Source organism: Lycorma delicatula, chromosome 2 (assembly GCF_047948215.1).
Source record: "Lycorma delicatula isolate Av1 chromosome 2, ASM4794821v1, whole genome shotgun sequence".
In the NCBI taxonomy this organism is placed as follows: Eukaryota; Metazoa; Arthropoda; class Insecta; order Hemiptera; family Fulgoridae; genus Lycorma; species Lycorma delicatula.
In genome coordinates this window covers 107,025,719-107,158,862 of record NC_134456.1, presented here as the reverse complement: position 1 = coordinate 107,158,862, position 133,144 = coordinate 107,025,719, and the positions used below count along the sequence as shown (strand labels likewise).

Here is a 133,144-nt window from a genome sequence, read left to right as displayed (position 1 = left end):
CACACTGTCAACGTCAAAAAAAAAAAAAAAAAAAAGACTAGGTTACATAAGAAGATAAAAGATTTTAAGTGTAAGAACAGTGAGGACAATAAAATATTACTAGAGTTTGACAGTGCTCAAAATTTTTCAATAAAATGAAAGAAACCTTACAGCTTTATAAGCAGTTACAATGTATTTTTTCAAATTATACTGCCACAACAATAACAGTAGTCCTCTTACTACTTACTAGAGAGTGAATCTAAGAAAAGTATTATCCCTTTGTTATTAGTCATTCCATTGTTCCTTTGCATAGAATTTCATAAAATAAAAAATAGAGGATGGATTTGAAGCTAACAGATTTTTCTTATTTCTAATTCGGCTGAAGACAAAAAAAATTACTCAGGACTAGATTTTGTAGTTTACTTGCAATGAAGTTTAACATTACAGTTACACATATTTATTTCTGTAAGTGGATATTCTCTCATTCAATATAATCATAACTTTGGTTTGTGCAATCTAAAACTAAGGAAAGATGGAAAAAATACACCATCTAAAAAGATATTGTGATAATAAAAGTCATCATCAATCTTGTTTTGTAGTAAAACATGTGCACATAATTATCAAGGATTGGATGGATTGGTTCCAAACTATAATGTCATGTAAACTTTCATGTTCCAAGCATTCATTTAAGATTCAATATTATTTAAGACTTTTATTTAAGTTAACAGGAAGAGTTTTGGAATTTTGGTAATGATTGTATTTACATTTGTATTTTAAAATCTTAATTTTTTTAAGAAAAATGACTATGACATGAATGCAGGTTGTCAGTTATTGGCATGCAAACCTGCGTAATTAAATTCAGTAAAGAAAAAGAAAAAAGTAGATGTTCTAGGTATTAATATCTCCATAAAATTAAACATGAAAATTTGGAAGAGGTGAGTAAAAGTATGGAAGAATGTAGTGAAAATGAAGCTTGATAATGAAATTGAGTCATTTTTCTTTTCAAAAAAATTCAGTATACAATATTGATAATGATTTTGTGTTCAGCTTTTACCTTTTTTTAAATTTACGTTCATATTCTTGTAAAATTATTTTCATTAATAATAATATTATATTTCATTCTTTCTCTTGTATATAGTGTTTAAAATGAAAGTAATATAGTTCTCTGAAAAAAGGGCTCATCTATTGCAGTTTTCTGTAAAAATGTCCTATAAAATACTGTTCTCCATAAAAAGGGCTTGTACAAACACTTTTTAACACTAATAAAAGAAAAACAAAACTTGTTTATTTTTGTTTTTACTTAATATTCAAAAAACGAAAAAACATACCACTGTACTACTTTTTTAAGATTTCAAACACTAAAAAATTAAAAATTTGATTCAAAAGTGAAATTTCAATACTTGTTAAAAGCTTTTATTTAACTCGCTTTAGGAATCATCAAATCTTGCAACTGCTATATCTTTTGATCTATCATATGAAAATCAATGAAATTTGGTACACGCACGTAACTTCGATGGCAATACAGCACTATGGTGTCGAAATTTGATATGACCCACCCCCCATGCGCTACCCCTACGCTAAATTCATGCATTTAGTTGAAAAATTCATTTCTCATGAACTATTGTATGAAAATGATTGAAATTTGGTACATGTATGTAACTTCGATGTGTAAAAATAAATATTTTTACTTTTTATTTAGTCTTAAAAAAAATACAAAAAAAATTACAAAAATATATTTGATTACGTATAAAAAATTATTTTTTAAAAAAGCTTTTATTTAACCAATATTAATAAAAACAAACAAACAAACAAACATTAATAAAAAAGGAAACAAATTTGAAAAACACTCTAAAAAGTAAAAAATAAGAATTAAATAAAATTGAGAATTTAAAAAAATATATAAAATATTAACAAATAAAAAAATGCACTGAAAAGTAAAAAATAAATTATATAAATATCTAATAAATAACCAATAAATAAATGTAATAATTATTACATTTTAAAATTAAAAGTAATGAAAATATTTAGTTAAATTAAAGCGTCGCACAGTTTTTATAACAATGTTTTCGAATAAGTATTTATAGACATTTGCTATATTTTAAAATATATTTTGTTTAATGAGGTTCTTTAGTATATGCACATACTTTATTTATCTGTAATAAAATAACTCAAGTTTTAATTCTTTGATGGTTCAAATTTGCACCGAGATGACCTTTAAGGGTTAATAAGATTAAAAATAAAAATTAAATTTAGAAATCTTGCACAAAGTTATTATATTTTGACGTTAATCTGAAAAATTATTAATTATTATCATTATTATAATTGTAATCATAATTATGAATTCATTAAATAAAAATTCAAAATTAATTAAAATGAAACTTTTAGAGGAAAGAGTGCGTTCAATTTGGCTTAGATTACAAGCGAATTCGAAGATGAACTTCAACTATGTGAGAACACATATAAAGAAAGTGAATCGGTGCATTTTCCCAGATTGTTACTTATAGCTAGTCAGTCTCAACTGGAGAGGTTCCAGCAGACCTTTCTGCCTCCTTGCGTCGTTATTGAAAACGTAAATGAAGATTAATTGTAAAAATAAATGTTGTTGTTTTAAATAAATTATAAAAACTGCGCGACGCTTTTATTTAACTAAATATTTTCATTACTTTTAATTTAAAAATTTAAATATATTTATATTTATATAATTATTATTTTTATTTATTGTTATTTATTAGATATTTATATAATTTATTTTTTACTTTTTAGAGGGTTTTTCTAATTTGTTTCCTTTTTTTATTAATGTTAATATTAATATTAATTAAAAAAAAGCTTTTTTTAAAAAATAATTTTTTATATGTAATTAAATATATTTTTGTATTTTTTTTCTAAATCAGGATGTCAGGTATTTGCTCAAATTTCATAGATTCCTCAAATGACACTCTTATCCAAAACATATCTAACTATCTCTCTCACCACTAATATAAAACTTTCTTAAACATTTTACCTATCCTAATACAAATATCTTTGTCAACCAACATCTATACTGAAGAACTCTACAATAAAAACCAAGGCGCAGATTAATGCTACCGATTCATATTCATAGATCAAAAAATTTACATAAAATCAAAAAAATTCTTAACAATGAATACATAAAAAAAAAAAGTCTAGTCTTTTTTTTATTTGTGATTCTAAAAGTCATTTAGAACAAACATTTTCAGTAAAGCTTACTATACAGCTTTCAAAGCAGGAAACACATTGCACAAGGTCATATAACAAAATTGCAAAGTGCATGCTAATAAATACAGTATATAAATTAAACTCCAATGATTGGACTAAATACTACATCAGGTTAGCACCCAACAGGTATCCTGATATTTCATTAAAGGGGATAATTATCAGGAAAAAATATTTTTATAAAAATTGGATTAGAGTGAGTAAACTGAGATGGAAATGGTAATGTTTGAGATGATAGATTTTAATATCTTGCATGAAAGATCAAAATAAATATAAATTAGCTTTTTTAGTTAGAATAAATTAACTAGTCAAAAAGGTCAACAACATTCATTCTATACAGAACATAACTTTGATTGGATCATGTTAATAGTTTGTTAGCACATATGTGCCTAATTTAATATCGGCAGACGAACATGGTAGCAACTCAGATATGAGCTGGCACACAGTTTACGTACGCGCGGATACAAGCATCACTCCTGCCGCGCAGTTCTCTCACTCTCAGTTCTCTCAGAGTGGTGGGGCCGCGCTACGGCCCCACCACTCTCAGGCTCCAATAAAAAAGCGTGCACGAGAGTGAATTTTCACCTGGAGGAAGTAAGGGAGGAACTGACCTCCCTTGGATTTGAGGTGACTTCGGTGAAGAAGCTCCTCACCAGGGATGGTCGGGAAACCCCAACCTGCCTAGTGGCCCTGAAAAGGACCCCTAATGCCCGAACAATTTATGACCTTAGCAGTATTTTTTACTGCAAGGTCGGAGTGACTGTTTTGTGTCACGAGGGGGGCCGCCCCAGTGCCACAGATGCCAAAAATTTGGGCACTCATCAAATTACTGCCAGAGAACCCAGCAATGTGTTAAGTGTGGTGGGGACCACGACACTGCCACATGCTCTAAACCACGTGAGGAACCAGCCTCATGTGTAAACTGTAAGGGGCCACATCCAGTTAATTACAAGGGCTGCCCCTATTATAAGGAGCAAGTCAACAGGGTCAAGGGTATTAAAAAGCCCGCGACTGTTGACGGCCGCAGCTGGGCCCGCGTTATCGGTGGGGGAAAAGCAGTCCCCAAACCAGTGGTGCCGGCACCTGTGGAAGCGGGCACCTGTGGAAAAAGGGGAGGAACCCTCCCCAACACCCGCCAAGCCAAAACCGGCGGCTACCACCAAAAAGGTGGTAAAACGAAAGGCTGCGGCCAAGCCGGCCCCGTCGGAGAAGGCTTGGCCTTCCCCGCCGGCCGAAGGCAAAGCCTGCTCCGGCTGGGAAGGCCAAGCAGGGAAACCGCGGAAAGGCAAGGAAACCGCGGCCCCTGAGGCTCCGCGCCCCACCAAAAGGGCGGCCGCACCAAAAGGCGCCTCCAGCGGCAAACCAAAACCGGCCACCCCGATGGAGAGTACCGGCATGGATTTCCTGTCACAAATGACAGTGAGGGATGTCCTGCCAGACATTATGATGGTCTTACCACGCCTGCTCCAGGCAAAATCTCTCAAGGACTGTATTCAGTCCTTAATAGAGTGCCTCATGGCTATACTGTCTAGGTATGGTTAGGCCCACCCTCAGATTCTTGCAGTGGAACGCCAGTAGGCCGGACGGAGGAACTATGCCGTCTGGCCGAGGATCTACTGGTAGACGTGATCTGTTGTCTGAGACGCGCTTGAACACAAACAAGCAACTGACCCTTCGGAACTATTTCACATATAGGACGGATAGGCCAGTACGACCTGGATACCCCACCGCCGGTGGAACCGCGGTTTTAGTCCATAGACGCCACATGCATACGCGCGTTGTTCTTCATACAAACGTGATGGAATAAACGTGTGTGCATGTGGAGCATCTAGGCACGGTGTATCGGCTGGTTTCGGCTTACAGCAAGCCGAACGATGCGGTAATCGGCGCAGATCTTGATGCCGTGCTGGAAAATTGGGATGGCCCCATGATACTCATGGGTGACCTCAATGCTAAACACGTGTCATGGAACAGCAATCTGACAAATGCGAATGGCAGATTGCTGTTTGAAAGGACGCGAGCCCGCCGTTTGGTTGTCGTAGGCCCTGAGGTGCCCACATTCGTTCACAGCAAAGGCAGACATAGACCTGATGTGTTGGACATCGCAATCATGAATGGGGTAACTCTCCCATTCATGATTGAAACGATAGAAGACCTCAGCTCGGACCATTCCCCTGTCCTGTTGGAACTAGGACACGCAGGGGGCGGCCGAGATCCCCCACCTATACCCCAAAGGTCAGTTAACTGGAAAAGGTTCTACGAGACCCTCCAACGGGAGTACAGGCCGGTAAATCCTGGGCTCCTGAACACCCCGGAGGAAATCGACGACACTGTCGAGCGCGTCACGTCGTCAATGACCGAGGCCCTGACAGGCAGTTCATCGGCCAAAGCTCGCACAGTTGTTCGAAACGACCTCCCTCCTCATATCTCCGACGCCATAGCGGAGAAACGACGACTGAGGAGGAGATATCGAATGACCCTGTCCCCCGTTGATAAACGGACCTTTTATAATCAAACGGACAGGGTGAAACAACTGCTGACAAGACATCGAGAGGATTCGTGGAACGAATACCTCGCCTCGATCTCTGACGACATCTCCTCGGTGTTCACGTTGAACAGGAGACTACGAGAAGGGAAGAAGCCTCGCCATCCGGTTGTGGGATAGCGAGGTTTTCTTGCATATTCGGAGGCGGAGAGGGCCGAGGTTTTCGCCGACACCTTGGAGGAGCAATTTACTCCAAACCCCCCTCCCACCACGAACGACGAGCACACAACCGAGGTGGAGTCTTTTCTTGTGGATTATTTCTCACAGGTGGAGGACGCCCCTCTAGAGATTGACCAAGTCCCTGAAGCGGAAGTTTCCGCAGCCATTAAGGCAACAAGCCCCGACAAGGCCCCGGGTGTCGACGGGATCAGCACCCGTGCATTCCGGAACATACCGGCCTCCGTGATTACAACTATTTCGGTGATATTCACGTCCATTTTGTACGTTGGATATTTCCCGAATTGTTGGAAAACGGCCAAAGTCGTATGTTTACCCAAACCGGGGAAAAGTTTACTTTTCCCACGGAATTATAGATAGATAGATAGATAGATAGATAGATAGATAGATAGATAGATAGATAGATAGATAGATAGATAGATAGATAGATAGATAGATAGATAGATAGATAGATAGATAGATAGATAGATAGATAGATAGATAGATAGATAGATAGATAGATAGATAGATAGATAGATAGATAGATAGATAGATAGATAGATAGATAGATAGATAGATAGATAGATAGATAGATAGATAGATAGATAGATAGATAGATAGATAGATAGATAGATAGATAGATAGATAGATAGATAGATAGATAGATAGATAGATAGATAGATAGATAGATAGATAGATAGATAGATAGATAGATAGATAGATAGATAGATAGATAGATAGATAGATAGATAGATAGATAGATAGATAGATAGATAGATAGATAGATAGATAGATAGATAGATAGATAGATAGATAGATAGATAGATAGATAGATAGATAGATAGATAGATAGATAGATAGATAGATAGATAGATAGATAGATAGATAGATAGATAGATAGATAGATAGATAGATAGATAGATAGATAGATAGATAGATAGATAGATAGATAGATAGATAGATAGATAGATAGATAGATAGATAGATAGATAGATAGATAGATAGATAGATAGATAGATAGATAGATAGATAGATAGATAGATAGATAGATAGATAGATAGATAGATAGATAGATAGATAGATAGATAGATAGATAGATAGATAGATAGATAGATAGATAGATAGATAGATAGATAGATAGATAGATAGATAGATAGATAGATAGATAGATAGATAGATAGATAGATAGATAGATAGATAGATAGATAGATAGATAGATAGATAGATAGATAGATAGATAGATAGATAGATAGATAGATAGATAGATAGATAGATAGATAGATAGATAGATAGATAGATAGATAGATAGATAGATAGATAGATAGATAGATAGATAGATAGATAGATAGATAGATAGATAGATAGATAGATAGATAGATAGATAGATAGATAGATAGATAGATAGATAGATAGATAGATAGATAGATAGATAGATAGATAGATAGATAGATAGATAGATAGATAGATAGATAGATAGATAGATAGATAGATAGATAGATAGATAGATAGATAGATAGATAGATAGATAGATAGATAGATAGATAGATAGATAGATAGATAGATAGATAGATAGATAGATAGATAGATAGATAGATAGATAGATAGATAGATAGATAGATAGATAGATAGATAGATAGATAGATAGATAGATAGATAGATAGATAGATAGATAGATAGATAGATAGATAGATAGATAGATAGATAGATAGATAGATAGATAGATAGATAGATAGATAGATAGATAGATAGATAGATAGATAGATAGATAGATAGATAGATAGATAGATAGATAGATAGATAGATAGATAGATAGATAGATAGATAGATAGATAGATAGATAGATAGATAGATAGATAGATAGATAGATAGATAGATAGATAGATAGATAGATAGATAGATAGATAGATAGATAGATAGATAGATAGATAGATAGATAGATAGATAGATAGATAGATAGATAGATAGATAGATAGATAGATAGATAGATAGATAGATAGATAGATAGATAGATAGATAGATAGATAGATAGATAGATAGATAGATAGATAGATAGATAGATAGATAGATAGATAGATAGATAGATAGATAGATAGATAGATAGATAGATAGATAGATAGATAGATAGATAGATAGATAGATAGATAGATAGATAGATAGATAGATAGATAGATAGATAGATTGTCAAAAAGTTTGATAATTTTGTTTTTTTGTTATCTTTCATAACTTACATTACTGTAGAATATTTATACATTATTGGAGCACGTCTCTTGTTAGATATATATTTCCTTTAGCGAGGATGAGTTTGTTATAAGCTAAAATTTATAAAAGAAAGAAAAAAAGCTGATTCCTAAGTAGAACTAAATACTAAGACAGAAATTACAGATTAGTCAGCATTCTAATTACTTTTTATAACATTTGTGAAAGATTATGTTTGTCAGACTATTATGTTAACTAAATATAATATCTTACTATAGGTTGGTTTAAAGAAAGAAGAAAACTAAAAATTATTTTCTTTTTTTGATATTTACTAGGTTTAGATAATTGAAAATAAATGAGTTCTGTAGTTTTGGATCATATTGCATTTAAATGGTATTTTATAATATTGTTATTGATTTTGTTATTGGATAGTTCTCTTCAGATTTATCAAACATTAACAGCAAATAATAAAAAACATAACACCTTGTTCTGTCTAAATCTTCAATGCAATGGTCAAAAGCTTAATCTAGGTAGGTGAATTTTGGAGAGTACATGGTTTTAATAATACAGGCATCCAGTAAGGAAGTATTTTGGAAAATTTCTTAATTGGGGTGTGAAAAGGGGAAAAATTTGTCAATGAAAATTCTATATTTCAGTAACCAGAGTTACATTCATGAAAACTGGTATTCTAACTTTTCTTTAAAAACAAATTGACATGTGTTTCACAATTTTTCAAAAATCCACTTTGGGGATGGTAAATGGAGGTAATGCAATCAATAAGACACTGGTTGATTTCTTTCAGAGAGTAAAAATGGAGAACAAGTCAGTAGATACATTGGGTGAGAGTGACAAGACAGTCCACTTCCTGTTAAGTTTTTAAACACTTTAAATCCTCAGTTAAGATATGGATTTCGTGTAGTGTAGATGTGTTTATATGAGGACTGGCTTGCATTGAACTCGTATGTATTTTTCCTGTTTAAGATTGGGTCTGCAGGTTATTATTTCAAGTCCTTCATTTTATCTTAATTTTCTATTGTTATTTTTATTTAAATATTTGCATTTTATTTTGTTTTTAATGCTTTAATATGTCTTAACGGTGATGATTTCACTGTGGTCAAGTCAAGAAAAAGGTGGCACAGCCATTAAGATTTTTTACTTGGAGACAACCATGCAAGGGACCTGGCCGGCATTATGGAGAGTTGTTTGGGGGTCGGACCATTGTGTGATGCCAGTGGTTAGGCCAAGGAGACCTCTGCCTTTGTATTTTATGAGATGAAGGACCTATATGAAGATTTTTCTCCAGATGATCACACTGGCATTATTGGTGGTAAGAATGCTATCAATAAACTGCTGGTGCAGATTCCCTGTATTGAGATAAAGATCTTTTGATTCATCCCATACCAGAGTGGTGTACACTGACATCCTTCGCCTATCTGACACTTCCGTGTTTAAAGCAATCTGTAGGAAAGTGAATAGTCACATAAGAAGGCATTTTGGTGTGATGTCACATTATTCCTGTATGAATTAAAATATGGCTGTATGTGCCAAATGAACATGCACCATGTGGCACATTTAAATTTTAGGTGTTAAAGCAGTTTCGGGTGAAGTTGTGTTGCTGGAAATTATGCGGAAGAATTTTTTATAAATGACAGGGGAGAGAGCTACAAATTAAGTAGGTGAGTGAGATTGGAAGAAGACTAATATGAAGGCGCCAGTAGAGTTGGGCAAACATACTGATGTCTGCAAGGCATTTGCATCGATGGCAAATGCCTTGGAATGGAGGGGATGGTATGGTTGCCAGGATCATCACAAGGCAGGTGTCTTCCCCTACAGGGGTCAAGATCCTTTATCTGACTTGGATTGATTCTCCCCTTTAACTCTTCACATACCTAGCATGATAGAATTCCATATACCCTAATATAAAAATTACTATTAACAAGTCTTTCCCAAAAAATATGATAAATTCTAATAATATTAATGTATACATTGTCTGCATTCAAACTGATCTTTTTAAAATGTCAAACACTGATTCCTCCTCCACAAAAAACTTTATTCAAACTAACATTAAGATTTCCCAAATAAATATTCAATACCTAAGAAATAACACTGAAGAGATTGAAATATTTCTTTCTATATGTGAGTCATCACACTTTGTGTTTTTCAGAACGTTGGCAGACCAACGAAGAGGCCATGTCTGAGCTTGGTAATTTCAACCTTGTCAAGTTTTTTTATAGAACTTCTCATAAAAACAGGGTAGTAAATTTTTCTTAAAGACTACTTTTTAATAAAGTTGAAAGTTATTGTTTATTCGCGGAAGAAATTAATTGTGAATCCTGTGCAGTCTCACGCCCTAGTCTAAAATTAATATTAAAAGTAATTTATAGATCTCCTTCTGGTTCTTTTGAAATATTGCTACATAAACTATCGGAAACTCTTTTTAAAATTCCTAATAAATTTAACGTCATAGTATGTGGTGATTTTAATGTTAACTTTCTAAACAATTCTAGTCTTGAGACAAATAAAGTATTAACTCCATTTGAGTTAGTAGATCTAAATATTCTGTTCTCTCAGCTAATCAGAATTACCAGCACTTCGGTCACTTGTATGGACAACATTTTTACAAATTTCAAGGCTGTAATCTACAGAAAACCTTTTTCTGCAGATTAAGATCTTTCAGATAATTGTCAAATTACAATAGCATCATTTATTAATTGGTATAAAAAACAAACTGGGAAAGTAATAACCAAATTAGCTTTGTTGAAAAATTGAACAATTTTCTTAATGGGTTTCAGAAGGCTTTCTTTCTAGCTTGCCATTTGGTAAAAAGAAACAGTTTAAACGTAAAAAGAAAACTGCGTGAATTACTAAAAGAATTGTAAAATCTAGCTCAATGCTAAGCAATCTCCTAAATATTTAAATACAATTTTTTCAGATAATTTCCAGAATTATTTGAAAAATTACAACAAATTTACTCTTAAGTTATTCAAACTGCCAAATATTATATTGTAATAATTTAAAATCTAATTCAAACAATAAATCTAACTTCATGAGGACAGTTGTGAAAAGTGAAAGTGTTTGAAAATAAAACAGGTCAGATAACTTCATTAAAAACACAAAAGAACTTAATTTGCTAATCTCAATCTTTATTAAAGCAGCAAAGAAATTTAATAATTTCTTTTCCAGTATTTCAAACAACAGTAATGTTAATCCATTTCAAATAGTCGCCCACATTGAATACTTTTTTGGTGAATCAGTATTTCTACTTCCTGTTGTACCCAGAAAGTTAAAAATTCTATTTTAAATATAGATAGTAAATAATCGGTGGATAGTGACGGTATTTCTGCTAGTATTTTAAAAATAGTCATTGATGCTGTTATTCTCCTTACAAATTTAATAAATAAATCCTTCAGCAACGGAATATTCCCTAGCTGTCTTAACTTGTTATACCCCTCCTTAAGAAAGTGTAGGCTCTTAATTTGCATAATTACAGGCCAAATTCATTATTGTCCATATTTTCAAAAATATTTGAGAAAATTATGAACAATCATCTTTTAACTTTTCATACCGTTTTTCTAAAGCATGGCTTAAAAAAATGTACTGACGCAGTCATTTCCCAGTTTTTGGAAAATACTTTAAATTCGTAGACAACAAAAATATTTCGTTTTAAATTTTTTGCGATTTCAGTATTTTATTTAAGTCCATGTTTTTTACGGATAAAATAACTTAGTAGCTTTGTATTAGAGGAGTTGCTTAAAACTGGTTAAAGTCACACATTACCAACATTAAATAAGTAGTTTAAATTTCAACTTTTGATAAGAATACACATGTAAAATTTAGGTAATCACTTCAAGATGTAGAACGCTGAGATGTACTACCTCAGTGAAGTTTTCTCGATCACTTGTTAATTGTTTATTATTGACCTTCCACAAAATCTTGAGCCATTCATTGTAAACCTTTTCGCAAACGTGAGATAATTAATTAAAAGGAATTGAAAATTGTACTGTACAAAAAAAAAAAAATTATTCACTGTGTGGATTGTAACCATCTAAGTATGGATAAAAAAACTGTTGTATTGTGCTACTCAGTTACACGTAACATTGCTGATCGTGTAAATAAAATTCTCATTAATGATGAAGATATTATTTCTATTTCTAGCAATGCTTTATCCATCTAATAAAGATTTTAACAGATGACAAGTTCTCGTGGGATGATAAAATTGATTTCGTTTGTAATGAAATTTTTGCTCTGAAAAGGCTTAAAAAACGCTGAGCTTGTCATCATTATTAAATATTTATTATGCCCACATATATTCTTGTATATATAGTATATCATCTCTTGGGACCCTGTCAAAAAGTCAGAAGGAGTTTATAAGATTCAAAAACTGGCTGTGAGATAATTATGTGGCGTCCAGATCTATGAATTGTATAGACCTACCTATATTTAACCAATTAAATACGTTAACTTACCTTTGTGTTTATATTTATGAATGTACAATTTTTGCTAGAAAGAATAGTCATTATTCTTAAAAAAAAATTATGGTATCCAAATTTTTCAAATTACTTAACAGAACTCTTGTCTAGTTGACTGTAACTGAACAGAATATTTCTGTCTACGAAAGACGGCTTTATTGTGCTTTCATTGTCATTTTTAGCAGATTACTGAACCATCTGAAAGATTTTCGCCACCAATTTATTTAAAATACAATTAAAATATTTTCTTTTAAGGGAACAGTACTGCTCTGTTGAAGTATTTTTAAATAATTCTAAATAAAAAGAAAAAAAAAACACCATTTATCTGAATCCTGTTCAACGTGAACATAAATAAATATGTGCTTAAAATAATTATTTTCAATAGCGAATTCTGAATTGTAATTTATTTTCTAGTCATTTTTTATTAATAATTTATTTACCTTAAATATCATTTTTTTGTACTATTTAAACAATTATTACGGGCTATATTTTTAAATGCACTATGCTAATACGAGTATATTCGTTACATTATAACAGCTAACAGCTACTAACTAGAAGATACACAAACTGGTTTCTCCCATTCTTATGTTAAAAAGGGTCGGGAGGTAATTACAATATAAAGAAGTCCTAAGAATACACATCAATAGTTATGGGAACCAATCAGAAGTAAAAAATTTCGATTTTTTTTAATCTTTAAAAATTTTGTTGGTTTATTTAAAAATTTAATACTATTAAAAGTTTAAATAATGAACTTTTAGTAACAATATTATAAAAAGATTTCATCATAAAGCACCTTACCTCCAAAAAAAAGTCTTAGGTAATTTTTTATTGGTTGTGTATTTTTTTGATGATTTTTTTCCCACTAAACATATTAAACTTAGAAAAAAATCTTTTAAGGGGTGATTTTGGAGGTAGGGAAGCATAAAAATACCAGTTTTTTGAATTTTTAAAACTATTTTGGATTATTTAAACATATATATAGTGATCATTTTATAATAAAACTTTATCATAAATTATCTCCCACTTCAAAACAAAAATTTTAGGTAACATTTTTCATATATAATTATTTTTCCTATATAAGTATAAACAAATAATGCCAGGCAAGTATTACAATTCTGTTGTCTGCTTTTTTTTATTTCTGTTTACCCTGAAGTCAAATTTTATTTAAATATTTTAAATTTATAAACGTCAACAAAAGAAAATACAAAATTACTACTTTATGAAAAGGAAGTTGGATTTTTTCGAGTTTACTGTTAAAAAAATTAGTTACACATTTCATTTTACAAAAAAAAATATTAATTTATTTAATAGTTTTTTATATAATTAACAAAAAATAAAAAAACAAAAGTTGTATAAAATTATGTTGCTTAAAAGCTAATTACTTATAGGATTAATTTTTTATATTTAGATCACTTAGTCAACTAAAACATAAATATTTTAATTTATGCACTTTATGATAAAAAAATATACAGGGATAAACCCAATTCTCAGGGATAACCCAGAGAAAAGGTAAATATTATCTGGAAAGTGTGAATAATTATTTATTAAAGACAGCGACTAGATGATAGTGGCTCATTAATTATCATACCCGATGTAATATAATACCCAATATAATGTAAGGAAGGTGGGTTTTACTAATTATTAATGATAATTTGAAAATAATTTTTTAAGCTTTACTTAAGAATGAACTTTTTTTTCTTTTGCAAGATTGTTGTCATTCTTGTACATAGTAAACATTTTCTGTCAGTTGATAGTAATAAGTATTGTTTTGTAAAAAAAAAATTCTATCACTTTATTTAATAGAGTCAACCTGTTATAACGTAAATCTTTGGAGAAAAAACAAAAATATTTAAGGTAGGAGGAGGATACCTTCGAGGAAAAGTTACTTAAGTGATATGAATGATTTTTCAATTAATGAAAAACTGAATGAAAACTGTATTTTCAGTAACCATTAGCTGAAAAAAATATTAACGGTTTGTAATTTTCTTAGGTTCAAAAATTAATTCAATTCTAGAAAAAAATGTTGTATATTTGAAAATAGCAAAACACAACGTATATTTCACAAAATTGAAATATGTTTTAATAATTTTTTTATTCAGTAAGTTAATTTTTTCCAAACTAAGTAATGTGAAATTAGAGGTAGTAGTGGTAGTTATGATTCTTTAGAGTGAAGGTGACATTAGAAATGATTTCGTCAGTTTGAATTTTCAAAATATCAAAGAAAAATTTTATTAAAGATAAAATTACATATGTTTAATATTGTGTGACTTTTTAACCATTAGGAACATATGATAAATATAACAGTAGAAACCTACAAATGATAATTAGTTCACATAATAAGGTGTTTAACATTCACTTTAAATTGTCACTACGACCAGTAATTGCCCCTAATGTTGATCTTTGATCAACACTTGATATGTTTAAGCAATCTTTTTATTGAAATCAGAAATTGATTATAGTTTTTTATAGAATTTTTTCGTCGTAATGGAAAAAGTTGAACTTATTTTTCATATCGTAATGCATTTGCGTAGAACAATAAATAATAATGTTAAGCGTAAAATATTGAAGTTTCGTTCAAATTCGTTCTTAAAAGTATGAAATCGGGCCGGCAAGTTTTTGCACTTTCAATCAATATATTTGAGAAAATTTGACTAATTTTTTATTATATCTGTGTTATTAAGTATAAATACAAGTATATAAAAAATTGTTTATCTTCAATTATTTCTCAATGATTTCATATTTGTTTTATATTAAAAATGTTCTATCATTTAGTTACAATATTAGTAGAGGAATAAAATATTTAATATTTATAAATATTAAAATATCTAATATTTATGAATATTTAATATATAGAAAGAAAATATTTAACGGTGTATATTTTTGTGTTCGAGAAAATGAAGTAGGAAAAATATATAAAACAATTATTATTTCGCCTTTCATGCATATCTGTACTTTTTTGATTTGGACAATGTCTTTTTGAAGAAATATAAATAAATAAATTGTTGAATTTTGATTTTCAGATTTTTATGTTTTCAATTGACTGCAAATTCTCGCCAAAACCTTAACCTTAATCTTGTTGTTTTTTGGAGTTTGGATTTTCATTAACTAGCAGTAACTATATACTTTTTTCAGATTTACAAACTTTAAAATAAAGCAGAAAGTTAAAATAAAGTTATTAATGAGAAAAGTAACATTATTTTACACACTTTAAAATAAAGCAGAAAGTTAAAATAAAGTTATTAATGAGAAAAGTAACATTTTTTTACACACTTGAATGTAAGTTAACAGAAAACGATACTTTATTTGTATACAGAGATTTAGTTAAATTTTGTTTTTTTCAAAATTCTTCTGTCTACCGATCAAAATTCTTCTGTAATTGATGTCTACCGATCAATGAGTAATTTAGTCAGGTAACTTATCTCCTTTTGCTGAGATGCACAAAACAGATTTATTCCAAAATGTATATTAATTTATTGCTTAAACTTGATTATTCTAGTTGCACTATGATTTTATTGCATAGATTTTAGATTTTATCATATCTACTTAAACTCTTTTTGAGTACATCATTTGTGGCACTTTTCTAATAAATTTGTATTGATCAGTAGCTGGCAAATTGCTAATATATATGTACTATCTAACTAAATATATTTTTGAATAACTAGTAAACTGATAGATATTTTTATATGAATTAGAAACACTGCAGTTAACCAGAGTTCTATTGTAAAAACATAAACTGTTAGAACCTACCAGACATTTTCTGTCAAAAATCCACAAGTAAAATATAAGTTAATATAATTGCATTTGATGTAATAACATTAATTATATTACTTTTTTCATAAACATAGAGATTACACTGGTATAACTGCATATGTATAAATTCAAAAATAGCAACATCAAAAACAAGCAATTACAAATTTAGTGTTCATAAACATACCTATCATTAATATGGGATGATATCCTAGTACTGCTATACAAAAGATAATTTAGTAACTTAAAAGACCTGGAATTACAAGCAGTTAAGTGAAAAAAATCATATGTTATTGTTTTTTCCACAGAAAGATTAATTTTTTCAGTATATATCTCTAATGTTTATTTTTTAAATTTAATTGTTAAAAACCATTATGGAAAAAAGAAATTTCAAAAAAATATTTATGCTTGTATGGAAAGATCAAGGAAACTGAAAAAAATTTCTGCATTACAAAGTATAAAATTACAAATACAAATAATAAGTGTTTATAGTTTATATTTATTTATATTCAAAAAAATACTTTATGTAATAATATTGGTGCAACAATATAAAGATAATACATAAATAAAATCAGTACCTGTACAATAAAATACACTTATTCAACCTCATCCCAATACGATCAGAATTTTGAGAAATGCTGCTTCTTAAATTTATCGTAAATAATTATCGTTCATTAGTCGTCACAAATAATAATTCCATGAAAATTCATCTGAAATTTGACTTTTTTTATTATCAGATTATAAAATAGGAAGGTTAAAAGTTTTTCTCTGTGGCATGATACTATGGTAAAACTGGTTTTGTTAAATTACAAATTATGTCTGAACATAAAACTCAAAGATTTATAAACCTCATTCATTATTACTTTCGACAATGTTGTGGAATCTTGTTGAAAAATTCTATTCATATCAAAATCACATAGAATGATTTCATGTTTTGCTAAATGAAATATAAAAAAAGGATGGTGAATATAGAAACTGGAATTTTGTATTAACTGAATATTAAATAAATACTTTTTAATTATCTTGACTTTTTTTGTAATTATATTTTATTACCCCTTACAATTGTACTAAATTACATATAATAAGAACTGTATTTTTTTTAAATGCATATCTTTACAAAAATAAACTAACTTAATCATTATCTTTTTCAAATTTTATCCACATACCACCTTCAACATGATTAAAGACGGAATTCTTCATCATTTTCAAAGGTAATTTGGTCTTCTCACTCAATGTTATTGTGTAATTTAATAACAATGTTGCCACTATGATCTTCATTTTCAGCATTGCTAATCGCATGGCTATAACAAAATTGAAAAAATAAGATTAAATAATACTTGTAAATTTGCTTATATATTGCAATAAATCTATTTAACAGGTCTGTCGTAATACCACATTCACAGATGTTGAAAATATTTATTTTTAAATTAAAAAAAAAAAGAAGTAATTGTGAGTGTGGGTATGTACCGGGGGTGTACAAAAAACATACCTGGAATTTAATTTGTTATATTTCTTGGATGAGATATACCATTTGTAGCTTTGAAGTGTAATTTTGTGCGTGTCGACTTCCTGATAGAAATGCTGCAGTATCAGATTGACAAATTTCTTGATCCTGTTGTGTTTAGTGATGAGCTAACATTTCATCTTGGAAAAGTTAACGAACATAATGTCCCTATCAGAAATATACTCTTACAGTATGAAAGGAACTCCCAAAAATTAATTGTTTTCTGTGTGATACATTGAAGGCAAGTTTACGAGCATTCTTTTTCACTTAAGCAAATGTAACAGGAGTTACTTATTTGCTTTATACATGACTTTCTTTAGACTGCCAGATGGATCAGAGAATTTTATTTGACAACACGATAGTGTGCCTCCTCACTGGGATAACTCTGTAGGGGATCGGTTGAATGAAGTTTTCCCAACCATTTTATTGACTGGCATGGAGCCAATGACAAAGCTTGTTTGAGTTGGCTTCTAAGGTCACAAGATCTTACCCTCATGTGGTTTTTTTTTTGGGGTTATACAAAGGGTCTTGTATATATGTTTCCGCTACATACTGATCTACCCAATTTGAGGAACAGGATTGTAGCAGCTGTCGCTTCCAGACATCCTGGTTAAAATATGAGATGAACTCTCCTATTGATTGCATGTGTGTTGCATGACAAAAGGTCACATAGAACACTTGTAAGGAAAAAAGTAAGGGCTACTCTTTCATTTTATTTTTGATCCGTTTGTGTTCAACCTTATGATTTATTTTTTGTACAACCTTTATATATATATAAAATATATATATATATATATATATATATATATATATATATATATATATATATAAATTTTATATAAATTTTATATATATATATATAAAATTCTATGGAAAATATATGTTCTATTCAAAAAATAAATGCATACTTAAGAGAGAATAATTTTTATATAAGTTAAAAATTATAACTGAATGACTGGAAATAATTTTAAGATATATGTTTAACTTTGAAATACACTATAAAGAATATCAACTATTTAATGTGAAACATGAGTTTGGGATTACACAGGACCATAAACTTTTAAATTATAAATACATATTTTATTTAAATTGGGACATAATCAAGATCATGTCCAGATTGGGTTGATGTGGTATATTTTTGATGAGACAAACTGGAAATCCTCCTTTCCTTTGCCCGGAAGATCAAGAAAAAGCTACAGGAAAATTAAGAGCTATTAAATAGGTTTAAAAACTCCATATTTTTTGTGTACACTTTTTTTGTGATTGGGTGTATTAGGAAAAAACAAAAAGAATTTCACTACATTTCCTAAAAATGAAAATAAAAAAACAAGTCCCTATAAACATAGGTTCGTAAACGCTTCTTTTAAGTAATAATCTTGTGAAAAATTTTGTCCTGATTTCTGCTTCAATAGTAAATATGAAGCCACACTGAAATTCTTGAATTAAGAGATAAATTTCATAATTTATGTGGTTTTTAACATGGAAAAGTTTAATATAAAAAGGTCCCAAAACTATATCTAGTAATTTTTGAGAAAATAATTGTAAAACAATACAATTGGTGATGCAGAACAAAATATTTTTTTGGTTTGACATGTAACTTCATTAAATTTCAATAAACTATACAATTTTGCAATCAAATGTGTAAAGAATTTAATTCTGAGAAAATCAATTACAGTAACATCAATTGAGTATGAAGTAAAAAAAATGTGATTTTTATTTAAAAAAAACAAAAATAAAAAAAGAACAAAAAAGGGACAGATAAACACTGTATTATAATTTTAAGCAGAAATAAGAATCATTTCAATATTGGAAATTATATTATTTAGAAGAAAAATGATTATTAAAGATAAATAAAAAGAAAAATGAAATAAATAGATGTTATCTTAAATAGCATAATCTAAATTTCATTATGTTTCGTTAAAAACATTAAAAAAAAAAATGCATTTAAAAATAGTTTTAAAAAGATTAAATTCAAAAATTTTTATTTTGTAAGTTAGCAGTATTAATAATTAAAATTCATTTACTTCATTCGTAACTTTTAACACTTGATACATGGATGAATAATATTCAACATTGATAACTAGCAAAGAACAAAAATTCAAATAAATAGAACAAATGATCTTCAACTAAAAGTTACAGGAGGAAATTATTACTCGTCAATGTTTAGAAAACTCATTTGACTAGCAGAATGGGATGAATTACTCGTATGCTGACTACCTCTGATGTCCTTTTGCAGTACATTGTACCGTCTTCACTAGTTACTAGCAGTAATAATATTACCACTTCTGTGAGTTTATGCTTTCTAAACTATGATGAGAAATACTTGGAGATTCAGCTAATACGATTAATCAGCACTACCATTACAGTCATGTAAAAAAATGTATGTCTGCTATATTTCAGTTTAATATATTTTATTAATGAATTATGAAAAAAAAGTGGTGGCACTGATCAATAAAATTTAATGCTAATGAACTTGGTTTAGAACAGTTATATTGATAAGGATATTGTAACCAGAACCAGTATAACAGACCAAGGTAACAGATCTCTTCCATTTAAGAAGAAATAAAGAGAAAATAATTAAAAGAAGAATCTAGAAGGAACTAAAAGGGATTCTATTTTTAGAATAATGGGTACATTTAACAATTTGTTCTTTGTAAACAGACAATGACAACTCCAAAACCCCTTGTTCGATCAGAAGAATAACCAGACCAGGAAAAGAATTTATGGAAAAATCATAAAGGCGCGGACAATGAAAATTATTATGCTTCAACAATTAAAGAGACTAGTCAGGTACTGGTTGTGCAAGGCCAGAGGATATAAATATGGCCAAGGACCAGCGGAGCGAGTCAGCAGTTCTGCAAAGCTATTTTAGGAGCATTTGTGATAACAGTAAGCATGTGGCAACTATCAGTGAAGAGTATATCATGAGTATACCAGGGTGGACAGTGAGTAAAGACAAGAAATTTTTCGGTGAGGTATTGGTAAACCATAGTGAAAGTGACAGTATTATATTCATTCATAAAGTGCAGGATAGTTCTTTTATAAACAATAAAAGTAATAACAATTGCAAAAATTGAATTGTATGAACTTTAGACTTTCTATTGCTATCTTGTTAATGCAATATTAGTTTCTAGCAGTTATTATAATGTGTTTAGTAAATTGGACTGTATTTTACTTTTTCTAATTTAACTATTAAATAAATCTTGTCTTTTTATTTGAATTATTATTTTGTATGTTATATATATGTACTGTTATTATTTTATTATTATTGTTATTATAATTGTTATTTATTTTGTTCATATGTCTTTAAGGAAATAAATTGTATTTGTAAGAAATTTTTTCTTTTGTTAGTCTCTCAACATCCTTCTTGAACTGTGAAAATGAGACAATTTGTTAACATATTTGGTAAAGCAAACAAAAAAGAGTTGATGTTACCACTATGTATTTCTAAGTTGTAACTTCCTTTTGTGTGAATAAAAGTAAGTTACAACTGCCCCTTATAGTTACAACTTCATTTTTCCAAAAAGGTAATTATAACTTCACTTTTGATGTGAACAAAGTGAAAGTACAACTACTTAAATGTAATTACAACTTCATTATTTCAGAGTCTGAGATAAGGCACATTCCACTTTCTCAGTAACGTCAGTCAGTTGACTTCAACATGGCAAGATTCATGCATGTGAGAGATAGAGAAAGAGGAGTTATGAGTAGATGTAAGGAATTGATGCGCTTTGAGACTGAAAGTATTGATTTTCTAGCTTCAGAATTCTTAACAAAAAGTGATGAAACCTGAGGAAAGTACTAACCCAAAAATATCACATGGAAATATTTTTATGTTGCTCTGCTAATCTTGAATTTCAGAGTGGAGTGGCAGAAGATTTTATAATAGACTGATCAGCACTGTGTAAAAGTATTAACATCGTTATGCATCATATTCTTGTAAAAGCTCATAACTGGATTCAGTTTAATAGTCAGCACAAGAGATGAATAATATAAAGTTGCTGTGGCAAATGCACTATCATTTACAAATTTTTGTTGGTGCATTAGATTGCTGCCACACAGAAATAAAAACACTTTTGGTGAAAACACTTTGTATTTTCTATTTTACCTAATATTAATAAAAGTATTTTTTCCATTCTTTAAGTTTGGTCTTTTTGTTTCCCATTGTTGTTTTATCAGTTTTTTTTTTTTTTTTAGTTTATCATGTTTTGTAGCATTTTCTTCATTTGGGTGCAAAGGTTTCAATTCCAGTCGGTATCTTTGAAATATATGCTACATACTACATCTTCCCATGCCGACTTTTTTTCATTAATAACTTTTGGCAATCTTGACTTTTCAAACATTACTGGATGTCATGTAAGTAATTTGAAAAAAGTATTTGTCTGCAGTGTTCTTATCATCCCCTTCATCTTCACTAGATGACATATTAAAATAAAATGAGTGTTCTAGAACAATAAAAGAATCTTTCTCTTATGAAATAAGGCTGCACACTGAGCTAAGTTTGACATGGAGGGAGGGGCAGTGCGAAGCAGGAGGCAGAAGGAATGATGAACTAGTTGCAACATGAAAGATAGTCATTGTTGCAATATATTTTTACCTGTAGTTGTATCTTCAGTTTTTCCGAGTACCTCTCCTGTCAAGGTAGATAAATTACCTAGATGTAGTGTTTGTTTATTCACTTTGATTTGACTTAAAGCTATTACACCCTAGATTCTATGAGGTTGCTATGTTTTATTCATTTCACCCATTACATTAAGCTTTGAATAAACAATTAAAAACGTCTCTTTAAAAAGTATATTTAAGGTTAATCAGTCATTAAATGTTGATTTTTAATTAGCTTTAATAAATCTATTTTAATAAAAATTTATTAGGTAATGAAAAAGGCTCACTATTATCGAAAAGACCTAAAAAACTACATTTTAACTTATGTTAATGACATGTTTTATGGACAATAAATAGGTTAAATCTATTTATTCTATTTCTATTCTATTTTATGCAATGTCACAGACATTGCATAAAATAGAAAACTGTGTTTTTCAAAACACAGTTTTGTACCACAAAACTGTGTTTTTCTTTAAAAGTAAATGAAAATTTTTTCTTGTTTAAAGATGATTTTATCACAAAGATGTCTTCTTTCATTAAATAAATTTTGTAGAATGAAAACACAATAATGATAGTATTAAGAGATAGTACTTAAGAGATAATGCAAACCTATTTAAATATCTTTATCTCATTTATAAAAACAAAGTTATTTTATACTATTCCTTTTACCCAAAATCATCTGAATTTTGAGATGCTAAGATTGTGTGTGGCTGTATATCCAGTTACCGATATGCTCTTCTTGAGGAACATACTACCCTAGTCAATAATCCCAGTACCAACCCCATATTATCATTTCAATAGCTGCTTATTAGGATTAATTGTTAACTATTAATGTATATTTTATTCTAATTAAATATTTATATTAAAAGTGATTATTTATTAAGTTAATCACCAATACAAATCCTTGGTCCAGATCCAAATGGAAAGAAAACACCTTTTGGAATTGCCTCCATATCTTCAAAACGGTCAGGGTTAAACTTCAAAGGATCAGGAAAATACTGAGGGTCCTTTTGAAGGCAGCCAGCTGGAATCATCACCATGCTACCTTTTTCTATAATTACATTAGTGCCTGGCATTTTGTAGTCCTTTGTACAGTATCGACCCAACATTGGAGCTACTGTATGTAAACGTAAAGTTTCTGAAATAATAAAATGATGTGTTATTGACACTGATTAATCTTAAATTTCTATTTAAACATTATAAATAATTTTGAATAATGAAATTAAATCTGCACATGGTAAAAATAAAGCTATCACAAATTTAGGACTCTACCAATATCTTTGGCAATCCTATAATTAACTATTACTATTAAGAATTTATATATATATATATATATATATATATATGTATATATTTTATAAAGATAAGTTACCATTCTTACAAATACATCCAAGAAGATGCTATATTATACCATAACCTTTTGTGAATCAACAGACTATGAAAATGAAATAAGTTTATCACTGTTTATACTATTAAATATTGTAAATCAAGCTTGTTACCTAAAATACAAAATAAAATTGATAAGCTCTAACTTAAAAAGAAAATGCTAAAATGTATTAGTCTCCTACCAAGATAACATAGTTACAACAACAATTAGCACAACCTTTACTTCCAGTAAGATGGTTTATCAGAAATGGGTGAAATGAAAACAACTGGAACAGGGTTTTTAAAAAATTATTTTAGTTTACTTTTCACTCTTTCTACCTAGATGAACCCTGTATATATTTCTCAAAAATTATTTTTTACATTATATATAGTAAGAATTAGAAAATTAAAAACTATTTTTATTTGATAATAATTGAACTTCAAAATAACAGCTACAAGTTCACTAACCATTTGGATGTAGTTACAAATAAAAATACAAATTTTATATGGAGATAATCCTTTTGAAAAGGTCTTTAGACTAAGTTGTTAATCAACGTTTACCATTTGAAAATTCTGAAAAACAATTCCATACTGTGAACAGGGTAGAATATAATTTAATTTTACTGTATGAATCTAACTGTAAAGATATTTAACATTATTCGCTTCATATATTTCAACAACCCTTCCTTTTGATTCTTACAGTTAATATGAATTCTTCTTATATACTAAAAATAACATCCAAATCTGTGCTGAGAGTGTGAAAAACAAAGTAGTCAACTTGAAAACTTGAAGTTAAATCTTTTATTCAGCAGATTTTTCTTTTTAATTATTTTATTTAAATGCAGGTATCTTAATGTTAACTAGAATGTAAACTTAAATATATGTATTAATATAATTAATGGAAATGTAAATATTATATGTACATTCAAAATGTAACCTATTTTTTGTACTAGGTTAAAATACATACCATAGATAATTTGTTCTAAGTATACCATTTTTTTGACAGCTTGGTAATTAAACTCTTGTGATGAGAGAATACTTTTAATTTCTTTTTTTGCTTGTTTTTGAATATCCTGATTCATAGCTAGTTCAAACAAAACAAAACTCATTGTAGCTGCTGTTGTTTCACTTCCACCAGATATAAATAAAAATGTCTGTGCAGCTATAAATTCTTCAGTAAACATTTCTGAAAAAAACATAACTTTTAAAAAACTATCAAAATTTTTCAGTAACTTTTAAAAACACTCAGTTTGTGTAATATAAACAATTTTACTTGTGCTGCTTTAAGTAAATTTGATCCAGGCTCAATTTTGGGTTTTAATTTTTTGTATTCATTAAATGTCTTGAAATGATAAAGAAAAAATGACTGGCAAAAGAGATTCAATGAAAGAAGAGGTAGTGAGAAGGGATACTTCAGATATTTTTAAACCTAAGGTAGAGAAATAAGTAGAATGAATTAACAGCAAGTGTAAAATATCAAATGGAATGATTACATAGAAGAAATATGTATAAATGCAGTTAAAAATAATGATGTAGACAATAAAAATAAGTGATAAGACAATACTACTAAAATATAAACAAATAATACTCATTATTTGTTGTTATTAAGTTGCTCAGAGTTGTAGTGACATCAAGAAAACAAGACAACAAACTACAGGCAATTAATGTACAGTATAGATGATAAGAACAAATTGCAAGAATGAAATAATTAAAGAGCTATGATTTTAGGAATTTTGTTCAATCTATCATAAAAAGAATTCAAATCAAATAAGTTCTAAAGAGAATTTGTTACATAATCATAATAGAATGAAGACCAAAAAGAAGGACTGATATAGAAGACCTGAAAAGGGAAGTTAGTTGGGGTTGAGAGGTAGAGCAGCAGTTGAATAAAATATTCGTAAGTGTGTGATCTATACAATGATTTAATTTCACTTGATTATGGGAAAAGAGGATGTTATAATATTAATGGATAAGATATATATTTACAACAGATATTTGGATTATTTCATCAAAAGGTTTTATGATTACATAATTTTTTATTAGATGCCAATGGATTACTCATTTTTTTCTTGTTAGTATTATTTAACAAACATTGATATTTCAGACAACTGGTTAATGGAATAACCACTATAAAAACATCTTTAAATTTTTTTTTCATTTTACATCAAAATGACTTATCAAATTAATGAAAACAAAAACAAATTAATGGAAACTCCTTTGCATCAAGCTTGTGAAATATCCCAAAAGCTGAAAAAATATTTTTTAATACTCAAGAGAAGAAATCATTACTTGATTTCATGTCTGAACCTTAAATGAATACTGAGACTTATAAATATGTATAACAGAGGAAAATTTTGTTTTACAGTGATTTAGTTTTTTAATATATAATTGAAGTAAGATTAATAAATCTTTTTGATTTTATTAACTATTATTATGCAATTTTGTTCATGCTTACCAGATGTAGACCAATTGCTACTTGAAGTTGGAGTATTCTTAAGCTGATCTAAAAGTTCTTGGTCTTCTTTTTCATACTCATTACAAGAAGTAGGCTTGTTATCATTTTTTAATAATCCTTGCTCTCTTTTCTTCTCATCTAGCATTATTTGAAGAAAATCATTTCTTCTAGTGTTACTTTCTTCTCGAACTTTTATGATGTCCTTCGTAATTTTTTGAAAAAAGTTATTTATATCATCATCCACTAGTTTAAATTTTATTATTTTTCTAATCTTTGGACATGAATTTAAAGCCATAAACTTTAGTAAGAGACCTATAGATGGCTTAAAAAAATTTGATGTGGCTTTTACAAATTCATTTTGCATCGCCTCTTTTTCGTTAAAAGTATCTATGCTTATACCAAAAGAAACATTAGCTATTATTTTTACAATGAATTTTCCCATTAAACTTCTAGCATCCACATCTTGTCCTATTTTATCTTTCAAAAATAATACTCCTTCATTACAACATTCTTTTATCGGTTCAAACATCATTTTTAATTTACCAGAAGTAAATGTTGGTGTTAATTTATGCCTAGCTGCTCTCCATTCATCACCACAAAGAGTACCAATACTTAAACTAAATAAATCGAGCATTTTTTCTTGAGGTGGTCCACGGTCTTCAAAATGTGTAAAATCTTTAATGAGAACTTGATTAATTATTTCAGGATCTTTTACTATTATAGTGGGTGTAAAAAATTGGAAATATCCACCAAATTTTTCTCCTTTGAGGTTTTTGTATATATCTCCAAAAAAGTCAGACATAGGCGTACGAAATATAAATAAATCTAAAATGAATTTTAAAGTTATATCTCCATCTAAAATAGTTCGTATTCCCTGTTTCTTCAAATAATTAATGTTTCTCTCTTTCATCCAATACATAAAGAAAACAATTATAATGGCTAAAACAGCAGTAATTAACCAAGAAATCTCCATTGCTAAAAATTGTGTTCCTGAAAATCAAAAAAGAATGAATCAAATTTCTATTTAGTAGCATTTAATCAAATTAAAATAGAATAAAACTGATTGACTATTTTAATTGGCATCATATGATGGATAATCTGTTTTATTCAACTAGCAAAAGTAGCAATTAATCAACACTAGTGCTTTCTCTGTCTGTTTATGAAAAATTTTAATTTTTCCATGAATATATTTTTAATTATAAAATTTAGGTAAAAATGGACTGATGCTTTATTTATAATATATTTACATATATGAAATTTTTAAGCAAATTAAGAAAGCAAGCGGTTTCTGTTAACAATTACAGACACTTAATTTAGCGCTGAAATCATTGTTCTTGATGAATTAAGAAGAAAATGATATTAATGAAAATGGATAAATATACTGAATCAGATATACACGATGTAATTAAACATTTTTAAGACAGGAGCTGCAACTGCTCAATAGGAGGGGGTAGGTTTGCACATAGGTGTGGTAGGGGAATCTTGATTTGTCCTTGAGACATCCAGAAAAGATCACTGTGATATCTTTGTTCAGTATAGAGTGGCAACCTGCTGGTTGAAGACATGTTTTTGGTTCTCGGCGGATTATTGATTTTGTAAAATGTATGAAAAAAACGAGTTTGTGTCAAATCTTGTTTAAAAACCAGGAAATCAGCTTTAAATGCTTATGAACTCTTAAAAACAGCTTTCGAGGATACATTTTTGAGCTGATCAATTGGTTTTATCTGGTTTCAAAGATGGCCACAAATCAGATAATGATGACCCTGGTTCGAAACCATTGTGAAAGTTGGCGATTTAGTGCACTCTGAGTGTTCATTTGCAACTACAAAGATGATGATAAACTGAATTTATAATTCTACATGGTTCAGTCATTTTTAACTGAAGATTTGAACATGCTTCGAGTGTCTGCAAAATTCATTCCAAATTGTTGACAAACCAGCAGAACCGACACCGACTTAATCAGTTCTTGGTACAAAGCTCAGGTCAAAGCTGACGCAGATTTGTTAAATAGGGTAATTACAGGTGACAAATCACTGATTTATAGGTGTGACAGTAAAACGTTTGTACATATTCTTGATGGGAATAAAGTTAAAATTTACAAAAGACATTTAATTCCCTTTTGAAAGTGTAAATATTAAATTTAAAAATTTAATTGGTTGAGTAATATCACATGTAGAGTACTGTGGAACAATAATGGATGAGATACTTAAGTTATAAAAAATAATGATCATTGTGGCAAGTTTGTATGGAGATGGGACATGGTTTCTTATATCCAATGACAGGGGCTTACTACAACCATACTGAATTGAGTTTATTGTGATCTATTTTAGATTTTACAAGAAGAAACTAAAATTTTACTAGAGACTAGATGAAGATCATCTAAGTTGAAAAGTTATATTGATAGAATGATTTATGATTGTCTACCAAAGATTCCATTCTAAGATCAACCAAAGATTTTCATTGTGTGGGTCGACGTAAAAAAACTGGTTAGGGCAGTACTAATAACTAAATTTACCATCAGTAATGGAATTACTAGTTTTTGCTATGATTAATAATTAATTTTATAAGATTAAAGTTTACAACAAGTCATAAGGCCTAAAGTGAAGAGGAAGAAGAAGACAGAAAGATGTGTTCTTCAGATGCATATATTCTTTTAACTATATTTGTTCTTAAATAATGATAATATGCCACTAATAAAAATTGGTGGCAGTGCTCTACCCAAGCCAGAATTCAAACCCTGATCTTCATGCAGGGTTTGCTGCATGATATATGCTCTCATCATACCAGGTTGTTCTATCAACTGAACAACCAACGTAAGAGTTTCTCTGTAGTTTTTTTTTGTATTCTATTGGTGTTTACATGTTTAAATTTAAATATATGATGTCATGAGAATGGCTGTTCAAATATATTCTTGTAATATTCAGTAGACTTAGCTTTTAGTTGATATATCTATTAATGTGTATTGCATTACTTTAAAAATTACTAAAGATTGAGAAGTTTTTTCAAAATAAAAGTAATTTTACTACACCAGTTACCATTCTTTATGTATTTCTGTCATATTTTTAACAGATTAATAAAATAACATTTCTACATTTTATGATGTAGGATTATATATATATATATATATATAAGTAAAATAAAAAATGGTAAAATTTGTCAAAAAAAATTTACTTTAATGGTCTTCTGGGATTTTTGTTGTTGAAATTCTTATACTATCATAAATTACCAGGGTAGTGGTTTTAGGAATTTCTTTAAACATCTTTTCTTCATAGAAGTGGTGTCATTGATATGGTAAAAATTTACTGAAAGAAAGGGATGGAACTATTGGAAACTCTCTCTATTCATCAAAAGAAAAACTTAACCTCCATTTGATTTCATTTTGTAAAAATATCTTTTTACAAAACTTACAAAGCTCACTATGCTTAGGAATCAGTCCTAATGGATTGCTGATTATTTCTGAAGTAGGAAAGTGTGATCTAATATATTATATCAAATTATTACCAAAAATGTTAATTTTATGTCATCAAAATTATTCCTTTTATCCTGCAATACTTTTTTTTAACTAGTCCATATACAAAATAATGCCTAAATTATTCAATTCATATACACACATGCATGTGCATACAACACAACACAACTAATACATAATACTTAAAACAAAAATTAATACTTTATTCAATTTCATTTGTGATTTGTTGAATTTAAAAAGTAAAATATAAAGTTCAAATAAAAAAAAGAATTCTTCACACTTATTCAAACAAATGTTTATTTAACTAACAGTTGTTTTGGAATAAATTGAAGGTCAAAATACAAGTATTATGATTCTCTCAATAAGAGATAATGGACATCAAGGTTAAGTATGAAACTATTAATATGAAAGATGTGTTTACAATGTTTAGGTACTATCAATTTTAATTTATCACATTACTGGATGAAGAGAAACCCTTAAGTCTACAACTGAACTCTTTTGCATCACTAAGGGAAATATGAAATCTGCAATGAACAAACCTATCTCCAGTGAATTAAACATATTAAACAGTGACATGTTTAATTTAATGAAAATTTTGTATTTGACAAATTTTCATAAAAAACACTTTTGCAGTACATGTTAGTAAATAAAAATATGCTTTTCATTGTTTTTCAGCCTAAATATTCCACAAGAATATCTAAGGTACATCAAATAAATTATATAAATCATTCACTAAAACAAACTCTTAAAATAAATATCAACATTTGTATTGAAATCTTCAAAATTATTTAATAATTTAAAAAAATCCAATGAATTTTGCTTCAATTTATTTAAGAAAAATGTATTGTCTGGCTGCTTCAGTCAGGCAGGGAAGCTGTTTAACATTTATAGCCCCTGGATATTGTTATGTCCTTAGGCTTATGAACATTTTTATCCTTGTCACATATATAAATTATGCTTCTGCTTAAATCAGAATTATTTAATATATGAATTATTTTAAACTGTTGCTTTGAAATTGCTTGAATTTATGTATTATAATCTTGTCAATGATTATATTAATTTGAAATTCAAAATTAATATTTTATTTGGTTTTTACATTGTTTTAGTTTTATTGTCATAATAAAAATTACCATTTTTTTCTCTATTTTGTACCCATATGTGAAGAATTTATTATAAAAGAAACATTGTTTTTTGTTAGTGTTCTGTCAAGATATAGGTAGACATAATTCCATTGTGTTTTTTTTTAAGATAAACCTTCCTTCCTTTTTCTTGTTTAGCCTCTGGGAATTACCATCAGGTATTACTTCAGAGGATGATTGAGGATGATATATATGTGTATAAGTGAAGTGTGTAAATGAAATATATATGTGTCGTTGTTCCCACTCCTGGTAGCAGCGCTGAAAGGCTTCATATGGTAGGGATTTTAACTGGTCGGTCACCGTCTTTTGAATATTCTCCAGAGATCCAAAATGACTTCCTTTTAAGACATGTTTCAATTTCGGTAAAAAGAAAAAGTAACAACGATACCCCTACTGTAAAAAAAGCAAATCAGCATGGTTTTGATCTTTGATTTGCTCATTCGACATTTTTTCGGTCGAGGATATGACGGAGTGTGCCACTCTTCGCTTTGCCGCTTTGTTTCATGATCGTACTCAAATATCCACGATTCATCAACTGTGATCACACGATTGAAGAATTCTTGATCATTGTCAATCCACACACGTTTCTTCGATTGTCCTTCTGTTCCGTTGTGAGGTTCTTCGGCACCAATTTCGCATGTCCAAATCGTCTGTCAAAATTTGATGTACGGTGAAAGTGTTTAAATGTAACTGTTCACTCATCATCCTTATTGTTAAGCGACGGCCTGATCTCACAAGAACCCTCACACATTCAACGTTTTCATCAGATTTTGAAGTTGAAGGTCTCCCTGAGCGAGGTTGATCTTCAATGTGTTCTCGGCCTTCCAAAAATGATTTGTGCCAGCGGAAAACTTGTGCTCTTGATAAGCAGTGTTCCCCGTAGGCCGTTTTTATTTTGTATTTTTTAAAAGGTTGATGTTATTTTAAGTAGGTTTAAGATTACCTTAATAGTTCAGTAGGTTTGTAAAAATTACAAACATACTATGCCCATGCATCTAGTCTAAGTAGGTACAATTACCTTTGTAATACATGTGACATATTTTAAATGGATAAATTTAATATTAGTCAAGTATATTTAACTATTTAAAGTTTTACTAATTATATTTCTTTTTAAAGATTTATCATTCTGTTAAGAGACTGTTGAAGGCGCTTAAAATGCTTAGTTATGTCCCACCTACGTACGAGTGTAAGTCAATTATTATCCGCAATTTAGTTATATTTTTGTTTATGTTGCTAGATGACGCATGCGTGGTTTAATTGTTGTTATGTCTGTGCAGGTTTGATGCTGCTAGGTAAGTTCCATTATCTCTGCTCTGCCGTTAACCATGGCTGCTCCGCTTTCTGCTTGCACCAAAGAAGAGCAACGTTCAGTGATCCGGTTTTTTATGGTCGGAAGGTGTATCAGGGGCCGAAATTCATCGAAGACTTCCGGTAGAGTACGGGAACAGTGTGTTGCCGCAACGGATTGAAAAATTCAAAATCGATCGCACAAGTGTTACGCACGACGAAGGAGCCGGACGACCGTTTACCGCCACAAATGAGGAAAACATTGAGCGTGCACGTGACATGGTTTTCTTTGACAAACGAGTAACTATTGACGAAGTGGCACATCGTCTGCAAATTAGTCACGGTTCTATCTACGAAATCATCCACAACAGACTTGGGTTTCATAAAGTCTGTGCAAGATGGGTCCCAAAACAACTGTCGCATAAACAAACGCGTTTGGACAGCTGCCAAAAACATTTGGATCGCTATGTAACGATCTTATCTTCTTAGACAGAATCATCACTGGTGACGAAACATGGATCCATCATTATGAGCCGGAGAGTAGACGGCAGAGTATGGAATGGAAACATTCAAATTCGTCCTGCAAAAAAATTTCAAGACCCAACCGTCCGCAGGAAAACTGATGCTTACGGTGTTTTGTGACCCACAAGGCTCAGTACTGGAACATTATAAGGAAAGGGGCACGACAATAAACAGTGCGCGTTACAGTGAGATGCTTACTGCAGAGCTGAAGCCTGCAATTTGAATGCCGAGGACTGCTGTCGAAAGGTGTTGTGTTGTTGCACGACAATGCCCGTCCACATACTGATGCCCACACTGCTGAAACGCTCCAGAAACTCAACTTTGAAGTACTGGCTCATCCTCCGTATAGACCTGATCTTGTCCCTTCTGACTACCACTTGCTTGGTCTATTCAAAGAGGTATTAAGAGGCCGTCGATTTACCTCGGACGAAACAGTGAAAGAAGCGGTGCATTCCTGGCTCGCAGCTCAACCGAAAACCTTCTATTATGAGGGCATCAGGAAGCTAGTGCAACGATGGACCAAGTGCGTTGAAATGCAAGGGGACTATGTTGAAAAACAATTTACATGTAAGTTTCCTATTTGTATTGCAATACAATTTATAACTAGATTGTGGATAATAATTGACTTACTCTCGTAGATGCCAAATATGATTAAAATAAATTGCTTAAGTCGATACAAAAATGATTTTAAAAGATTGTATTCAAAAATTCTATTTATTTTATTTTTATTAATTTTTGTTATAATTGATTTGAAAAACTGAATTTCTAGCTTAATTGAATACGTTATGTAAAAATGCTTATAATGTAAAAAATAACTACTCATATATTGCAAAACGGATCATGTTGATTTACATTATGTAATGCTGTTCCCCAAAATATAGGTAAATTAATATGAATGTAGGTAGTGTTATTTACCAACAAACAGATTATGTGATGTAAATTAACATTAATATAATTTTATTTTGTTGGTGACTGTTGTGATGGAGTTTCAAATAGAAAAAAATGTTTATGCTTTGCTCTTATAATAAGTATAAGGGACATATGACATATGAAATAAACATTTGCGTATCTGAATTTGTTATTAGTTGTGTTGGCTTCTCTTTCTGTTATCTTTATCAAATATAATCAATCACTTCTGGGTAAAATGATACACAGTCAGTTGTGAAATGAATTATTACATTTTCACAAATTGTTCATTCCAGTAGAAGATGTAAAATTCAGTCTGTAATGAATCTCTCCCTCAGACCAGAGTGTGAATGGTGTAAGTCATTCAGAAAAGGTTGATAGAACATTAATGAGTTGCATGTTATCAGTCATGAATCTAAGTTAATGAAAACAAACCGACTGAAGAAGTGATTTATTTGAGAAAATTTGTGATAAGGAAATTCATGACTAATGAAAAATGGTTTGGGCACGTTTTGGAAGATGCAAATCTAATGTAACAACAAACTGGCCATTCCTGACTTTTCTAATTTTATCTTGATCATAATGAATTTGTATTGACAAATGTAGTTTCTCAAAGTAGTTTTAAAAAGATGATATTTATATAGAAAGAATTATAAAAAAATTCTGTAGCAGGAGATGAATTGATTGGAAAGGTTGAAGGAGAAATAAATGAGTAAGGTTTGTAAATTATACAATATTTTTATGAGATGAAGCACAGAATATTCAACTAATTTCATAAATAGAAGACATAAGACATATGACAGTATATACAATGAAACTGAATGTTAAGAAAATTAAAGTTATGAGGTTAGGAGAAAATAAAATATTGAATTTTTGTGCAAAAGAAGCAATAATTGAACAAGAAAAACTTAGATATGTTGTTAACTGAAGATTATAAAAGTAAAAACTAAAATAACGACTAAGGAAGTATTCAACAATAAGAAATACTATAGTTATCATGTTATAAAATGGAGATAGCCTTGAAGACATGTGAATAAAGTGCTATGTTGGAGTACTTCTATACGAGCATAAAGCATATGCACTATGGAAAATCAAAAAAGAAAGGCTGGAGGCAACTGAAAATTAGGGGTGAAGAAGTTTAGAGATTATTAAATGTGGGAAAAAAATCAAAAATGAAGAAATGATGAGGAGAATGAATGAGAATAGAAGCTTAATCAAAACAATTTGGGATAGGAAAGCTGATTTGACTGAGACATAACATGAGAGTACAAAAACTGATTGAAACAATTCTAAAAGGACTGGTAGAAGATACAAAGAAGAGAAGCAGGAAATGATTAAAAATTATAGATAATTGAAAAGGATATGGGAAAAATCAAAAACTCAATATTTTGGAAACAGAAGAAAATGAAAATGAACATGGTGCAACAGACCTGCCTCAGGGCGAATAACCTTATGAAGATGATAGGAATGATACAACATCTGTATCATTCTAGCATGAGCTGAATTTCTATTATGCTATCCTTTTCCTACCTATCCTAAATAATATTTTCTTTATCTAACAGTTATTCTTTCCTGCATGTTGTCATATTTAAAATTTACCATTTTTTTAAATAAAAAAAATGTTGTTCTTGTAGAAAACTGCCTTTTAAAATTTTATTCTATTCAAAATCAATGTAATAGCTCAGAATTTGATATTTTAATCTTTTTCTAGAAAGTTTTACTTTTGTTTACTAACAGTAGATTTGTTTACAAATTGTACCTTTAATTAAAATGCTTTGTTGATGTAATATACAAAATTAATTATTTTTTAACGAATATAAAAAATAATACCAGAGTTTTGTTATACCTCTATAGATGAGGTTAAAAATGTTGATTTAAGGCTAGAATCAAAGGGCAAAAGGGACAGTTTTAATTAAGCCCATGACCATATACTGATTCCCCACTTTTCCGCTTGACAGCGCCACTAGCAAAGATGGTGATCCTTGAACAGAAGAAAGCCTTCTATGTTTTGCAATTTTCTAACTGTAAACCTATAGTTACAGCTGAAAGTATAAAGTTTAATTGTGATCCTCCAAGTAACAATAACTGCCCCCTCTGATTATGGCATAACCAATTTGTAAAAATGTCTGTGTTAAAGGAAGAGTACGAAACGACCATTGATGTCTGAAGAGAATGTTAAAGGTGTCAGAGAGTCTTTCCTTTTTTAGTCCTAAAAAATCTGTAAGGAAGGTCGGCTGCAAATTAGTGATGTCGGTTATGGCAATGTAGAATGTAATAAGAAAACGCTTACATATGAGAAAATCTTCATGAACTCCCCCAAATTAAATGTTTTTTGTTGGATAACCCAACAGAAGTTTCTTTTTTACTGAAACAAATGCAACAGGAGTTGCTTATTTGAATATGGTATATACAAGGCTCTTTCAGTAATTGCAAGATGCACCAGATAATTCTATTTGATAATAAGGTAGTGAGCTCCCTCACTGGCATAACTATGTATAAGACCTGTTGAATGACATTTTCCCCGACCATTTTATTGATTGGCATGGACCCAATGGCAGAGCTTGTTTTAGTTGGCCTCCAAGGTCACCCGATCTTACCCTCAAGCAAATTTTTTCTTTCAGGGTTATACAAAGGGTCTTGTGAATATGTCTCCGCTACCTACTGATCTATCCAACTTCAGGAACAGGATTGAAGCAGCTGTCACTTCCATTACTTCCGAAAAGTTTGAAGTATGGGACAAACTTTCCTGTTGGTTGGATGTGTGCCGCATGACAAAAGGTGTTCCCATTGAACAATTGTAGGGAAAAAGTGTAAGGGTTACTCTTTCATTTTATTTGTGTAAGTCAAAATTGAGATAATTAAATAGATTTAAAATTCTGATATTCTTTTTTGTACACCTTACATGTTAATATATTTATACAATAATTCATATATATATATATATGAATATATATATATATATATATATATATATATATATATATATATGTGTGTGTGTGTGTGAATTATTATATAATATATCCAACTTCAGATTTATATAAAAAAATTGAAATATAACATTATTTTTAAGGGAAGCATTTATTTTAGAATTATTATCAGAAAATGATCAATTTTTAAAAAAATTATCTTAATCTCGTAAATAATTCTGTGAAAAATATTTGTTCTATTTAAAAATAAATTCATATTGTAAGAGAGAATAATTTTTATAAAAAAATAAAAATTATATTTCATTAATTGGAAATAATTTTAAGTATATGTTTAACTTGAAGTAAATTATAAAGAACAGCAATCATATAATGCCAAACGCGATTTTGGCATAATCCAGGATCGTGATGTTTTAAATTATAAATAAATATTTTATTTAAATCGGTACATTATCAAGATCATATCAAGATTGGGTTGATGGGGTACATTTTATATGATAAAACCGGAAATTCTCAGCATTGGCTTGGAAGATCAAGAATAAGCTATAAGAAAAGTACGTTTTTTATTCGTTTGTTATTTTGATTCACAAAATAAGAAAAATAAATAAATAAGAAAGATAAGAGTTAATACATGAAAGTAATAATTATATGAAATAACAGTGAAAAATACATTATCTTAAAAAAAATAAATATGCTAGTAAAAATAAAATATTAATTTGGAAGGCGTTAAAAATAATTGAGTACAGATTGCTTGAATACTGTACACGTTCACTAAAATTCAAGTTTATTTTATCGCTAATAATATAAAAACTCATCGATAGAGAAATATTGTTTTTTTAAAACGAATAACAAATCACTGAATCACTATCCAAAACGTACTGATGAAGAAATAATATTAACCTTGTTAAAAAACGATAAGATATCTGTTACATCCGTTATTAATACTTACATTTCTAAGTTAAACACTTATGTATACAATCAAACACTAAAAATATTATTGCGATTTGAAAGCGTTACTGTATTATGATAATGTGATTTATCATTTACTTTGTAACATTATGTTTGTTTATTAATTATTTTAAGAACGTGTGAGTGTCTCGTTAGGTAACTGTATGTGTGCGATCTTGAGTAAAAGAAAATTGTGGGCTAAACACTTACAGCATGAAGTATAGTGAGGAGAAAAAGGGGAAAGAAAGAATGTGAAAAAAAAGGAGAGAGATTTTATATATATATATATATATATATATATATACAGTAATAAAATAAACTATCTGGATATCTAGACTTTCTAAAAATACTTGATTATCGTATAAGAATAAAAATAATAAATAATTCTATCTTCTGAAAAGAAAAAAACGAATATAAAACCACAAAACTTCAGTGACATATTTTGGTAGATTATATTCAATTGTACGTGAGTACCTGTATGCTAAGGCAGATAGTCAAGTATAGAGCGAACTAACTAAAATAATTCATAACACTGCACAGATTCATTCAAGTAATTGTTTTCGATATAGGTAGGTGTCGAACTCTCCGTGTTCCGTCAACAGCTGGAAGAGTGAAGCCCTCCTCGCCAAATCCCTTCCGCACCCATACTCCAATATCGGGTATAATTCTCCTTGTCCAACTGCCTGTTTTTAAGGCCTCCCACGAGGTTTGCCAATCAGTAAATAAAAGTCTTCTAGCCTTGTTCCTGGGTATTAAATTATAAATCCTCTGCAGCTTTGTGTCCGGAGTTTGATAGGCGGCATGCCTGATATAAGCTCTACTGCATTTCTTGAAACTGTTTTATAAGATGATACTATACTTACAGCGGCTCTTCGTTGTAACGCCGAGACCCTGGCCTCTTTCCTCTTTATTTCAAAGGCCTCTGCCCACGCTGGCGCCGCATAATATATGATGAGTGTTGGAACCGATAGTATAAGCCTTCTTCTTGATGAGCACGCCCCTCTATGATTACTCATTAACCTATCTAGCCTGTTCATCGTAACTACCGCTCGATTACTGACTTTTTTAAATGTACATTAAACCTTCTATTGCACACGTCCAGGTATTTTACACACCTGGTCACGGAGGTATTGTTATCACCTTTGCGGACTCTGATATCTCTGATTCGCCTTCTTCCAGTGAAAGTGATTTCAGTTGTCTTCTTAGGCACCAGACACAAGCCTCTATCCTCCATCTAACCCTATATTTTGTAGATCGCCGCGGCAGCCAATTCCTCAACATCGTGTTCTGTTTTACCTGCGACAAAGAGGGCCAGATTATCAGAATAAGCTACTAATTCGACGTCGCCCTCAAATTTTAGTCTTAGCTCACGGTCAAATGCTAGATTCCACAGGAGTGGCCCTACAACCGACACTGCAGAACCCCTCTGAATATGTCTATTTCGATATCTCCATCCTCGGTTCGTTTACTAGCCCTCCTCCTCTGCAGATAGTCATTCACAATGCCTCTCAGGTAGCCGCTAACATTCCTCTCAGAAAGCACCTCGTTGATCGTTGGCCAAGAAAGACTTCCAAAAGCGTTCTGACGTCTTAGAGGACCGTAAGTGGTATCCTCCTTCGACGCCAGGAACCACCGGCCCTATCTCCATCCCAGTGGAGGACATGTCTCAGGGCGTCGACAGTGGGCCTCTCCCTTACGAATCCATATTGTTTGGGTGGAGACACCACTCTTCATCTCTATTTCTGCCAACAATTTGTCTAGTGTAATTACATTAATTTCATTTTTATCACTTATTTAGGACGACTGTATTTATTACTTAACATAAAAATACCTAAAAGGGGAATTTTAAAGGCTGATATGATCAGTTGATTGTGCAGGAATTATTGCGACCATAATTATTATTACTAGTCAAAATTTAGAAAGCTTAGCAGAGTGGCAATGGATTGTAGGGCCGGTGACTGGCTTCTTGAAGGCTACGACTCTTCTCGCGGTACCTATCTCTTCTACTGTACTATTAGCAGTACCAGCAATATTACCTCGGATAATCCAGTTACAACTACTGGGTATTTATGTTTATACTTTCTTAACTTTGACATGTAATGCCTTACTAAAAATTCTTAGTTTATTTTTTTCTTTTTTAACATAACGTAAAACAGAAAATTAATTTAATTTATAAATAAATTGTTTTCATCTGTAGATATGTTCATAATTTTATTTTTAATAATAATTAATGAATAATGAAATATGTTCCATTATCAAGAGAATAATAAAATAAAAAAAAATTGACATTATTAAAAGTATTAAAAGGAGTTGATGGGTTAACGATGAATTTAGATGAAAATTTACTTATACATTAATGTTAACAAAACCATAAATTTATAAATTTACATAATTAGATAAAATCCAACAATAATAAAATTCATACATATATATTTTAATTAATCAGTTTTAAATTAAAAGAAGATGCATTTTTTGAAATTTAAAAAAAAATTATTGCAATAAAATTTTAATTTTAATCAAAAATACAATTTTATTCGATAAGCTCTGATGATAAAGATGGCTAACTTTATAAAGAGTTAAGCGATCATCTTTTATCTTATGATGTATGCAGTACCTAGCCAAATTATCAGACTACCATATCAAAAGATAGAATAAAATTAATTCTTTTTAGGGGGGGGGGGGGTAAATTTAATAAAATTTTAATAAAAATGTTTATTTTAATAAAATATTACAATTTTAATTTTAATTTATTATCTAATTATTTTATTGCATAATTCAGTGATTCCCAAACTGTGCGCACACAGTAAAATGTTTTTAAATATTTCTTGTTGAGTGCAATATATCAGTTATTGAACGAGTAGTAAATAGGAAATTCACAGGATTTTCTATCTCTGGAGAATATATGAAAGATATTAAAAAGTGAAGCAAGAAAATAAATAACCAATAAAGATTCATAATTCTTTGAATGATTAATTTGAAATCATATTGTTTTTTTTAAATTTAGTAACTACAAAAAAAATCTAACTCGCTTAATTATGCTCATTTATTGAAGATATAATTTTTAGTGTATAAAAAATACCAACTTTAACTGAACCTAGGACTTTCCGGATAATATGCAAAGACAATACCACTTGGCTACGGAAGTGGGGTGTGATGTTATATAAAGGAAAAATACAGATTGATGATATAGCAGGCCCAATTACACATCACAATTTATTTTTTAATTTTATTCAAACAGAGGTTTATATTTTCCTTTTTTTATTGCATGTACTTACTCTTATTATTTATCTTCTTTTTTTTCACATTTTTTTTAATAATAATGTTGCCACTCCTCCGACTCTTGAATGACGAGGAGTATGTCCGATGTTCATTCAATACTGCCTATTGTGTTACATGTGATTTGTATTCAATGTAGACACATTATTATTAATTATTATTACTAAAGAAAAAAGTTTCAAATACTCTGAAATTAAAGCAAGAATAGAAGAACAATTTAATATGTTACCAAAGCAAAGTAATTAAATAAAAACATATTATCTTGTTTTTAATGAATAGATCGTATTTAAAAGTAGACATACAATTGAATTTTGTCATCATTATAATGTAGAAGTGTGTGTCAGGCGATGGTGTAACCGAACACCGTTGATCATTTAACTTTTTCGATGCCTAGGCATCATCATCAGATCTTATCGCAGTATTTATTTTTATTATAAAATTAAAAATTATTTATTTATAATTTATATATATAAGTTTGTGTTTATAAAGATGTACTGTATACTTACATTATTAGTAGTTATTATTATTATTTTAAGATTTTAACATCAAATGTTAATTACTATTTTCCGTTTTATTAAAATATTAACATATATTAATTAAGATTTTTGTTTTTTTTATTTTCCTAATGTGTACGTTGCAATCTGTTCAACTAGTGAATTATAACTAAGTCCTCACGGTCCAAATAAATAAAGATTTATGTAAGACATGTGAACGAGGTGTATTCTTGTTCTCAGGTCGACATTCCTGACACGTGTGGTTAATTGAACCCTAACCACCAAAGTACACCTGTATCCATTGTCTAGTATTCAAATCCGTATAAAAGAAACTAATTTTCACTAGGATTTGAACCTCAGAATCTTCGACTTCGAAAATCAGCTGTTAAACAACTGATTTGCGACAAAAAGTTATTCGCTCGACAGCTCGGTGCCGGCCTCCGTGGTGCGAGTCGTAGTGTCTCGGCCTTTCATTCAGAGATCTCGGGTTCGAATTTCGATCAGAGATGGCATTTTCACACGCTACTTGTTATTCATCTCATCCTCTGAAGCAATATCTAACGGTGGTCTCGGAGGTTAAAAAAAAAAATTAATTTTCTAAATACTTAAATATTTTTTAACTTTTGTAAGTACTTACAGAAATCAATATAAAAAAAAGAAATCGCTTGATAAATTCAGTATTTAATAACTAAAACAACAATAAATGAATAATATCTGTTTATTTTATTCATTTAAGTGCACCTATATATATAAATATACATATATTGGTCTGATAACGATGTGACATTTTTAAAAATAAAAGATAAATTTCAATCTATAGAATAATCTTGAAGATATACTTAAAAACAAATTAACAGAAAATAAGATAATACTATTTAGATCTTTAAATTTTAAAGGAGAATAATATCTGTTTATTTTATTAATTTAAGTGCACCTATATATATTTTGGTCCGATAACGATATGGTATTTGTTATTTTTTTAAAATAAAAGATAAGTTTCAATTTCAAAGAATAATTTTGAAAAAATACTTAAAAAACAAATTAACTGTAAAAAAGATAATACTATTTAGTTCTTAATTTTAAAGCTAATTAAACATAGAATTATTGTTTACAACTTACTAAATATCAATCTGGTGCCAATTTCAAAAATGTTAAAAAATAATTGTGTATATTATGTATATTGTCTCGTGTTTCACGGCTCGATCAGGATATTGAGATGTTGACAATTTAGAATGTACGAGGGTTATTTTTTTTCAAGGTCCGATCGGTCGCGAAATAAAAACCCGCGAAAAAATCGGATGTACCTTTGCACATATGTGTTGCGCAGCGTCTCTAGTATGGCCTTCAATCACGCAGCGTCACTTCGTTTAGTTCTGAACACGTAGCTAGCACGCAAACATGTCTACAACAATAGCATCTCCTGCCAAGTGTGAAGTGCGTGCGGTAATTCGGTTTCTTCAGGCTGAGGGGTGTAATGCAGCTGAAATTCATCGACGAATAAGTAATGTGTACGGTGAAACTTCAATGAGTACAGCAAAGTGCGACAACGGTGCAGGAACTTTAAAGCAGGACGTACAGATGTTCATAATGCAGGCGGTCAGGGAAGGAAGCGAGTGTCAACCGATGATCTCGTTGAGCGAGTGGATGTGGCAATTCGAGAAAATCGTCGGTTCACAATTTCTGTATCGAGTGATTCGTTTCCTGAAATTTCAAGGTCAGTTCTCTACACCATTGTGAGTGAGAGACTTCAGTACCGCAAACTGTGTGCGAGATGGGTTCCCAAGATGCTGTCCGACCATCACAAAACAATGAGAATGGACGCCTCCCTAACGTTTCTCCAGCGCTACCACAATGAAGGAGAATATTTTTTGAAATTGTCACAGGGTACGAGACATGGGTCCATTTCGAAACTGAAGAAACAAAAGAACAAACCAAACAGTGGACGCATTCTCATTCTCCCAGTAAACCAAAGAAGTTCAAGCGAACCTTCTCCAACAGAAAGTGTTTGGTTACTGTGTTCTGGGACCGGAATGGAGTTCTCTTGCTGGAATTCATGGAACGTGGCATGACCATCGCAGTGATGTAACTGCGTAGACGTAGACGTTGAAGAGTCACGCAGTATGAGGCTGCAGTAGCCTCATACTGCGTGACTCTTCAACGTCTACGAAGGGCAATTCAGAATAAGCGGAGAGGAATGTTGTCATCAGGCATTGTCTTTCTCCATGACAATAATCGGCTGCACACTGTAGCTGTAACAAACAGCTCCTGCAGCGTTTCGTTGGAAAGTGTTTGATCATCCATCATACAACCCGGACTTGGCTCCATCCGATTCTCACTTCTTTGCTCACATGAAACGCTGGCTAGGAGGACAACATTTTGGCACAGACATTGAGCTGCAGACCAGCGTAGAAACATGGCTGAAAACACCGGCCGTCCTGAACAGGTGGTCAGATTGCCCTTATGACGTTGGGAGGATCCCGATGGGTTACGTCCTAAGGTACTGTTTATTGGGGGGGAGTCAACTGCCACAGCATCCTGGGGCGGCTGATATGCTGCTTAACGGCGGTTCTGGCCGCCCCGAGGGTGCTTAAATAAATAAGCGAGACAGGTAGAAGGCGATAATGGTATTGTAAAGATTTATATTTTCCATTTATGTACTTGGTGTTATTTTCTCATATTTTAAGATCGGGGCCCTTTACACGCCATAAGTGTTGTTTTAATGTTTTGTTCTTGATATGTATAATATAATGATTGATATGTTCTTATAAATGCTATGTGTATATTTTTGTGTTTTTAAATAAAATGTAAGCCTTTTATGTAAAATGTATGCCTTCTACACCCTTCGATATGACGATCCTGATGGTGATATTAATCTCTTTTTAAGAATACGACGAGGGCTAATGACCTTAAAAGTCGATGCCCGTAATACAAAAAAAAAAGATTAATCCCTTGAAAATACATACTTTTACGGTCAGAAAGTCAAATAACAAAATACTTAACAAAGTAATTTAGAAAAATTTAATAAGGGGGTATTTTGCTTGAATTTAAGCTTTATGTGTGATAATGAATCCACCGATCCAGTAGTTTTTGAATTTTGAAATAACCACTCCTCAATTTTGAGAACCTAGAGGATTTGATGGGTTCGAAACGTAGAATTAACAGCATAGGTCCCACTTTATACGTATACCAGAAATAAGATCAATCGATCAAGTAATTTTTTTAATTTTTAATTTCCCTCCATTATGGGACCGTAGGCAGATTTTCGGAATTTTGAATGGCTTAAAACCCAACCAGGATCAACAAATAATCATCATGTAGAAGTCATTTTATTTGGTAGAATGGTTTAAACATGACGCTCGGTGTATAAAAACTTTCATTTTTATTGAAAATTCAATTAAGATAAATTATTTTTTCTGAGAAGTATTAAATGCCTGTAAATCACAGCTGATTTAATTATATCTATGTTTCTTAGAAGTAGATTTAGTCATATTTTATTGATAAAGGATGGTAGCAAAGAGCACATATTATTATTAGCACTTATTTCATTTATGTAGAGGTATTGATAATTATATTTCGCCCATATTTTTCCTTGTTTTTATTGTTGCTTATGATGTCTATAAATGAATGTGTCGTAAACATTTATAAACAAGGTTGGCAAGTGATTAAAGTGCCTGAAACTGATTGCTTGTTTGTTATTAACAAACACTTTTTTAACAGTTTAGTTTATTAACAGAATACACTCAATGTTGAAAGTTAGCCTACTTAATTTTATGTGCCCGGATGAGATTTAGAAGTTATTTTATGATGATTTAGCATTAATTCTGTTAGCCCACCGGGTTGGTCTAGTGGTGAACCCGTCATCGCAAATCAGCTGATGATTTTGAAGTCGAGACTTCTAAGAATCAAATCCTAGTGTACGCAGTTACTTTTATACGGGTTTGAATACTAGATCGTGGTTGGGTGGTAAGTCCCGCCCTCTGAAAATAAGAGCCTAGGAAAATTATAATAATCAGCGATGCTATTTTATCTGGAATAAAAATTCATTTATTTTAACTAAAAAATTCAATTAATACTACAATGTATATCTGTATATTATTAAAAAAATACAAAACAATTGTAATAAAATTACAATTGAAAAGGCAGAAAATTCTTTAAATCGGCAATTCTATAACCGAATGGTTTTAAAGTACTGAACTTATTGTATATCAGATCTTATTGCATACGAAAATTACCGCTTCAATGTATAACATAATATCATACATAAGATCATACATATTCCCTCGTAGTTTATATACCGTAAAAGTTGTAAGTGATCTGGTATTGAGTTACAAGTATCCATAGATGACACTGCCATCTTTAACAATAACAAACATCCCATGACAGGCTATCTCTCCGATTGGAATTACCTCAAATAATGCAATTTATACAAATTATAAAATTGGGATAGTAAAATTACGTGTACATAAAAATTAGAATTTTAAATATAATTTCAGAGGATATAATTTTGAAAATTTAATTTTAACAACATTTAAGAATATACTTTAAATTTGTTTAAAAATTCTAAAAAAGTATACGTTTTATTATATTTAATGTATAAAGTAAAAAAATAATCACTCGTTATGAATCATTACATACTATAATTTTTTAGGTTAGCCGACAGTTAGACGTAGCTTATACATCTCATTCATTTAAATCGAGTCATTTATCCCCACGCTTTGTTCAAATTAATTGATAGAAAAGCTAGGAAGATGGGTGACTAAAGTAAAATCTTATTTAAATGTAATATTTTAAATTACTCATGACTAATCTAAAAAAAAAATATTTTATAAATAAAATAAAATTATAATAATATATAATCTAAAAAATAATATATGTTTAGTAAAATTTAATTACTTACAGTTATTAAATCAGAAGTAAATATCCTATCAGTAACGACCTAAGAGCTATAACAATTTATAACGAATGAGAAAAAAACAGTTTTTTTCTTTATGTCCACCTTTAAGGAAAAAATGATATTTATTGCAAAGCAGGACAGCCTCCGAATAACACCAGTAGGTTTCGACTAACATGCCCTCGATCGCTAAAGCAATAATACTGAACCAGATGTATGGTGGGGATACGCTTGTATGTAGTAACCTATACTTATTCGCCGAATTATATTATTCGTCATACTTAGTTCGCCAGAAATTAAATATGATTGTACAACTTTTCAGGTCGTCAACATTATAATATAAATGAGCGACCTAAATTACACATTATTGTGTTAATAATTTACCTTACTGATCTCGTAATTTATTTAATGATTACGCAATTTTTGATAAGGATACCTGTGGCTGGCTCTATTCGTTAACATTTACAATAAAAAAAAAAGAAGTGTACAAAATCTATTCTGTTTTTAATTACATTGAAAATTTTTTTAGGAGAAAAAAGTAATTTTTTACATACAGAAGAACCCAGTATTTCTTAGAGTACAACTTCTTATTTATTATCCAGTAAAGATCATAAACCAAAACAAAAAAAAAAAAAACAATGAATAAACAAAAAAAAATTTCAAAATTTGATTGGCTTCTATTCTTGTCCCTCGAAATCTCTTTTTTTAAAGTTAATTTAGGAAGTTTTAATTATAAAATAATTTCCTAATAATGGGTGAACGAACGCCCAGTTGAAATTAGAGAAAATATATAGATAAAAATGCATATCTACTGAATTTTTCTCACTTTGAAATTTTTTTTAGAATCCTATCGTGAGCATGTAAATGAAAAAAAAAAACCGCAGAGTTGCATAATATTCCAGATAAACGAGAGCTTCCGCTTCCATAGACTAATACTTAATAGAAATTTATATAGTTTAATAGAATAATTAAGTCAACAGATAAAGAATTACGTTAAAAAATATTTTATTCTTTGAGAAAAACGTTTGAGGACAAAAGAAAACCTGGATGATGAATCAAGTACCAACTGCTACCTCGCTGCAAAAGTCAATAAATCCTTATTAATTAAGATTATAAGGATAAGTAATAAGGATTTCTCATGGCATATCTAAAAATCATGCTCCTTATCTAGTACATTGAGGTAAGGCGAAATTAATTTTTGTAAAATTTGTTAAAATATGAAAATTTATAATACTTATATACAATTAAAAGATAATAAAGATTACTTTTTTCAGAGAAAACTTCAAGTATTTTTTAAAACAAATACTTTTTTCGTTTTGTTATCAAGTACGTGAATATAATACATACGCTTACTCTTCTTATATGTAAAGGAAGATTAAAATATTTATTTTTTTTCATATGTTTCAATGTAAATTTTTAAAGCAAACTTCTGAAAATTACACTTAAAATTTTAATTTACATATAAAAATACTTTAACGGTCATTTACCCGTAATACAGTATCATATACTTTATAATTTTATATCAAACCTGTTCAAATATTAAAAGTCATATTAATTCCATATTTAAGATAATGTCAATCAGAGATATAGGTCTTTTTCTAAAAAAAAAAAAGTTTAAACCATTGAATCGATGCGAACGAGTAAAATTATTAAAATAAAACTGTTATGACTTAATTATTTAACTAAAAAAATATATATCATATTTATAATATCTTTATGACGTTTTGGTCAATACATAATAAGGCCTAAAATTTGGATATCAATGGGTTTTAGAATCATCGTAAAAGTTTTGTCTTTTTGATTATAGTCTTTCAATTACGTATTTAACTGATTTGGTTTTGTAAATTTTTCTTAATGTTATTAGCAAACTATATTATTATTCTTATTTATTAACTGAATTTTTAATAATAATAGTTTTAACGTAAATTCGTTAAGAGGATGTGTAGTTTTAGGTAAAATATTTTAAAGTAGAGTGGTACTATTTTGCTTTTCTCGGGATGATTTACATTAACGAAAATGTTACGTTACGTTCTTAATAATCGTGTAAAGCAGCGGTTGTTAAACTTTCTTTTCACGTACTCGTACTCTTCATGTGAATTACAGATCAGTAGCGTGCTGTTGAGCTATTTATTATATACGTAAATGTCATTAGGATAGCGATGGAGTTATATCTCAGAATGGTAAAGCAATAAAAAATTACAATATTTTAGTAAGTATCTATTTTATAAAAAAATGATGAATTACAATTTTTCATTTGTTCAAAGTTTTTAATCATGTTTTACTAAAAGATTTATTTACTTTTCAAAATAATGTTTTATTATACATTTACTTACATTACTGATTATAATATTCTTGAAGACTAAAGATTTAGTGAAAAAAGGACGGTGCTACATGCTTGAAAGAAGTGATGAGATGTGTGGTTCACTTGAACTTAATTTTAACCGCTAATGTGGATCAGGGTTCAGTTTATTATGAAATCTATTTTTTACTTTCACCGTAGCAGAGAATCAAGTTTTACAAAGATGTATAGAAAATGTAATTAAAAATAAGAATACTATTCTGGATAGCGACGGATATTCATTTATAACCTTTAGCCAAAATTCACATTATTCTAAGTAAATTCGATTTTTAAACCTCTATCGCCAGATAGTTCTATCAAAGATTATGTTTTGTTGTTAGGGTTCCAGGAATGAACACGTTTTGTATTCATAGGAATTCAGAATAATCTTTAAAATGTTTCTCAAAAGTTTCAGTTTGCATTAGACAATGGCTTTTTATATTGCTGATGAGATTATGTTTCATTTCAGTTTTGTGTGCTACCATAAAATTTTCCATATTTGTAAAAGACTACAGTTTTTCATTTGAAACACTATTATTCATCATTTGACTTTTTTTGATAAATATCTTTATTTTTTCGTCAACTAATAATCGATTTGTCGCTCACCTTGCAAATTTAAATTTAAATCATTGATGATTGAAAATATCTGATAATTAGGCTAATGTCGTGATTCATAGCTTGTCGGTCAATCAATCAAGCAGTTCAAAATCTGTATCCATTAGGAAGATCTGTACCTCTGAATGTAACCAAAATAATCTGTTAGCATTTTTCCTTTGGAAAGACATCTTCAGACCTCTGTGTGTAGCAGTTACTGGTTTGAAAAATAAAAGAGTTTAAAGTTAGAAATTTAATAAAATTGATCCAACTTCACGACCTCCTGGAAAACATGTTTAAATTTTTAAGGTATCTGTTTCATTTTTAAAGATTTTCTCTATCATAAACATTTATAAAAAAGTTTGAAAATCGCTGATCTGTTGTATTAATAATAATAAAAAATAAGTACTAATAATAAATAATAAAAAAACATCTTTTGTACTAATAATTTTGTATTATAATAGTTTTTACCTTTGTGTTGCTGTATCTGTTTGCGTACGACCTTGAGAGGCTCTGTGTACCATAGTTTGCTAACCGCTGGTGTAAGGAAATGATTTTACTCGAAAGTGAAGTTAAAACTAATTAATTCTACTTTGTTAGAGCTGTTTTCTGTCAACATCATGGGAGTTCTATTAAAAATTATTTATTTCGGTTGTTTTCTCAACATGATTTTTTAGAATTGGTATTTCGCTATTCTTGGTCAAAAATAATTTATTTGATTTAAAAAAAGAAAATTTAATTAAACATTTTTAGAAATATTTAATTTAAAAGAGAAAAAATTATATTTAGTTTCTACAGACTCATACAATTACTCATACAATTTTGCTCATAATCCAAGTCTCTACAATTTTTGTTTAAAAATATGTGTTCATACAATCTGAACAAAGCTATTTTACACAAAAATAAAATAGTGTGTTTTTGACCTCAATGTTTTGCCTTTTCTGGAACAGATTTTTCGAACACTACTAAAAATACAGTTCTGGAACTTATCTTTTTTTCAGTTTTTTAGATCAGGATTTCTGACATAAAAATCATTAAATTTTCTTAATTTAGGTCCCAAGAATTACTACTGCTGGTTTAATTTTACCGAAGAATCAGAAACCAGGGCGAAATCTTTCGTCAGCTGAGACTTGCTAACGAAACTTTTTGGACTTATGTTTATATGAACTTTCTTCTTCATTTTCACCACTAGAACATGTTCTAAAAAGTAGTTAAATTCTTCGTGAGTCATCTGTATAATTACGCACACAGTTAAGGTATTTGTATGACAATCAACTTCAACTACTGTGTGTTTTTTTTACATTAGTATATGTAAATTATAATCTTTAATTCCAGTCTTAATATATTTTCAGTTTATAGTTTAAACACAAGTAAAAAAAAGTTTTTTTTTTTTTTTTTTTTTGTCTTCAGTCATTTGACTGGTTTGATGCAGCTCTCCAAGATTCCCTATCTAGTGCTAGTCGTTTCATTTCAGTATACCCTCTACATCCTACATCCCCAACAATTTGTTTTACATACTCCAAACGTGGCCTGCCTACACAATTTTTCCCTTCTACCTGTCCTTCCAATATTAAAGCGACTATTCCAGGATGCCTTAGTATGTGGCCTATAAGTCTGTCTCTTCTTTTAACTATATTCTTCCAAATGCTTCTTTCTTCATCTATTTGCTTACCTCTTCATTTGTCACTTTATCCACCCATCTGATTTTTAACATTCTCCTATAGCACCACATTTCAAAAGCTTCTAATCTTTTCTTCTCAGATACTCCGATTGTCCAAGTTTCACTTCCATATAAAGCGACACTCCAAACATACACTTTCAAAAATCTTTTCCTGACATTTAAATTCATTTTTGATGTAAACAAATTATATTTCTTACTGAAGGCTCGTTTAGCTTGTGCTATTCGGCATTTTATATCGCTCCTGCTTCGTCCATCTTTAGTAATTTTACTTCCCAAATAACAAAATTCTTCTACCTCCATAATCTTTTCTCCTCCTATTTTCACATTCAGGGGTCCATCTTTGTTATTTCTACTACATTTCATTACTTTTGTTTTGTTCTTGTTTATTTTCATGCGATAGTTCTTGCGTAGGACTTCATCTATGCCATTCATTGTTTCTTCTAAATCCTTTTTACTCTCGGCTAGAATTACTATATCATCAGCAAATCGTAGCATCTTTATCTTTTCACCTTGTACTGTTACTCCGAATCTAAATTGTTCTTTAATATCATTAACTGCTAGTTCCATGTAAAGATTAAAAAGTAACGGAGATAGGGAACATCCTTGTCGGACTCCCTTTCTTATTAGGGCTTCTTTCTTATGTTCTTCAATTGTTATTGTTGCTGTTTGGTTCCTGTACATGTTAGCAATTGTTCTTCTATCTCTGTATTTGAACCCTAATTTTTTTAAAATGCTGAACATTTTATTCCAATCTACGTTATCGAAAGCCTTTTCTAGGTCTATAAACGCCAAGTATGTTGGTTTGTTTTTCTTTAATCTTCCTTCTACTATTAATCTGAGGCCTAAAATTGCTTCCCTTGTCCCTATACTTTTCCTGAAACCAAATTGGTCTTCTCCTAACACTTCTTCCACTCTCCTCTCAATTCTTCTGTATAAAATTCTAGTTAAGATTTTTGATGCATGACTAGTTAAACTAATTGTTCTGTATTCTTCACATTTATCTGCCCCTGCTTTCTTTGGTATCATAACTATAACACTTTTTTTGAAGTCTGACGGAAATTCCCCTTTTTCATAAATATTACACACCAGTTTGTATAATCTATCAATCGCTTCCTCACCTGCACTGCGCAGTAATTCTACAGGTATTCCGTCTATTCCAGGAGCCTTTCTGCCATTTAAATCTTTTAATGCTCTCTTAAATTCAGATCTCAGTATTGTTTCTCCCATTTCATCCTCCTCAACTTCCTCTTCTTCCTCTATAACACCATTTTCTAATTCATTTCCTCCGTATAACTCTTCAATATATTCCACCCATCTATCGACTTTACCTTTCGTATTATATATTGGTGTACCATCTTTGTTTAACACATTATTAGATTTTAATTTATGTACCCCAAAATTTTCCTTAACTTTCCTGTATGCTCCGTCAATTTTACCAATGTTCATTTCTCTTTCCACTTCTGAACACTTTTCTTTAATCCACTCTTCTTTCGCCAGTTTGCATTTCCTATTTATAGCATTTCTTAATTGCCGATAGTTCCTTTTACTTTCTTCATCATTAGCATTCTTATATTTTCTACGTTCATCCATCAGCTGCAATATATCGTCTGAAACCCAAGGTTTCCTACCAGTTCTCTTTATTCCGCCTAAGTTTGCTTCAGCTGATTTAAGAATTTCCTTTTTAACATTCTCCCATTCTTCTTCTACATTTTCTACCATATCTTTTTTACTCAGACCTCTTGCGATGTCCTCCTCAAAAATCTTCTTTACCTCCTCTTCCTCAAGCTTCTCTAAATTCCACCGATTCATCTGACAACTTTTCTTCAGGTTTTTAAACCCCAATCTACATTTCATTATCACCAAATTATGGTCGCTATCAATGTCTGCTCCAGGGTAAGTTTTGCAGTCAACGAGTTGATTTCTAAATCTTTGCTTAACCATGATATAATCTATCTGATACCTTCCAGTATCGCCTGGCTTTTTCCAAGTGTATATTCTTCTATTATGATTTTTAAATTGGGTGTTGGCAATTACTAAATTATACTTCGTGCAAAATTCTATAAGTCGGTCCCCTCTTTCATTCCTTTTGCCCAGCCCATATTCACCCACTATATTTCCTTCCTTGCCTTTTCCAATGCTTGCATTCCAATCTCCAACTATTATTAAATTTTCATCTCCCTTTACGTGTTTAATTGCTTCATCAATCTCTTCGTATACACACTCTACCTCATCATCATCATGGGCGCTTGTAGGCATATAAACGTTAACAATCGTTGTCGGTTTAGGTTTTGATTTTATCCTTATTACAATGATTCTATCGCTATGCGTTTTGAAATACTCCACTCTCCTCCCTATCTTCTTGTTCATCACGAAACCTACTCCTGCCTGCCCATTATTTGACGCTGAGTTAATTACTCTAAAATCACCTGACCAAAAGTCGCCTTCCTCTTCCCACCGAACCTCACTAATTCCTACTATATCCACATTCACCCTATCCATTTCCCTTTTTAAATTTTCTAGCCTACCAACCTTTTTTAAGCTTCTAACATTCCACGCTCCGACTCGTAGAATGTTATTTTTTAATTTTCTGGTGACCCCTTCCTTAGTAGTCCCCACCCGGAGATCCGAACGGGGGACTATTTTACCTCCGGAATATTTTACCAAGGAAGGCGCCTCCATTGTTGCTATGTGAAAATGCAGAGAGCCACATTTTCTTGGAAAAAAAGCAGCTGTAGTTTTCCATTGCTTTCAGCTGCGCAGTACTCAGAGGACTGAGTGATGTTGATACGGCCGTTTAAGTCATTGTGACTCACGCCCCTAACAACTACTGAAAGAGCTGCTGCCCTCTTTCAGGAATCATTCCTTAGTCTGGCTCTCAACAGATACCTCTCCGATATGGTTGCACCTTCGGTCCAGCTACTCTGTATCCCTGAGCACTCAAGCCCCCTCACCAACGGCAAGGTCTCATGATTCATAGAGGAGGAAAAGTTTATGTCAAAAATATTCAAACCTCTTTGACTGCCCAGTCTATTCTGTTTTATAAAAGTTGTTGTATTGCAATATTTAGACCGTTTTTTAAATAAATTGCTACACTTCCTTGAGCCTGCATAAAACTCAATATTGTTAGATAGTTCGGGTTCCCTATCGCTTCCAGGTATTCTAGATCCCTATCCTCTTAACAATATGAAAAAATCTATTATTGCTGTGATCAGAAAATCAATGAAGGACTCATATATCAAAGAAAGTTTTATATATGAGTTACCTCAGTGTCCCTTATCAATCTTTTGTAGATCAAAGGTAAATAAATATTTACAACTCCAGATTTTAATCCAGCGATCTCAGAAATCCAAATACTACAAATTTCGTGTTGTTTTTAATTAATAAAGTCACATAAACCGTTAAAAGTCTTCAGTCAGTCGAATTGGATCCGGCATTTTGAATTTAATTCTTTTAATGCTAGATTTGAATCTGATTATACCAAGAAATTTTTGTGGAAACCTTCAAGTTCTTTAAGAACTCTTTCTTAAAAGTTCTTTAAGTAAAAATTTGTAATACATTGAACTGTAAAAAATAATTGATTTATAGGTGTTACAGTTACCCTTACTATTTTTTATTTTTTGATTAGAAATAAGATAATACTCATTTTCATACACTTCAAAAAGGGTCCGAAAAAATTCTGAAGAGTTCTTTTGCCGTTACACAACGAAAGTCACGGCCAAATATATGAAATAATTTTTAAAAATTGTCACTGAATTTTTCTGTTTTACGTTGGGTATCATAAAAATTAAGGGAGATTCATTTCTGGGACCTGTTTTATTTAATTTTTCAGGTTAAAAAACTTAAGAAACCCTTAAAAGTTTCATTATGAAACTTATATAACGCCTTATGTAACTATATAACGCCTTAAAAGTTTCATTATGAACTGATATCCTGGCGAAATTTTACGCTAGCCGTAACTCGATAACAAAGCGTTTTTGGACATATGTTTGTATAAATGTTTCTCCTCGTCTCAAGCTTTAGAATAAGTTCCAAAATTATTTCTCTTTCGTCCTGAATCATTCTGTATGTAATCAGATTTTATTATCCTCTCAGCCGATTGATGATTACTATTTAGAAATATTTGTTGTAATTTTGGTAAAAAGTTTTTACTAAAATATCACTTTATCATATACATTTTATAAATTAGATGTTCGTTGTAAAGTAACGACTTCCATTATATATATATATATATATATATATATATATATATATATATATATATATATATATATAGATATATATATATATATATATGCTTATCATAAAAGAATGGCGCAGGCGCAGTAGTAGTTCAAATCAAGGCATTAGGGGAATTTTGAGAAATTATGTTGGTAGCACTGAAATTCTCTACCTGAGTAATCTGTGTAACAGCCAATTTAACCACTGCATCAATCTGTATTATTGTTATGTCTATTTGTTTGTTTATTTATTTATAATTTTTCAAGAAAAAGCTCAAATGTGTTTTGCAGCATGCTGAACTGAAATCAATAATTTTTAGTTCAACATGCATTTCTACGTACATATTGAAAAGGAGCATGAAATCAATCTACGATTTTGGCTCAGTCGGTTCAAAGAAACATAAACTGTATTCAAATAGAAATCTCCTGGAAGACCACCGATAACAGATATCAGTAGCGAACAAATTAATTAACCTGAAATCAGCAGTCCTAATAAATCCATCGCTTATCGAAACCTCGAGTTACAAATTCAAAAAACAACCATTCGTAAAGTTCCATTTATACAGATAGAAAAGTTAGCTAATGCAAGAAATAAAACCTATCTATTGAGAAAAATGTTTCCAGTTTGCTGTTGAAATTTTGGACAACATTAATGAAAAGGAATCGTTTTTAAATGATGTAAGTTTTACGGATGAAATTATTTTTCGCGTTAATATATGTATTAGTAGACAAGATTCACGATTCATACATCCATCGATTTAAAGGAGACGGACTCCGAGATGCCTGAATTGCGGCCAAGAATATTACCCAGAATATACCCAGAATATTCCTTCTATGTGTGCATCAGATGGGAAGACATGCGTAGAAGGTATGGACTCCTAGACCTTACGCTGGAAGATACTATAGCGTAATCTTAAAAGGACAGCGTGAATGGGAAGCAGTAAAGAACATGGTGAATAGCATCTTAAAATCAAAAGAAGTAGCAGGACGAGAGTGCGGTGATGACTTTTGAGGAGCAACGAAATTCCATGACAGTACGGAATCCTGTGTCTACCATTCTTTAGGCTAGGATTAGTAAGTAAAATGTATTAGGCTAGGAATTAGGTTTAGGACTATGTGACAACGGGGTATCAAGGATCGACAATACAACTTCACAGGAAGAACAAGGGGAAAGGAGGTCGGTGCATGATCATCGTCGCATAGTCATGGCGGAGTTAGGATAAATTTTTAATTATCATGTAATTGTTCATATATTATTGTTAGGCTTAAGATTCATAAAACAAAGTACAGGCTGTAGATGATCTGGTACAGGGCAGAGATTCCTGGTTGAGCCGGAGAGCTAAGATTAACCCCAACTCTGGGGACGGAGTTTGAATGACCTTTCGGATAAGGTATCAAGAGACGCAAGAGTGAGGGACTTAAATTACATTGTTGTGGCATCATCGTTAGAATTAAGCCATATTATTTGTATAATCATCTTCGCTAGTTTTGCTACATTATGACGTAATACGGATAGGAAATAGAAATATGTGGCCACAGCCAGGCAAATGTAACAACATGGAATTAAAGGTACTGTTAGTATAGGATATTGTTGTGAATTTATTATTAGAATTAAGCTGTATTACGATTATATCGCTGTGTTAGGTTAAGACTAATCATATTTTAGCCACGAATCAAGACGAGAAGGAAAGCACATAGCTACGGTGCGGCCAATGTCCTGCACATAACGATGGGAAAAGTGATCTAGGGTGGAGGCACACGGATAAACAGGAATGCAGGTAAGGGGAACGGAAGACCATTGTTCCCCTGCTGGTTGAACGCAGAAATTAAAATTACTTTAATCAATTTTATCATAAGAAGTGTCACCAACTATGTAAATGTTAAGAAACCACTCAACATTGTATTTTATTTATATTCATGTCTATGTTTATTTACGTTATTAGATTAAGTCAATTACTTATTATGTTATTGGAAATGGAAACAAGTAGGCAATCTTAAGGAAAAGGCCCATACATTGGATGAAGAGGCAGTCACATGAAGGGGTAACTACGGCTCCGGGTAAAGATACCTGGATGTACCGCAGCAGCAAAGAACAGGCAGAATCAAAAAGTATTTCCAAATGGAAGCGGACTCTGAATGGCTAAGGAGGGGTGAAGACATCTACCTGTGTTTTTTTTTATAAAAAAAAAAAGCGACGACGGGATGAAACGAGGCGTCACGTAGGGCAAGAGCAGTAACCCCTATGGCTAGGGTGTTCTGGCCATCCACACGAATGAGCGGGAAGTCGGGGCTCCCCGATGATGGGGTAGAGGACCCTCGAGGTATGCTGAAAACGCGCGGGGAGAGAGAAGGATGTGCACAAATCACGTCTGGATCTGACAGGCTAGGGCCGGGAAGGGTGGCCTTTAAGTGGAGGAACTTGCTGGCAATCCAGAAGAGGAGGTCGGCGTGTTTCAGTGAAGCGGGAGGGAACCCGACCGGTAAGCTCCTGGGAAAGGAGCAAGATAGGGTGGGTAGAGATTGCTGCTACGGCACTTCAAGGTGATTGTGTTAAGCTTAACAGCGAAGACCAGTTGCCTTGGGGGTGTTTAAAAAATTCATGGAGGTTGGGGATGGCTATGAGGGGAGTGACGAGGTCATCCTTAAAAAAATAAAATAAAAAAATAGAAAAGATTCACGAATATGAAGATAAAAAATTGACATGTAGTTTTTAAGTAAGCTCGTGACACATTTAAAGTTAATGTTTAAAGTAGTTAATGAAAAATAATTTAATCGAGACTGTTTTTCTTTGTTGAAAGATTATTAACGGAATTGTTTATCTTGATAATATTAAAATTAATGTTGCTTTCTTCAACCTGGGTAAATTCGAAATTCTACATCGAATTTATTTCCAAAAAATCGGTGTGCCCTCGCAATTTAATGCGTTTATTAGCCAGGTTTTGAAGGAAAAATCTTGCAAATGATGAGTAGGCCGAGAGGCCCAAAGCCTATCTCTATATCCTGGTTTCTAACAAGGGCTAATCTCTTGTTTTTTTCTTGTAGGGATACATTAAAAACATTATTTATTTGCGAAAATTAAGGGACTTGAATTTTGTTTTTAATTCGTGCCTTAAACCCCACTATTTTTTTTATGATGTCTGTATATATATATATATATATTTATCACACTATATGAATATATAATATGTATGTACATATATATAAAATTTTTATTAAAAATTAAACAGTTTAAATTTTTTTACAATACTTTTGTAATTTACGTACGTTTATTAAAATACAGTATAAACAGATGTAATACACATCTCAGGAATAGTCGAACTGAGAATGTACAAGACTACACTTCATTTACACTCATACATAACACCCTCATTCATCCTCTGAAGTATTTTCTAAACGGTAGTGTTACCGGAGGCTAAACAGGAAAAATAGAGAGAGTATAAACAGATGTAATTTGTTGACCTTCAAAGTAGAGGTGTACTAATAGCAAACTTACATGTTGGACCACAGCTAATATTTGTTTACTCATTATTCCCCCACTACCTACTGTTGTATACACGTCGATCCAGAACCTAATAAAAAATAGTACAGCAAATAAATTAATATATAATCTTACAATCATTCTTCGAAAAGAAAAAAAAATTGACATTAGCGCGCAATACGATAGTGTGGCGAAAGCCATAAACTGGATTCTGTTTTATTGTAGCAGTGGAGATCAACACAACCATTCATCCGTAGGTGAGTGCTCTAGAATATTATTATGTAAATATTATTTTTTTAAAAATAAAAATCAAATCAACATAATACAACTTTTAATAATTTTGTAACCTAATAAATCTTGTTCAATTTTTAAAATAAAAATTGGGTATGATGTATTAGCCAATATATTAAAGTAAATAAATTCGTATAAAAATCATTCCCTTTAATTCATTTTTACTAAAAAAAAGTGGAATATACAGAGTGTCTCTAAAATGGTGGGCTAGCTATTCTTTTTCAGATTCTACTTGTAAAACTAAACAGAAAATATCCTTAGGAAAATGGCATTTTCTCCTTCGTTCTTCCCCTGTCCACCATTTTTTTATTTTTATGTAAAAATTTATATCTAAAGTTCGGATAGACGAATCACATTAATATTTGGTAAGCGTCTTGGTAATAAAGTTTTCAAATTAGCAAAAAAATCAGGACTTAAATACCTTTGGAAATTACAAAATGACGATAATATATATTTTTCAATCCATAACATCTCCATAAATATTAATTTTATCAGAATGTCTGTTTTGCTTTAAGCCTATTATTTTGAATAAAATAACATTTTATTTTTTAAAATTATTTAAGAGCCGAGTTATGGCAGAAAATTTATGTTGTAATATTGTGTCTGTTTTCATGTTCTCTACTTTACGTTCAGTTCAATTAAATATTAATTGTTTTTATTTATTATTAATTCTAGTATTGTAAATTAGTATTTCCTATTATTTTCCACGTAGATTGGCATTTTGTAACTGGTTTCGAAGAACATTAATTGAATATCCTTTACTTTCGGCAAGAATTCTGTTAACAGGTGAAGTTTCTTTCAGGAGGAGTGGTCTTCAAAACTATTACAACCAGCATATCGGGAGCGACGAGAATCCTCTCTGTACTTTCCAAAGTATTCACCAACAAAGAAACATATGGACAGGTATTTTTAATGACTATCTTTTGGGTCCTGTCATTCTAACCAAATCGTTTTAATGAAGAAAAATAATCGCTCATTTAACTGAAAATCTTCCACATTTGTTGGAAGACCTACCTCTACAATTAAGAGGAAATAAGTCGTTTCACCAGGATCGAGCTCCAGCACATTTCAGTCAGTTGGTATCAGATTTCCTGCATGAAACTTTCCATGAAAAATGGATAGGCCGCGGAGAGCCAGTGCTCTGACCTGCCCGATCACCTGACTTAAACCCTCTTGTCTCCTACCTGTGGGGCCATTTGAAACGTATTGTTTATTCAACTGCAGTACTCAACATTGAGAATCTTCAACAAAGGATCCAAAATGGATTTCAAATAATTAGGAATACTCCCGGAGTTTTGAACGGTTAAGACAATCCTCCGAAAAAGACTGGAGACTTGTGTAATTTCTAACGGTGGACACTTTGAATTTCTCTTATAACTTTTAACAATTGTTAACTGTTTATTTTTTTTAAAAAATACACCTATTGTTCTACAACAATTATCATTACAAGAAACTGTTTTATTTTTTTAATTAATAGGTTTATTGTTGTGAGAAAATTATTATTAATTTGATACTAATTTACAATACTAGAATTAACAATAAATAAAAACAATTAATATTTAATCGAATTGAACGTAAAGTGGAAGACATGAAAACAGACACAAAATTACATCAATTTTCTGCCATAATTCGTCTATTTGTTAACCGATTTAAAAAAATAAAATGTTATTTTATTCAAAATTAAAGGCTTAATATTTTAGCAAAACAGACATTCTGATAAAATTAATATTTATGGAGATGTAATGGATTGAAAAATATATATAGTCGTCATTTTGTAATTTCCAAAGGTATTTAAGTCCTGATTTTTTTGCTAATTTTAAAATAACAAAATGGCGGACGGGGGAGACCGAAGGAGAAATTGCCATTTTTCGTAAGGATATTTTCTGTTTAGTTTTACAAGTAGAATCCGAAAAAGTATAGCCAGCCCACCATTTTAGAAACATTTTTTATATTTATTACCAAAACTGTACATTTTTTTTATGAAATAGCGGGCAAAAACACCTATGGTCATTAGCCCGGTTTAAATTGATAGTGTATGAAAGTGCTATGGCTGACTCTGGTTTGAACCTTCCCACAAAATCTTATTTTTAATACTGATGAATAAAAACAGATTTCATGTATTGGAATTTTTTTATTAAAATATTTTAAATAGATAATGAAAAACTTATTCCTATTTCTTTTATAAAAAATATCTTTAATATTTAATTCCCCTTTTAATAGTTTAAAAATACATCACATGCAATCTATAAACAAAGTATTGTTTACTCAAAAAGTGTACTTTTTTGCCTATTAAAAAAAAAATGCTGGCAGTTTTTTTATGTATATTGATATGTAGTTTATTTAAAATAAAATAAATTTCTTTATTACATAGAATAAAATTAAAATTTTTAATAAAAATCAAATAACTAATTTATAAAAAATAATATTCAAAACAAATCATAAGTAATTTACTAATTAAAATACTGATTAGTCTACTCATAAATACAGTTGTAAGATTTAGAAGAATCTATTTTAGGAATGTAATTATTTTTTTTTTATTATGTAAAGCTTTCTCATTTTAAATTATTTAGAGTTAATAACAGTATTTCACATATGAAATCTTTAAGTTAATGAGATTTTTAATAATGGATTTCTATAAAATAAAGATAGCGATTAAAGTGCAATGAAATGTTCCGTCCCTGAAATATACTTCTGTACTGTATAAAAGGACTGGGATAACATCTACATTCCTATTTTTTTATTAAATAAGAAAAATAAAATAAAATCTTTCCTGTTACATCATTTACTTCAGAATTAGGATAAAAAATTAATTTATAGAATATTGTCGTCGTAGATTTATGTAATTAAAAATAAAAATATTTAATACTTAGTGTGTTGTAAACAATAAAACTTGAAAATCTTAAAATAATTCAAGTTTTTTTTTGCAAAAGTCTTCACTCCTTACTTTTTAATTTTATTCATACACAAAATATTATGTAATAACTTCAAAGGAAGGCTGTCCATTTTAAAATTGAACAGAATCTTTTATGGTAGGCGGAGAGGAATTATATAAACTGTAATTTTAATCTAACATAATTGGGATGTCATAATGTCCACTGGTTGTAAACCACATTTTTTTCTTTATTACTATTCACAATATCCTTCCATGACATTAACTATTATCTCTTTTTTACTACTCTATATGGCATTCTATAATTGCTTATAAATAAATAAAAACTTTATTGAAATAATTATGTAATTAACTCAGGGGTAGTAGGTCTGATATTCCTTGTGAATTACAAAAGGAAATATTTCAGTACTTATCTACATGTATAACAAAAATGTGGAAAACTGGATCGGCATAGCATTAAAAAGTACATAATTATAAATAAAAATGAAAAACAGTTGTGGTCTATATTAGTATGTAAAAATAATCTTTTTCCTGAAATTGTAGTGATAAAACTGCACCAATATAATGAATAAAATGATACACAATGAATAAATATTTTGTATGCATTTATTGTTAAATATTTGTGTACAAGTTAAACAAAATTAAAAAAAAAAAAAAATATATATATATATATATATTTATCTATTTTATATTATTTTCAAATTCATAATCAGAGTAATATTGTTTCTATAAAAAGAAATCTTTAATTTAATTGTGTGTGATACCTTCATATATATATATATATATATATATATATATATATATATATATATAGATGTATATGGGTGTGTGTGATAGTAGTTTTGTTTCATTTAATTCAAATGAATATTATTTTTTTAATTTTGTAATGATGTGTAATATATTCTGTAAAGCTGGATGGTTCAGCTGCAGATGGTTGTTGTAGATTAAGGATTGTATTATATTAAGGACTGATATATTTTAATGTTATTATGGCATCTTACATAATTGCAAGTATTTAAAAAAAAAAAAAAAAATTATATGTATTCCACTACATAACTTGTATAACTTTAATTAATTTAATGTGCTAAAAATTTGTACTTATGTGATAACTATTTAAAAAAATAATATTTTTCTGTTTTCATTGACACAGTTGAGAGTATAAATCTAATGTTGTTACAAGAGAGAATAAATAATTCTAATCCTGAATATATTTTTAATATACATGTTTTTTAATTTGTAGTTTGCATATATATTGAATACAAATTACTATTTATTACTACTATTCAACTATAGTGGCAATTGGATAGTATGACAATAAGGTTGTTGTTATTATTATTATTATTCACAAATGATTCTATTGGAAAAAACATTTATTAGGTGGTCAAGTATATAAGTGTAATAGATTTTTCACAAAAATATATGTTCTGTAATTAGTTCAGCTCCTTTCATTTTGTTACATTACCACTATGTTAATAACAATGTTGTGTTAATTACCTCTGTATTAATGTTAATATCTCACAAAGTTGCTCAGACATATTATTATTGTTATTCAAATGATAAATAATCCTCATTACAATAACAGTAAATACTTATTTGTTGTTATTTAAGGTAATTATTGAACTTATTTTATATGATTCATGATAAATAGGTTATTTTCTAAAAATGTCTGACTTCATAAACAAAAGTTTTCTTTGTTCCTTTACTAATAGTTACCATTCATTTATACATTACCAACTAACATCATGTTTAATAACACTCCTTATATTTTACTTCAAAACTCATTTCCAAATTGGAATTTAAAGTTTTGCACATTGAAAACCATTGTTTTTATTACTACAAGAAGAATGCAAAATTGCCAGTGCTCTTGTTAACATCATTTATTATGATTAATGATGATAACAGAGACATCAAACTCATAAATGATGAAAAAAATCTATGAAGACTTAAACAACAAATAAGAACCTCTTGAATAAGAAATTATCGAATTATATCAAAGCTATTTCTGTAATGATTTTCTTCTAAATATAAAATAAGAAACTCTAACCTAACTGATTTAATTTAGCAAATAATTTCTTCTTTTCTTTTTTAATGTGTACGTTGCAATCTGTTCAACAAGTGAACAGTAAGCAACCCCTCCATGGCCCAATAAGATGAGAATGATATATATGACATGTAAATGAGGTATTGTACTGGCATGTAATTGTAGTATTGTGCAGACTTAGGGTGATCATTTCTGAGAAGTGTGGTTAATTGAACATCAAGCACCAAAGTACACTGGAATCTACTGTTTACTATTCAAAACTATATAAAAGCAGCTAGTTTTTACTAGGATTTGTACATCAGAACATTTGACTTCAAAAATCAGCTGTTAAACAACTGAATTGCAACAAGTTAACCACTAGACCAGTCTGGTGGGCTTAGCAAATAATTTAGCAGTTTTTAGTTGTCTATCAAGTAAATTGTAATAATTTCATTAATTATTACAGAAATTATGTTTGCAATAGCCAGTAGTTAAATGAATGGTAGAATATAATATTTAATGTTGAGTCAGTATTCAATAAATTCTCTGTATTAGAAATACTGCTATGAATTTTCTGTCGGTACCATTAACTATTACCATGGTAAAATAATGTAATTATAATTGTACTGCAAAAATATAATAATAATAATGACCCGAACAAATCCAACTCCACGTCCGTGCAATAACTATTACCATGGTAATAATATATGAGTACCATTCAATATATGAATGGTACTCTAGAAAAAAAGAATCGAAAGGGTTACTTCACATTATGCAAATAAAACAATAAAATACTTAATTTTTACTGAATTCTGTTCTAAAAAATATTATCAAATACCCAATCTTAAGATTATCTTATCTTTGTTTAATTTTCAGAAACGTTTTTATCAAAAATGGAGTATTCATGGGTAATTACTGCAGCTTTAGCCATTATAATGCTTTATTGTATGTTTTGGTGGAAAGACAAGAACATTACATACTGGAAAGAACTGGGAGTGCCTATTATTTCCAGTGAAAGCCCAATAATTGAATTTATTGTGGATATCATAATATATAGAAAAGGTTTACTGGAAATTTTTAATAACATGTACAAAAAACTTGAAGGTGAGAAATTTGGTGGGTACTTTCATTTTCTTTCACCAGCTATAATGATACGAGATACTGAATTAATTAATGAAATACTAATTAAAGATTTCACGCATTTTGAAGATCGTGGACCACCTCAAGACAAAGACTTTGACACACTAATTAGTTTGGGTGTTAACAATCTTCATGGTGATGAATGGAGAGCTGCTAGGCATAAATTAACACCTACTTTTACTTCTGGTAAATTGAAAATGATGTTTGAACCGATAAAAGAATGTTGTAATGAAGGAATATTGTTTCTGAATGATAAAATAGGGCAAGATATAGAAGCAAGAAGTTTAATGGGAAAGTTCATTATAAAAATAATAGCTAACATTGGCTTTGGTATAAGTGTAAATACATTTAATGAAGAGGAAGCAAAGAAAAATGAATTTATAAAAACCACCACAAATTTTTTTAAACCATCTCTTTTACTCTTATTAAAATTTGTAATTATGCTTTCAAATCCAAAGCTTAAGAGAATTTTAAAATTTAAACTAGTGGATGATGGTGTAAGTAAATTTTTTCAAAAAACTACTAAAGAGATCTTAAAGTTTCGAGAAGAAAATGGAACAAAACGAAACGATTTTCTTCAGCTAATGATAGATGAGAAGAAAAGAGAGCAAGGGTTATTAAGGAATCATGATAATAAGCATATTTCTTGCAATGATTATGAAAAAGAAGACGGAGAACTTTTAGATCAGCTTAAGAATACTCCGATTTCAAACAGTAATTGGTCTACATCTGGTAAGTATCAATCAAATTATACTATACAAAATACTTCTTAAAATCAGAAAATAATAATTCTTATGCAATCACAAATCAATTATAAAAAAGAAACATTTAAAATAAGATGATATAAAATGTATTTATTAACACTGTCCTGAATTTGAGATAATGTTCTATTTAGGACAACAAGGATCTGACTCAAAAACATGCCAAACAAATTAATGAACATTATAATTCATTCGTCATAAAACTTAGTGTTCATAAACATCTTAATTAGTTTTAATTTTCAGTACGTAACTGGTAAAGAGTTTGATTATTAGGATAATTCTTAGTAACACGTGAAAATAGTTACAGCTCACTTGCTCTTCTTGTTCAATAAAACTATAATTTTTCAATATTTCTTGTAGTAACACAAATCAACGTTATAAAATACCAAGCTCACACTAACTGATTTAAAAACCCACCGCCTCACTGATACATACCTGCATAGTATAAGTGCAAATAAAAGTAAAACAAAAATAAACAAAACAAGAAATGATTCACATTAATATACACAATGACTCATAAAAAATTGCTTAAAATTTAAAAAACCTGAAATAGTATGGTCTTCCGAACAGTATACAAAATAATCCAATTAAAGCACTTCAGATTTGTTAAACAAACATAATGCCCCTGGAATGTATAAACTAAAATTCTCTAACTGCACAATTTCTATGTTGGTTAGATGGATTGCTGCTTCAACCAAAGATACAATCGATTCTTCATAGAGACAGTCACCATCTCCTAACCTTCTCATAGATGTAAGCACTAAACCACAAATGACAACTTTACAATAGTCTTTGCCCACATTTTTTCCTCCTCTCATACTTCTTAACATCTCTTACTGTTTTCTTTTTTGTCTACTCCCTGTTTTGTATCCTTCTTTCTTTTTTATTCCTATTTAAGTCATTTCCTTCTCAAAATGCTTCCAACATAACCAAATTCTTTAACATAAATTCTCTTCATAACTATATTTTAGCATTTCCTTACTTCTGATCTTCTCTCTAAATTATATTTCCTTCATGTACACATAGATATTTCAAAACTTTGTGTGTATTCACAAAAAAAATACAATAGTGTATTTCTTCATTATCATTCTGAGGGTTCTAATTTCACATCCATATAAAAGCTTGTGTTGAAGGTCCACTGTTTTATATTTTTCTATGAACAGTTTTCTAGTTTTGTTAAATGTTATCTTTCTGTTTTTGAGTCTAATTATATTTTCATGGTTACCATTACCCATTTTACTTCTGAGATATTTGGGATCTTTCTACTTCTTTTTAGTCTTTTTCTTTTTATCTGTGAACTGGTTTTTTTCTGTTTCCTCTATTTTGTTTTTTATTATTTCTGATTATTTGATATAGCCTTTACCAACTACAAATTTATAACAAAAAAAAAGAAGAAATAATCAATGTAAGTGCCAACTATAACCATACCTCAGTATCCCCTACTGTTTCTGGAATACTGGTCATATGGTCCATTACTTACTGAAAATTATAATTACATTTAGCAAATAAGTTTTAATGTCAATTCTTCATCAAGACTTTATACAAATAATCTGCTACTGAGCATATCTAATTTTTAATTATACAATTTAGCTAATGAACCCAAAATATCTAATAACAATATCATTATAGTTTTTGCAGTATTAGATCACATTTATGTAAGATTCCCCAACTTTCTAGTCTCATTCCCTCAAAATTCTACACTTAACTAAAAATCATTCTTAATCAAGAGGAATTCATCAACATTATGAGGAATTCATACTTAAAAGCTGTAGTCTAAACTCTAAGGATATTGCATCTATGTGCATTATAAAACTAGTCATCCCAGACACCTTACATTTTAATATATTGTAACAAGACTGGAATAGCAGACCTGAGTAATGGATTCTTACCAATTATTATAAAAGTAATAGAAAATGTAATTAATTGGGAGAACTCAGTAAAGGACAAAAAGAAGAACCCTTTTTGTAAAGAATAGGTCTGTTTTACAATTGTCTTTTGTTATACTGCCCGCTAACACACAATGCACATCTGTTGTATGGTGAGAAGAGACCAGCTTGGAATTCATGGGAACAAAGCCTTGGTCAACTCTTCTCATGCTTCGATCTGATCCTACAGGTAAAGAGGCTAACAGTATAAATAGCCCAGTAAGACCAACTAAAAATCACTTTATAGTGTATAGAGTTCTGCAAACCAGTCTGCAAGGTGTTACGGCATCGGTTCCGCAAGGGCAGTTCAGCAAGAATAGGCTGCGAGTCGTGTGGAGTAGTGTGAATTCGGCAGAGAGTTCTGCGAACCAGTCTAGCAAGATGTACGATGATGGTCCAGCATGGAGAGTCACAGGTGAGTCTGTGAGATGAGTGTGCAAGACGTCACTCCAGCGAAGAGAGTATCCAGTTTGATACGATTAAGGTGACGCCATGAGTAATTCAGTAACCAAGAAAGTACTATCGGTGAGTTACAGAAAAACAATAAGTGTATATCTGAAAGAAATAATGCAATAAACTTCATTCATAAACTGTTAAGATAGACAACAAAAGGGATTTAGAGGTGAATTTTATAAGATTGTTTGTTAATGTAAGACTAGTGGTTAAAAAGGGTTAAAACTAGCATTTCTTTTGTTAATGGGTTTGAATATTAGTTTTCTGTTTATATACCTGGATAAATTTCAGATAATTATTTATTTTAAACTCTCTCATGTGTAATCTGTATTTACTTATTTACGAATGACATTTATCACTATTTGATGTGTAATATCTTGATTGTTATTCTTTGTTGATTACACTATGCATTTTTCTGTGTTTTTATGTCATGCTTACTGTTTTGATTGTATTATGTTTTTTTACTACTATTATCCTGATTATTATTGTGGTTGTAATTGCCATATTAATATCTGTGTTCATTAACTGCTTTATTGTCACTTATTATTATTATTATTATTATAGCATTATCATCATTGTTATTGTTATTAATTTGCCTGGTTGTAATTTGAACATTTTAAACCAGAAAGTTATAATTATATAAACATTATAAATTAGTTAAGTTGACACTTGTAAAGGTATTTATGTTATCAAGAAACTAATTTATGTTATTAATTAAAACAAACTGTTTTAAGGAAAAAAAAACATAAGTAAAAACTTTTCTTTAAATAGTTACATTTATTTTTTTTCAGAAATGTTTAGTGATGAATTTATAGCTGCACAAGCATTTTTATTTATATCTGGTGGGACTGAAACAACATCAGGTACACTCAGTTTGGTTCTGTATTATCTATCTGTGAATCAGGATGTTCAAAAACAAGCAAAAAAAGAAATAACAAATATTCTCTCAACTCATGAGTTTAATTATCAAGCTGTCAAAAAAATGGTGTACTTAGAGCAAATTATATATGGTATAGATTTTAACTCAATACAAAATAATAAGTTAAATATAAGTTACATTTTAGAATATACATATTGTATTTAATCTCACTACATGTATTGTGCTATATACAAGGGCATGGTTGGTTGAAACTGTTTTTTGATTGCAAAGGAAAAATCCAAATTAAATATTTTTAAAGCAGAATTTAAAGCCTTTTTAAAGCAAACAAAATGAATTTAACATCTGGAAAAATGATTGGTTTTTGTCTGCTACCTGAAATTCACAAAAACATTTACAGATTGCCAAGTATAACAGTTGCTGAATTCACTCATTTTTCTGGACATAGATGGAGACTAGTTATTAACAAATTAATTTGTAGATGAATTATTACAATCTACCCAATAAGATATGGGGATAGAGATCTAAAATTATAGTTCATCTAGATTGAGTTCTTGAAGAAAAAAGTGATGAAAAGATCCAGTTAATAATTTCTTTTTAGAATTTCTTAAGTAATAAAGATAAATTAAGTGGTCAGTAGACTGTGGAATTTTGGAGAGCCTTGACTCCAACTTTTAATGCAAAAGATATGACATTTTTTTATCCCTCACAGTTATTTTTTAATGAAAAAATTCACAAAACATGGGATCTCTGCAACCATAATTCCCTAAAAAATCATTTTTCACTCTAAGAGAGGCCAACAAGAATTATTTGAAATTAATAGAAAAAAAAAACATCTACAGCATATTAATACTTACATTACCAAGCAATTGAGATATAATTTCTTATTTTGTGTTTCTGAGTAATGACTCAAAAACTTCAAATATTTTTTTGGTCAGATAAAACAAAAAGTAAATTATAAAGATTATAAGGGTAAAGGGTGTTGGGAGAATGAAATTCTCTGTTCACATGATGAATGTTGGTTATAAAGCCTCATAACAAATTAAATGTATGGCTTATTTTATATGTCACCAATAATTTCTAAAAGTATAGTAGGTTTCTAAAAATACCTAAAAGTATAATAAGATTATTTTAAATGATAACAAAACTGCTGCTAAAGAGTTGTGAATTTCTACAAAAGCAGTAGTTGGTATTGTTGTCTTTCATGTCCTCAGCATATACATTCAGATATTACTAATTCTAAGGAAGTTATGTAATAGTTAAAGTGGTCTAAGTATATTATGTAATAGCTAAAGAGAAGTGGTAGTGACAGAAAGATGACAGAATATAGTGTTTAATTTAAAAACAAAAAAAAAATTATTCTTTATGTTGCTTTTCAAATAAAATTTCTATTTTCTGATTTATAATGGAGCTGTCTAATAAGAGATCAGCTATGAGTAAGATAATTTTTAATGTCTCAGTACTTTATATTTCATTTTTTTCTAATATGTTTAATTCTTACTAAGTAATTTATTATTTGTAGCCTTTCTAAATGTTATTTTCTAGATGTTTAAGCAGATTATTAAAAATCTAAATTGAGTATCTGTTTTATATTATGTACGATGGAGAAGCTGACAAAATTATTGCAACTGAACTTTTTTCCTTTGAAAAACTATAATTGCTTGATATTTTCACTGATGACATCTGGATATAGACACATGCATCTTGTGTCTGTAATGAAATCTATCATGTATCACAATGATAATGAAACCATAGTATTCATGGTAGTTACTTTGTTATAGAAATATAAAGGCTACTAATTAAATCTTCTAAAGATTTATATGTATTTTTACCAGCTGCAAATTTAATATCATCATTCAGAATAATTTTTAGTTCTTATAATGGGTAAGTAGTAAATACGTATTAATCTATAAAATACATGTCATTTACATTATTTCAGAAACTTTACGTTTGCTTCCTGTAACTCCAATACTGTTACGGTATTGTACAAAGGACTACAAAATCCCAGACACTGATGTAATTATAAAAAAAGGTAATGTAGTTTGTATTCCTAGTGCTTTTCTTCAGAAAGACCCTCAGTATTTTCCAGATCCTGAGAAATTTAACCCAGACCGTTTTGAAGATATGGAAAATATTCCAAAAGGTGTTTTCTTTCCATTTGGCTCTGGACCAAGGATTTGTATTGGTAAGATATTTATGCAATACCTAATTTATTAATATAAAATATTAATATAACTATTTAGTTACATTAAAATATGATAATTATCATATTATAATTAAGCTTTATCAATAAATTTACAGACATACCCACATGAACATACTGAAATCTACTGATCTCTATGGCGGAGTGATTGCATCTCTGCCTTTCATTTGGAAGTTCTGAGTTTAAGTCCCAGTTAGAGATTGCATTTTTCTAGTAGTAGAAAATTCATTTTCAACCATCAATATCAGTGACTGCATATTGTTACTAATACATGATTAAATTATATAAAATCTACATAAAAATTTCTAATTACCATAAATAACATGAAATAGGAACATCTAAGATTATATTTTGTGTAATAAGGATGATTATAATAAGATTAATCATAACTATATAAAATAATATAATAAAATAATGTAATTATAATTGTACTGCAAAAATATGATAATAATAATAATGACCCGAACAAACCCAACTCCATGTCCGTGCAATAACATCTATGCACATGTCGGGGGCGGGCAACGACATGGTACTTTTGTACTTTCATTTACGTCGGCCAACGGTGTAATGGTTTTGTTCAGGAGTTCCCTGTGGAGTAAGGGATCCTGAGCTGTCCCGAGCTGGTTGCGGTATTGCTTCTCAGTTTCGCTGTTTGCAGCGGTGGCAGGAGGCTTGACCGTGATCTGTTTTGCCGATGCTGGGCGGGAGTACGTATGGGAATTGCTCATCCCCCTTCTTGGTTGTGAAGCCAGGTTGGGGGTGGGCTGCTGTGAAGTTGCTCTGCTAAAGTTTTACACCGCCCAGTGTGTGTCAGTCACTTCAGCCCTTGGCAGGGATTGTCCCGTGGATGAGGGTATTGCTCAACTGTCTCTCCAACTGCATCTTGTGACATATTGATTAGCAAAACTATAGATTATGGAAATAACATCATCCTCAATGTTCGTGGAAGAGGGTCTACGTAAAAATCCTTGTCTTGGAGAGCCTCTGTCTTCGCAAACAAAGAGGAGAATGTGTGTTGAGTTTTTGAACATTGTGAAGACTGATCAAACCATGTTTCAACCGAAACGCAACGTAGTGATACCAAACTATTTGGTTATCAAGAGAAGTGAAGAAAATTTTAGGAAGATAAATTCTTTTGTGATAGTATGAGGCATCACAGAAGCTGATGGAGGACTTGTAAAGGATGTAATGAATATTGCAGTAGGTTTGTTGTTGAAACTATCAACGATCTACAATCATCATGGCTGATGATGGTGAAGAAGATTGGATTACTATATATTGAAGTTTCGTAGGGGTTAGTTGTTTATAGGGATTTGCTGAACTGTACCGCGAACTGGAAATCATCAAGGAACTGAGTGAACAAGGAGTTATAGCATGTCGACGATTGATCACCGAACGCAACGTAAAAGTTTTCCCGCCGCATCGCACATCTTGACATTTAACAAGCCAAAGTGTCCGGAAAAGATAAAAGCTTTCATATACTAGAGGTCCGTCCATTCATCCCTAACCCTATACCATTGCTATGCCTTTGGATGTCAGAGATTTGGACATACAGCAGCACGTTGCACAAGAAACAAATTTGTGCATTGAACCACATAGATTTGTGGTGAACCACTGCATCCCAACAATCCGTGCAGAGATCTATCCACCAGTCTGCATCAACTGTTCCGGGAATCATTCGGCACGATCAAAAAACTATCCGATGTATATAAATAGGAAGTAGGGATCCTGGACGTTAAGATAATTCAAAAAGTAAGTTACTTTGAATCAAAGAATCGTTAAAAGTATATCGCCGAAGGCATTACCTTCGGCGATGTGCTTAGGCTGTGTCAGCTCCTGTAATTCCATTCAAAGCGAAGGATGTGATTGGCTCTGGCGTTAGTCAGTATGGTTGAACGTCTTGTGAACAATAAATTTGGAAATCCTCCGACCAAAGAAAATAGTCAAAAAAAGAGAAGAAAATAGCAGCTATTAAAGAAAGGAGTTCGTCTCCTTTAAGGAATGAACCTTCAACCAGTTCCAAGGTGAAGGACAGTGAAAGGAAAATAGACAAGATACCTGAGTTCAAAGTAGAAATTTCAAAACCCCCATGCAAAGACTAAGAAAATAGAGATAAAAATATTGGAAAAAGATGATTTAACAAAAACAAAAATGAAGCCTTTAAGTGAAAGATCTCAGCCACCCCACAAGCAGTAGTGGTAAGTGCATCGAGTTTTGACTCTAGTGTTGCACTATTGACTGCACCATCAGCACCAGTATTATCTGATGCCGGTAGCAAGGAATCCTCTGTAGTTTACTGCAGAGGATCAGATGATTCCATCTTTGAGGACTCAGATACCTTGGAATTTGACAACAAGGCCTTTAGGAAGATGGAAAAGCGAAGCAAAAAAAGGTTGATGTAAGGGGAAATCTAGGTGATTAGGTGATAGAATTTAAAAGAAATTATTTTTATATGATTTTTGAAGAATTCCATAAACAGTTTTCCTATGACTCGAAATCTTTTATTTTTTATTTTTTTACTGTTTTTGAACATCTTTTTATTAAGAGATGATTTGTGTGTTATTATTATCTGGCAAGGGCTCTTTACACCCTTGTGTGTCATTGTGTGTTTAAGAGTTTTTCATTGTGTGTTTTTTAATTTTTTTATGACAGTGAAGTGTTTTTTTTTTGTTTTTTTATAATTACGACAAAATTTCATAAGAAATGGATAGAATTTTTAAATGGAAAGGACCTTTTAACCCTTGTTATGTTATGTTTTTTGGAATTTCAATAATTATTGATAAGTCTATTTTTAGATGCTCTTTGTTTTTTGACAAGAGTCTTGTCTTGTTGATAAGAAAACTTTGACTCTGACTATGTTGGTAATGTTGGTGCAGAGGAGGAAAATACTTCTTTATTTATATTTATTTATTTATTTTTTTTGACATGGAAAAGGGGCTAATGTCCACGGTAGTCAATGCCCTTAAAACCTCAAAAAAATTATAATATTTACTTTTACTTTTACCTAAATGGTTACAGATATAATTTTAAATGATGATTATAAATTTTCTTTTCTGCTATATATACAGTCTGCATGATTTTAAATTGTGTTTCTTTGAACAAAGTACTATCTGATAAACATATTTACTATATGAAAGTCTTTAGGTAATGATCAGATAAATAGTTATTTATTATTCTATCTATAACAGGCATTCTGAAAAATTCAATAATTTTTTTTTTTATGTTTGTGGTAAAATTATGAAGTATGAATAATTAAAAACAAGATCAGATGAATGAGAGCATAATGTTAAATGTTTCACCAACTAACTATAAGTAATAATTACACTGATAAAATAACCATTTTTTAAGGCTTCCTTCATCATACTCCAATCAGAAAATAAATATGTAATTTCCTGTAGTTTAAATCTCAGTCTGGTTTTGTATCTCTTACCTAGTGTAAAATTCATCTTATCAATATTTTAAAAATAAATAATTTTGCTGTAACTAATTTGGATCTGACTCTATAGTCACTACAAATAAATAAATCAGTATAATACACATAAAGCCTCTTTACAATAAAGATTACATACCTAACAGGATTTTTCAACACAGTTGCTATTATAATAATGGTACGTGTATGTGTTCATTTGACTACTAATTAACAAAAAATGGATTAGTTAGAATAGATAAAAGAAAGAAAGAAAGAAAGAAAGACCAGATATTTGGTGATGGAAGCTGAAGAAAGCTGTAGAGATGAAAAAGAGAAAAACTTTTAGAAACCTAGCCAAAGATTTAGAAAGTTCACAAATGAATCTTCAAAACTATTTCAAAATGAAATTTTGTGACAAAATCTTCGAGGTGAAATCTAATGAAAATATGATGCTAGTTATTGTAAGGAAATTTAAACCAATAAACTGTATTTTACTTTTAGGTTTAAAACATTTAATTACTTTTTGTAGGAATAAATAATGCTTGCCAATATTTTTAACATCTTTTTCTTATTTGCTATGCGGCTTTTCTCTCATTATTCATGAGTGCCATGTTTCACTCCCACAACTTTTGTTTTTTTTCAACTGCCAAATATTATTTTTTTTTTGAAAGAATATGATCATATTATGAACTTCATATGAGTATATTACAACTAATAAAACTCCTGATTTACCCAATAAGCGCCTCAGAGACAGGTACTTTTGCACAGTAGCTAGATAGGAAACAGACAGAGAGAGAGAGAGAGAGAGAGATAACCATAAAATTATAAAGACAACTCTATTCAAAGGAGTACTTAAATACTTCCTACAACCAACTGGCATCCAACCTGCTCAGAGTTTCTCAAGAAGTAGATCTTTATCCTGGGTGGGAAAAGCATGTTAAGTAGGTCCATCATGATATGCACATGAATAATCATCAATAATGCGTTAGTAAACTCAAATTTCTCAAATTTAGGCTGCAGAAAACTGCTTATCCTCCAATAGTAAGAGCTCTTCTCTACTGAAATAAATCAGTGTGTACAGTGCACACTATCTTTTCCTACAGAAATTACTACGTTAAATTGTGATTTTACGCTACTTCTCTCAAGTTTCCCTAAGGTTATAATACATATACAAAAGGAAAAAGGGTACTTGTTAAAATTACTTTCTTTGAGAGTAATGACATTCACTATAAAACCAGTCTTTGAATTGAACAGTGTAAAATGCATAAATTTGAAATTAAACCTACATATATATATATATATATATACCTGAAATTACATATACCTGAAATTCTGAGGTGCCGACATAGTTATATAAAACAATAAATTCAGCTTAATGAGGAAAACAATGGAAAACCATTATATTCTACACTCTTTGTAGTAAATATAGCGTGAGATGATTGTTATTATTGAAAATGCCTCTGAGACATTTTTAGAAGTAACTTATATCATCAGATCATTCGTACAACATTCACTGAAGGTACGTTTATAAATTAAGTTTATCATATTCATATGATAAACTTAATTTTCAATTAAATTTAGTATAATATTAAATTCTGAGCAAATTTATTATATAATTTTTTATTAAAAATTCTATTTTTCACTTTTTTTGTAGCAATGCGATTAGCGATGCTAAAAATGAAGATCATACTGGCTACTTTGTTATCAAACTACACTATAACATTAAGTGAGAAGACCAAATTACCTTTGAAGATGATGAAGCATTCCTTCTTAACTAATGTTGAAGGTGGTGTATGGATAAAATTTGAAAAAGATAAATAATTATTTTTCTTCTGTAGAAAAGTAATTTAAAATTTAAGTTATTACTAGTGATTTTGTTTATTTTTAGGGGACACTGAAATAAAGTATAAAAACAATATGCTATCAAAAAGGCAGTTATAAAAAAAACTTAGTTTGCATAATAAATGTTCGTAATTACACACAACTTGATACAAAAATATCATCTGTATCTTGGAAAAGATTTTACAGTATATAAAAAAAGTAATGTATTTTGTGAGCACTGTTTTAAGTACTACAAAAATTTATGTAATTAATGTTGTAACTGAAAATTTTAGTCCTTATACAAAATGTACTTCAATGGAAAAGTTTAAAAATTTTATAAAATCTTATATATTTGTTTTCGTTATATGAAATCATTTCATAAATTGCTAGATTTTACAATACAACTGAAAACAATGAAGCTGGTCAACAAATGTGATTTTTATATATTAAGTAAATGGAAATATTTGTTCAGGTTATTGATGTAAAATTCAACTTTCTATGTTAGAAAAGTTTCATTTAATGGAGAGAAACTTTCATAGTTTCCTGAAACTATCTTCCTTCTCACAAATTTCTGATATAAAAGTACAATTTTTGGTATGTATTATGATTTTAACTTTTGAATGAATCCTCTCATAATTTGCTGTATGTGTGTGTAATTTTTTGGTAACTTGTATGTAAATATTTTTAATAAAGTTCTTTTCTAAAACTTTACTATATTCTTTTTATCCATATCCTATCCATATGTCTAGCAGCATTTTCTTTTTCTAAACAATCTAAGTATGCTGTGACCACAATATTAAATTAATTAAATTAAAAATTTGCTTCTTTTTTTTTGAAAGAATTGGATGGTTTGCTGAAGTAAGCACTTCACTCATTAGGCTTAATTTACTATATATCAAGTATGACCTGACTCTTCAAGCACTGGCATTCTCAGCATGGGAAGATCAGTTATGCACCCACAGAACAGATAATGAGAAAGAAGGAAATCAAAGATAAAGAAAAGGGATGGATGATGAGAAAGGATGATCTACCTAACAAGCTAGTTACATTAAGTAAACGAATTAGAATTCTGATTGCTTCCTTAAGATCATATCGATAATAGCGAGATACAATTGTCTTTTCAAAAGAGTATTGTGTTTCTTTTGTAATAATGGAGACATATGGATGTAATGCTTAGGATTGGACTTTTTAATTTTTCTCCAAAGTAACAAATTTAACAAAAGTCAGATCGAGCCTCCACAAGGTGCACCAGGATATATCTGGAACAAATAAGAGAAATTTGTCTGGTGAACTGATCTAAAAAAACTTCACAACTTCATCTATCATCAAATCATACCCCACTATCATCTAACTAGATCACATCTAGAGCAGTAACCTGGGACCTAGTTCCACAGCAGGTGACTCCTTGAAAGTCAACCATGAAAGGTCTTTTAAGGAATACTCCACTGGTTGAACCAAGTGACAACAGAATTCAGAGAAGGTAGCACTTGGATAAGGTGGACTGCGACTTAGCAGATAACTTGTGATCGGAAGCATCAGAATTGCCCTAACACCATACACATGAACAAGAGCAATACAAAATTCAGAATCAAACCAAAGCAAATCACCTTCATTTCCATACACAATGTAAACTCACTCATATAAACGGGTAAATTAAAAATAATAACCAACCTAATGGACCAACACAAAATTTCATTACTGGACTGCAGGAAATAAGAAACATCAACCAGGACGCCATGGAATCTCAAGGGTTTAGGCTCTTCAAAGATGTACCTGGGGAGAGGTGAAAAGTGCCCCACAGTTTGGAAAAGGCTTTTTGTCAGTTTCAAAATAATAAACTCCATACAAGAATTCAAGTTACAATCTCCAAGAATATCAACACTTACCCTAAAAGCATCTAATAAAATCTACACGATAACAAATGCTCATGCTCCACTTATAATAAAAATAAATCTTCAAAAGAGTCTAAAAAACAGAAAAGTTCTTGGACCTTCTTGAACTGATCAACATCCCCAAAAATCATGTTAAACAACTAATCGGAGACTTAAGTGGTCAACTAGGCAGAGAAAGAAGGTACTGCAACATGATTGGAAAATGGCCCTCCCAAAAGAAAACAAATGAAAATGGACAGAGACTCATCGATTCTAATGATGAGCAACCTAATCTCAAAATCCACTTATTTCAAGAGAAAACCTCAAAACCTGGAAACACCCTGACTACATTACAGGAGAATTGCTACAGATCAGTGTTCATGGAAAAACACCACCAAAAAGAGCTACACAACATAAAAGTCCTTTGAGGAGTAGACATAGGCTCAAATCATGATGTAGTCAAGGTTAAGATTAAATTCACTTCCCAAAGGAATCAACAAACCCAGCCCCTAAAATAAAAGAAAAATAGACCCTACCCAACTAATGAAGAATGAAAATAACCAAACAGTAACTAAAAAAAAACCGGATAAACTCAAAGACTTAGTCAACAACCTTAAACAAACCACAGAAGAATTGCCCCTCCCCCGGCAAAACTCTGTAAAAAGCATCAATGGTGGAACAGTGAATGCAACAAAACAGGGGAGAAGAAACATCAAGCATGGCTATTACACCAATAGAAACATCCTTTCAAAATCTAGTAAATTAAAGAAAAAAAAAACCCCACAAAACCCTAAGGAAAATAAAAAGACAATACCAAAAAAGACACACTGAAATCAATAGAAGAAGAATTCAAAACATGTAGTCAAGAGACTACCATAAAACCTTTAAAAAGAACTCCTAAAATACGACCCCCCCCCCCAACCTTACTAATGAAAGATGAAAACCATAATCTAGCCCATAACAGTAAAGACAATGCAGAAATCCTAGGTAAATATTTCAACAAGCTCCTAAATTGCGAAGAACCAACAGAACTCCCAAACTTCAACACCAGCATCCCAATACTATTTAGCACCAGCACCAGAAAACATCAATCTTCCCATAATAAAAGAAGTCTACCAAACATTTGGTGAGATGAAGAATTACAGAGAGTGGGAGAAGATCAGCCATTTGTAGAGATCTGGAAGCATGCAAGAAGACCAGCAAAAATCGCTGCTCATCAACAGCTGTTAACATTTGGATCAAAGAAGAACTACCAGAATACTGTATGACAGCCCTCATTCAGCCACTACACAAAAAAGCGGACAAAACAGATCCTGAAAACTATAGGGGAATCTCACTGTTAGACAAAACATAAAAAATTCTTTCAAGAATCATCCTCAACAGAAACTATTTACAACTAGAGAAAGAACTAGCAGAATACCAGGGAGGTTTCAGACCCTGGAGGAGCTGTCCAGACCAGATCATGAGTCTCAAGCTAATAATGGAGAACAACAGAAAAAGAAATAGAACATGGTGATAACGTTTGTAGACTTCAAGAAAGCTACGATTGCATCCACAGAGAATCCCCACTAAACGTTATAACATATCTCGGACTACATCCCAAATTAATAAACATGATAAAACTGGTCCTCACAAACATTGAGTCAAAACTGAAATTCAGAGGTGAACTCTCGAAACCATTTGAGATCAATACAGGACTGTGGCAATACGATGGACTTTCACCATTACAATTCAACTGCGCTCCGGAAATGATGAGAAGGAATGGCTTAATCAATACGCCCCAAAAATAAAAATAGGCCAAAAAATCAAAACAAACTGCTTTGATTTCACCGATGACTTGGCACTGCTAACAAACGACATCGATGAAGCTTAAACAGAAATATTAGAACTTCAAAATATTGCAAGTAAGATTGGCTTCAAAATATCATTGGAAAAGATGGAAATTATGCCTTAATCCAACACAATAGAAAGAAGTAAACATAAACGGTAATAAAGTCAAAATAGTAACCCAATTTAAATACCTCGGAGAAATAATAACAAACACCCTAAATGAAAAAACCTCAATCCAAACAAGAACAAACAAACTAGCTAAAGTACAAGATTAGCCTGGTACACCTACAGTAAAAATGTCTATCCATGAGTGCAAAGATAAGACACTAGATTTTGTAACAGTTATAAAATTATAAGCTTATACATATGCAGGAGAAACACTCTTCCAAACAACAAACAATCAAAGTAATCTTCTGTACAAACAATCAAAGCTTGATAGACTCTAGTAAATCAAAAGACGAACTGGAAGAACCTGCATCACCAAAAAGTACCAGAAAAATGGGGAGTGGTGGATCGCACCACAACTCCCAATAAAGTTGTGTACTCAGAGTTAGAACCTAACATTGATACCATGCATAAAAGAAGAATAGGATTCTTTGGATACATCATGAGGATGCAAGATTTGAGACCTCTGAAACAGCTGGTTCAGTATAATCTTGACTCGAAAAACACCAAGATAGGATGCAGATGGATCAGAGAAATAAGAGAGGATCTGAAGGAAATTGGCCTTACACTAGAAGACACCACAGACAAGATAAAATTAAGCAAAAAAAAAACACTGACAAAAACAGTCGTTCCAGACTCACAAGAAAAACCACGAGAAATTACCCGGTCATCGAAGAAATTGCATATTACTGTTCGCCGGTGTGCAATTGCTCTGTCTTGTAGCCAGCAATCACGTTTATAGTTTTGCATGTAGCAAAACTATAAACTGCATGATTGTTTCTTGATACCGTTCAGTGCGATTTTCCCAAATTGTGTAGAGCCTAGGGAATTTTTCAAACTTACTTGCAATTTTAACAAACAAAATTATTGTTCTTTTTTAAATCGATGTGTTGTAAGCTACAAAGTTCAAATATCATACTGGCAAACGCGATTTATTGCTAAATATCGGTCTATTAATTTATCGATAATTAATTATTCCAAAAGTTGCGCAATTGAGATAAACTTTGATCGGTTATATCTCCGGAGATAATTAACGAAACGAAACTTTCTTTTTTAAAAAGAAGCTTCTTTCTAAGTACTTTTAAGGTGTGCTTTTTAAATTAATTTAGATAAAAATTCGTGAAGATATTCAGTTTGTTTAAAAGCAAAAAATTGCAATTTTTGCTTTTTTGCTCCGCATGCCAGGAGGCGGAGGCAGATTTCACCGGTTCTAAGAAAGGGAAAAAAAGATTTTCAACTTAAAATTAAGAAAAATTTCAAATTTACTCAATACGACAATAGTTGCACGTGAAAAAAAGTTTCACATATTTAGCGTACGACAAGCCCCACCTTCTTACAATTCCAGCAATATTTTGGTCATCCCTAGCCGTAAGGGTTGGTTATATCAAAAATTGTTTCAGAAAAAAGTTTTAGGTAATGTTTAGAGGACTAACCACCACTTTAAACCGATTCGAAACTGTGCATATTAATGGAGGTATGATTTTTTTTGTCTTCGAAACCTCATTTTTCCACCCCGTGGGCCGATGGTTGGTGATATCAAAAATATTTGACTTAGATAAGTTTTAGGCCCTTATCCACAACAGTAGGAACTTTAAACGAATTCGATATTTTACTTAATAAGAAAGTTATGGTGATATTTTGTTTTTTCGAAAAAGCTCCCCTATTTCCATTACCACGGTCCGACTTTGCGTATTAACGAACTCGACCGAGATTTTGGATCGTTATATTTAATGTATAATTTGAAAGTGATTGGTGTAAAATTACGGCAGTTACCGTGTTCACAAGAAGTGAAATATACATATAGATATATAAATGTATATATAAACTTTTGAACTGACGGTGGTTTTGGGGTCTGGGGATGTGAAACGCGAAGATATGTCGAAAGTTTCCGGAGATCGAATCATGGTACCCATTACAATAGGTAGCTGCTTTCTTATGAAATCTACCTATAATTCTCCAGGCTCTCCTTACAAACCGATTTAACATTTTCAAAATGCATTTGAAAGTTTGAGTGCTCTTTTATGAGTGATTAGATTTTCTAGTATCTAGAGACTTTTATTTTAAGCTGTACACAATTTGGAAAAAATGCATTTTTTTTAAAATCTGGATCGCAAAATTATTGTGCAAAACTGTTAGACCCATTTTCTTGAAACTTGGAGTGCTGTTTTATCATATCAAAAGGTTCTTTGAGGCAAAATCTGAAGGTCCTATATATAATATAAGTACTCAAAAAAAATTCCCAAAAAATCTTATTTTTTCATTTTTTGACAGATATTGCCATTTTTGCATTAATAATAACGTATTTTTTGATTTGCAATCAATGATATTGAGTGTAAAATTTAATAACAAAACTTATTTCTACTCTCGATCTTTTCTCGCAAATGAACAGAAATCTAGTTATTTAAGGAAATGGGAGAAATAAATCTGATGAGGACACCACATGACTTCCTTATACGTCTATTAAGTTACATATACACATTTTTGCTGCAATTCATTTAAATTATTTCATTTGAAAGTGAGATACGATCCTCCAATTCTTTAACAAAAGTGGACAGTTACACAATTGCTAAAACATTAGGTTACAGTAAAAGTCCCCTTGATTACTATTTAAATAAATTGTTTACCAAATAATCCAATAATAAAAACTGATTATTCTACAGCGTAAGGTCAAAATTAATATTTTTGTACCAGTATACAGAAGTTCACTAAACGGAATAGTTTAATTATTATTAACTTTTATTTATACGGCACACGAGAAATCTGAAATACAAACCATAAATCTTGTGCATATTACGCACAAGTGAAAAAAATTTTCAACCATCACTTTAAATTGAATACAATTGGAAAATGTATTTTATTTTTCTTTCAAATAATTAAATAAATTGATTTTTTTAAAAAATAAATATACAATTTTTATAAGAATTTGCTAAGAAAATCCAAAAATAATATGATTCTAAATTATAATTTTCAATTAATATTAAATAATCAGATATTTCACCAAATTTTTTACATATTAATATCTATTAAATTATATTTACACATTTATATGTAAAAGGAGATGAAGTTTGATAATTTTAATTTCGATTGTAATCAAAAAGGGAGATGCACAACTAGTTGTTACAACAGTCCTAAATCCAAAATTTCAACATCCTACGCCTAATAATTTTTGAGTTATGCGAGATACATACCCACATACATACATACGTACGTACAGATGTCACGCCGAAACTAGTCAAAATGGATTCAGGGATGGTCAAAATGAATATTTCCGTTGAAATATGAAAACCGAAATGTTTCGCAATCACAATACTTCCTTTACTTCGTACAATGAAGTAAAAATGAATATTTTTGCGTTTATTTTACATTTTGTTTAATAAAAATTTAAGCTCACCTTTTTCAACTGGCGCATAACGAAATAATTATTTATGATGATATAACGGAAGCATTAAAGCAAAAAATTAGCGATTATACAGAAAAAGTCCAATCCAAAACAGATACCTCCTGGACTATAGACCATTTTTCAAATAATATTAATTTCATTCAAGTATAATCATTTTTTAAATTAAAAAATTGGTATGTTTATTTTGATAATATGATTTTAAAATGTTTATATTAATCAAAAAATAATATCAAGATGAATTGATATTTGGAAGTAAAAAATTTCATTGATAATATTTAGTGATAATATGCGTGTGTACAGACTCTTGAAGTAATTAAATAAATAATTGTTTATCAATTATTTTAAAGAAATTTATTTTTTTAAATTCCGCATAATCTCCACTTCAAAGAACACTTCCGTTCGAAGAGGCAAGTAATAATAAATGCTATATGTTTACTAGCTGTTAATTTTTACTAACGTATCAAGCCTCTCAAAAAATATGACCTTCAGTTGTTTATTTAGTAGACGGGAGATTTTAATAAAATCAGAAATGATTGTAAACATCACTTCTGAGAAAACTTCATTATATATATTTAACTTAATCTATCATCATGAATATTAAAACATCGACTAAATAAGAGTATAAAAGTACAAATTCTTAAGTAAACATTTTTTGTTCAACATGTTTTTTTTCTAAGAAATTTAAGATTTTAAAATTAAGAAAAATATGAAAAGAAATATTTTATGAAATATAAAGACTTGATAAAAAACAATTCAGATTTCATAAATGCTAAAAAACTAAATGATGAAGAATTTTGCTTATCGGAAGACTACGGAGCAGGCCAAAAAAGATGTTCATTGACAATTTTTTCTTTATCGGCTATAGCATTAATGCTGCTGCGGTACATGGCTACTTAGGGAAAGTATAGAGATCGGTAAACATTTTGGGTGCCGGATTTTTTTTTTGTGCAAATGTCGACGTTTCAAGGAGATTATAATAAAAATATTAGTCTAGAAAACACGCGTATCTGTGTTAGAGTAAATTTTAATTAATATTATCAGATTTGTTCAATGAAAATTCTTCGAAAATGGGTCAAAAAATTTCTGCATGAAGAGCATTGATGGTATTAAATTTTGGACAAAATTATTATTGCCATTAATTGTGGAAAATATTTACCTTGAGCGTTTTAAAGGATAAATTCATAAAATGAAATTCTCATTCATATATTGTTAAATGATTAAAAACAAATTTTTTTATAAGGAATACATCATTTTGTCAAACAAATTGGCAAAAATCTTTTATTACATTTTCTACATTAAGGATCTTGGAAGGAATTTCATTAATGTAAAGAATGAAAAGCAGATGACACAATTGGAAAACTGAGGAACGTGCGATGGATCAGTATACATACTAGAAATCCTTTTTAAATCTTTACTTTGAATATTCGTTCAAAAAGATAGGATTGTTCTTTCTGATACCAAAAAGACTTCTGAAAGTCGATATATACATCATCAACTTGTTTTCTACCTTTGATCTCAGGGAATATGAATTATAACATTTGATTACGATTAGTTACTGTAGACCTCTTAGACAAAAAGCCATGCTGATAAGACAAGATGCTATGAAACAGAGCAGAATATAAATATTGGTGGATAATTTTTTCAAAAACTTTTGAAATCACATTCAACAGTCATACAGTCCTAAAGTTTGAAATTAATCGGAGATTTCCGTTTTTAGAAATAGAGAAAACCAGTGATTGAGGGAAATTCCGCTTGTTAAACTTAAATAGCTCTTGACATATTGGACTGATAAAATCATCCAAACCTTTGATTATATATGATGGATTACCATCAATACCAGCTGCAGCTGTACGTCTAAGTCTAGAAAATATTAATGCATTCACTTCAAATGCACAAAAAAAAAAACAGAAAATGAAACCAAAGAATAGCATTATAACAATACAGTCAAAATTCATTCGAAATTCTAGATATCCTATTATTCAGGAAACTAAACTGGATATATACTTAGTGGTCACCTTCCTAATAACGTTAAGGGCAACAATAGTGTTGTATCTTTCTTGCTCATAACACTCATGAAAATCTCCCAACTATACTTGAGAATTTCTGGAGACTTTAAGAAATTAATATTGATGGTTCAGTTAACCTTGTGAAAAACATTTTCAGTCTAACACTACTTGAAATAAGACAAATTAGTCATGTTGTTACCACAAAAAGATAATAACATTCAATTAGGTGATTCTTTTGTTAATGCTAAAGATAAATTCTTATCTTTTAGAAGAAAACTAATCAACAATGCCAACCTTAAAAAGGACTATTTAGTAATAATTAGAATTAGGTCACATGACATTACTCATTTCCAATGATTTGTTAATTAACAAATCGAATGTGTGCTATTTACCCCGCCATCCAATATTCAAGCCCAATCTAACTAACTACTAAAATTCAAGTTGTCTTTGACGGTTCATCTAAAACGACTAATGGCCTATCCCTCAATGATACTTTATTAGTCAGACCTGTAATCTAGCAAGACCTATTTCCATATTGCTTAGATTCAGATTCAATAATTACATCATTACAAAATGTATGTGTTACATCACAATTACAAAATGTATCATCAGGTATTAGTTAAACCTAGTGATTACAATTTACAATGTGGCATGATTCTCCAGATCAAGTTATAAAATACTTCGCATTATCAACCGTAATGTATGGGTCTGCTTGTGCACCATATTTAGTCACTAGAGTCTAATTCAAATAGCTAATGAAAATGAGAATGATTTTCCACAAGCCTCTAAGGTCATTTGAAATTATTTTTCTGTTGATGGTCTTACAACAGATTCAGATAACTTAAGTTATTCCGCTGAAAATTTATATTTCTAAATCATTACAACAATATGGTTTTCCATTCCATTAATGGTTTATAATAGTAAATGGTTTTCACAACTCTTCCATTCCTTCAAATCAAGAACAAAATATACGTACTTTAGGAGTTCTTTGGAATAATTCTTCAGACACGCTACTTTTCCCAACTACTCATTCTAATAATTCTAAAAAACACTCTGAAAGAAATATTCTGTCCATTATAGTCGGTCTATTTGATCCTTTAGGACTCATTGGTCCTATTATTCTCACACAAACATTTTATGCAATTGTTGTGGAAACTTAAAATTAATTAGGATGAAATATTACCCAACTTGTTTTTATCACAATGGTTCAATTTATGCAACCAGTTGCATTTGATTGAATCAAAATAAATTGGTCCATCAAACCTAACATTGATAGTAGAGTTAATTCTATTCAAATACATGGATTTTCCGATGCCTCTGAACAAGACTATGGCTGTTGCATTTATATACGTATTGTATATGCCAACCATACAATTTCTTCTAATTTACTTTGTTCTAAATTAAAATTAGCCCCCTTAAAACAAATTACACTACCTAGACTTGAACTTTGTGGTTGTTTTCTACTTAGTCGTTTATTATTAAAGGTAGTTACTGTCTTAAACATACATAGTGATGAGATATATTTACACACAGATTCTACTGTAGCACTACATTGGATTCATGGACAACCATCTAATTGGAGAGTATTTGTCAGCAATAAAATTTCTGAGATTAAGAAAAATACTTTAAATGCTAATTGGCATTATGTCAAATCCTCTGATAATCCAGCAGACATATTGTCTAGATGTTGTTCACCAAGTAAATTACTTGACATGTCACTTTGGTGACATGGTCCTCAATGGCTTTCACAATTTTCTTTTCATTGGCCAAAGGATAATAATATTACTTTTAATAACTGTAATATGAATTCTTAATGTTTAATAGAAAAACGCAAAAATATAGTAACAACATTAGTATCTACTGTTGTATTTGATTACAGAGAACGACTTTCTTCACTACACACTTTAATTCGCACATTTAGTTTCGGTTTTAGATTTTTTTTAGATTTTTTTGGTAAATCAAATCAATTGGAACGAATCATTGGTTTCTTAACTACTAAGGAATTAAATCATTCTCTTAACCTTTTTATTCAATAATCGCAACACATGAATTTTAGTAACGAAATAAATAATCTTAAAAATAATCATTCTACTTCTAATCATAGTAAACTTATATCACTTGATCCATTTCTGGATATTTTAGGCTTACTTCATGTAGGAGGCAGATTACAATACTCTGTATTATATTACCATGTCAAACATCCTGTTATTTTACATCCAAATGCAAATATTACAAAACTGATTATTAATGCTGAATATTTGCATCTTTCACCATGAAATAATATGTTCATGTTCAATCAATAAAGAATAATTTTTTCTGAACATGAAACAAAAATTTATTGATTTTAAGACACGGTGTAATGAAGTTCTAGAAAAATTCAGATGTAATGTGTTGAATGAAAATATCTGGTGGAAATTTTTCAACTTCAGTATGTGTATTTTTTTTAAATTACACACAAGGATAATTTTTCCCTTCTGAAAGTATTATCAGCATCATCATCATATATAAAAAATATGTTTACATGAAAACTCTTTGCATCTACACTTCAAATTTTTTTGTTGATGGCATTTCACTGGTGTCCAGGTCCTCATTCCTGACTTGATTTAGAGAATAATTGTTCCTTTTTTGTAAATTTATGATGTTGCTTTGAAATTTCATGGGTCTTCTGTGAAATTTTGACTGAAAATATTATAAAAAAAGTGTGTGTTGTTAAGAATCTGTGACATGAGTGTCAAGTCAACCCTTACATTTGTGTTAGGTAATGAATTTACCTAACGAAAGAAAGTGATTTCTATGGTAGCCATCTGATGATGATTATCAAATAATCTCACTATAATGAGATATACGAGTATATCGTGAAATGCAGCACAAATTTAAACTATCACAAAGAATTGCTACTGTTATAAATTATAAATTTTTCCTTTAAAATGGGGTTAAATTTGAGATTATGGCACTAATAATATTTAAGAGTAATTTTAGAGTATAAAACTAGCATTAGTGGCAAAGAAGACCAGGTTTATAAAAAATGTTGATGATTTTTACTTTTTTCTAAGTGAAAGTAACTAAATAAACATAAACATAAACTAATATTTATTTTATTCAATAAATAGAACATTAACAATTTAATAACACATGTTATGTAATCTAAATTGTTACTTTCAAACAAAACTGTAAAAATTATAATTCAGTTTTAATTAATACATTATTTGATGTTAATTTATTTCTCCATTCTAAATTCTTCCAAAAGTTAATTTTTTCTTTATAAAAACCATTTTCCATTCTTGTTTTACCATATTCAATGTGATAGTAGTTCATGTGTTTCCTAGAGAATTTTTCCCAGTCTTTTGAGTTCGGTGTTGGATTTCTGGAAAAAGATGTAAAATGTGATACAAATTATTGTGTTGTAGAAGACTGCAATGACTATATTATGCAGGCAGATACTGAGTTTGTAAGATTGAAAATTAATTTATAATTAAAATAATTACTCTCATTTTTACTAAATACACATTTAGAAATAATTGTAACAAAATATAATACAATTATAATATTACATAATTATATCATAATTTATGCTTATTTTTACTAACACACCTTTAGAAATAGTAGTACTAAAATTCAGGTTTGTAAGTACTTTCAAATTTTCTTTGTTATGAATTTGGTACCTCAATAATATATTATTGCCAATTTAAATATTTCCAGCAATTCCAGAATATAAATTGAGACTATTGAATTTCTGTATTCAATTTCCTTCCTCTTAATTCAGTCTTAATTCACTTTTCCATTCAGCCTGTTAGAAATACTAACAGGAATAGGAAATCCAAGGCCCTTGTTTCCCCTTCTTATTGGTGTTTTAAGAGACATATATTAAATAAATGCATTTATTAACATATAATATTAGTTACAATAAGCAATAAACACAAAATCATTACTTTTTAAAAACTGAACCAATTCTAGCGCATCAGTTTATAAACTGATGTGCTTCTTTAGTTGCAGAAAAACATTTTCAATAACCTCTTTGGAGTGATCTTATGACTAGGCTCATAGATTCATGTGACTGATAGAGAACTTAGCAACATTTTGGTTTTTCATCATCAGTGAAGAAGATTTTATTTTTAATTAATTAATTTATTTGCAATCAGCTATTTGATTATAACTAAGTAAAGGGGCAGACATAAATGATTGAATGAGAACCCCAACTAGCACTTAATAGCCCTAATATAGTAAAGAGTAAAAAAAGGCAATTCTAACTGAAAAATTGAAAACTAAATTTTTGTTCTTTATACAATGTAGAAAATGTATACAAAAAGTTACCAATTTTCAAATCTAACCACTAAATTTAGATAACTATATACTATTAGATTTATACAAAAACTGCAATTTTAAAACTAAAATTATTAAAATATCTAATTACAGTATTTCCGTTTTTATTATCAATATATTTACAAGTGTACTTATATCTTAATATCATTAATAGATAAAATAAAATAAGCAGAAGCGATATTTTTATTTAATTTATTACTGATGATAATTATTATATACTGCTAGGAAGTTAAATTACAAATTCATATATTTAGTGTTTCCTATCACTGAGATCTAAATCACAATGTCACTTTAAATGTCAGATATCTTGACTGTTGTCTTGAAGATTCACTGCTAAGATATTATTCTGGAATCCCTGGAGCATTTCTACATTCATCTTGCTAGTTACAAGTCCTCCAGACTTATATTCCACATTTTCATATTGGCTTCAATGTTGCTTTATAAATCAGGTGTTTACTGTCAGTTAATACAAGTGAATGTTTTTCTATTACCTTTTTGAAACAAATATTGAGCTCTTTCCTACTGAAGGCAACATGATATCTCCAGATAAATTTCCAGTCTAGAAGCAGACCAAGATATCTTACTGTAGTTTTGGCTTCATGATTTAAATGAACAGGTGGATAACTCTCTCTATTCAAAGTGAAAGTGACATGACAAGACTTATTAGTATTTTCTTATTTTTTCACTTATCTTACCATTGCTGCACGTCACTTAGATATTGCTAGGCATTATATGCTGCAACAACAGGATCATTATTGGCACAAAGAATATCTTTGTCATCAACCACCTCAGATGTTACTAGGAACACCATCAGATGTATACAGGAATAAAGCACTCCTCTGAGGACTGGACCATGAGAAACACCAGATTTAATGTCACAATATTATGAAAAAAGCTTCTTTATACTTTACCTGAAATATTCTGTTCTGAAAATAAGATTAAATAAATGCACAGTATTGTTTTCTTAAGCTTGAATAGGATACCCAAATGTCAAATGCATGATATTCATCAAGAAAAACAACTCAACAAATTTTTTTTAAGGCTATTAGTACTAATGGCAACTATTGGACTGACTTGCTCAATAGCGGGATGACCATCAGGGAACTCAAATTTGTAATCTTGCAAAGAACTTAGATAATTAGAGCAAACGAATCGGCCAATATGATAAAACTTGAAAAACAATTTTTCAGATTTGGTGTCATAATACATTTTTAAAACCTTCCAGTTTGAAGGAAAATGTTGGAATTTTATTATTCCTAATTAACCTTAGAATCTGGTTGTACAGGTATTTTATTTTAGTTGGCTACTTTCTATAGCAAAATATCAATCTTCACTGTAGCTGGTAAATTTTTTATATGTGTTCGGAGAAATTAGTTTTTTATTTTGAGTATTAGTTCTTTCAAGTCCACGTTTGCTCAGTTAAATTGTGTTTATTTGCTGGGTGCCTACTAGTACTCAAGGCATGCCATAAACACCTCTTATTAATAATTCCCTCTTATGAATGGGCTCTTATGTAATTTCCTGGGAATAATAGGAATTTTCCAATTCTATGGAGTGAAAGATGAGTATACTTACCGAAGCAGCTTTTTGAAGTTAAGAGGTAATGTATTGTGTACCTTCACTGACTTTATTAGATATTTCCAGAAATAAGATTTAGATTGTGATCAGTAACAAGCAAAATTGTACCAATTTGTAATTTTATTGCATAAAGATGGTTGTACGAATTTGTGTTTTTATAGAGCAAAGACAGTTTTTGAAGATTTCTCAACAATCTGTATGATAACCCTAAGTATGCTCAGTAAATGGTCAGAAGAACAACCGCAGCAGCTTTTAATATTGGTGTACAACTCATTGATAACTTTTAAAACAAAACATAATTTGGTAAATCAGAATTTCTGTTTGAATAATGGGCCAATATGTAGGTTTCCCTGTTGATAACATAAAGTAATTATGGATTTCTATGCATGCTTATAGCTCTTGTCCTTTCGGTTAACAAACCTTGAACCCCAGTGGATGTGTTGGGATTTACAATCACCACTGATTATAAAATGACAGCAATGATCCTTAAAGAAGTCGTGGAACATTTCAACGACTTCTTTAAGGACTTAATATAGGATGCCTTGATGGGCAGTAAGTAGGTTGCTGAAAGTGACATCTTTGCCAGTTGAAGTGAAAGAACAAACTTGAATGTGATTAGAACTATAAGAAATTATTTCATAATATTTAATAGACAATTTAATGAGAACTGCATTAGCTCCCTCTAGCGTATTTGAAGAAGCTCAAACGGTATTTAACATATTTATACGGCATTTAACATATAATTTCATTTTAGCAAAACAAACATGTATCATCAAGAGCAACACTATCAGCTAATTGATGAATAATATAACATATTAAATTACAGATTTAACTGCACAAAATTTATACCTGACAAATGTGCATAAAAAATAATCAACTACTACTTTTTTCATCCTCAGTGGCACTGTAGTTATCTAATAATCTCTGTAATCATAGACGATGACTACAAAGGCACAAGAAAGATAGTAAATAAAAATAAAAAAAATTGTTTTTAATAACAGTTAGTAATTAATTTTAAAGATCAGTATTCATTTAATTAACTCTAGGTTATGAGTAAGGTAATCCAGTATCACACATTTATTTCAGAATCATGATAAAACATATTAATTGCAGCATCTGAACTAAGTCAAGCCAAATTTTTTTTGGTGATAATGAATGTTTGATTTTAACAATAATCACAGCAAAAGTAAGTATTTAAAACCAGCAAAACAATTTTTTAAGAATGTTAAATATCTCAAATATCAATTTAAGTGACTAAATCTTACAAGCTAAAATTTTGCAAGGATCACTGAATAAGAACGAATCAACTAAAAGTTGTTATAATATTTACCCATATTTAGCAAAATCTGTCCACATTCTAACCACTTCTTCTGACACTTTCTTATCAATATCTTCTCTCTTTTTTATTTCCTTCAGGAAAGAAAAGTTCATTGGAAAAATATAGAAACAATCTTCTCCATGACCTACACATACACAAAAAAAAATTACATATATATATATATCTATATACACACAGAATGTGTTACGAACAGATGGAGAAACTTTCAGGACATGTTCTACTGGTGAAAATAATGAAAAAGGTTCCATAAACATAGATCCGCAAATGCTTTGTTTTCGAGTTACGGTTAGCGAAAGATTTTGCCCGGATTTCAGCTCTTCTAATAAAAAGAAGCCCTACTGTAATTTTTGGGACTCAAATAAAGCAGTACAGTTGGTGGTTTCTTATGTAATTAGAGCTGAGAAATAGGATAAAACAAGTCGTAGAACTGTAACTTCCTTAGTTTTTAAGATATCCGACGTAAAACACTAAATTTGGTGTGGAAAAACAAGTTTTTTAGGTTTGTATACAATAGGTTTGTTAAATGACTAATAAATGAGAAAGAATTAGTAACAAAACTTGTAGAGAATAATTCTGAGAAAATTAATGTAAATACAGCCAATAAAAAGTTTTAAAAATCGGTTTTTTATTGAAACAAAACAGACGAAAAATATACAGAAAACCTTACTCTTTCTGTACCAAATAAACAGTATTCAGCACGTTGAGCGCCACAGCCGTCAAATGGGCGCTACTATTCGCGGAAGAACTAAAACATATTTTTTGTAAAATGAGAGTAGGAACAGTGAATTTAGTGCCGAAAGTGACTCTGAATATGAATATTTAGATGACAGTGATGTCGAATCGGGTAGTGAAAGTGATCTGAGTGAAGATGAAAATCTTACTGACATTCAGCTGTGCAAACTATATACAGAGAAACTGAAACCAATGACGATGATATTTAGACAACTGAAAATGACATGGATACAAATATACCTGTGACCGGACAGAACAGAACTTGACAGAATATGAAGAAACAGAACTATGAAAAACATAACATATCATATTTACATTCATCTGATTTTAATTGATTAAAGAAAATACATTCTGTACCAAAAACCACTCGACGTACAACAAATACGAAAGTGGCGAGTAATTTTGTGTGGTGACCGGTTCATTGGAATTAAAAAAATTGATTTTGTTGAAAATCCTAGTCTTCGTATTCCCGTTCCAATTAATGGTAAGCCAATTAACTATTTTCAGCTACTAGCTGATAATATTTTTTTTAACTTGATTGTGAATGAAATGATTAATAATTACACAGAAGTCTTAGAACAAGATTTAATCACCATAAATTTTGTTTATCATGGAAACCTGCAACAAAAGACGAATTTCGCATGTTTCTGGTACTTGATTTACACATGAGAAACATTAAATTGAACAAAATAAAAGATTGTATCCATTATTTAATAGATAGGCTTTCCATAATTATATGAGCCGGAATAGATTTATGGTAATTATGAGAGGTCTTCATTATTGTAATAATAAACAAGCAACAGGTAATCATATTCATAATATACAACTTTTAATTGATTTTTTTTTAGTGAAAAACAGGCTAATCTGTACTATCCCAAAAAGGAATTACATATAGACGAGTCTATGATTTTGTGGCGAGGGTGCCTAATTTTTCGACAGTACTCGTAGGAATAAAAAAAATATACATTAATACAGGATTAAAAACGTATTAGATAAACAGTATTTTAAAATCAATAATGTAATTTATGAAATGATGAATACTTATAAATAAAATTGTTATTATCAATTGAAACAAAGACTCGTAGTTGTGATTTATATTCTGGAAGCTCCTTTTCCGGAAGTAACTGAAGATCCTGTAGGCTAATTCATGACTGATCCTATAGATGATATCCATGACAGAACTATCGTTGAATCGGTCCAGAAATACTTTTTGGTCACATTAATCTTCAAAGACGATAATGTTTTTTGAGCCAATTCTGATGCTAACGTAGCGCCGCATAACTCTAATCTTGGCAGCGTTATCGCCTTGATTGGAGCGACTCTTGTTTTGGAACAGATCAACCGGCTTTCAGTGTGACCGTTTGCATATTCACTTCTTATATACACACAGGCTCCATAATCTGCTTGAGACGCGTCAGAAAATGTATGTAGTTGCAGTGAAATGATTTGGGAGTCCGAGATGATACATCTAGGAATTCGTAGTTGATTAAGGTCTGCTAATGAATGTTTATATTTATAATTAATTGTATACACTTGGTGTGAATATGGATAGGTACGCTGTCATCCCAGGATAACTTTAATTACCATAAATCTTGTATAATTACCTTTTCCTTTAAAATAATAGGACTGACTAAGCCTAGAGGATCAAAACGTTTGGAAACCTCCGAGAGAATGGTTCTTTTTGTGACGCGATTCTTATCCTTAATATCTGTATTTATTGTAAACTGAAATGTATCATTTTGCGAGTTCCAGTGAATTCCAAGTGTTTTGACTGTATGGTCGTTTGTTATGTTGTAGTTGTGCCCTGAATCGCAATTTTCTGGTTGCAGGTTTTCAATCAATTGATGGTTGTTTGCGCGCCATTTTCTTAAATTAAATCCCCCTTGTTTACAACACTTTATTAATTATGTCTGCAGTTCTAAAGCTTCTCATATAGAATTTGTCCCAGTTAGCACATCATCCACATAAAAATCTGTGAGAATAACTTCTGCTGCTTTAGGAAATGTATTAACACTGTGAAGTGCTAGTTGCTTTAAGGTTCTAGTGGCTAAAAATGGCGCTGAAGCTGTCCCATATGTAACAGTCAATAATCTGTACGTTTTGATCTGTTGAGATGAATCTTCTCGCCAGAAAATTAGCTGATACTGTGTCTGTTGTGGTTCTACTAGAATTTGTCGATACATCTTCTCTATATCGGCGATCATTACATAGATGTGGGAGCGAAATCGTAGTACAATGGAGAATAAGTCCACCTGAACCACAGGTCCAGCCATTAGACACTCATTCAATGAACAATTAGCATCCGACTTACAAGACGCGTCGAACACAACTCGAAGCTTGGTAGTAGAACTATTCTCCCTGACGACAGCGTGATGGGAAATGTGGTACCCTGATTTCTGTACCTCGTCGTCATTGACCAACTCCATGTGATTGAGGTCTTCGTATTCTTTCATGAATTTGGCGTATTGTTGCTTTAATTCTGGGTTTCGGTTTAAACGTTTTTCCAATAAAAGAAACCGTCTTAATGCAATCTCTCGAGTTGAGCCCAAATTGATGATGTTTGATTTAATTGGTAATTGAACGATAAACCTTCCTTCTTCATTTGTCTTTACTGTATGACAATAGATTTTCTCGCAAACTGAGTCTTCTCCTGTCAATAAGGTATCGGACATGTTGAAATGCAATTCTTCAACAGACCAAAATTTTTGAATTTGTTGTTGAACATCTTCTGATGATGATGCAAGACAGCAGTGTAGGGATGGAACATCCGAATGTGAAGACTCTAGTATCTTTCCGGATATTATCCAACCTAAGGAAGTTTTTTGCAGGATAGGATTCCCATCTGCCAATCGTATTTGTCCGACGCATAGAAGGTGATAAAAAACTTCTGCTCCAATGAGAGCATCAGCCTTGTTCGGCTGGTAGAAAAATGGGTCAGCTAAATATATCTTAGGCGGAATAAACAATTTTGAAGTATCAATTGTTGAACTAGGTAGCATTTGAGTAACTTTAGGCAGCACTATTTAGCAGCACTGTTGAACACACTGTGTTTAGATGCCATAAGTGGGATGATATAAGAGACAGGTATACAGCAACAACACCAGAGACTGTAATCAATAGCATGTTGACGAATGAAGATATGTGGATGGAAGTAGCAAATATGGTTGGTGAGATTTTTGAAGGCAGCACTATAAAGTCTAACTGAGTTTGAAAGTTAGAGAATTGTGACTTAATTGTAGTACTAACACGTGAATTAGCAATTGCACTCACATTAGTGATTCTGCTAACATGAGCTTCGATATGCATTCGATGGAGTTTCAGCTTTTGGCAAAGCGCTTCTGTCATAATGTTAACAGATGAACCAGGATCAAGTAACACTCTACATGTATAAGGTGTGCCACAAGAGTCTAATATTTCAATTAGAGCAGTAGCTAAAATAATTTGAGACAAACTATGGTTTTTGATTTGAGAAGTGCATGAAACTGATATAGGAATTGTCGTACTTGATGATTGGTTTGATATTTCTTGAATATCCTGTGGGTTATGTAATAGAGTGTTATAATTTTTAGAACATACTAACCTTACATTCTTTAACCCTATGCCCTTGTCTTAAACAATTCAGACACAATTTTAATTTCTTGACTTGACTGTTTCGTGCTTGCGGAGACATTTTATGAAATTCTGCACAAGTAAAGATTTTATGGGTTTTTTTTACATATCGGGCAGCTATCTGTTTTAGCGTTATTCCTTTCAGTGGCAAAATGAACGGAATTCTGTGTTTTATTAACTAAACGACTACCTTTAAATTCTGCTTTGGTTGGTTGAGCAAGACTAAATTTTCCTTGACAAGTAGCTGCAACAGCCTCTAACGTTTGCGCTCTTTTGTCAAGAAATTCCAGAAACTCTGCAAAGGTAGCAACACGATTAGGAGGAGCATGAATTTGCCATTCTTTTACTGAATTATAATCTAATTTAGTAGCCAACAGGTAAACTAACATAGTATCCCAAGTATCCGTAGGCTGTTTTAAAAATTTTAATGCCCTAATGTGAATGTTAGTTTCATCAATCATTTGTCTAATAGCAAAACTTGAATCCTTGTCTAACTTAGGATAATCAATCAAAGCCTTAATATGACGCTCAATAATGAGGCTTTCATTTTGAAATCTTTTAATGAGTAACTCCCATGCACTTTTATAGTTCTGCGCAGCCAAATCAATTGAATCGATTAATTTAGCAGCGCTTCCCCCTTTCAGGGATTGCCGTAAATAATAAAGTTTATGGACCTCGTCAATATCTGGGTTTTTATCGATAACAGCTGTAAATAATTCCTTAAAACTAATCCAGTCTTCGTATTGTCCAGAGAAGTTCGGTGCGTCTATCTGAGGGAGTTTAACCTTTACAGAATGCGGCAATTCTGACGCAAGTGTTTCTTGTTTAACAGAACTACTCTGTTGAATTGAATTGAGCAACTGTTCGGCCTTGGCAACGGTTTCAAAATATGAGTTTTCGAACTCCAACCGTTCATTTACGTTTTTTGTTTCCAGTTCTGGAGCAGAGTCTAAAATTTCTATTTCATCTTGTATTTTATTGAATTCTTCCCATCTTTCTTTAAACTTATCTAACCGTAATTGCAGTTGGGCTATTGTTTGTATCTCATCAGATGTACAAGAACTAAGGAACGTCTTAAATCTAGCTGATTTTGATTTTATAAGCCCTCGTTTAAAGATTAAAGTTTTCAAATCCACGATTCAAAATGTAAACAGACTGAATGTCTACAAAAAGGTAAAATACGAACGTTTTAAATGCAGCCTTTTAAATTCACATCAATAACATAAACAAAAACAAAATATTATGCAAAATGTACAGATGAGAAATCAATAAATATTATTCTAGTTGTAAAATATGTTTGAGTAAATAAAATTCCAATTAAAACGACGAATGTAAAAATAGATTTGTAAATCAATAATAATGTGTTTAATAACTCCACAAGAACTCATTAAATCAAACATTTGTTTAATGATAGAAAGTTGTTTACCAGGGCAATTATGGGTGGAATGAAAATTACTAAGAATAAAGTAATGAATAATTAGGAGTAACTGGAAATGACGATAAGAAATTGTTATGACTAAGGAATGTATTGGGTTTATGAAAAGTAATTAAAGATAAGGCGAACCACTCACATGAATAATACCACGCATTCACGCAGCATTGCGCGCTTACAGTGCCAGGGTGTCTGTCTCCAAGATCCGTCTGAATAAGTATCATTCATTGTTACACTTACAATGGTTCTATCTTTTTATGTTTTTAATGTTTTACAGTTAATTATCGTGTGCACAAATACTGTTATACGCGCTATGCAAAATAATCATTAGCACTAACTAATGCATTAATTTAACACCATTAAGACAGTATTTTGATTGTAACAAAATGTTTTTTGTTTTATGAACATAAGTTGACTGCACCAAACACTGAATTAAAACGAAAATGTCTGTTGGATTGATTATAAACTACATGAATTGAATATAAACTGTTACTTAATGCACTAAATATGACTATGTTCATAGAAAAAGTATACTGATTGAATAGCGAACTGTAATACTGAATGCGCAGCCGTCGGCAACCGAAGCACGACTCGACTGAATAGTATGCCTTGCTCCCAACAGAGCACGGCGAAAACTTGTGTCGTATATGAGCGGGAATACAAAACGCGTTGAAAACGCAACATAACAACATTTCTAGAATTCAATTTAATAAAAAAGATGCTGATCTTTAGATTTAAAAGGCTGTTCCAATAAATTGAAAATGAATTGTTTGTAGTTTTTAATAATTTTTTAAGTGTAATTAAATTTTGCCAGAGTATAACAACATAATATACAATTTATTATAGTAAACTAGAGGCTTATAAACCAAAGTAATATATTAATAAAGTAAAAATAATGATATGCTTTATATAAAAATAAATTCCAAATAAAATTTTAAAAGATTACCTAATTTGGAAAATTCACTATCAATAAAAGTGGTATCACTTCCTTTGTGCGCAAACACGTAAATATAAGCAGTTCCTTTATGGTTTTCAATTGCAGATGATACACACTGTACAAAAAGAGAGTCCCCATAAATCTGAAACAAAATATTTTGTTGTATTTAAACAGTGGTGTACGCAGAATTTTACCCATTCTACCCGTGTACCCATTCTACACGAAGTCGACCAATCTTTAGCAGTTCATCGGCCAACCGTTGCGGAACCGCCACCCTAGCTTCTCCATTCAACGGCCGTAGGAAGAGAACATATTGATGTCCTCTTCTCTAGCTCCAGAAAACTTTCTTCTGTGACGTAACAATTCTTCCACTGAGGTAAGGGCGTCGACTTCCTTTATCAGCAAATGGACTCGCCGAACGCCCCTACCAACTGTGACAATGGTATCTTCCACCTCCAGTATTTGTTGTCTCAACTTGACAGCATCACCAGTATCCTGAACTCTTATGTGGAAGTCTTTTCTCTGACCCCTATGTTCCGACAGAATGTTGGCACAGAATGTCGCCAGTTTGGTCCATGACGCGGATGCCGCCATCCACCAGACGCGGATTGGCCCACCCGCAGTGAGCCCGACCGAAGCGCAGGCCCCGCTCAGGTCATCTCCTCCGATTACCATAAGTTGATCTCACAGTCTACACTCCGTGCAAGATCGATCACCCAAGCCAATCCGTTAATTCCACTGACGCCCTGAAGGACTTCAGTGGAAGTAAACTCCTCCTTAGGCTATCATTGGCTACTCCTTAGACTCCGTTGGCTACCAGACGGGGCAAGTCACCATCACCCAGACCATTATCATTCACTACTATCACATCCATATGAGATCTAGGCGCCAAGGTGACACCAGTGTCCTCCGTCTGAGGAGCCACATCAGAAACAATAAAATAGGTCTGGGTGGCCTCTTCCACCACGTTCACAGCCGTCATGGGCACTCGGTTAGTCACAACGGGTTGTTCCTCTAAGACATCCTGGAATATTTCAACCATACCCGCTAATCCATCCACATTGCGTGAGCAATCTCCATCTTTGCATTCGTATTTTTACAAACTAAGTCACTCAATTGTGACTTAGTTTGTCACAATTTTAACATGTCTGAGAAGACAGGACAAATTGAATGCAAGGCATTTCCTCCTCTTCGCCCTCCTGGCCAGTGGATCCTCTTCTGTACTGGAGACCGTCTTTGTTGCCTCTTCCATCGGGACCGGTCTACTAGAATTCCGGCTCCCCAACCACGGAAGAGCCCACAGTTTCCGCCCTAGGCTTCTTTTTCTTTTTTGCACTCTTGGGAGAGCCGCAGCCGCCTTTTTGATATTTTTCCACCAGTGGACCCTCTATCTTCTCGATAGTAGAAACAGCCGGGAGAGGAGGAAAGTCAATCTCACACTCATTCAGGACATCACCATCATCATCATCACTAAGTTCCATATATTGGGCCGCAGCTCGTATTATTTCATGTTACAATATATTTATTTTACAATGTTCGAATATAACACATTCATAAATACCCTAGTGAAATCTTCTATAATGTATTTTTTCACAGTCTAGGCTACAATTTTTTTAACAACTTTTAACATCTATTTCATTTTGTAAAATAAAAATGCTTGTGCCAGATCCACATGCCATTATTACACTTAGGCTACACAATAATCATATATTTTAGTCAACGGTTACTTGTATAAGATAGGTAAAACACTACATAACATACAAAGTCCAACGAAGCAGTCAAATATAACGAAACAAATTTAATTAAACACATGTCAATATGTAACGCACCGAGGTTGAAGAATGAAACTGGCACGGATGAATCCACATTCTATGAAGGAATTTGAATAAAGAATTGAATGCAGTTGTCTCAAACGTTCAAGTCAGTACTCTACTACAGTGTATTATTCTTTTGAAAAATCATTGTTTAAAAAGAATACTTTAAAAAGAATAGTTAAATTAATATACTATTTATAATGTACGTAGCCTACTGTGTATTTTATTACTACATTTGGAAATTTCAGCATTCACAATACAATGTCCAAACAACGTTTCTTTTTCATAGTTCATTTAACACATCTTCTACAGTTGAAGTTTCGTCTCTATGTATGTTGAGGAGTAGTAATCCACTCAAATGTGTATTAAAAGTAGAATTACGCAAATATATTTTTAGTCGGCGTAATGTTGAAAAAAATCGTTCATTTGTACATGTGGACACTGGGAGTGCAGCTAGTATTTCTAACAAAGTGAATACATTTGACATTACGTTGGGATTGCACATAGTTAACCTATCTACGGCCGTTTTTAGTTGGTCTCCCTTCTCAAATCGTGCAATTATTCTGTACCATAATTTTAATTCATTATTCAGGTCATCCTGGCAACTGCTACTTATGTCATTGGCGTAGAGTTCTGTGAGCGAAGTGAAATCATAAACTTGAAACAGCAAGGGCAGAAGGTCTGATGCTTAGGTAAAAGACACTGAAAGCCTTTCAATATTTCCTTGTTTCAAGAAACGCGAATCTATTTGGAACATGAAGGTATCCAGAAATTGAATAAAGTAGAGACACGGAAGTAAAGTTCTGGCGTCACTGATGATAAGTCCAAGTTTACATGGTTTTTTGCTCGAGCTGCTATGCGAGGGATTTGAATGGAGGCCGCAACCTAGTCAAGACTTTAGAAGCACGAATGAAAATTTTAGAAAATTCTTCAACATTTTTGCGTATACATTTCATTTCACTGTTAATATCTTCAGCAAGGTTTACTGCTTCCACAAGATCAATAGTTTAATTCTGCAGGAATTTACACAATGGGAGACTTAAAAAACAGTCTCTGAATACAAAACAACGATATCACAAATTGACAGTCAAAGCAAATAAAAGTGAATTTGCTTGTGAGGACGAGTTTTTATTATTCCATTCTGATATACTTTGAATGGTTGCAATAATAGGGTCATACAATTCCACCTCCACGACCATGGAATTATACTTTTCCAACCAACGTGTTGCACATAGTTGAACTAGTTTTTCACGGCTTGAAGTTGTAGTTTCCATTTTACTTACCGCCAATTTTAAAACATGTTGCCTTTTAGTGGTTGGTAGATTTTAGAGCGAGGTTGGACTCTATGTTCATAGGTGATGAATAAAGACAACGCCTTGTTGCTTGTTGAATAATGGTTTAATGAACTGTCGTCTTGACAGTTAATGAAACCAATTGTAACATAACGTATAACTTGAGATATACGGAGATAGAACGGAACACACCGCCCATCAATTATAATTATCTTAATTATAATTCTCTGATGCATTACATAAAATAATTACGTAAATCTTGAAATTACAAAAATTAAAGTTAACTCAAATCTAATATTGATACAGGCAAAGCTTACAACCAAAGTAAATTGAAATAAACAAATACATTAGGAGGACGTTAAATAAATCTCATTGATTACATTCGGAATGGCTTATCTCATTGCAAGCATTTAAATTTGGAAGAACAATCAATTTATTAATAGTTCTTTTTACTATCGTGTTATTACTTTTCACATCAACTAATATAACTAGTCCATCATTACCTGGATAAACTTCAACAATTATTCCTAATTTCCACATCATTGGAAGAAGATAACTTTCTTTAATTATAACTACACTGCCAACACAAATGTTATTATTTGAAATTTTACACTTGTTCCTCTGGTCCAAGAAATGTAAATAATCAACAGACCATGCTTTCCGAAAGTCTTTCAATATTCTTTGTATAAGCTGTCACCTAGTAATCTTATTTACATTAATGCCTGAGAAATCAGGATCAGGTAAGGAAGTTAATGGAACGAAGGTTAAAAAATGTCCGGGAGTAAGTGCAGTATGCCGCCCACCATGACGGATAAGTATTTCCAACGTAGAATAGATTTCTTCCGGAGAAAGATCTGACAATATACGATAATTTTTATTTTTTAAATTATAAATGAAACGACGAAAATATGAAAATATGTTTAATGTTCGTACGAACGAAGAAAATGGTTTTGAAAGTTTTAAAGTTTCTGTTGTTTGAAGAGCAGTTGAAAACACATTAGTTTTACTAGACTTTTTTTTTTTAATTCTGATGTGATGATATCACCACAATAAGCTTGAAGCCTGTGCGTGGGATATGGAAATTTAGCGTATGAAAAAATGCCATGCCTGACCGGGATTTGAACCCAGGACCTCCGGGTGAAAGGCCGAGACGCTACCACTCGCGCCACGGAGGCCGGCGAGTGGCGTCCTCGCTTCCTTGAGCGAATCTGGCGGAATGATAGGCGAATTGGATGGCCACAGGTGTTCTCTTCTTCCTTCAGAAAAGACGGACCATTCCACCAGAGTTGTGACGAAGTTAATGCATCCGGCATGCAACCACGTGACAGGATGTCTGCGGGGTTATCCCTTGAAGGAATGTGCTTCCGTAAGAATTCCTTAGTTAGCTCTTCTCAATTTCGCACACTCTATGTGCGACGAATACCTTCCGTTGATTAGGAAGCGATGACAACCAGTAAAGTATTACTTTAGAATCCGACCAAAAATGGATTGAATCAAATCTTATCTTATACCTAAAATACACTTAACCTTATTGAATAAACAAGATAATAGAAGAGCCGCATTCAGCTCTAACCTAGGAATAGAGATTTTTTTGACTGGAGCAACTCTAGATTTTGAACGCAATAAGTGGATTTCAATGTGTTCATCGCTATCAACAGATCTGATGAAAAGACAAGCACCTTATGCGCTACCACTTGCATCACAAAAACCATGTAACTGATAACCCTTACTAAAACTAATTTTAACTAATCTAGGAATCTTAAAATTACTTGAAGATTTGAGTTCAGAGTACAGGAAATTCCATTTTTCTGCTAACAGAGCGGGAATAACTTCATCCCAGTGAAGGTTGGCGCACCATAACTCTTGTATGAGCACTTTAAACGGAACGATTGTAGGAGCAAGTAGTTCTAAAGGATCAAACAATGAAGAAATTATTGACAAAACGGAACGCTTGCTGTATGAAGTATTATTATCTTTTGGTTTGAATTGATAAATGAAATCATCGCCTTGAGGATTCAAAAATAATCCAACTCTCTTGATATTTTCATCCTTATCTAACTTGATGAAGGAATCAGAATTGTCAAACATATCTGGAACGTTTGAATGGCATTTATGTAGTGAAAGTCCATATTTGCTTAGCAATAACGAAACATCATTGTATAATTGTTTCAACTGATCGATGTTATCACAACCAGTGAGCAGATCATTGACATAAAAATCTTGCTTAATTACTTGGCAAGCTTGAGGAAAAGAGGCTTCATTTTGATTGGAAATTTCAATCAAACATCTTGTTGCTAGAAAACTTGAAGGTGCTAAACCATAAGTAACTGTCAGTAAGTTATATGGAATGATTGATGAGTTGGTATCATCATACCAGAGAATTCTTTGTAATGAAAAATCTCGAGGATTAATGCAAATTTGTCTGTACATTTTAGGAATGCCTCCTGATAGCATGTAGCTGTGAGTTCTAAAACGAATTATAATTGAAAATAAATCTTGTTGTACTACTGGAGCTGTAGCAAGAATTGAATTGATTGGCCATTTGACGTTTTCGCACTACCATCAAATACTACTCTTGTTTTGGTAGTGGTGGAAGATTCACGAAATATTGCGTGATGAGGCAAATAAAAGGTTTCAGATGGAACCTTGGACTGAGATGAATCTACAGGTTGCATGTGATTTATTTTCGATATTCTTTCATGAAATAGAAGTAGTCTTCCTTGAGTTTAGGATTTTTCTTAAATCTACGCTGTACTAAATTGAAACGATTTGGCATTTGCAAACGAATCTCCTAAAGTACAATTTTCCTTACGAGGAAGAGATACAACAAATCTGCCTTTGTCATCACAAAAGGGTATTTTCAACGAAATGTTTTTCGCAGAAAGATTCCTCCTGGGTCGGTAAACGATCTTCTATCTCTTCGGATCTCCAAAATGATTCTAATTGAGAGGAAAGCTGTTCATTGCTGACAAAACGAAATGTTGAATTTTAATTGTTTCCCCGCTTACTAGGTTTAGTCCCTAATAAACCTAGTAGGGACCTGTTTCTGGTCAAATAGGGATTTGACCAGAAACTATGAAACCAAGACGAGTTTCTTGAAGTATGGTATGATTGGAATTACGAGTTAATTGAACAGGCTTAAGTAGAAAAAGATAATATTGAGCTCCTAGGAGAATGTCAATTTGCCCAGAAATTTTAAAATGAGGATCGGCTAGAAAAAGGTGAGAGGGAATTTCCCAGTCAGTTACGTTTACAAAATGATTGGGTAACAAACCTATAATGGATGGCATTATATGACATTTCAAGTTAAAATTAAAATCTTCATATCTAGAATTAATATTTAAATCAATACTTAGCTTAGATTTTGAAACGACATTGCTAATATCTGTGATCGGCATGAGAACAGGTTTGGTTTGAAGCCCAAGTTTGGCGGCAAACCTTTCAGTACAAAATTAAATCATCAAAGCGGAATCAAGTAAGACCCTGGCTTGGATGAAATTACCTTTTTTATCTTTTACATTAACTACAGCTGTTGCACGTAAAACAGACTTGTTAGGTTCTGATTTTAAAGTACAATATGAACTATTAGCTGAAGGAGTTTGATTCTGCTTAGAAAATTTATTTACTGCGTCTTGCAGCATTTTATCTAAATGAATTAGCGTATGATGCTTCCGTGAGCATTTTTTACATTTATGATTGCTTGGGCAATCTTTGACAATATGTTGTTTACTTAAACAATTAAGACATAATTTTTCTTGAAATACAAAGTTTTTTCCTCCATTAACATTATAACTTAAAAACTTATCACATCGATACAATGGATGGTTGCTAGTTTTACATAATTATTTACATGAAATTCATTTTTACTAGAACTAGGTTTTGAATAATCATATTTTTGCCGCTAAATCCTACACTAGGCGGTTGTGGTTTTTGATTACTTTGAATGGTGTCTGTGTATTCAGGTAGCTTATGTTTACATTCTAAGAAAGAAATGAGTTGTTCTAACTTTGGAAATTCATTAGTTTCCAATGTTCTTTCCCAGTCTCTTAAAGTATTTAAATTTAAGTTTGGAATAATTAACTGTATTATAATAAATTCTAAACAGTCAATATTTAGATTCTTCAATGCATTAATATTTGAATTAATTTGATCAATGAATTTAGATACATTTTCAGAATTTTCCTTTTTTAATGGTTTTAAATTAATAATTTCTAAAGCATGTGTAGCTGCTGTTAGCCTTTTGTTATCATAACGAGCTTTAAGTAGTTCTATTGTAGTTTCATAATTTTAAGATGTTACTCATACATTTTTTATTACGTCAAGAGCATTGCCTCTTAAGAAATTTGTATGGTAATAGAATTTTTCAACATTAGAAAATTCTTCTCGGTTATGAACTAAACTATTAAAAAGATCAAAGAATTTATGCCAAGCCTTCACATCACCGTGGAAGGGCTCAATTTGTATAGGTTTTAAAAAAATTGGATTAGGTTTGTTAATCACTTTAATTGCATCAGTTACTTCTGAAATTTTGAAACGATTTTCTAATTTTTTATGGTTTAATTTAAGTTTGTCGAAAATATTATCATATGCGTGCCTATCCTGTAGGTCTTTATCTGTTGCATCTTGGTGCAATTTGATTTCAGATTGAACATCGAAAAATAGTTTTTCGTATTCTAACAGTTAATCAAACTTAATGGTAAATAGATCGTAATCGCCTGAATTAAGATCAAAGTTTTCAATGAATGTTTTTAAATTGGCTGTACTATTCTTCATAATGCCTCGTTTTTTAATTAAATTCTTGAATTCCATTTTTATTGGAATCGTACACAAAATAATATTAAATTATAATGAAATGAAGTTATTATAAAATAAGATTAAAGATAAATGTCATATACAATAATATTGTTAAAGTATAGCAGATGCATAAAGTTGAATGAACTGGATTGGTTGTAAATATGATATGATATCTGCTAACATCTGGGTGTGCAGGTCAACGAACAATAGAAATATTGCCTGAGATGTGCGTGTGCTTTGTACAGCACGATAAAGGAAAACTTGTCCAAACTGGAATCGAGGGTTGGTCTTTATACCTATGGATGTAAGATTATGCTTATACTCAAAAACTTAACTTTTTTATAAACCATTGAAATATTCACAAACTTGAATGTTTCATTAATGTTAATTTTTTAATTGCACTTTTAACACATACCCTTAATTTTTTAAACACTTTTTATAAATAAATTATAAATACTGTATAAATACAGTATCAGTCTTACTTCGAAAGTGAAGAAGTGCCCTGAAATTGCCATCATTTTCTTCTGGTTCTTGGTCAATCTCGACCTCTATTCGTCCCGATCCCTGTGGCCTCGCAGAGCGATTCATTGTTTCTGGCAAAACAAAATATTCTCAAGAAGTTTTTCCTGTTCTCCAGTTTCCTTTGAATTGTTGCAGTATCTCTATTAGCACATCTATCAACGTTTTCTTTCCATATGAAATTTCAGTCAAAGTACCGGCTACCTCCAAACTTTCTTTGTGAAAAAGACACTTCTCATGTTCTGAAAATCGCTTGAAGGCATCCTTCCAGTTGTCAAACTTTTCACTACAAAGTTGACCTAAGGGTAACTTAACAGATCTAACACCATTTCTTGGAGCAAAAGGTGCACAAAATTTACAAAACCTCCCTCCCTTAAATTCGGAATATGCAAGCTACTTTCAGCGGTCAACGTTTTAAAGTCATTTAAACTGAAATCGCATATTTCTCTTTCCTTTTGCTGGAAAAACAAACCCTTGATTTGGTTCCCAGATATTGTCCAAGATATCCCTTTTTTTTCATTAGACGAGTCTTTTTCCACGAAAAACCAATATAATAAGCGTGTGGTTCACTGGAACTTGATGTTGAAGCTTCCGGAACTAGAACAATATACATATCACTTCTAAATGATTCAACGGGTACGTCAACATTACTGAGTGATGTCGATGTACATTCGGTACCAGCCAGAGGAGAGTGTGAAACTAGTTTCGGGAAGAATATTTGCGACAGCATCGTCACGTTGCGGCAGCGAGGAAATATTTGGCAATGTGAAATTTTCACTAACGTTACAAGAATCACTATCGGCAGGCGACTTTTTGCTAAAAGAATTTTAAAATTGAACTTTGAGGTCGCTTAGACATATTAAGGAACTTGGAACGATTATGTGAAGTTTCTATTTAAAAATATGAACTGCGAAATGCACAAAACGTTAAACGAACGTTCCACAACAAAATCTGAACTAGACTAACGAGTGAATACCACTTGAAAAGTACAAAATTCCATATATGCACTAATGCCATTGCAGAGCTGTCCCAACATGTTTCACAAGCAAGTTTATCTGGTGTCGCCTTATTTTATTATAAGATTGGTATTATTGTCGTACCTTCTTAATAAGCGGCACGGCTTTGATAGTTTTTCCTCTTTTTCAGAAGACATGGAGGGGTATACGGTTTGACACCCACTGCCTCAGTGAGAGCACTGCCACCTTCTCAGAATGCTGAATGAAGGCTACTGTGTCGCACGTTGAGTGATGTACTGTACATACCGCAGCTCCGAGTATGGGAATTAAATTATTGAAGAAGGAACGGCAGCGGATTGGATCTTATGTCGAAAGATTTTGTTACTCTGACAGTGAGAAATTAGAGGAGAGAATATGATATATTTTTCAAAAGCTACTCATCAAATATATATGCGTAAATTTAGAGAATGTTTATTTTATATAGGCCTAATATTAAAAAGTACTTAAACCTTCATTGGGCGGAGGGGGAAGAGGGTTCAAACCCGGTAACCCCGCGCACCATTGTGTACACCTCTGCATTTAAACAACTTGTATCATTGAGTTGAAATATCTACAAGGTAGAGTTTATCTTGTAGATATTTTTACTTACAAGAAAGGCCCTTTTATGTTTCAGTTTCAGTAGTATAAATTACTTAATGTTAATAAAAGATCTTTGACTATTTTATTTTAAAATTATGCAAAGTATTTCCTTTTACAGAAACCATATTAAGTACTAAACCCTTTTGGTACTCCAACATATATACAAATATTTATTGATAATGCCTCTAAAATTGTGATTTTATTCAGTAACAATTTTATTTATTTATTATTTATACTTGGCCATTACTATTTCATATATATATTTACATACATATAATTTTTTTTAACGTTCCATGATATTTCTTTATTTTATTGATTTTATGTTTGTATTTTGCCATTTCTTAATCAATTTAAAAATAAATAAATATTTTTAAAGTCTATCTTGTCATGCTGATTAGAAAGAAATTAAAAATAATCTAATAGAGCATTTCTACTCTACAAAATATTTTTTGCAAATTTTAAGTAAATTTACTTACATCTATTAACTGTTTGATATTTTCTTTTGTGATTATTGGGTTAACATTTCCAAAATAAAACTTTTTGATTTTGGCTGAAATCTCATCAGGATTGTTTGATGATTTATCGTAAAACAATCCTACTGGTAATATTTCATTTAAAGGTGCATTCAATTCTACAAATTCTTCTTGTTTTAATCCCATCGCTGAAATAAAACAGACAAATATTCAGGTAAGTATATTTGTATTCAAAGTAAAATAAATGCAATAACAGAATGTGATTGCAATATTTTAAAATAATTCTATTTATAATATGGGTTAACCAATCCAAAATTTTGTTGTATGTTAGTCTAAATAAATTCTTGTTCTTGCTATGGAATTCAGATACATAACTATTCTTTTCGAGATTTTAATTAAAACTATTTAATTGTTAATACATTTATCTTTTTATTCGAATTTATTTCTATATAACCATTTATGTCATGGCCTTAGATAGTTGAAATTAAACAGCTATCAAAGGATGTAAAGCAATTCTTTACTTTGACACAGCAAAGGATGCAATCCATCCTTTGGGTTGGTTATATCACTTGTTTCCATTCAGTTGAAATTTTCAGTAATCCTGTCTCATTCACTTTACACAAGTAAAGTTTGGTGCTTGAACCATTTTTAATTTTTATTATTTCTTTTTTTTATTCAGCTTATTTTACATATTGCTAAGAATTTCATTGCACATTGATAAGAGAACCGTAAGACAATTTTGCATGTTTAAGTGAATATGAACAAAGTCTACCTAAAGTTTTCCCTGAAAACTTGACTAAGGCACAGAAAGACATTTAGAAACAAATTTTAACCAACATCATTAAATATCTGATAGTAGAGCTGGACAGCAGGAGTAATGAGATATGGATTTTTCAGTATGATCCAGAAACAAAGAGATCACCTATGTACTGGAAATTCACACATCACCAGGAATGAAATAAGATCAAATGTGTTATTCAAAATAATATTCATGCTAACTGGTTTTTTTATATCAATGCCTTGGTAATGGTTGAATAGTATCAAAGGGTATGATAGTACTCTTTGTTAGTTAACCAACATTATACGTTGAGGTTCTGGACAAGTCAATTAGTGAAGAAGCAGACTTGATCAATGGAATTATTATGATTATGATTCTCCATTATAACAATGCTCCAGCCCTCAGTGAACTATCTGTAAAGTAGCATCTGGCAGATAAGAAGATCCCAGTGTTGGATCATCCACCTTACTTGTCAAACTTGGCTCTACCTGATTTTTATCTTTTTAAAAAAAATTGAAATCTGAATTGAAGGGCACCCATTTTTAGTCAGTGGATAGGATAAAGAAGAAAAGTAGACTTATTGTAACAGATAACAACCAATGACTTCTAACTGTTTCCAAAAGTGGTAAATTTGTAAGCAGTAAGGTATCAGTACTGGAGAGGGGAATGATGGAGGGGGAATAAAAAATTTTACAATTGTAATAATGAACCACATTTTTGTAACTTGTCTTGAAATTTAATAAGCAAACCACTTATTAGTACTTATTTATTATTAATTACAGTAGTTCTAAACTTATGTACTAAAATTACTTTACTTAAGTAAAAAGTAATTTGAACCTACTTATAAATTTGTGAAAACTGAATTGAGAATTTCTTCATTTCTTGAAGTTGGATGAAAAAAAAAATTTTTTATTGGTCGTGCAAGTGGATTCCTTACAGTAGATTAATTTTTTGTCTAGAGAAATATTCAAAAGTACTTATTATAAAGCATTTAATTAAATTAGGGACTACAATATTGAAAATTACAGTCTTTTTTCCATGTTTATATATATATATATATATATTTTTTTTTGTTTTATTTAGATAAATTATTTTAATTAAAATCTTAATTTTATCACCTCTGGAATATTGTAAACAGATAAACTGGTACTGTAAACATTTGATGTTCACAAGAAATTCTAAATTAATTTTTTTTATCATAAAAAGAGAGAATCATTACACTATAATTTTTCCTCTATTTGTAATTTTCTATTCAAATTTTTTGTATATCAATTAATTTCTTTTAATTTAATTATATTTATATGAAGATACAATTTTGATTATTTAATTCTATGATGATTGAACTATTTCGATGTATGAACTTAAAATTTGTTTCATTCATCCATATTTTATTTCATGTGTAAATACAACAATTAGTTATTGTTCAATCACTCATTCTACTGTGATACCGACTAATAAAAAATTCTAAAATGCTGATAGTGTAAACTACAATGTGTTCTGCAGGGAAGATATGTTATGTGAATTGCTAGTGTATTATACATTTATTTTTTTTCTAAGCATTTCGGTAAAAATTCAATGTACAAGAAGTTTATCTTGATCAGAAGAGTACAAAACCTAAGAAACAACCTACAAATATATATGCACATTTTTGTTTTCATTAAAGTTCTGTTCCAGAATGTGACCTCATTTACAGTTGGGGAATTTTTTACTCCCTCAGGCTTATTGTTTGTGAGGTATTAATTTAATATAATAGCAGAAATCCATTCATAAGTACATGTGTACAATTTAAAAATAATGAAATAAAAAGGTAAGGAGAAGACAATATTGTGATTCATTTCCATTGAGACTTTAATTCATATTTTTTTTTTTTAAATTCTATATTTATTATTTTATTTATATTTTTTACAGTACTTATGCTAATTTTTCATTACATATGAACATTTAAGTTGAAAGAAAATTGATCATTTTATTTATGTGGAAAATATAAAACCATATTACATATTTCAAATACCTGCTACCATCCCAACACCTTCATCTTTTGTTACTCCTATCATCATTGGAATGCTTGATTTTGCAGTTAAAGGACTTTCAGTCATAAAAGCATCTTTAATTTCTTCTGATTCCACAACAGGTACAAATGATACGAATGGTATCAATTTCCATATCTAGAAAATACAAGTAATGTCACAGAAAATGATAAAATATCATTGGAAACCTTAATGTAAGAGAGTAAGGCATAGCAGTAACTTATTAATTTTACATGGATAATAATTAATAATTTGTGATAATAACTATCTACTTACTAGTAACATTATTTATGTTGCAAATTAATGTTATCAGCAGATTATCAGGTAAAACTTCAAAGACACTATTATCATTTTCATTTCTAATTAAGTTCACAAATATCACAAACAGATTTTAAAATAAATGCTTACAAAAATAAATCTCTGTTATTATAGTGTCTTTTTTTAATTTTAGTTAATTTGAAACAGCTACTCTAATATAAAATTTTATGGTCACATTTTATAATATCATATTCTCTCTATTTATGCAAATCCATTGCATTTTCAAAAAAAAATTGACATATGAAACATACCATACAAAGAATACAATGAAAAATGCTATATAAAGTATCGTTTATGACATGGGATATAATGACATATCAGATGTAGTGACCAAAAACTTGTCCCTTGGTTGGTTTGGTATGCTGTTAATACATATATACAGTATGTATATTGCTTATAATTGCATCGATTGTACTGAAATATCGGTTATGACTATTTTTTTTACTGCAACATTTTATCGTTTATAATGGTGGATGGAAGTTTATAATGGCTCGTCAGTAACGTAGTATATCTACATTGTAGATACAGAAATATTTTGACAGTTAAAATGAGTCACCTATTCTTTTTTATCTGCATATGTACTATAGTCCTTGTTTTTCTCATCTTCTTCCTGTACCAGATTATAGTAAACTGAAGCGGCCACATTCAGTTGTTATTAATCTTTTGCTGTGAGCGTATCAAATCGTGCGGGTACGGTATTTTATTTAAGCATCCTGTGTAATTCATTTAATAGTCATTTAATTATAACTTCACGAAAAACATTCACGGTAGAGGAAAAGACGCACATTATTTGACGGTTAGAGAATGATGAAACTAGTAAGGACATTGCCAAGGAATTAGGCGTATGTCGTTTGACAATATTGGTGGTGATATGGAAGAACCGTGAAAAATTTAAGAAAAATCTTGAATCAAATTCCATGAAATCCAAAAAAATTATGGCCTCGTCAACATAGTGATGTAGACCAAGCGCTGTTAAAGTGGTTTAAATACCAGAGGGCTAGTAATATCCCTATTAGCAGGCCTATGTTATAAACTAAGCCGAACGATTTTTCTGAAAAATTCGATAAACCACATGAAATAACTTCAGCCTGGATACAACGGTTCCATCAGCGTCACGATATTGTGTCGGGGAGAATAACCAGCGAGGCAGCAGCAGCTCCAACCGCTGTGTCAGAAAAACGGCTAGAAATCATTTGGCCAAAAGAAAGAGGGCTATTTGGACGAAAAAATCTGTAATGCTGATGAATCTGGTCTTTTTTCAAACTGACGCCAGAAAGAATCCTTTGTTTTTAAGGCGAAACGTGTTCGGGAGAAAATTATCAAAAGAAAGACTAACAATACTAATTGCTACAAATATGATGAACTGACAAAAAAAAAAACTTCTGGTTATAGGGAAAAATGCTAAACCCCGATGTTTTAAAAATTTGAAATCACTTCCTGTTATGTACGAAAGTAACGAGAAAGCTTGGATGACAAGTGATATCTTTATGCCTCAGTTACAAAAAAGGAACCGTGAATTAAAGATTGAAAATGACAAAATAGTGATGCTCATTGATAACTGTCCGGCTCATCCACACGTTGAAAATCATTCGTGTATAAAGTTAGTGTTCTTACCATCTAAAACAACAGCAGTCTTGTAGCCCTCAAGGTATGATCAAATCGGTAAAAGTCCACTACAAAAAACACCTAATTTTACAAATGATATAAGATTTAGATAAAAAAAAAGGAAATACAAATAACTATCCTGGATGCTATAATTACGTTAGAAAGATCATTGAATGAGATTTCTTCGCTGACTGTAAAAAATTGCTATTAACATGCAGGATTTTTACCACAGACTGGCGAAGTTACTGACGTTGGATGCAAAGAAGAATCTTAGCGGAATGGGGCAATAGTCTGCAAAATCAATCGTTGTCAAATGCATTGTTTGAAGACTAACAAGAGGTTGACAAAGATTTAGAAACACACTGTAACAGATGATCATGTAGTGGCTTCAATACTAGCAGAAATAGACAAAGACGTACGTAATGATAACGAAGGTAACAAACAATAGCGACAACGATGAAGACATCAACCCGCCAAATTTTGCAGAAATTTTAGCGTCAATGAAAACCGTTTGTCAGTTTCTAAGTTTTACAGAAATTGCATATGAAAAACAAAGAGTGTTTGTTTTGATTTAAAAAAGAACTTCCAAACCATATTACAACACAAAATGATCGAAACAAAGAAAAATAACCAACCGACTTTTTGCAGAAAAAGTAATTTTTACAGTTTTTCTTTATCTTCTTTTACTCTACCGTATTTGTATTTATTATTGCGTATTTTTGTTTTTTTATTATTATTCTATTGCAGAAATAAATTATTATTTTTAATGTTTATTATTATTAGTGTATTACAATACTTGTTTAGTTAGCATATTAAAGTAGTACTACTAAGCTACCTAAACATCAGTTAGTGTGACTATTGGTTATAATGACCTAAAATCGTCGGTTCCTTGGTGGTCACTATAAACGATATTTACTATATGTATGTATGTATGTATACATATATGACCATTTTGAGAAGATAGAAGCTAGATTAAGCGATGGACTGAAAAATCTTGCAACCTACTACAAGGAAAAACACTTCAAGCCAAATCCTGTCAAAACCCAGATCTGTGTCAGCAGACAGGAAGCCAGAAGTCTGAATATGTAAGAAGGAGCCCAGCTGGTGCACTATGGAACGCCAAGGTATCTCAGGGTTACCCTGGACCGCACCCTCCAATACAAGAAACATTGTTCGAACACCAAGAACAAAGTGGCTGCAAGGAACAATGTGTTTTGGAAGCTGACTGGAACAACCTGATACAAGAGCACAGAATCTGGGGAGAACATCAAGGTACAGTACTTCAGCTCTTACGCTATGCTACTCAGCAGCAAAGTGTGCCATCTGGTATGATACAGATCTTTACCAAGAAGTAGATGTAATATTAAATGAAACATGCTGTATCATCACGGGCTGCTTCTGACCAACACCTCTGAAGAAACTGTATTGTTTGTCTGGCTTTGCAACACCTAATATCTGATGCAATGTAGCAGTTAGTGAGGAGAAGTTCATGTTTAAAAGTTCATGCTTTAATATCCCAAGCTCATCCATGGTATTGCTATGAACCAGCATGGCTGTAGCTTAGCTGAAGAAAGAGTTTCCTGAGACCACTCAGGAACTTGCAGGCACACCCAAGCAAGCAGGACGTACCTTGTGGCACAAGGAGTTCACATCTCAAAGGGTGGAAAAAACCAGTGAGAAACTTCAGGAAGAAGTCGCACACTCTTTCTCTTCTCTTCAAGGAGAAGTTGCACTCTCCCAGGAGAACTTTGTATCCAGAAGGATACAAAGAGGACTAGACAACTTGGAGATCTCTGAACAGGTTGTGTTCAAGCATCACAAGAAGCAGAACAAACTTACAGAAGTGGAACTTCACTGTGGACTCTGTTGTGCGTGTGACTGTGTTGATATGCAGACTACAGCTCATTTGCTTCAGTGTTATCTTTGCCCAGTCAAGTGCACACAAAAGGAACTGCTTGAGGCGAAAAAGAATGCACTTGACATTGCTAATTTTTAGCAAACTATTGCTTAAGTGGCCTGTGAACTGTGATGTGTACATATTTGTGTTATACTTTTGTTTGATTTAAACCTTCCAATGAAATTTTTGATGTATTTTTCAAAAATTTAATTTAGATTTAGTTTAAAGTAATTTTAATATGTTTATTAGTAGGTATTTTGTATTTTAATATGATTCTGTATGATAATAATAATTATAATCTCTTTGCTCGCACCTTGTGACATATAGATTGGCAAAAGATATTGTTATGAGAACTTCTACTTCCACAACTTCCATAGCAGAGGGTCCATGTAAAAACCCTTGTCTTGGAAAAGACACTGTGGAGAAGTTGTACCCACTGTGTTGCATATCCTGCGTTCAACTGATTCAAGGGACCAGAGAAGATAAAAGCTGGTTTCCATTGATTAGATGTTCATCCATTCATCCAAACTTGTTGCGGTGTTTTGGGTACCAGAGATTTGGACATAGCAGCGCGATGTAAAAGAAAAAAATCTGTGTTTATGGTGAGCCGTTGCATCCTGATGACCTATGCAGGGACTCACCTGTATAGTTTTTAAACAAGAACTAGCTTTCCAGGAAGTGAAGACTGTACACAAGGTCAGTTTCTATGATGCAAAGAAAATTGTAAGTAGTAGATCGCTGAAGACTGCGTCCTATGCTGAGGTTGCTACAACCCAGCAGCTTCTGTAGCCCCCTTAAAAACAGGAAACAGGAGACGTATTATCTGAATTGGCACTAGCATTAGTTGAGATGATCAATGCATGATTAATGAAAAACTGAAAATACCAGTTAAAGAAATGGATTGTAACTGCTGGTAGCGATTTATAGCATAGATGTTACTGAAACAAAGATCTCTTTCCACAAATGATTGGACCTTTGATCAGTTCTAACATTAAGGTCAAGGACACAGAAGCTAAATCACCAAAAAAATCTCAAAAAAACGTACATATGATTAAAGTTGAAGTACACAAAATCTCTACAAAGGGAATTGAAATGCCTGAAATAAGGTTATTAGAGAAAGAAGACTCTGAACGATCGATAATGGAACCTCTGAAAGCTTGGAGGTCTTTAAACAAGAGGGCAAGCACTTCAGCCGCCCCACAAGCACTAGCAGGAAGTGCATTCAGTCTCGACTCTGATGCATTGCTGACCGCATTGTTGAAGCTGATGGTGTAGCTGCATAATCATGGTGCAGTATCATCTGATGTTGGCAGCAGGAGATCCTCCATGATTTACTGTGGGGGATCAGAAGAATCCATTTCCGAGGCCTTAGACATCCTGAAGTTTGATATTGAGGCCTTCAGGAAGATGGAAAAAAGGAAGAAGAAAGGGTGGCCTAAGGGTAATCCTAGGCGATCAAATTTAACAGAAATCAGTTGATTTGCATTATAGAACTAACTGTGCTTGATCTTGATTGTTCCTAACAACATTTTCTTTAGAAATAGTGAAGTGTTTTTAAATATTTTAACATAATCTGGAGTGTTATTAGTGTTAGTTTTAAGTGGCAAGGGCCCTTTACACCCTTATCATCTTGTGTCTATTTGGGGCTTTAATATCCTTCAACAAATCTATTACTGGATGATCTGTGATGACAAGACTAGACTATGTCGCTTGTAATGTTATCAGGGAGTGATAGAAATTTTTTTTTTGATGTGAAAAGGGGCATTGACCACAGCAGTCGATGCCCCTAAAACTTCAAAAAAAAAAAAATGTAATAATGCATCAGATAGGTTAAAAATTCCTTTTTCTATGTGGGATCTCATTTCAACAATAATTTTAATGAAATTTTCTTATTACCAGAAATTCTACATGTCTATTAAAACATTTACTATTTCAGAAAATTAAAAGAAGTCTGTCTTAAATTAATTTTTTTTTTACAAACTGATTGAAACATTCAGTAGGAGTATAAAAATGGCATTTGGATTGGATAAATGCAGCACTCAAAGAATTGAGAAAGGCTGCCATGGAAAGCTGGAAGGACATATGTTTCTCACAGAAAAAACGATTGAGCACAAGCAAACGGGAGAACCTTGTAAACACAGGATAATAACAGTCAATTAAACTTGATCATGGCTTGATCAAACAGGAACTGCATAATAAATATGTCAGCCAATTGAAACAAATCCATAAGACGGAGCTAAGCAGGAGGAACAAAGAGACAGCTATTAATGTATATGCCATACCACTGTTCTGAATCATTAAATGGAGCAATCACAGAGCTCAAAGAAATTAACCGAATAACAAGGTCGACAAGCATAAAGTTTGTACAATTATCACTACTGAGAACAAATGAAGGGTGAGGAATAACTGATATCGCAAACGTACACTATATATAAATCCAGACGCTCCAATAATATTTTCAATGGAAAAAAGAAACGAGCAATTTACACACCTCCATTATCAACGCTGACAACAAGATACACCACTTAGTTTTCAAAACCAAACCCCTCCAAAATGTAGTGGGGGATGAAGAAGAGCTACGGAAGTGGGAAGAGAAAGAGACACAAAGTACAAATATCAGCTGTCGCACCGCATGTTGCCAAGAAAGCATCGCACATGTGACTGTGAAGAGGAAACATATATATTCTGAGACAGAAGGCTTCATGCTCAACATCCAAGATGCCAATTTAAAAACCAGAAATTACACCAAGCAAAAATTCTAGTAAATTGTCTTCACTTAATAATATTATAAGAGAAAACCTGTAAACCTGCCTAAAAATATTCACTGTAGAGGCACTTCTTTCTACAAATGTAAGTCATGAGTCATTTGATATGAGCATTTGATTAAATACTCAAAATATAATTTGTTTTAAATCTATTATGAGTTAAAAAAGTGTAACAAGTCTTTGTAGACTTTTCTTCCTGAATTATTAATTGCAATTCATTACATGTTCAAGAAAACCCTGTCTAATAATAAATCATTTGCGATGATTTGAATACCATTTCTGAAATTAGAAAAAATTTATTCCATAAGCCTTTAGATTAAAGTGATTATTTTATTATTTTTATTTACTATTATTTGTTTTTTTTAAATTAATATTCATGTATTTTAATGATTAAGATTGGATAAGTAAAAGGAATAAAGTATCAAAACATGACAGGAGAACCTATGAATAAAATAAGAGAAAAACATTACCTCAAATTTGTCTACTGCTTCTGTGAGTTGTACTGCAGAAACGTTTCTTAAGCATTCAAGCAAACGATTAGATGGTTCTGTAGGGCAGTTTACAAAAGATGCTAGTTTTTGTGTGTTGTTTGAAACTACACCAGGAATAAATGTTGACCAAGGACAATGAGCTGTTCCACTCATTGGTATTGCACGGTGAAATAAACCTTTTTATGCAAAAAACAAAGTTCAATTTTAACTCCATATATTTTTCAATATTTCTATATTCAATTTTTCCCATGAACATATCTGAAAAAATCCTCAAATTCAAGATTAATGAGACTCATCAAATTAGAAAAATTATTTGCTTTTGTTCAGTAGTTATGAAAAATAGCTTTTTTTTAACATAAGTATTTTTACATGTAAAGATTTAAGGGTTGGATGTAAAATTGATGTGTGTAACATTGAAATTACTTATTTAGTAAAAATTGAATCAGATAATATTATTTGTTAATTTCCACTCCCTTCTGACTCAAAGTCTTTATTGTCATTAAATTTTTTCATTTATATTCATTTTATTTTTTGTAAAAAAACAAATGTGTAAATCTATTGTTACAGCAAACAGTTTTTACCAGACATGACACCTTCAGCTGAACGTAAGACATTATTCACTACTTCCTTTTTGCATTAGGTATTTTGATTATGAAATGATCTTTACTGTACTTTTAGAATTTTATCCATCATTTTTTATCCTTGTAATATGTTACAGCAATTTTAGATGTAGTAATTTAAAACATACTATAATTCAGAATTAAGAGAATCAATCTGTTCATGCAACAAAAAAACAATAAGTATTTTTTGTCAAAGAGGAATGACTTCAATAAACTAAAATTTCCTTTCTCCTTTGTTCATTGAAATACACATTATACAAACATATATACCAGTAGTGATATTCTAGGATTTGCAATGATGTTTGATCAACGTCTATAAAAATGCACTCACTTATTATATAGAATAAAAATATCTTAATAAACTCATCAGTATAATATTAGCAGTTTTTAACAATTTCTATTGGTCATAGGTTTCTTACAAATAAAAAAAAATATTTTTCATATACCTAGTAAGTTCCACAGTTTACCTTTTGCAAGAGGTGATAATGTTAAATAGTGTACACTTGCTGAACCCGCACTTATACCAAATATTGTTACGCTTTCAGGATTGCCACCATAAGAAGCAATATTTTCTTGAACCCACTTCAGAGCTAATACTTGGTCTTTCATACCATAATTTCCAGGCATTACTGCATCTTCAGTACTTGCAAATCCTAAATTAAAAAAAAAAAAACAAAAAACATTGTAATTAAAAATTAATTTGAAAAAATCTTCTGAAAGTATAAAAATTAAAAAAATGTACTTAATAACAATGGTGTAATACTAGCAATAACAATAGAGTGTCACTAGCCCCCTTAATGTTATTATTACAGAATTTATGTAGAAGCAAAATATTTTGTGCATAAACATATGCAAATGATACACAAATGTGTAAAGTAGACATAAATTACAATATAGAGGTCCATCTTCTATGTCATTGCCATTAAAAAAAATTTTTATTTAGAAACAAGCACAACTTTTTGTATGTGTAAATGATCAGTATTGAAAAAATTCCAAGATTTTAAAGTAGAGAGGTTGGCATGCTACTTGCCCACAAATTTGATTCATTGATTGACAGAATTGCCAAATCCATTAATATTTGCTATATAGTTGCTTACAATGTTTAGTTTACAAAATCAACCAGTCTATGTCACAGAAAACAAAATTTTTATTATTTTAATTTTTAAATTTTCAAATTTTCAAATGAGAATATTTTGGAAACTTGTTAATTTTACTTGAATATGATGATTTTTATTCAGTTTACAAAATTCAATATTGTAAAACCATTTTTCTGTTTGGGTTTAGTAAGAAAATTCAGTAGTGGAATATAATTTTTTTTTTCATAAATTCATATTTTCACCTTTTTCTTTTATTACTATTTGTTATCAGATTATGTAAATATCAATATTTTGCTAAATTATATTTTATGATACATTTAATAATTTTTTATCTGAATGCTCAGATATTAGTTGTAAGAACCTATTTCTTTGTTTGGCAGATTTAAATGTACAACATTTGAATTCTTTCCACCCCTCCCATCATAGCCTATGGCAACATTAATCAAATGGAAATTTTTCTTAAAAAAATATATATTTCATCTCTTTTTCTTTATATAAACCATTGTACTATTTTACTTGTACAATAATTTTTATTATTGCCCTAAACTTTTCTGGGATGCTTTCAGCTATGTAACTGAAAAAATGAAAAACTTGTAGAATAGCATATACTAACCATAATCCAGATTTCACATTACAACAAGATTTAATTATAAAATGAAGTAAGTACTAGTATATTTATTTTTTTAATCCTTCAATTAAATTTATTCTTCCAGAACAATGGAAAAAATAAGTTATAATTTCTATATACCGTTATTATTCATTATGCTAGAGTTTATAATTATCATATATTGTTGGATGAATTTTGTTTTAAGAAATACATAAATCAGGGAAATTATTATATCATTTTAATTATCAAAAGTAATGGTTCTAAAAAATGTAATAAATGGTTATACAATATTAACAAAATTGATAAATATTTAACATTAAATGTTAATTATTAAAATGTTATTATTAATTATTGAAAATTAATGTTAATTATTAATTATAAAAATTGTAATTATTAACATCAAATGTTGCCTTTGTAATTCCTTACACACTGAATTTCAAAATTTAAGTGGTTGAACTAACACCAGAGATATAACAACTAATCAAATAAAAAATAAAAAATTGTATATATTCATTTACAAAAGTTGCTTAGTAATATTTATATATATTCATATAAAATGTTGTCTACAAAAAATAAGACTTATTTTGGTTATTGTGAGTAATTCTAATTACAACCGTATAATCTCTACAAGCTAACTTACCATTCATGTGACTTTTGATCTCTCATTATTATAATTATAATACATAGTCAAAATAAAATTGAAGCATTAACAACAGGATTCCACGAAATACATGTAATTATTGGAACAATTTTCCTTATAACCTCGTTAATACGATGCATAAAAATACATTTCTCTGAAAATCATCACCTTCTTTTCAGAATTTTTAGGAATTCTGAAAAGAAAATTTTACATCTGTTTATTAAAACTGATGTACTTTTATAAAAAAAATATTTTTTAATAATTATTAGTTATAATGATTTTACAAAAAGTAATCTCATGTGTGAAATTTAATTTGTTTATTTATTCTAGGTTTGACCATCACCTCTAAATAAGGATTTGCTGTTGCAGTCATTTGTTTATAGGAAGAAATTTATAGAGTCTGAATTCCTAGACTCATTGAAAAAATAATGACCAACAGCAGACATTATTCAAATGGCTTACCAACATCAGAGGAAAGATAAATGATATTTTATACACATATAGAAAAACATATGGTGGTTAATTTAAACAGTCTGCACAAAGGGCATGTAAGCTGTTTGTATCTACCACATAAAATGTTTCTCATGTTAGTCATTTTAACCATTAAAAATATTAAAACCTTCATTAAAATGAAGTTAAAATAGTCTGAGAAATTAATAACCGAAAATTTGCAACTAAACTTCATGTTATTAATGAAGTCTAGCACTATAATATTTCATTTAAGAGGAGGGTTATTCAGAACTTTGGAATAAATTGAAAAAATTACAAGTTCTGTAAGTTGATATGAGAAATAAGTTAGTATTAATATAAATAACTGTATTATTTATGTTATTATACTATTAATAGCATATTATAGTCTATTATATTATATTGCTGTACTATTTATATTATATTAAACAGCTGCAGTACAGAATACTACTGCAGTAGATTTATGTTGTAAAGGGATGCAAACAAGGTGTTGGGAAGTGAGTAGAAGACTATTATAGCAAATGTAGAAGAATCTAAATAATGTAAAGCTGCATTTCTAGTCCAGACACATCTACATCTAGTATACACATCTTTCTAGCATAGAATCATCTACAAGCAGATATAGGTTTCTGTCTTGATCAGGTCACATTCTCATTACTTTGTTTAATCATATAACTTATAAAATAAAAATTAAAAAAATCATTGCATAATTATAATATTGCATATTTCATATCATACTTGCTTAATTAAATTTAAGTCATACCAAGAGGTCCAAGTCTGTAGTTACTGGCAACAAGAACTATATCTTTATTATCAAGTAATAAGTCAGGCCCCCAAAGATTTGAATCAGATGAACCAGAATAGAATCCTCCACCATGTAAATAAAACATAACAGGATACTTTTTTGAAACTGATGTCTAAAACAAAAATCAAGTCACGAGAATATTTCTAATAAATTTATTATATTTCATCAATTTTATAATCTATTTAATTAATCCAATCCATTTAATTTATTTATTTCACAAATAATAAATATGGTTTTGTCATTTAAATAATGTTATAAAATTAAACAGAAAAAATAGATGTTTGCAAAATTATAATTTCTATTCGGATTAAAATAAAAGATAATAGAAAGAAAATGTGTATATGTATGACTTAAATGTGTGCAATATACAATAAATTTTGTCTTACTTTATTACTGATCAATTCTATGACAGACTGAATTCACTAGATTTATTTTGATAACACTATAAAATTGAAGTCAAGTTAAACAAAAACATGCTGAAGAATGATACTGCTTTTCAATATTTATGTTATAAACCACACTATTGTCATGTACAAAAGATAACCATTTCTTCCATTTTCTTTTGTACATGACAAAACCTGGGTGAAGCCCAATACTAAATATTTAGAAGCTTTTGAAATGTGGTGCTATAGGAGAATGTTAAAAATCAGATGGGTGGATAAAGTGACAAATGAAGAGGTATTGCGGCAAATAGATGAAGAAAGAAGGATTTGGAAAAATATAGTTAAAAGAAGAGACAGACTTATAGGCCACATACTAAGGCATCCTGGAATAGTCGCTTTAATATTGGAAGGACAGGTAGAAGGAAAAAATTGTGTAGGCAGGCCACGTTTGGAATATGTAAAACAAATTGTTAGGGATGTAGGATGTAGAGGGTACACTGAAATGAAACGACTTGCACTAGATAGGGAATCTTGGAGAGCTGCATCAAACCAATCAAATGACTGAAGACAAAAAAAAATTAAGTAAAGGAAGTATTGTGTTCATGAAAATTTTTGGTTTGCAGATTTCAATGGAAATAACCATTTTGACCATCCTGAATCCATTTTGACTAGTTCCGGCATGACGTCTATATGTATGTATCTCGCATAACTCAAAAATTATTACCCATAGGATATTGAAATTTTGGATTTAGGACTGCTGTAACATCTAGTTGTGCACCTTCCCTTTTGACTGCAATCAACTGAACCAAAAGTATCCAAAAACTGCATGCCTAACAAAATAGTTATAACTTTCAAGTTACCACATATGTTCCAGCTATGTTTTTTATAATTTCAAGAACATATTTTTTCAAGAACGTCTTTCATCACATCATATGTCTCTTTCAAATTAATAACACAAGCAACTGGTATTGAAGGATACTTGTTACCGTTGTGTAGCAGAACCACTTTTAAACTTTGAGCGAACCTATGAAAAGGTGCTAGTCCTCAGGTTTATGTACTTGTCCTAAGTGCAACATAAGCTCATCAATATTTGTACAATAAACTAAATAATTTAGTACTGAGAAGCTTCTTTTGGTCGCTTTTGAAAGCCTGAAATTTTTGTACTTTTTTGAAGTAAATTCCAACCTTGCAGTCTTGATCCTAACAGTTCAGCTTGACGTTTTGATAAATTTAAATCACTGACCAAGTCATTTAACTCACCTTGTGATATATAAGATGTTGCTTACTGGAAGATAATTCAAAATCAAAATCATTTTTGTCTTCTTCAGTACTCCCTGACTCTTCATCACTGCTTTTGAAACGTACATTCACAGGTGGCTCAGAAACTGGAATAATTTCACTGTGAGATACAGGCCTGATTGCAGACTGCAATGAAGGATATTTTAGAGTATGTTTAAATTTTTAGAAATTCCAGACACAATTGTTAAGCAAAAGTAACAATCAGTTACATGATTCTTTGGCTCACACCAAACCATAGGTACACCAAATGGCAAAGCCTTCCATGTACCTTTCAGCCATCCTCTTAAATATACAGAACAATTAGTGTATACTATATGAGGAGCCCATGTCTTATCCTGATCACCAATTTTACACTAAAAAGTAAAAACGATATGCTTTTTTTATTAAAGGTGTAATGTTTTGTCTATTGGATTTTATGGTAAACTCACCACATACATAACAAAAGGCATCCACATCATTTACACAATTTCTAAGCATTATGACACTGCACTGTTAACAAACTTAAGACTGCAATAAGACTGAACAAAATTAATTCTTTCTTAAATTCAGTGCTTAATACAACAACATAGCTGTGTTTTCAGCTACATGTTTTGATCTGCACAGACATGATTAATCTTGTCCATGAAGGCTCACTCTTCAGTTGTCATATGTGACTATAATATGATTTAATTCTTTGTCTAGTATTGTTTATTTATAGCTTATAAATTATGTTAACAAAGTTAAACAATAAAAAATAAGCTAACAAAATACAATGTAGGAGCTTAAAATGCTAACTGTACGTTTAAAAATGAAAAAAAATCCTTTAATTAAAATTAAATTTTTTTCAAAAATGGTGGTTGATAGATAGATTCTGAGTTCATATTCGTTTTCAGCATCAAAAAACAGATTAATATCATGTATCGCATGTTAGGAAACAAAAATTATGTTTATCAGTGTAATTATTCAATAATAACAATAAAAATAATATATATATATATATATGAAAAAAAAATCAGAAGTTATTAATGAAATAAAATTTTATGTACTTTTAAAAATGTGTATATATGCAATTTAGTAAGGATTATTACATATGTGCATATGTAATAGATTTGGTGAAACATCTGATCAGTGATTGAAAAATTTAGAATTGTATTATTTTTGGATTTTCTAGTTTAATTCTGTTTAATTTTATCTACATTAAAGTTAATTACAGAGTGACTGAAAAATAGACCCTCACAAGAACAACATATGCGCTGAGGCATACATACATGCCCGATTTTAATAAATTGCAAAATATTCTTATCTTTTAGTTCATTATTCCTATGATATTGTCAGACAATATTCTCCCAAAGTCGGAGTTTATCATCATTTCGTTTATTTGTTTTTCGTTGCCAATCATTTAATTTTGGTTTGATATAATTCTTCTAATCTTAATTTGTATACACATTCTCTAGTTTTCAAATTTTCTCTTTCTTTATATTCATCATCCTCTCTTAATCTTTTATTCTTTCTTCCTTGTCTTAACATTTTCTTCCTCTTTATATTTATCATCATCTCTTAATGTTTATATTCTTTCATTTTTTTATAACATTTTCTTCCAGTATATTTTTTTTTTTGGTTTGCAGCATTTTCTTCCTTTTTATTCTTCCTTTGGTTTTAACATTTTCTTCCTCCTTATATTTATATCTATTAATGTTTTTATTCTTTCTTTGGTTTTAACATTTTCTTGCTCTTTATATTTATCACCTTCTCTTAATTTTTTATTCTTGCCTTGCTCTTAACATTTTCTTCCTCTTTATTATCTTCTCATTGTTTTTGAGATATTTTTTTTCATGTTATCTTTCTTTTTCCTCTATGATTGTTTCTTTTTCATTTTTTGATTATTCACCAAATAATCCAATATCAAAAAATGAATATTTTACACCATAAGGTTGAAATTAACATTTTAAACCAGTATTCAGGAGTTCACTAACCAGAATAGTTTAATTATTATTAACTTTTATTTATATGACACACTAGAAATCTGAAACTTTTGTTCATCAGCAACTCACGAAGATTTCGAATAATACTGATATGAATAATACTCAATAAGACATTTGAATGGTGCAAGCACTTCAAAGATGCCTGTATGTTTGTTACTGACAATCCCAGTCATGGCGGATCCCAGCCACAGCAGTCATTCCTAGGAACATTCAGCTCATTGAACAGCTTATCATTGACAATTGTTGCATAACCTGTCATGAAATTGCAAAGGTGTGTAATATTTCATAAAGAACAATAAACACAATAATTCATGACCATTTGCAGTTCTGAAAAGTGAGTGGGCTGGGTTCCAAAACAGCTTTCTGCTTTTAATCAGCAAAGAAGAGTTGAAATTTACACTAAATTGAAGGACCAGTACGATAAGGAAGGCCAGTATTTCCTGGATCGCATTATCACATGTGACGAAACATGGGTTCAGAATCGAAAAGTGCATCAAGCAGAAGGAGCATGCAGACTCACCACCGTCAAAATTTTGAACAATTGCATCAGCAGGTAAAGTGATGGCACGTGTTTTCTGGGACAAACAGGGATTATTCATGTGAATTTTTTATCCCATAGTATCACTAACAACAGTGAATATTGTTTTTGTGTTTTGTATGATGTGAATAAGAATCTGTGGAAGAAACAGCCTATTTTGATCACAAAGGGTATTCTGTATCTGTAGGACAATGCAAGACCTCATATTGCTCAATGCACAACATTACAGGAAATCAGCTGGGAATTATCATCAGGATCCCTCATATAGTCCAGACTTAGCTCCAAATGATTTCCACCTGTTTGGTCTTCTAAAAGAATTCCTTGGAGGTCAACATTTCCACAATGATGATGAAGTGAAGCAGGCTGTCTTGGAATGGTTCAGTCGTTCTGATAAATATTTCTATGCTGAAACCTTCCAGATATTAGATAAATGTTGGGATAAATGTATAACTATAGTAGGGGGTTATGTGAAAACATAAATGCAGTTTCCACCCCTTAAAATTTGTTCTTCTATTTATTTTTTTTTTAGAAAAGTTCTGGATTGACTTGAATACTCCTCGTAGAATGAATAAAATATTTGCTTTCCATATCTGAAAATGTAATTTTTTACATTTACTTAACAATAAATTACAGACTAATTATAAACACATCTCATATGATGACTGTGTTTGTATATAAGCATAAGCTGTTGCAGTCACACAAACTCACCTATTTTAGAGAGTAAGTGTATTGCAGATTTGTTCCTTATTTTGTAGAGCTATTTTCTTTGAAATGGATCCTATTCTAAGAAAAAATTGAGTTAGCTATTAAAGTTTTGTCATTAAATTAGTTAAATCATTAAAACAATTTCAAATTACACTTATTATGATATCAGTAACCTGCATTACGTTTTGGATTATCTGGTCCAGATGAATGTATCTGGTCCAGGTTGTACTGTATTATGTTTGTGTCTTACTATTTATTATTAACATGCTTTCTATCACATTTCTTTACTTTTATTTTATTTTTATTAATTTTGAAACTAAATTTCTCTCCTTGTAATAAATCCATGCTATTTACAAATTCTTCTAACATATTTCTGGATTTGCCAAAATAAAACTGTTTTTGGCAATTGCAACATTTTCACCCATTTTCTTTTCATAGATCCTCCATTATTAAGTCTGTCTTTAATTCATAATTTCTTCTTCTATAAACGAGTTGAAAACAATGGAACAAACTACATCCTTTCTCACTCCTTTCTAAATTTTGATTCAGAAATAAATGCATGAACTTGTATTAAACAAGAAAGTAATTCTGATGGTATATCATTTATTCTGACTGCCTTATTAATTTTTAAATCTTTAAAAAAGGTAGAGTTCTCAGATTGTTCAACATCAGTTTCTTCATTTATCTTCAAATCTGTTAATTCTTTTCCCTAGTACAATTCTTATATAAATTACTGCACTCTGTTATCTATTCCTAATTTCCATGTTAACTGTGTTTTCATAGTCTGTAATACCTAATATCAAAGAATAAAATCAAATTTCACATATATATATATATTATTATTTTATATATATATATATATATATATATAACTTTATATAAAATTTGTGTTTTTTAATACATATGTATAATAATTTTACTTATAAGTGTTGAAGTTTTTAAGTGTCCTTAGTGACACTAATTTATCCCCTTTAACTAGAATATTTTTACAGCCCAGATTGTCATATAATGATATACTAGAGAAAATAACACTGGAACTTTGAATAATATTTCGGAAACAGATCTAAGAAACTGGTCCCTAAATAACAAATCCCCTGAAGACCAGTTGATAAATTTAATTATTTTTTTTTATTTAGTTATTAATCTAAATTCATAATAAATGGTAGAAATATCATAAACTACTTACATCTGGTGTAAATACATTCAAATACAAGCAATCTTCTGATCCAATGAGAGAAGAAGACGACGTCTGACTAGAAGTGAACTTTTCATCTAAATCAGATGATGTTTTATCCAAAGAATCAGATAAAGTAGAAAATATTGGCTTCTGAAGACATGCATTACCATCTTTTGAAGCCTTCAAAACTCCCTTCCACTTTCCAAATGGTATAGGACTCTGTTCACAAATAAATTATGGCATAGTTAGTGAACATTGTATTATGTGTTGAATATTATTATTATTTTTTTTTGTTAATGTACAAGTTTCAAAACACATTGGCATATTTTTTATTGGCATGCATTTTATATTAAAAAATAATAAATATGAAAAATAAATTATAATTTGATTAACTTCAGTATGATATAGATCTGTAACACTATTACATTATATTTTATATAAATTATATAATGAATCTTTTAGTTTATGGAGTGAGCTTGTAATTCTGATAATTGGTTGGAATTTTTTCCTCAAGCTATCCAACTATTTCATTGTAGAAAATTCCTAACTATAATGCAGATACTGATGATTACAATTTTATGTAACTCTAAATAGATCCATGAATCGAGTTGCAATCCTTTGATGTTTGCTAATAGTTTTTTCGCTATCATCCCGGTAGTTGAGAAAATAATCAGTACTATGATGCCACATTTAATTAATTTCCTGAGACAATGGTGTATATTTTTCTACTTCCTCACTATGTTTTTTGTCCAGGTTTTTGCCGTTTGGTATCGAGATTTCAACCAGTAATGTTTTTTCATTACCTTTTAAATTAGTGTTATGTCCGGTTCATTGCAAACAATAGTTCTATCAGTTATTATATCACTGTTTCTAGTAGTATTACTCTTTCGTTTTCGACTGTCGAAATCAGCTCATAATTCGAGTAAAGCGTTTTTACATAACTGCTCAGAAAAAAAGTAATGTATTTAGGTTGCATACATGTTTGTTCCACCATAACAATTCAGCGACAGAACCGATTTAAAAGCTAGATCCAGTGTTGGAGTCCTTTTATTACCGGGATTATCATAGGCTATTTATTATCATAAACCTTTATCTTTTTCCTGTTTAGCCTCTGGGAATTACCATTCAAGTATTACTACAGAGGATGAATGAGGATGATATGGATGAGTGTAAATGAATTGTAGTCTTGTACAGTCGCAGTTCTACCATTCCTGAGATGTGTGGTTAATTGAAACCCAACCACCAAAGAGCACCGGTATCCACGATCTAGTATTCAAATCCATATAAAAGTAATTGCCTTTAATAGGACTTGAATGCTGGAACTCTCGACTTCCAAATCAGCTGATTTGGGAAGATGCGTTCACCACTAGACCAATCTGATGGGTTATATTGTCATAAGCCGGATTAATTTTAGTTACCATATCTATTATTATTCTGTCTTTTGTAATTTAGTTTTTTTTTCAGGTTTCTATAAAGCCTGAATACTTTAATTGTTGTTTATCAGTATTAGTCTTACAACCATGAGGATAACGAACAGTGTAGGGATCCAGGGGGTGAAGTCCTCTGGGTAGATGGGAATGGCAACCGAAGCAAGCTCTGCAGTTGTCCAAGGCACTGTCCCCCTGCAACATGGGAATGGCAAACAAAGCAAGCTCTGAGGCCCCGGGAGGCCCCAAGGAGCCCCTGAACTGGCTCTGGGGTTTGCCTGGGCCAACCTTGGCCCTGACAGTCCAGATTCTAGTTAGATGGGCCGGCTGGTGTATATATATATATATATATATATATATACACGAGTGTATGTTTAAATAAATTAAAGAAGTTTGAAAAGTGAAAATGAAATGAAAGAATAGCAATGGCTTTTAAGATGAAGAAAAAGTTATTATGTGGTAAAATGATGGTTGAATTGAGGAAGCAGCTTGTGAATTTTTACATTTGAACTTTACTACTTTTTTCTTTTCTTTTTTTTAACATCCAGGACCACCATTCAGGTATTGCTTCAGGGAATGAGATGGATAAAAACTTTTGTAGTGTGTGAAAGATGCCATGTCTGATGGGGATTCAAACCTGGGATCTCTGGATGAAAGGCCGAGATGCTACCACTCGCACCATGAAGGCCGGCAACTTTACTACTATATGTATGTGAAACATGAACACTAAGGAAAAGGCAAAAATGGTGGAGGTTTGAATTACATGAAGAAAAATTATAGACAGTATTGCCAGAATTATGAATAAAACTGAAAAAGTAATACAGTACTGAAAATTTAGTAGTGAAAATTCATGAAAGGATTTTTCCAGTTTCTCTGACTAATATAAATAACAAACATCATTATTTAATAATGATAAAATTATTTTCTACAGTGATTATGTTATTTGACAATATTTGTTTAAGATAAGAAAAAATCTTACCTTAAATCTTAGTTCTCCAATGGGTGGTTTTGCAAAAGGTATTCCAAGGAATGCTTGAATTTCATGCCCACTTACTGTTTTCTTAGTTATGCTTTCAATATCACCTTGTGGAGTTGTAATTTTCTCTGCGACAATAATGTTTATAATTAAAAAACTTATTATTATTAATTTTAAAGTACTTGAATTATTACTAATTTTTGGCGAGTACATTGTTATGGTCTATACTGCTATTACAAATTGTTTTTACAGTGGTGTGTTATTTATATTTATACTTGCAAGAGTTAGAACTAGTGTGATAAGAAAATGTTAAGTGTAGGTCTCTCTTCTTTTGCCTCATTGAATTTTTTTTTATGATAAAGCTAATAAAAGGTTTCCATCAGTAATTCAATAATGATAACATTTTCCATTTATTGATAACCATTCCCTTTTTTTTACATTTATTACAATTGACCTTCAAAATATTCTAGAATTCATTTGGTTATCATTGATAATTTTTTAATCATTAAAACCATAATATTAAACTGATTTGATAATAACATTTTTATATGTAAGAGTGCACCATTTTATCAACTTTTATTGTACTTCAAGTAAGTTCACAAATAAATTCTAATTATACACATGGCTTTATCCCCTCTGAGAGGATGCATA

General features: G+C 30.9%; 3 protein-coding genes across 6 annotated transcripts; 1 reads left to right on the top strand and 2 right to left on the bottom strand.

The window, feature by feature from the left end:
• Positions 1-17,334: 17,334 nt before the first annotated feature.
• On the bottom strand, positions 17,335-46,307 carry LOC142319073 (putative cytochrome P450 6a21). Of its 3 annotated transcripts, XM_075355938.1 has the most exons (6): positions 46,112-46,307; positions 40,720-40,907; positions 26,250-27,239; positions 24,762-24,980; positions 23,322-23,567; positions 17,335-17,624 (listed from the first exon to the last, which is right to left on the bottom strand). In XM_075355938.1, exons 3-6 carry the CDS (start codon positions 27,220-27,222, stop codon positions 17,455-17,457), a joined length of 1,608 nt encoding a protein of 535 aa, XP_075212053.1. In that variant the 5' UTR covers positions 27,223-27,239; positions 40,720-40,907; positions 46,112-46,307; the 3' UTR covers positions 17,335-17,454. The 3 variants fall into 3 exon arrangements, with proteins under 3 accessions (XP_075212053.1, XP_075212052.1, XP_075212054.1); XM_075355937.1 differs by lacking the exon at positions 40,720-40,907; XM_075355939.1 differs by lacking the exons at positions 40,720-40,907; positions 46,112-46,307 and adding an exon at positions 41,852-41,898.
• A 12,136-nt stretch (positions 46,308-58,443) lies between these two features.
• Positions 58,444-76,909, top strand: LOC142319072 (putative cytochrome P450 6a14). Its single transcript, XM_075355936.1, has 5 exons — positions 58,444-58,670; positions 64,491-65,486; positions 68,685-68,903; positions 70,710-70,955; positions 76,037-76,909. The coding sequence occupies exons 2-5, from the start codon at positions 64,508-64,510 to the stop codon at positions 76,201-76,203; spliced, it is 1,611 nt and encodes a 536-aa protein (XP_075212051.1). The 5' UTR covers positions 58,444-58,670; positions 64,491-64,507; the 3' UTR covers positions 76,204-76,909.
• An 11,646-nt stretch (positions 76,910-88,555) lies between these two features.
• LOC142320230 (esterase E4-like) lies at positions 88,556-132,768 on the bottom strand. 2 transcript variants are annotated; one of them, XM_075357928.1, is made up of 10 exons: positions 132,497-132,768; positions 130,100-130,309; positions 123,986-124,139; positions 120,878-121,063; positions 119,770-119,966; positions 112,699-112,852; positions 109,913-110,097; positions 99,432-99,564; positions 92,704-92,842; positions 88,556-88,839 (listed from the first exon to the last, which is right to left on the bottom strand). In XM_075357928.1, the coding sequence occupies exons 1-10, from the start codon at positions 132,704-132,706 to the stop codon at positions 88,653-88,655; spliced, it is 1,755 nt and encodes a 584-aa protein (XP_075214043.1). In that variant the 5' UTR covers positions 132,707-132,768; the 3' UTR covers positions 88,556-88,652. The 2 variants fall into 2 exon arrangements, with proteins under 2 accessions (XP_075214043.1, XP_075214044.1); XM_075357929.1 differs by having other exon boundaries at positions 92,704-92,836.
• Positions 132,769-133,144: the final 376 nt, after the last annotated feature.

Bases quoted from the DNA above. Each gene is read 5' to 3' on its own strand.
- LOC142319072 (XM_075355936.1), top strand. From the start codon at position 64,508: ATGGAGTATTCATGGGTAATTACTGCAGCTTTAGCCATTATAATGCTT. The intron at 65,487-68,684 runs GTAAGTATCAAT...ATTTTTTTTCAG, and splicing joins CAGTAATTGGTCTACATCTG to AAATGTTTAGTGATGAATTT. The intron at 68,904-70,709 runs GTATAGATTTTA...ACATTATTTCAG, and splicing joins CTTAGAGCAAATTATATATG to AAACTTTACGTTTGCTTCCT.
- LOC142319073 (XM_075355938.1), bottom strand. From the start codon at position 27,222: ATGGAGATTTCTTGGTTAATTACTGCTGTTTTAGCCATTATAATTGTT. The intron at 24,981-26,249 runs GTAAGCATGAAC...TGTTTTTTTCAG, and splicing joins TAGCAATTGGTCTACATCTG to AAATGTTTACTGAAGAATTT. The intron at 23,568-24,761 runs GTATGTATTTTA...TTATTATTTCAG, and splicing joins CTTAGAACAAATTATCTATG to AAACTTTACGTTTACATACA.
- LOC142320230 (XM_075357928.1), bottom strand. From the start codon at position 132,706: ATGTACTCGCCAAAAATTAGTAATAATTCAAGTACTTTAAAATTAATA. The intron at 130,310-132,496 runs GTAAGATTTTTT...ATTTGTGAACAG, and splicing joins TTGGAGAACTAAGATTTAAG to AGTCCTATACCATTTGGAAA. The intron at 92,843-99,431 runs GTAATCTTTTAA...TTTTTTGTGTAT, and splicing joins TAGTGAATTTTCCAAATTAG to GTGTAGGTCATGGAGAAGAT.